Source organism: Eleutherodactylus coqui, chromosome 6, assembly GCF_035609145.1.
Source record: "Eleutherodactylus coqui strain aEleCoq1 chromosome 6, aEleCoq1.hap1, whole genome shotgun sequence".
Lineage (NCBI taxonomy): Eukaryota > Metazoa > Chordata > Amphibia > Anura > Eleutherodactylidae > Eleutherodactylus > Eleutherodactylus coqui.
Window position 1 is genome coordinate 209,730,107 of NC_089842.1, and position 144,179 is coordinate 209,874,285.

At 44.5% G+C, this 144,179-nt stretch overlaps 2 protein-coding genes across 3 annotated transcripts; both read left to right on the forward strand.

Annotated features, from left to right (window-relative positions):
- Positions 1-51,502: 51,502 nt before the first annotated feature.
- On the forward strand, positions 51,503-81,953 carry LOC136633161 (zinc finger protein 300-like). 2 transcript variants are annotated; one of them, XM_066608679.1, is made up of 5 exons: positions 51,533-51,554; positions 58,302-58,402; positions 65,121-65,741; positions 71,285-71,362; positions 71,460-72,120. In XM_066608679.1, exons 3-5 carry the CDS (start codon positions 65,270-65,272, stop codon positions 71,987-71,989), a joined length of 1,080 nt encoding a protein of 359 aa, XP_066464776.1. In that variant the 5' UTR covers positions 51,533-51,554; positions 58,302-58,402; positions 65,121-65,269; the 3' UTR covers positions 71,990-72,120. The 2 variants fall into 2 exon arrangements, with proteins under 2 accessions (XP_066464775.1, XP_066464776.1); XM_066608678.1 differs by lacking the exons at positions 65,121-65,741; positions 71,285-71,362; positions 71,460-72,120 and adding an exon at positions 80,569-81,953 and having other exon boundaries at positions 51,503-51,554.
- Positions 81,954-94,254: 12,301 nt separating this feature from the next.
- LOC136571823 (mucin-4-like) lies at positions 94,255-114,559 on the forward strand. The gene is made up of 4 exons (XM_066572449.1): positions 94,255-103,510; positions 108,060-108,215; positions 111,854-111,932; positions 114,499-114,559. Exons 1-4 carry the CDS (start codon positions 94,255-94,257, stop codon positions 114,557-114,559), a joined length of 9,552 nt encoding a protein of 3,183 aa, XP_066428546.1.
- Positions 114,560-144,179: the final 29,620 nt, after the last annotated feature.

A 144,179-nucleotide genomic window follows, 5' to 3' on the forward strand; every position in this document is an offset into this window, starting at 1 on the left:
CTTTTAAAAAATTCTTAGCGGAGAGAAATGGGAAAAAAACGACATTCCACCATCTTTCGGTGCGTCCTGTTTCTACGACGCACAAACTGCAACAAAAACGACCTGACATTTTTATTCTATGGGTCAGTATGATTACTACGATACCAAAATTATATAGTATTGTTTTTGCTGTAGTACTTGTATTTTTTTTTTAAGATATTAAATTTTTTTCAATTATTTTCTGCGGTCATTTTGTGCGCGCGATAACTTTTTTATTTTTTCGTGGACGTAGTTGAGCAAGGGCTCATTTTTTGCGGGATGTCCTGTAGTTTCCGATAGTATCAATTTGGAATACATACAACTTTTTGATCGCTTTTTATTGCGTTTTTTTGGGAGACAGGGTAATTTAAAAAATGCATTTCTGGCGTTCTTTATTTTTTTTTTCGGACGACGTTCACCGTGCAGAAAAAATAATGCACTACTTTGATAGATCGGACTTTTCCGGACGCGGCGATATCAAATACATATTTTTATGTTATGATTTAGATTTTTTAATAATAGATATGGCAAAAGGGGGGTGATTTAAACTTTTATAACTTTTTTTTTTTTGCAATTTAAAAAACTTTATTGATCTTTTTTTTTACTTTACTTTGAAGTCCCCCTGGGGGACTTTAACATGCGATGCTTTGATCGCTCCTGCAGTATGACGTAATGCTATAGCATTACGTCATACTGCTTTTTTACAGACAGTCTTTCAAGCCACCCTGTGTGGATGGCTTGATAGGCAGTCTGCTAAGGCAGCCCTGGGGCCATTCATTAGGCCCCCGGCTGCCATGACACCTGCACGGATCCCCCGATCTCACCGCGGGGTGGGGGGCGTGCGGGACCCCCGAACAGCGTTCGGGGGATTTAAATGCCACTGTCAGAATTGACAGCGGCATTTAAAGGGTTAATAGCCGCGAACGGCCGAGCGCGGCTATTGCCCGCGGGTGTCAGCTGTAATAAACAGCTGACGCCCGCGCTGTATGGAGGGAGATAGCGGCGCTACCTCCCTCCATACACGTCTTGCAGCTGCAGGACGTAAAAACACTATGGCCCGGTCGTTAAGGGGTTAATGTATTTAATAGCAACTGTCAACTTTCATTTTCCAAGGCTGTGATTTGAAACAAAAGATTTCCATCTGTTTCTTACAACATCTTTAATGCCGGCGACTCAGTTTTTTTATGTATGTGGTTAAAATGTAATGTTGATTTCAGATATACCTACATGCATTTTGGCAAACTCTACCCAAGATGCCATATAAGTGTTAGAAGTGACTTTTCTGTTTCTGCTTTTCCATAAAGCTGCTTTAAGTTAATCAATATTTCACAACTATTATGCTCACTCACTTCCGTACAATTTTAGCAATTTTGTAGAACGTGCCAATTATTTTAAATCAGTAAGGCCAGGTTCTCATCTGTGCTGGAAGTTCAGTCACTGATCTGACACGAAATACTATAACAAATAGTGCTGCATGCACCATGTTTTCCGGTAGAATGCAAGGCAGCTGAGCGGTAAGCGGATGGATCCCATTACAGTCAATGGTCTGTTCGGCGCTGTTCGGTTCCATCATAAGACCGGTCTGTCCAGACATGGGATTCCACGTTCCTGCTCCCCGAATGTAGTAGGAAAACAGAAACCCTGCCGCAGATGTGAAAGCAGTCTAACCTCTATGCTTTATTTTGAAAATTTTTGCTTGACCCACAACTCCTTTTGCTTGTATAAAAAAAAAAAAGACAGCAATGCTTGAAGGTCTTTTGTGTTTACTCTTTTCTAACAAATTTATTCCCGCAATGTCCTTGCAGACAAAACAGGTTCTGGTGATCTCAGCCACTGAACAATAAATGCAATATACAATGTGTACTGAAAATTTGTTTTTCAGATTTCACATATTGGTGACTGTATACTGAAAGGGAGGAGACACAGTTTAGATATTAGAAAAAAACTTTCTGACAGTAAGGGTGATCAATGAGTGGAACAGGTTACCATGGGAGGTGGTGAGTTCTCCTTCAATGGAAGTCTTCAAACAGAGGCTGGACATCTGTCAGCTATGATTTGATGATCCTGCATTGGGCAAGGTCTTGGACCCGATGACCCTGGAGGTCCGTTCCAACTCAACGATTCTATGGTTTTTTAGTGGATCTTATTAGGTAATTAACATGAATAGAAGATAGCCTACGTTATACACTGAAAGGCCATTTTAGTGAACATCTTTTGGCCTTCAGAATCACTGCATTTCATTTCATCATGGTGTAGATTCTACTAGGTGTTGAAATAGTTCTGTAAAAATATTGTCCCATGTGGGCAGGAAGCTTTTTGTACTTATACGGAGGTACTGACATTGTCTGAACAGCTGATGGGAAGGGTTCGTTGATTTTTGCTGCTTGCACTAAATTCTGACCCTCCCTTTAATATGGTGCAACAGATATCTGGATTCATCTGAGAGGCCAATGTTTTTCCACTGCTCAGTGATCCAATTTTTTAGCTCTTTTGCCCACTGGAGTCTCCCCTTTCTGTTTTTCTTAGGCAGCAAAGTCACTGGAACAAGGAACTAAGGAACAATGAGTTCTGTGTTTGGGTGGGTTAGTTGGAGCAGCAGTGTTGTATTTAGCTGCAATTTACTTGACTGTGCAGTGCCTGTTCATCATAACAATTCTTGACATCACCCTCTGACCTCTTCTATCAAGGAATTGTTTATGTCCACAGGATCCCCTTTCACTGCATGTTATTTCTCAATCACGCCATTCTCCATACACTCTAGATGCTGTTGAATGTGAAAAACCCCACAAGGCCGACAGTGTATGAAATCCATGACTAGGTCTCATTTGAAGTCACTTAGATCTTTGGATTTTCCAATTCTTATGTGGTTTCAGATTGAAGCTGATCCACAGAAAACTCGCTCACTTGGCTTTATGATGCTCTCCGGGGTCTTGGGTCTACTTTCCATACATAGAAGATCTAATTGTGAAAAGGCAGGTTTCTCAAACATAGTGGCCATTCAGTGTAAAGTCCAATTTGAACCTCCAAAACACTTCTTTTCTGATCTTTTATCACCTTGAAATGCAATAAACTTTGCAAAAATCAGCTTGAAATTTATCGTGCCCAGGTCTACTTCCTATCAATGCGTTAATGTTAACAATACACTTCAGGTCAAGGCCAACTAAAATCTAGAGGTTTTAAACTTCATCTTGACCAAGATGTACGGTAAATTTTTTTCTCATTCCTAAACATTTTTTGTTCCTAAAAAGATCTTTCATTCAATGAAAGATCATTATTCCTTCACTCAGAGCCATTGAACTTCTATGGCCAATTTTAAGGTCTGTCATTGCCAACATATAGTGTGTAGGGCTACGACGGCGGAGTGATTGTTCACCACATGAACATTTGTTGAATGGTTACTCAACCACCAACTAGTTTTTATCTAATGTGTATGGCGACCTTTACTTCAAACAATCCTTTTCCTCATTTAGTTAAAGGGGTTGTCCCAAGTGAACAACGCCTTCTGAAAAGGAAGGCACCTCAGCCATCAGCTGTTCACCATGGATTCGGTGTCTAAAACCTCTTGTCATTAGCTGATATTAATGGGGATAGCCGTGGACAGACACTTATTTTCCCTGTAGTGGTTGGTCATTAAGGAGTTAAGGAAGACCAGAACATAAAATCAGTGAGTTGGGATTATTGCTGTCTTATTGTTTTTTTACTTTAATAGTTATAAAGAGGCAAAAAGGAAGACTCAATTGTGCACTTGTGAAGACATTTACATAGTCCTAAATGCATAGGTTGTTCAATTGGGTATGCTGGGCACAGAATTTCAGTCAGTGCTACAGAAAAAAGGATACATATATGATCTAGCGGTATAACAATGGTATGTTGACCACAAACAGGCTCTAGCTGAAACTATCGACCCACTACAGAATCTAATCAAAATCAAACTCTGGTCTAAACTGCCCCTCTCCGTGGCCAGGAGAATAAATCTTATGAAAATGGTGATTCTGCCCAAGTGCTTGTATATTATGCAACAAGATCCCACTGAGTCTTTGAATTCCATACTTACTACCTTCATATGGCCCTCGTCCTGTGCAAAGGTAAAATTAACATATATGCTCTAGCTTCCTACTTTGCTTTTTAAAGGGGTTGTCCAAGTTAAAATGTTTTATGAAATTTCTCTTTCCCATGTGTAAACATAATACACCATTGTATACTCATGTCTTCCCATAAGCTCCCCTCCGGCGGCTCCCGGTCTCCGCTCTGATGTATTGTTTACAGGCTGCTGTAGCCATTGACAGAGCTCAGCTGAAAATGGAGAAATCAGCAGATTCTGTTCTCTGTAACACACATGCAAAAATAACTGCATCATGTAGGACATTATATAGAAGTACTGAGCAGTGTAGATGTGATTCCAGTAACTGTGGGACTGTTAATAGCTCACCATTAGCTCCAGAAGCACATCTATGTGATTCTTTGCTTTTGTCTCCCTTGTCTTCCCCTCACTTCTCTCCATAGACTTTAATAGGCAACTTGTTTCATCACCCTTCTTTATTTCCTGTCCCTGTTATCTATTACTAGAAATGGACTTCACTTGGCAAGAAGCAGTGAGCGGCAAATTAAAAGGAAGAGAGACCCCAAGTGGCCAGAATTTTAGAGGGATTTTTTCAGCACAAAAACACGATTTTCAGGGAATAAAAAGATTTGCACCTTTGCTAATTATCACATTCGCTATCGGATAAGCATAAGAACGTTGAGCATTTAAGGTATATCTTAGCTTGCATTCTTTACAATTCCATATTCATTTCTGTAGATTTGTTTGGTAGTTGAATATAACAGTCTACTTTGATGCTTTGGTACTAGATGCCAAAAATATCTTATTGTTCAGTCTAGATATGGTTGATACAGCCAGTTTTGAAATGGTGATCATGAGGTTCAAAATGTCTTCCATGTTTATGTTTACCCATAGAATTATTTTGAACCTCCCTTTATGACATCATTTGTAATTAGCAAATAATACTTAGGTCCCCTGTCCACGGACGTGTATTCGCCAGCCGACGCTTTCCATAGCATTGCTATGAAAATCGCTGGCCCCTGTCCACGAGCGGAGAATCACTGCGATTCTCCGCTCGCGGTGGGCAATTCGCAGAATGCTGCGAATTGGCCCCATTCTCCGTGGCCAGCCTATCTATCAGATAGGGCTGACCGGCGGAGAATCAGCGGCGTCTTCTGCTCCCAGGCGGGACTTCGCAACGCTTGTGGACAGGGGGTCTTAATGTACTCATTTCAGAGGTGGCTACTTTAATCCTTTATATAATATTACAGATTCTCTCTGATCATGTGCGGTGAAAATGAAACCGTGGTTTCTGACTTCTTACTTCTTGGATTGAAGACTCCTCACAACCTTAAGCTTTTACTCTTTTCTGTGTTCCTTGTCATATACATTGTTATATTAGCTGGAAATGCCATGCTCATCATTTCTGTTTCCTTTGTTCAGTATCTAAATATTCCTATGTTCATTTTCTTGAAGCATCTGGCCTTGGCGGACATATTGTTTACTACAAATATTATACCGAATATGCTGTTTGTCATCATGATGGAAGGTGCTATGATATCTACCAAGGGTTGCTTCACCCAGTACTACTTCCACTGTATATCAGTGTTTGCTCAGTCTTTAGTGCTTACTGCTATGTCTTTTGACCGTTATGTAGCCATCTGCCACCCCTTACGTTATTCTTCTGTTATGAACCATAAACTTTGTTTTCATCTTGTTTTTTCGTCTTGGGCCACAGGAATCCTTCTAATGCCTGTTGAGATGGTTTCCTTGTGCCAGCTGAGGTTCTGCAGTTCTAACATCATTGACCATTTCTTCTGCGATTTTGCACCCGTCTTAAAAATAGCTTCTTCGGATACTTGGGTAGTCACATGGGAAGACTTTATCTTCACTATACTTTTCATTGTTCTTCCATTTTTATTTGTCATTGCATCATACACTTGTATTTTTATAGCCATTCTTATGTTTTCTACAGGGACTGGCAGAAAGAAAGCTTTCTCCACCTGTAGTTCTCACCTGGTCACACTGAGCACCTATTATGGTACCATTATTACCATTTACGTATTTCCAGTGGAAAATAGCACACTTAATGAAAATAAATTGAAATCTCTTTTATACATTGTCCTCACGCCATTTATTAACCCCATTATATACAGTATGAGAAATCGAGAAATAAGGAAAGCATTCAAGCAATTACTATGTAAGAGAAAATAGTTCAAATACCATTATCATAGTATAATACGTTTATACGTCTAATGCGAAAATGTTCTAAACAGTGTAGTGTGATGCTTCACCCTGCCCATAACCCCAACCACAGCTTCCTCCAGTCTGTCCCTCCTAGGATAAGTTTCCAAAGGCTACACAGGCTGCAGTCATTTTATGGCATTCCTGTATAACCCCTTTAAGCCCCTAAATGCTACATGATGTAAGTTTACGTCCTGGCTGGGGCACTTAACGCAACAGGACATAAATTTGCGTCCTGTATATGGCGGGAACACAGAAATGACTCAATGCCATCCCACTTCTGGAGCCAATTGTGACTGATAGACTGCATCCCGTTGCAACAGAGGGATCAATGAGAAAAGTGATCCCTACTGTTAACCCCTATATGCTGCGATCAACGTACAGAGTTCACAAAGGGAGCGCAATTTGATTGCAGGTGGCTGATGGGTTGCCATGGCAACTGGACACCAGACACTGGTGTTCCGGCCTACTATGCTCTATGATTGCCATTGTAAGTGACAAAGCATTGCATTACAGAAGTACTGCAATGCATTATTATAGCAATCATAGCTTTTATGGTTTAAGTCCCCTACAGGGATGTGAAAACAGAGGTAAAAATAGTATAAAAAGACACATTAAAAAAATCACATGAAATCGCTCGGCCACACGTCTAGACGGGTCCGCTCCATACCAGGGGAGGAGAGCAGTTATCTTTCTCCTCTCACCTCCTGCCAGCGCTCACCACCACTGCTGATTGCTGGTCAGCACTGGCAGGAACTGCTCACCCATCAACTTCCTCCCGCCATACACAAGCACGGCTGTCTGGGAGCTCTGATGCTCCTTATGTGGAAGAGAAAGAAAAGGCACAAGTGTGGCCCTGGTTGCCCTGCATTATCTCCTGCATTGTCATCTAAAGTCCTTAGGTTCAAAATATTTTTTTCCTATTTTCCTCCTCTAAAACCTAGGTGCGTCTTAACATTTGGTGCATCTTATGAAGCGAAAAATACAGTATTTTGTTAATTTTGCCTCCAAAAAACACAATAAAATTGATCAAAAAAGCCCTATGTATCCTAAAATGGTACCAATAAAGCTTATAGTTTGTTATGCAAAAGACAAGCCCTCACAGAGCTTTTAAGGGCCAGAAACTTTTTTAGGAATTTTACCAATGTGATGATTTTACTGTCCTTCTCTTTTTTTTCTTCAGCTACCAAAATAATTTTTGCTGCGGTTTTTTTTCCGTAACATATAGGGCTATTTTTTTATATCTTTTTTCACCGACTTTTTATTATTTTTTGGGGAGATTCAGTAAGTAAAAAGCTAAATTACAGGGTGCGTATGGTGATGTTTTTGGCTGGCGTCTGAGGTGGGCCTTGGCTGAACAATGGAGCTAATTACAGAGGTCAGACCTCTTGCTGCGTTCTGCAACAGTTCCTGGAGGCTCATTTGCATGGAAATTAGGATGATCAAGTACTAATGGGCATAAGTGCCCATTAGTACTTTACAAAAAATGATTGCTCAGAACTGTCATTCTCCTTATCTTTTAAATGAATTTTGAGCGATCATCTTGCATGTAAATGTAGCTTAATAAAGGCCTCTCGACTTTTTTTACACTATTTTTTTACACTTTTCCACTTCCGCTTTCTCTCTTCACTACACAGCAATGATTGATCGCTATGTATTCTATAAAGAAGAAGGCAGAAGCTGTTAAAAGGGGCTCTAATCCTGTGCCACATTTTTACCGTCGGCTGGGATTAAATTTCCTGGTCCTTAAAGGGTTAATATCTGTGTGGTTTTGGAGGTAAAAAGCAATCTATATATATAAAATTGAATGTATGTCTGCGTGTGTGTCTGTCTGTCTGTTTGTCCTTTATGCGCTACTACACCATTTATCCGATCGCCATGAAACTTTGGGAAGTTGTTGAGTACACTCCTGGGAAGATTATAGGCATAGTACAATTATGCTATGATAAATGGCGCGCGTGCGAGCGTCGTCGACAGTTACGCCCCCCCCCCCCACGTAGATCGTTTGATTTCCATCACTGCCACTAATTCTCTCACTTCGCGATGTCGTAGAAACATCAAATTTGGCATGAGCACTGATTATGTCATAAATAGGAAAAGTTAATGGGTCCCAACTCAATTATTCAATTCTAAGCGTAAAAGAATTAGCGTCCAAATTTTACGTACGGAATCTAATTTTCTCACTTCCCAATGTCATAGAAACTTGAAATTTGGCACAAGCATTGATTATGTCATAAATAGGAAAAGGTAATAGGTCCCAACTCGATTATTCAATTCTAAGCGCAAAAAAATTAGCGTCCAAATTTTACGTACGGAATCTAATTTTCTCGCTTCCCAATGTCATAGAAACTTGAAATTTGGCACGAGCATTGATTATGTCATAAATAGGAAAAGGTAATAGGTCCCAACTCGATTATTCAATTCTAAGCGCAAAATAATTAGCGTCCAAATTTTACATACGGAATCGAATTCTCTCACTTCCTGATGTCATCTATTTATATAAAAATGAATGTCTGTCTGTCTGTCTGTCCTTTTTGCGCTACTACACCATTCATCTAATCGCCATGAAACTTTGGGAAGTTGTTGAGTACACTCCTGGGAAGATTACTGGCATAGTACAACTATCCTGCGAGCATCGTCGACAGTTATGCCCCCCAGACAAAGATCGTTTGATTTCCATCTCAAGCACAAAAGCAAAAGGCATTACGAGAAATGGGATGAGTGTACAACTACAAAATGATGCATCCGCCGAACGTTTCGCAAGACAATTGCTGGATATTGAGAATGCTGATGTAAAATGAAAGCTTTGCTGTGATTGGTTGCAATTTCTTATACTGCTGAGGTAAAAGGAAAGCTGTGCTGTGATTGGTTGCTATTTCTTATACTGCTGAGGTAACATGAAAGCTGTGCTGTGATTGGTTGCTATATATTATCCCGCTGAGGTAACATGAAAGCTGTGCTGTGGTTGGTTGCTATATATTATACTGCTGAGGTAACATGAAAGCTGCTGTGCTGTGATTGGTTAGTATATATTCTACCGCTGAGGTAACTTGAAAGCTGCGCTGTGATTGGTTGTTATCTAGATATATAAAAACGAATGTATGTATGTATGTCCGTACGGAATCTAATTTTCTCACTTCCTGATGTCATAGAAACATGAAATTTGGCACGAGCATTCATTATGCCTAAATAGGAAAAGCTAATGGGTCCCAACTCGATTATTCATTTCTAAGCGCCAAACAATTAGCGTCCAAATTTTACGTACGGAATCTAATTTTCTCACTTCCCGATGTCATAGAAACATGAAATTTGGCATGAGCATTGATTATGTCATAAATAGGAAAAGTTAGTGGGTCCCAACTCAATTATTCAATTCTAAGCGCTAAACAATTAGCGTCCAAATTTTACGTACGGAATCTAATTCTCTCACTTCCCGATGTAATTTGGCACGAGCATTGATTATGTCATAAATAGGAAAAGCTAATGGGTCCCAACTCGATTATTCAATTCTAAAGGCAAAAGAATTAGCATCCAAATTTTACGTATGGAATCTAATTCTCTCACTTCCCAATGTCATCTATATATATATATATATATATATATATATATATATATATATATATATGAATGACTATCTGTCTGTTCTTTATGCATTACTACACCATTCATCCAATCACCATGAAACTTTGTGAAGTTGTTGAGTACACTCCTGGGAAGATTATTGGCATAGTACGTCTATCCTACGATAGGTGGCGCGCGCGCGAGCATCGTCGACAGTTATGCCCCCCAGACAAAGATCGTTTGATTTCCATCTCAAGCACGAAAGCAAAAGGCATTATGAGCAACGGGATGCGTGTTCAACTACAAAATGATGCATCCGCCGAACGTTTCACAAGACAATTGCTGGATATTGAGAATCCTGAGGTAAAATGAAAGCTGTGCTGTGATTGGTTGCTATTTCTTATACTGCTGAGGTAACATGAAAGCTGTGCTGTGATTTGTTGCTATATATTATACTGCTGAGGTAACATGAAAGCTGCGCTGTGATTGGTTGTTATATATTATACCGCTGAGGTAACTTGAAAGCTGCGCTGTGATTGGTTGTTATCTAGATAAAAACTAATGTATGTATGTATGTCTGTCTTCGCAGCAACGCGCGACGGGTAAGCTAGAGCCCCAACGGTCCTTCTTATGGCTACTCCTAACCATGTGAATTATAGTTGTGGCTGGCTGGGAGCTGTAGTGCACGCTTCTTTTTTTTAATGCATCTAGTCCTGTGCAGAGCCTTTCAGTTATACCGTTCTCAGTCTGCAGTGCATTAGACAGAGGTCTCACCGCTAAAAAGTAAAAAAAAACCTTTTTTATGCTTTTTCTTACATTAGCATAACATTTTTTTTTTTTTAAATCCCACATCTTTGGTATTGACGCGTCCGTATTGACAATACATTGAACATGCTTTTTATCCTGCACTGCAAAAAGCGTTAAATAAAAGGCTAAAAAACTGAGGCAAAATGCTAATTTTTAGTATTTTGTATCCCAAAAAACGCAATAAAAGTGATAAAAAAACGTAGGTACCTCAAAATGGTACCAATAAAAACTACAGCTCGTCTCACAAAGAATAAGACCTCACAGAGCGCCGTCCATGGAAAAATAAAAAAGTTACAGGGCTTTGAATGCAGTGAGTTTAGAAAAAATAATTTTTTTAAAAAAGGGCTTTTATTGTGGAAAATTGGAAAAACCTAAAAAAATATAACAATTTTGGTATCGTTGTAACCGTACCGACCCGCAGAAAAAAATGTAGTGTGTTATTTATACTGCATAATTAGCGCTCTAAACCCCCCCAAAAAATCTATGGCAGCATTGATGTGTTTTCTCTCCCTACGATCATAAAAAAAATAATAAAAGTTTTACAATATAGCCTATGTACCCAAAAATGGTACCAATAAAAACTACAGTTCGCCACGCAAAAAACAAGCCCTTATACGGCCGCGTCGATGAAAAAATAAAAAAGTTATGGCTGTTGAAAAATGTAGATGAAAAAATACCAAAAATCATTTGGTCCTCAACGCCAAAATAGGCCGAGTCATTAAAGCACTCATTTACCTCAAAGTACCTAAGGGTGATGGCCACCATTTCTAAGTGTCAGACGTAAGAGTGTCCTTCAACTGGTCCCGCCATCCATGTAGAATAGCTGGGGTTAGTGATAGATGAAAGGAATGTTGCATAGATCCCTCCCCAGGCTCTGGGCCTATATTATCCCCATCCTCTTTCTCCCCTTCTTCCTCCTGTATACTTCTTCCATGGATGTAGAAAAGTGTTGGAGAAGACACCCCCCTTTTTTGCCCAAAGCCACCTTTCCTGCAGTGTTGAGTAATGGAAAACTGGGCATAGAGTCAGGAGATTGATATCCCTTCCTCCTGTGACAACAACACTTCATTGTCTGCGAGGCCATATAGCGTCTGTTCCAGCAGGCAGACAACAGGGATGGTGATACTGATCAGTGCATTATCATAACCGACAATTTTGGTTGCTTCCACAAAGCAGGGTAAAATGGTACACACATCTTTGAGCTACACCTACTCCACAACTGTCTAGTGACCGACCCCCATACAGTATCTGCTAGCAGCGTACACCATCTGGTACTCCGTGTTCACTGTCTGCTGCTGGCTTAGCCTCTGCAACATATGTAACATGGAATTCCACCGTGTAGACACATCACAGATGATTTGGTTGGGTGGAAGCCCAAGTACAGTTTCCTGACCTTTTTCAGCACTGGATGTGAACCTGGGTGATTGTTTAGGAAGCGCTGCATCACATGGGTTCATCACATGGGCAAAGCGCAAGGTACATGTGTGAGATTGCCGAGGTGAAATGGTTGCCAGCAGGTTAGCTCCATTTTCACCCATAAACTTGCCTGGCTTCAGATTGTTCAATGTCAGCCATGTGACAGCCTAGGCCTGCAGAGCTGTCAACAGCAATTTGGTTATGTTGCTGCGCTCCTCTAGACATATGGGTTTTAGGACAGCATTTAGCCATTTGTCACATGTGTTTCCCAATGTGGAGGGTGTTGAAAGATGGTATGAAGAGGTAGAGGAAAAGAAAGGTGAGGACAAAGGGGTGAGGAGGGGACAGACAAGGATGAATGTCCCACAACGCTTTGGGTATCATGTAACGTGGGCCAACACTTTTGGCTTCATGCCCCACCAACAGGATATTGCCCCAGTGTGCTGTTAGGCATATGTATTGCCCCTGGCCATGCTTGCTGGACCACGTGTCTATGGTTAGGTGCACCCTGCCATTGACAGCGTTCTTCAATTCCTGAAGCGCGCTAGCCCCTCATTATGTTTGTCCATTGGCATCCGGTCATGGAGCAGCAGTGCCACACCAACTGGTTTTTCCACTGAGTCTGAGACTAAAGAGCCCACTGGGCCACCACTTGTTAAATGAGTGACTTGGTGCTAAGTGAACTCTGTGAGTTATATTGTTTTGGACTCTTATTTAGAGACTTTGTTTGCCCCATCAAGTCTCAAAAAGGGCTTCAAAGTTATTTATTTTCCTTATGCATGATTCAAGTACAAATATTTTCCTATTACTATAGTTAAAAAATGCATAATCATGAGTGCAAAAAAGTTACGTTAAAATGTTCAAGACTATGTACAGGATTGTGACAAGAGTTAAAATAAAAGTTTTGCCTTCCACTGACTGTGTGCAAGCTTCAACATAGAATGTTGAATGTATATGTCGGAAGCTTAAAAAAATACACCCTGCTAATCCTCTTAAGTGTGCCAGTGTTTGCCTGTTATCCTTACTGTTCCAGAAGATACAGCTTGATTACCATTTTTATCTAGTCAGCTCCACTGGGGGTATTTGTTTTTGGCTCCACCACTGCATGAGACTCCAGAGAAGTGATTCCACTTATTCCTCGTTTTTTCTAGTTTCACTGCTGGGGGGGGGGCCGCTATCACTGCAGGGGGGACCACTGTCACTGCTGGGGGGGTCGCTATCACTGCTGGAGGACCGCTGTGGGGAGCACTGTCACTGCTGGGAGGCCACTGTCATTGCTGGGGGGCCGCTGTGGGGGGCACTGTCGCTGCTGTGGGGGGGGGGGCACTGTCGCTGCTGGGGGGCTGCTGTGGGGGGCACTATCGCTGCTGGTCGTCCGCTGTGGCGGGTGCTGTCGCTGCTGTGGGGCCGCTGTGGGGGGCAACGTCACCGCTGGGGGGCCACTGTCATTGCTGGGGGGCTGCTGTGGGGGGCAATGTCACTGCTGGGGGTCCGCTGTGGGAGGTGCTGTCGCTGCTGGGGGTCCGCTGTGGGGGGTGCTGTCGCTGCTGGGGGTCCGCTGTGGGGGGGTGGTGCGGCCCAGCAGTGAAAGTGGATTTTTTTCTCGAAGTGACACACCACTCGAGTTATGCTTGATTTTTTTTGGCGAATTTTGGCACACCGAGCTCAAAAGGTTGCCCATCACTGTTCTAAGTCATCAATATTCAGCAGTAAGTAACACTTTCATTATTACTTTGCACATTACTATATTCTGAGAGGAAATATATAAGATATGCTAAAAAAATATTCTCAACATTACATGCAACCAAACTTGCTGTCCTATAAACAGGATGCTGCTACTATGGGGTACGATTTTTATTTTGATAGCAAAAATCAAATAGTGATTCTAAAGTGGAAAGACAACAAATGGATTTCAGTGGCTTCTAGCGTTGATCGTATTGAACCATTAGCATCAGTGTCAAGGCATGTCAGGGGACAAAAAGACAAAGTAAACGTGCAACAACCGGCTATGATTATGCATTTCAACCAGTTTATCAGTTGATAGGCATGACTGGTTATTAGAAAAGCATTCTATAGCTATATGGGAAAAGAAAGGGTATTGGCCTATCTTTACTAGACTTATTGATATGGCTGTGATCAATGCCTTTATCATCTACAATAAGGTGTCAACTGATAAGAAAAGTGTCAAAGATTTCAGACAATCTATCTCCATCACCCGTCTCAGACTTAGAGTCAATGCGTGATGCAGTATTGGTCGGCCAATGACCACACATTCTTCTAGGATAGAGATGAGCGAGCATACTCGCTAAGGACAAATACTCGAGTGAGTATTGTCCTTAGCGAGTACCTGCCCGCTTGTGAGAAAAGATTCCAGTGCTGGCGGGAGCGGGAAGCGGTGGGGAAGATATCTCTCTCTTTCCTGCCCGCTCCCTCCTGCTCACTCCCGCAACACACCGCTCACCCCCGAATTAGGTACTCGCTAAGGACAATACTCGCTCAAGTATTTGTCCTTGGCGAGTATGCTTGCTCATCTTTATTCTAGGGCTAAAACACTAAGGCCCTTTTAGACACAATGATTATCGCTCAAAAGATGGCTTTTGAGCAACAATCGTGTCTAAATGTGTCCATCTTTCAGTTTGCTGTCGAAAGACTGATTTCAGTTCTGCTTGAAAACCATCATTCAGCAGAAAAGCCAATAAGCTGGACTGCACGCTTTGTTCTGCTGAGGGAGATCTGATTATAGCTGATAAGCAGAACCTCAAGCTGTGTCTGCTATCCATGGTGTTGAATTCTCCATGGCAAGCTAGACATTACATTGTTTTCTCTTAGCAGCCCATAGCTGAACAATTGAGCTAATTACAGAGCTCAGACCTTTTGCTGAGTATCGTAAAAGCTCCCAGAAGCTCATTTGCACGCAAATGAAGCTGATAAAATACTATTAGCAATTAGTACATATTAGTACTTTATGCAAAACTATCACTGATCTTTCAATCTTTTGAAAGATTATCTGTGTGTCTAAATGGGCCTTTAGATAGCGTGAGGTTAGATGGAAAAGGACACTTGATTGGAAAAAGAGAAAAGCAAAGAAGGTGTCAGTTGGCTAACTGCAAAGGAGAACCATAGACTTTCTGTACAAAATGTGATGTTACCTTTTGTACACTGTTTCCCGAAATGTCATAAATAATTTGTCTGATATATATTGTATATTAGTAAGTATCTATTTTTGAATACAGTTTTGAATATATGTAACTATTGTAATACAAATATTTTCTTAAACGAAAGAGCTGTGATTCATACAATTCTTGCACATTAGGTGGCAGCGTCCTATTTCTCTAGGGGTAAAAAGTAATACAAAAATTATAGGTAGTAACAATAAGGGAAATAATCAGAGACCCCAATAGCCCCGATGTAGGGAGATACTGCTGAAGAGCCTCAGCTTTATTTGCATGCTATTAAAATAAATGTCATATCCTGCAAAAGGCTCTATTTAGTAACGCGGTAGCCATCCTCGGCCATGCTGAAGAACACTGCTGATAAGCATTTTTATAGCTTTTCCTTAACCCTGTAACGGCCACCCATACGTCTTTTGATGGCGGCCGTTGAAAGGCTTTATTCTGCAGTACCGTCAAAAGACAGCACTGTATCAGTGGTCTGAAATGGGTCTACTATGACGGGGGAATGAGAGGGTGCTCAGCTGTCGGATGACACAATAAGGCACTTGCTCTACTAGCAGGGATTGAAGAGACCTCTAATTCCTGCAATTTAACTCTTTACACGCTGTGGTCATAGCAAAATTAGCTATTTTTGTCTATCTCGCCTTACAAAAAACAAAATAGAAAGGGATCAAAATGTTGCATAGATCAATAAATGGTACCATTAAAAAGCAAAACTCATCCAGCAAAAAAAAAAAACACACCATACAACACCATTTACAAGAAAAGAAAAATGTTACGGGGTCTTTAAATACAGCGATAAACAAAAAATACATTTTTTCAAAATCTTATATGTTCCCAAAAATTGGATAAAAGGAAGACTAGAGTTCATCTCACAAAACACAAACCTTTATAGAGCTGCGCCTAAACTTTGTGTCTCCGGATCGTGCCGACCCCGAGAATAATCTTAGCATGGGATTTATTATGTGAAATATTATAAAAATGAAATCCAAAAAACTAAATGACAGAATTCCTTTTTTTCCCCCAATCCCCTAAAAAATCAATAAAGCTTCTACAGTGCATTATACATATGTAAAAATGATGTCATTAAAAATGAAACTTGTCCCGGAAAACACAAGTCCTCATACTGCAACGTCGACTGAAAGATTAAAAAGTTATGGCTCTTGGAATGCAATGATGAAAAAACTAAAAAACTAGTTGGCCATTAAGGCGCAAACAGTCTGGGTCACTAAGGGTTAATATTTCAAACTTTATACACACAACAACAGCAGCGACATGACAAGCAGATGACATCATAGACATCACGTGATGTCACAATTGGTGTAGATGGTTAAAGTTCTAATGCTGAACCACCTTGTGTCATTTCAGCCTGACATCCTGAAGAGGACGAATCCAAGTATGTGACTCCTCGCTTAGTGCTGAGGCCTCGTCACACATCGTATAGCTGAGAACGTGTGTACATCTGGGGGTTGGGCCCTTAGATTGTAAACTCTTAGGAGCAGAGTTTCTACTGTATAGTATTAGTCTGTAAGCTCTTAGGAGCAGAGTTTCTATTGTACACTAGATTGTAAGCTCTTAGGAGCAGGTTGTATAACATGTCGCTTTCTTTACAGGATCCTGAGCTTATAATAATATACAGATACAGCAATATGCAGCAGGACAGATTAGATCCGGGGTGATATCCGATCGCCACATCTGGGGTCAGGAAGGAATTTTTTTTCCCCTGATGACTTTCCAGGGGTTTTCTTCGCCTTCCTCTGGATCTCGGGGGCCAGGGATTCTCATCTCAGAACAATGGTGTGAACGGGCGCAGCAAGTTCTGTGGTCTCCACCGGGCTGACATTAGAGTCTCTGAGAGCCTTCTGTTATTTATTAAAGGGCCAGTAATGTTTTATTACAATGTTGCTTATTGCTATTTCAATAAAGACATTAAAAATATACATATTGTGATGTTTGTTTTTTATCCGCTCGTCTTACATGCCATAATGAGAGCGATTGTTGCTGATCAGGGTTCCAGAAGTACAAATAGACTTATCCTGCATACATAAAGACATGTATCATCTCCTAAAGACATGGCGGCAGCTGCTGAGGGACACAAACTCTGGTGTACTCCATATACAGAGCAGAGAACATATCACTCCACCCATAATGCCAAATCCTGTCTCACGTTACATAACAAGTGTTATGGGGTTCAGCTTCTATTCTAGGGGGCACTAACATTGTGTGTCCTCAAGTCTACACAACATACTACCTTGAAAGCTGAAGGTTGGGACAGGAAGAGTAACTGAGTACAGAAGACGAAGAGGTCTTGTATGAAAACAGGAAACAGACTGACCAGGTATCATTCAAATGTGCTTTCTGTGTTTCTGCCATGAGCCGCAGAGCTGCGATCCATTGGGGATGCATCCTGCGGCTATGAGGAAATGTTGTGTGGGGCACAGTGTTAAAGGGGTTGTCTCGCGGCAGCAAGTGGGGTTATACACTTCTGTATGGCTATATTAATGCACTTTGTAATATACATCGTGCATTAAATATGAGCCATACAGAAGTTATTCACTTACCTGCTCCGTTGCTAGCGTCCTCGTCTCCATGGTTCCGTCTAAATTCGCTGGCAGCTTGCTTTTTTAGACGCGCTTGCGCAGTCCGTTCTTCTCCTTTCAGCACGAGCCGCTTCAGTGTGCTCCCCGCTACAGCTCTTCTGCGCATGTGCAAACGAGCTGTCACTGCTCGGGAAGCCGAGAAGCCGCCCAGCTGTCCCGCCGTCCTGGTAAGTGATGGGCCGGGGGGGCTGCCGCTGCGCCGGGGGGGCTGTTGCTGCGCCGGGGGGGCTGTCGCTGCGATGGGGGGCTGTCGCTGCGATGGGGGGGGGCTGCCTCTGAAATGGGGGGGCTGTCGCTGCGATGGGGGGGCTGTCGCTGTGCCGGGGGGGCTGCCGCTGCGATGGGGGGGCTGTCGCTGTGATGGGGGGGGCTGTCGCTGCGATGGGGGGGCTGTCGCTGCGATGGGGGGGCTGCCGCTGCGATGGGGGGGCTGCCGCTGTGATGGGGGGGGCTGCCGCTGTGATGGGGGGGCTGTCGCTGTGCCGGGGGGGGGGGGGCTGCCGCTGTGATGGGGGGGCTGTCGCTGCGATGGGGGGGGCTGTCGCTGCGATGGGGGGGCTGTCGCTGCGATGGGGGGGCTGCCGCTGTGATGGGGGGGCTGTCGCTGTGCCGGGGGGGGGGGGGCTGCGCCGGTTACCTGCTGCCTGGCGGTGGGTGACTGGTCGGCCGTGTTCACTCCAGGGGTCCGGTCGGCGGCTGTGGGGCGTCTGGTTGTCAGGGAGACACAGCTGGTAGTGTCTCGGGAGCGCGCACGTCGGGCTACAGCAAGCGACGGGAAAAGAGCCGGCGGCCATCTTGGGAAAATTTTTATAAGTTGCTGAAACGCTGGAACGGTAAGTACAAACCAGCTAGAAAAGTCATTTACAGGGGGGCTTAGTAATGTATGCTTAATTAGGGGACTGGGCAATAAAAAAAATCCACTCCTGCCTCGAGACATCTCCTTTAAAGCAGAAGAATGCAGTCTTAAAGGGGTTGTCCCGCGCCGAAACGGTTTTTTTTTTTTTTCAACCCCCCCCCCCGTTCGGCGCGAGACAACCCCGATGCAGGGACGTACAGAAAGCTTACCGGAGCGCTTACCTTAATCCCCGCGCTCCGGTGACTTCTATACTTACCTGTGAAGATGGCCGCCGGAATCCTCTTCTTCCGTGGACCGCAGCTCTTCTGTGCGGTCCATTGCCGATTCCAGCCTCCTGATTGGCTGGAATCGGCACGTGACGGGGCGGAGCTACACGGAGCCGGCATCCTGCACGAAAGGCTCCATAGAAGAAAGCAGAAGACCCGGACTGCGCAAGCGCGGCTAATTTGGCCATCGGAGGGCGAAAATTAGTCGGCACCATGGAGACGAGGACGCTAGCAACGGAGCAGGTAAGTAAAAAACTTTTTATAACTTCTGTATGGCTCATAATTAATGCACAATGTATATTACAAAGTGCATTAATATGGCCATACAGAAGTGTATAGACCCACTTGCTGCCGCGGGACAACCCCTTTAAGCTCTCGCTCACAATCTGAACGTTGCGGGTTCGATCCCCACATGCTTCTGTTACGTCCAATGGGTGCACTCAAGCGCTGCTCCACAGGTAGGATGCAAACGTGTCCATTTGAAACCGCAACCACACAGATATAGTAATTGCATGGACCAATTGCATCTCTCCAGGAGGAAAAATGAACAAATTTCTCTAACTGATCAGGGAAAGAGGGGCGCCTCTGCGTAAAAGCGAAGTCATAAAGGCGGCCCCACTGTCTTCTTCTATTGACCTGGCTATCCCTGATGAGGGAGCTGGAGAGATGCACTAAGCACTCAGGACACGACACTGTTCACGCACTGTATACAGAACAGGACTGCACGGTATTAGTGTATCTTGACGCCACCAGAAGCTAGCGGTTTGACATGGGGAACGCCCCTCTTCCACCCCCAGCTCCCTATAGGGTGAAGACACGAAGGTCCTAGCAGTACAGTGTGCATTGATGACTGGCTGCCCTGCTGCCTCACCTAAGGCATCAGGGCAGCCAGTCAACAATGCAGACGCTGCCGCGTTCATTGTGAGTGGAACGGCCATACCCGGTTCCCTGGAGGCCGCCGCCTCAGTGCTGAGTTGCGCCAGCCAGCACAGCCCCTCTGCTCCCTGATGGGCACTCCCCCGCTCACTGCCATGTTGCTGCTGGCCGTGCGTCTGCTCTGCCAGTGGGCTGGCCGGCGGCTAACTGCTGTGTCCCAGGAAACCGCCGCAGGCTCTCTGTTTCCTGACGGCCGATCCACCCCCTCACTGCTACTAAAGTTGCCGCTGGGTACGCATCTGCTGCTCTGCCGCCGGGATAGCCGGCATTCCGCCCCCTCTGTACTGCATCCTGCCAGCCGCCACAGCCTCTATGTTCCCTGCCCTGCTCACTGGTGCCAAACTTGCCGCTGCCCACGCATGTGCTGCTACACCGCCGGGACAACCAGCCGGCAAGCGTCAGACTCATGCTGGCAGAGTTTAGGGAAGGTGCTGCTGCTGATATAGGGAATGTGTTAGAGTAGGATCCGGTCTTCAAGAACCCCAATGGTCCTTCTTAGGGCTACTCCTCATCGTGTGCATTACAGTTGTGGCTGGCTGAGAGCAGTAGTGCACCATTTTTTTTAAGCATCTATCCCTCTGCAGAGCATTACAGCTATAGCATTCTCAGTCTGCAGTGCACTAGGCAGAGTTTAGAGACAGAGCTGCTGAGATAGGGAAAGTTTTACAGTAGTGATCCAACCCTCGGGCTGAGGCTGCAGCCCAGGCACTAATCAATACACACACAGAAGCCGCAGGGATTACGGCTGTCAGGTCCGTGCCGTGCTTGCCACTTCTGTGCTCCCTGACGCCCGTGGCACCCCAGCTCACCACTCCCTATTCTTTTTTCGCAGCAGCAGTCCGCGCATGTGCTACACCGCCGGGACAGCCGCCTGCCGTCTGTCCGCTGTGTCCCAGCATCCGCCTGTCACCTCCGTGTGGCCCCACGCCTCAGGGCTCCATAATGTCAGCTTCCCCGCTCTCCGGTCTGAATTTCTGCAGCCGCAGGATGTGCTTCGCCGCCGATCCAGGCAGGTGGCCGGCCGGTCTGTGCTGCGTCCCGCTAGGCATCCTAACACCTTTGTGCTGTCTGCCGCCGGCTTGAGGCTCCATTATGTCGGCTCCCCCCGCTCTGCGCTCTGCTGCCAATCCTTTAGTGTCCTTCCAGGACCTACAGGGCAAGCAGCCGTGCAGCCAATCACGATCAGGGAGTGTCATCCCGTGTCAATCTTGACGCCACCAGCAGTGCCTGGTGGCGTCAAGATACACTAATACCCTAACTGACCTCTGTGTATATATAAAATATAACTAACCTCTGTGTGTATATACTGAAGAGAATCTAACTGACCTCTGCGTACATATACTGCGGAGGATATAACTAACCTCTGTGTGTATATACTGAGGAGAATGTAATTGACCTCTGTGTATATATATTCCATAGCAAATAGGACAGAAGTGTGTTTGCCCTAATGTTGTTTTTATAGTTAACTAATAGAGATGAGCGAACGTACTCGTCCGAGCTTGATGCTCGTTCGAGTATTAGCGTGTTCGAGATGCTCGTTACTAGAGGCGAGCACCACGCGATGTTCGAGTTACTTTCACTTTCATCTCTGAGACGTTAGCGCGCTTTTCTGGCCAATAGAAAGACAGGGAAGGCATTACAACTTCCCCCTGCGACGTTCAAGCCCTATACCACCCCCCTGCAGTGAGTGGCTGGCGAGATCAGGTGTCACCCGAGTATATAAATCAGCCCCTCCCGCGGCTCGCCACAGATGCATTCTGACATAGCTCAGGGAAAGTGCTGCTGATGCTGGAGCTGCTATAGGGAGAGTGTTAGGAGTGATTTTAGGCTTCAAGAACCCCAACGGTCCTTCTTAGGGCCACATCTGACCGTGTGCAGTATTGTTGAGGCTGCTTTTTGCAGTGTTGCACCTTTTTTTTTTTTTTGTATATCGGCCGTGCAGAGCATTGCGTCCTCAGTCTGCAGTAATTTTACATAGTATAGGGCCAGTAGTGCTGAGGCAGGGACAGTGAAAAACGTGAAAGACATATACTGTCTATATAGGCAGTGGGCTTTTCCAAAAAAATTTGGGCTAAAAAAATCTATTTGGGCTGCCTGTGACCGTCCTGACTGTACTGCGTCTCTGCTGGGGGTAGTAGTCCTAATTAATACGCAGCCAGCTAAGTGTTACAGCAGGCTTGCGCAAAATTCTTTCCTGGCTCTGCGTTGCCCGTTACATCATTGCTGTCATCCTGTCCAGAGGGAAACAGTCTGCACTGCAGTAATTTTACATAGTACAGGGCCAGTAGTGCTGAGGCAGGGACAGTGAAAAACGTGAAAGACATATACTGTCTATATAGGCAGTGGGCTTTTCCCAAAAAATTTGGGACAAAAAATCTATTTGGGCTGCCTGTGACCGTCCTGAGTGTACTGCGTCTCTGCTGGGGGTTAGTAGTCCTAATTAATACGCAGCCAGCTAAGTGTTTGAGCGGGCTTGCGCAAAATTCTTTCCTGGCTCTGCTGTGCTTTCCGTAAGCGAAGTCAGCCTCTAACCATAGGCCAATAAGCGGCACATTTAATTACAGCGTTCTGTTTCTGCACTACTGGTAATACACCATGCTGAGGGGTAGGGGTAGGCCTAGAGGACGTGGACGTGGGCGAGGACGCGGAGGCCCAAGTCAGGGTGTGGGCACAGGCCGAGCTCCTGATCCAGGTGTATCGCAGCTGACTGCTGCGGGATTAGGAAAAAGGCACGTTTCTGGCGTCCCCACATTCATCTCACAATTAATGGGTCCACGCGGTAGACCTTTATTAGAAAATGAGCAGCGTGAGCAGGTCCTGTCATGGATGGCAGAAAGTGCATCCAGCAATCTATCGACCACCCAGAGTTCTGCGCCGTCCACTGCTGCAACTCTGAATCCTCTGGCTGCTGCTCCTCCTTCCTCCCAGCCTCCTCACTCCATGAAAATGACACATTCTGAGGAGCAGGCAGACTTCCAGGAACTGTTCTCGGGCCCCTGCCCAGATTGGGCAGCAATGGTTCCTCTCCCACCGGAGGAGTTTGTCGTAACCGATGCCCAACCTTTGGAAAGTTCCCGGGGTCCGGAGGATGAGATTGGGGACTTCCGGCAACTGTCTCAAGAGCTTTCAGTGGGTGAGGAGGACGATGACGATGAGACACAGTTGTCTATCAGTGAGGTAGTAGTAAGGGCAGTAAGTCCCAGGGAGGAGCGCACAGAGGATTCGGAGGAAGAGCAGCATGACGATGAGGTGACTGACCCCACCTGGTTTGCTAAGCCTGCTGAGGACAGGTCTTCAGAGGGGGAGGCAAGTGCAGCAGCAGGGCAGGTTGGAAGAGGCAGTGCGGTGGCCAGGGGTAGAGGCAGGGCCAGACCGAATAATCCACCAACTGTTTCCCAAAGCGACCCCTCGCGCCATGCCACCCTGCAGAGGCCGAGGTGCTCAAAGGTCTGGCAGTTTTTCACTGAGAGTGCAGACGACCGACGAACAGTGGTGTGCAACCTTTGTCGCGCCAAGATCAGCCGGGGAGCCACCACCACCAGCCTCACCACCACCAGCATGCGCAGACATATGATGGCCAAGCACCCCACAAGGTGGGACGAAGGCCGTTCACCGCCTCCGGTTTGCACCACTGCCTCTCCCCCTGTGCCCCAACCTGCCACTGAGATCCAACCCCCCTCTCAGGACACAGGAACTACCGTCACCTGGCCTGCACCCACACCCTCACCTCCGCTGTCCTCGGCCACATCCACCAATGTCTCTCAGCGCACAGTCAAGCCGTCGCTAGCGCAAGTGTTTGAGCGCAAGCGCAAGTACGCCGCCACGCACCCGCACGCTCAAGCGTTAAACGTGCACATAGTCAAATTCATCAGCCTGGAGATGCTGCCGTATAGGCTTGTGGAAACGGAGGCTTTCAAAAGCATGATGGCAGCGGCGGCCCCGCGCTACTCGGTTCCCAGTCGCCACTACTTTTCCCGATGTGCCGTCCCAGCCCTGCACGACCACGTCTCCCGCAACATTGTACGCGCCCTCACCAACGCGGTTACTGCCAAGGTCTACTTAACAACGGACACATGGACAAGCACAGGCGGGCAGGGCCACTATATCTCCCTGACGGAACATTGGGTGAATTTAGTGGAGGCTGGGACTGAGTCAGAGCCTGGGACCGCTCACGTCCTACCCACCCCCAGAATTGCGGGCCCCAGCTCGGTGCTGGTATCTGCGGCAGTGTATGCTTCCTCCACTAAACCACCCTCCTCCTCCTACGCAACCTCTGTCTCGCAATCAAGATGTGTCAGCAGCACGTTGCCAGCAGTCGGTATCGCGCAGCGTGGCAGCACAGCGGTGGGCAAGCATCAGCAGGCCGTGCTGAAACTATTCAGCTTAGGAGAGAAGAGGCACGCGGCCCACGAACTGCTGCAGGGTCTGACAGAGCAGACCGACCGCTGGCTTGCGCGGCTGAGCCTCCAACCGGGAATGGTCGTGTGTGACAACGGCCGTAACCTGGTGGCGGCTCTGCAGCTCGGCAGCCTCACGCACGTGCCATGCCTGGCCCACGTCTTTAATTTGGTGGTTCAGCGCTTTCTGAAAAGCTACCCACGCTTGTCAGACCTGCTCAGAAAGGTGCGCCGGCTCTGCGCACATTTCCGCAAGTCCCACACGGACGCTGCCACCCTGCGCACCCTGCAACATCGGTTTAATCTGCCAGTGCACCGACTGCTGTGCGACGTGCCCACACGGTGGAACTCTACGCTCCACATGTTGGGCAGGCTCTATGAGCAGCGTAGAGCTATAGTGGAATACCAACTCCAACATGGGCGGAGCAGTGGGAGTTAGCCTCCTCAATTCTTTACAGAAGAGTGGGCCTGGTTGGCAGACATCTGCCAGGTCCTTGGAAACTTTGAGGAGTCTACCCAGATGGTGAGCGGCGATGCTGCAATCATTAGCGTCACCATTCCTCTGCTATGCCTATTGAGAAGTTCCCTGCAAAGCATAAAGGCAGACGCTTTGCGCTCGGAAATGGAGGCGGGGGAAGACAGTATGTCGCTGGATAGTCAGAGCACCCTCATGTCTATATCTCAGCGCGTTGAGGAGGAGGAGGTGGAGGAGCATGAGGAGGAGGGGGAAGAGACAGCTTGGCCCACTGCTGAGGGTACCCATGCTGCTTGCCTGTCATCCTTTCAGCGTGTATGGCCTGAGGAGGAGGAGGAGGATCCTGAAAGTAAACTTCCTATTGAGGACAGCCATGTGTTGCATACAGGTACCTTGGCACACATGGCTGACTTCATGTTAGGATGCCTTTCTCGTGACCCTCGCGTTACACGCATTCTGGCCACTACGGATTACTGGGTGTACACACTGCTCGACCCACGGTATAAGGAGAACCTTTCCACTCTCATACCCGAAGAGGAAAGGGGTTCGAGAGTGATGCTATACCACAGGACCCTGGCGGACAAGCTGATGGTAAAATTCCCATCCGACAGCGCTAGTGGCAGAAGGCGCAGTTCCGAGGGCCAGGTAGCAGGGGAGGCGCGGAGATCAGGCAGCATGTACAGCACAGGCAGGGGAACACTCCCTAAGGCCTTTGCCAGCTTTCTGGCTCCCCAGCAAGACTGTGTCATCTCTCCCCAGTCAAGGCTGAGTCGGCGGGAGCTCTGTAAAAGGATGGTGAGGGAGTACGTAGCCGATCGCACGACCGTCCTCCGTGACGCCTCTGCCCCCTACAACTACTGGGTGTCGAAGCTGGACACGTGGCCTGAACTCGCGCTCTATGCCCTGGAGGTGCTTGCTTGTCCTGCGGCTAGCGTCTTGTCAGAGAGGGTGTTTAGTGCGGCTGGGGGAATCATCACGGATAAGTGTACCTGCCTGTCAACCGACAGTGCCAACAGGCTTACACTCATAAAGATGAACAAAGCCTGGATTTCCCCAGACTTCTCTTCTCCACCAGCGGACAGCAGCGATACCTAAACAATACGTAGGCTGCACCCGCGGATGGAAGCATCGTTCTCTATCACCATCAAAAATGGGGACCTTTTAGCTTCATCAATCTGTGTATTATATTCATCCTCCTCCTCCTGCTCCTCCTCCTGAAACCTCACGTAATCACGCCGAATGGGCAATTTTTCTTAGGCCAACAAGGCTCAGTCATATAACTTTTGTAAACAATGTTTATACGTTTCAATTCTCAACTGAATAAAGCATTGAAACTTGCACCTGAACCAATTTTTATTTTAACTGGGCTGCCTACAGGCCTAGTTACAAATTAAGCCACATTAACCAAAGCGATTAATGGGTTTCACCTGCCCTCTTGGTTGGGCATGGGCAATTTTTCTGAAGTACATTTGTACTGTTGGTACACCAATTTTTTGGGGCCCTCGCCTACATTGTAATCCTAGTTATTTTTAGCCCACCTGCATTAAAGCTGACGTTACCTCAGCTGTGCTGGGCACTGCAATGGATTATATTTATGTACCGCCGGTGGGTTCCAGGGAGCCACCCATGCTGTGTGTCCACAGGGACTTCACATTAGGGATTTGTACCTGCCAGTGTCTATGTATTAAAAACCCCGGTCAGACTGGGTATGCAGTGTGGGCCGAAGACCACCTGCATTTAATCGGACGTTACCTCAGCTGTGATGGGCAATGCAATGGGATATATTTATGTACCGCCGGTGGCTTCCTGGGATCCACCCATGCTGTCGGTCCACACGGAGTTGTAACTGCATGTGTCCACTTCTAAAGAACCCCAGTCTAACTGGGGCATGCAGTGTGGGCCGAAGCCCACCTGCATTTAACATGACATTACCTCAGCTGTGATGGGCAATGCAATGGGATATATTTATGTACCGCCGGTGGGTTCCAGGGAGCCACCCATGCTGTGGGTCCACAGGGAGTTGTAACTGCATGTGTCTACTTCTAAAGAACCCCAGTCTGACTGGGGCATGCAGTGTGGGCCGAAGCCCACCTGCATTTAACATGACATTACCTCAGCTGTGATGGGCAATGCAATGAGATATATTTATGTACCGCCGGTGGCTTCCTGGCACCCACAATGCTGTCGGTCCACACGGAGTTGTAACTGCATGTGTCCACTTCTAAAGAACCCCAGTCTGACTGGGGCATGCAGTGTGGGCCAAAGCCCACCTGCATTTAACATGACATTACCTCAGCTGTGATGGGCAATGCAATGGGATATATTTATGTACCGCTGGTGGGTTCCAGGGAGCCACCCATGCCGTGGGTGCACACGGAATTCCCATTGCGGAGTTTTACCTGCCTGTGACTATTTATAAAAAACCGCGGTCTGACTGGGGCATGTAGACACCTTGACAGAATGAATATTGTGTGGCACATAGGTTCCCCATTGTTATGCCCATGTGTGCAGCTCCAGATAGAGGTGGCACTGGATTGGATTTCTCATTGCTTCTCTACAGCATTGTGGGCTATCGCCCCGCCCCTTTTAAAAAGGGTCGCTGCCTAGCCGTGCTAACCCTCTGCAGTGTGTGCCTGCGGTTCCTCCTCATGGCAGACGCACTTATAAATAGACATGAGGGTGGTGTGGCATGAGGGCAGCTGAAGGCTGCGCAGGGACACTTTGGTGTGTGCTGTGGACACTGGGTCGTGCAGGGGGGGGGGGGGTTGGGCAGCATGTAACCCAGGAGAAGTGGCAGCAGAGTGTCATGCAGGCAGTGATTGTGCTTTGTTGGAGGTAGTGTGGTGCTTAACTAAGGTATCCATTGCTAATGAGGGCTTTTCAGAAGTAAAAATTGTTGGGAGGGGGGGCACTCTTGCCGCTATTGTGGCTTACTAGTGGGACCTGGGAACTTGAGATGCAGCCCAACATGTAGCCCCTCGCCTGCCCTATCCGTTTCTGTGTCGTTTCCATCACTTTCTTGAATTGCCCAGATTTTCACAAATGGAAACTTTAGCGAGCATCGGCGATGTACAAAAATGCTCGGGTCGCCCATTGACTTCAATGGGGTTCGTTACTCGAAACGAACCCTCGAGCATCGCGAAAATATCGTCCCGAGTAACGAGCACCCGAGCATTTTGGTGCTCGCTCATCTCTATTAACTACCATTTTTTGTTTCTTCATTTTTGTCTCTTCTTACCCCTTTCAAAAAAGCATATTTTTCTGTTTGTCTAACTGTCTGAGGGTTTATTTTTTAGGCACAAGCTGTACTTTTCAATGGTACTATTTAATGTACCACATAATGTATAGAAAAACATTTAAGAATTTCTAAGTTGATTGAAATTAAAAGAAAATACAACTGCACCATGTTTTAGGAGGTTCTTGTTTTTATGGCATGACAAAAATCCTAACTTTTTTCTGTGGGTCGGTACAGTTACGGTGATAACAAATGTCTATAGCTTTTTTGTTATACTACTTGAAAAAAAAAGTATATGTCAAAAGAATACTTTCTGTTGCCATTTTCTGACTGCCATAACCTTTATGTTTTTCATTCTATATGGGATGTTTCGTTTTTTGCGAAAGCCCTGTGGTTTTTACTGGTACCCTTTTGGGGTACATGCAACTTTTTGATCACTTTTTATTTTATGTTGGAAAGTAGGTGAACAAAAAAAGCGCAATTCTAGCATTGTGTATTTTTTTCTGACGGTTTTACCTTGGGGATAACTTTTTTTTGCTACTGTACATGGGACTTTTGTGGAAGCAGTGATACCAAATGTGTTTAAGGGTGGAGTTTAAACTTTTACTATATTTTTAATAAACTTTATTTCAGTTGTTTTTACCACTTTTTTTTTAGTCCCTATAGGGGACTTGATGTAGCAATCGTTTGCTTGCTTATACAGTATACTGCAATACTTCAGTATTGTAGTATTTGGGCAAGCAATCTATGAGCTGCTTTTAGCTGGCTGATTAAAAACATTAAAGGCAGGGCGTGTTTTGGGCTTGGAACGCAAGAGCCTCAAGCTAAGAGCTTATTCAGACGACCATATATCGGCCGGGTATTCATGCCCGGCCGATATACGGTGTCCCTCGCTGCAGGAGGAGGAGGCTGGAAGAGCCGGGAGCAGTGCACTGAGCTCCCGTCCTCTCTCCACCAACTCTCCACCCCCTCACCGCCCCTCTGCACTATTTGCAATGGGAGGGATGGGGCGGAGCTAATTCTTCCCATTTATCTCAGCCCCCATCCTGCCTCCTCTCATTGCAAATAGTGAAAATTCCCACTCTCGGTGTGAGCTGTGAGCTCTGGGGAAGTCCCTCTACCCACTTGCCGACTTCAGCTAAAGCCTAGAAATTTGAAAATAAAGATCAAACTTCTGTCTTGAAATTGAATATTTAAATTTGGTAATTAAAGGGCATAGGAAACAAAAATGTGCTATATAATTGACTCTTAGGCTGCATTCCCACGAACGTATATCGGCTCGGTTTTCACGCCGAGCCGATATACGTCCTCCTCATCTGCAGGGGGGAGGATGGAAGAGCCAGGAGCAGGAACTGAGCTCCTGCCCCCTCTCTGCCTCCACCCCCCCCCCCCTCTGCACTATTTGCAATGGGGAAAGGCGGGACGGGGCGGGGCTAATTAGTGTAACTTAGCCCTGCCCATATCCCGCCTCCTTTCATTGCAAATAGTGCAGAGGGGCGGAGAGGAGGTGGAGAGGAGGCAGAGAGGGGGCGGGAGCTCAGTTCCTGCTCCTGGCTCTTCCATCCTCCCCCCTGCAGATGAGGAGGACGTATATCGGCTCGGCGTGAAAACCGAGCCGATATACGTTCGTGGGAATGCAGCCTTATGGTCAGCCTGCAATCTGATGGAACATGCAATTTTTGTTTCCTATGTCCCTAATTACTAAATTTAAATATTCAATTTCAAGAGAGAAGTTTGACTTTTACTTTCTAATTTCTAGGTTTCAGCTGAAGGCGTTATCATTCTGAACTTATATATTCGGAATATTGATTGGATTTGGTATACATATGGGAACATTCACATTTCTGTGCAGGCAATTGTAGCACATTTTCAGTGGGTTTCTTTAGTCTCTGCGGTCTATTCGGGCTCTTTTTCATTACTGCACATTCCAAACTTCCTAAAATGCTAAGTGCATTTGGTGTGCATATGGGAGCATACGAGAACATACCTACACAAGGATGTCAGTGTTATTGGCAGCACATTTCCAGGGAAGGTTTTTAGTAGCCCCTGTAGTCCATCAGTTACTTTTCTGCTACTGCACATGTGTGACTTCTTTGCAGCCTTTGTGGTCGCTTTTCTGCTACGGCACGTGTGACTGTTGTGATGGCGTTTCTTAGATGTTGCCTGATTGGCCGTCGCAAACGTTTGTTGTGATTGTCTGTAATAGGATTCTTCCTCTGACATACTGCTAAGTCTTATTGGCTCAGTCATTATGACATTGTGTCATCTCATTGGCCGCATGGATGGCCGCCCTCCACCTTTATTATTTCCTGTCAGAAGCTGGGGTTCAACTATAGCTCCTCTACCCCTGTTGACGCCAGAGTTCTGTTGAAACATGTTGGGGGAAGCTGGTCTTTCATTACAGAGCCTCATGTAGTGTTTCCTACTAAGCTTATTTCAGACTTAGTTTATTTAGCAACATCTGATCATACATGCTGGCAGTTCATGCAGGGATCGGTCTTTAGTATATAGCAGTGTATTGTTGTATGGTAGCGTGCACTAATTGCAGCAAGTGTCACAGTCTTTACCTTAATGTGTGTATATAATTAGCAAGGCAGGATAGTGTCTCACTTATGCTGCATTCCCACGACCGTATATCGGCTCGGTCTTCACGCCAAGCCGGTATACGTCGTCCTCATCTGCGGGGGGGGGGGAGGATGTAAAAGCCAGGAGCAGGAACTGAGCTCCCGCCCCCTCCCTGCCTCCTCTCCGCCCCTCTGCACTATTTGCAATGGGGAGAGGCGGAGCGGGGCTAATTCTTGGAACTTAGCCCTGCCCCCGTCCCACTTCCTTTCATTACAAATAGTGCAGAGGGGCGGAGAGGAGGCAGAGAGGGGGCGGGAGCTCAGTTCCTGCTCCTGGCTTTTCCATCCTCCCCCCCCCCCCTGCAGATGAGGGCGACGTATATCGGCTCGGCGTGAAAACCGAGCCGATATACGTTCGTGTGAATCCAGCCCACGACTGGTCTAGTCTAATGTATTACACACAATGATACTATATTGAGACTCTGATTTTTTTAAATTCATTGTTCATGTAATATATTTTACTACGTATCAATAAAGATTATTTTTTTAAGGGGACCCAACTGTGGCTTTCAACTTATGACAAAGGGTGTGGTGGAATTGGTTACAATTTAACCCTAGTGGGCCCTTGAGCCCCCACGTCCCTACCAAAAACAAATTTGTGTTCACTATAGTATATCTTGACTTTAGTAAAGCATCTGACAAAGTATCTCATACCATACGTATTGTAAAAAAATGTGAAAATATGGGATCGACAAGGCAACTGTTAGGTGGATTCAGAACTGGCTGAGTGATCGTACTTAAGGAGTGGTAATGAATGACTACATATTCAATTGGAATAATGTATCAAGTGGGGTACACAAGGCTCTGTCCTAGGCCCAGTGTTGTTCAACATTTTTATAAATAATCTAGAAGAGGGAACTGATCAAGTTTGCCAACGACATGAAACTAGGAGGGATGGCTAACACTAGAGAAGAGAGAGAGAATGAGGCTTCAAAAAAATCTGAACAAGCTTGAACAGTGGGCGGCGCCTAACAGAATAGTATTTAACACGTAGAAATGCAAAATACTACATCTGGGGGAAAAAAAATGAAAAAAGCACATAATGGGAGGAATTCAGCTAAGCAACACCACATGTAAAACAGACTTGGGTGTACTATTAGATCACACTGAACATGAGTCAACAGTTTGATGCAGTAGCAAAAGAAGCAAACACAATTTTGGGCTATATTTAGAGAAGCATACAGTCTAGATCACGTAAAGTAATAACCCCCCTCTACTCGTCCTTGGTCCGACCTCATCTGGAATAGGGTGTCCAGTTCTGGGCATCCCAATTTAAAAAAAGACATAGACAAACTGGAGCAAGTTCAGAAAAGAGTTACTGAGATAGTAAGCAGTATGCAAACCATGTCCTAGGAGAAACAGTTAAAGGATCTGGGAGTGTTTAGCTTGCAAAAAAGAAGACTAAAGCCTTGTGCACACGGGCATGCATGGATTCCACTGCTGAATCCTACAGCGGAATCCATGCGTGCCCACAGACATGGGCATTGAAAGAAAGGTTCTTACCTCTCTGGATCCAGCGCAGGTCTCAATCGTGGCCGGATCTTCTTTCTTCAGCACGGCGGATGCGTCCGGGAACGCCGGCTGACTTGCCCGCCGCATGAGCAATGCCTTTTTTTTTTTTTTTAACTCACCTGCTTTCCCACATCTGCAGCGGGTATGCCGCGGATCAGACAACTTCCTTTGACTTCAAGGGAAGTTGTCCCTGCAGGATCCGCAGGAAAATAGAGCATGCTGCAATTTCTTCCTGAGCATGCAATCTGCACGCCAGGAAAAAAATCAGATCCGCATGCATGAAGCCTAAGAGAAGACTTAAAAGCTGTTTACAAATATCTGAAGGGCTGTCACACTGCAGAGGGATCAGCCCTATTCTCCTCTGTACAAGAAAAGACTAGAAGCAATGGGATGAAACTAAAGGGGAGGAGACACAAAGTAGATATTAGAAAAAACTTTCTGACAGTGAGGGTGAGCAATGAGTGGAACAGGTTACCACGGGGGGTGGTGAGTTCTCCTTCAATGGAAGTGTTCTAACAAAGGCTGGACAAATATCTGTCTGGAATGATTTAGTAAATTGAGCAGGAGGTTGGACCAGATGACTCTGGAGATCCCTTCCAACTCTACCATTCTATGGGAGGCAGAGCATGTTGGAGATCTCTTCCACCCGCCTTTATTCAGAGAAAACAGACAGTTGTTCGTAGATGAATGACTACCTGTTTAAACAGGCTGACGGTTGCCGTTTAGGTGAGTTAAAAACAAACTTACTCTGACAAGTGAATGATTCTCACTCACACGCTCTGTTGTGTTCTGTGTTTAGATGGGGCGACAGTTACCCATAATCACCATTTCAGTCTGTATAAGAGTACTCTTATGCCACTGCCAGTTCCAGAATCTCTCTGGCTGCATATAGCCATGGATTTCACTATGAATCTGCCTCTCTCTTCTGGCTCTTCAGTGATCTCGTTTATAGACGGATTCTCTAAGATGGCTCACTTTGTACCTTTCTCAGGTTTACCTTCTGCTACTCTCCTGGCCCAGCTGTTCATTGACCATCTTTTCAAATAATATGGCTTACTTCTGCTTAATGTGTTTTATCATGCACAGACAAATAGTCAAGTGAAGCATTTCAAACAGACTCTGAAGGCTTTCCATTAGACATTTTGTTTCCCCACAACAGGACAACCGGACGACGTTCCTACCCTGGGATGAGTTTTGTCTTAATATCTATATTAATTAATTCATCAGACTTTCTCCATTGTTCACGGTCAGCCTCCTCTGATCCCACTTCTACTTTGGAATCCCCAGTGCCGAATGCAAGTGCCACTCACTGTGAGTTCCTTCGCATCTGGTAAGAAAACTGAAGATTCTTAAACCAAGGTGCTTCCTGCTAACAAGAAATGTAGACCTCCATCTGTCTTCCCTTCAGAAGAGAGCCTGGCTATCATCAAAATATTTGTCTATGGTCACCGTTGTTCCCATTTGTACCACCATTCACGTGCCTGTTGCAGGTAAATGGGTAAATCTGGTGACGTATAAGCTCCAGTTGCCAGCATCCTTGTGGATACCTTATTCCTTCCATGTATCTCTTCTCAAGCCTCTCATCCTGTATCGCTTTGCAAAGCAGCCATCATCGCCGGCTGTACCAGCTCAAACTAAAGTAGAAGATGAGGTAAAACTTATCCTGGATGTAGTGAAGGTGTGAGGGAAGCTATTCTATTTGGTGGAATTCAAAGGCTTTGGGCCAGAATTCCTGGGAACCTCTTGAAAAATATCAATGCTCCCATACTTGTGAAGATGTTTTACTGCAGCTTTGCATAAAAGAAGATGGGTTGTAAAGGGGTTACTTTTACAATGTGTGGCCACAGACACTGACTTACCACCTCTGATGGCTGCAGGCCCTCTTCCTTTGGCATGTGCTGCAGCTTTGAGTGTGACCCATTGGGTGTGCGTGCTCAGCTGCTCTCTTAAAGAGCCAGCAAAGCACCAGGCTGTGCATGTATCAGGCACCCTCCCCCTGTGGAGGGTGTCTAAGTATTGAGGTCCTCCTGATCTTCTCCTAGTGCTTTTTAAAGTTCTTCTGGCTCCCTGGTTTCCATACATTTGGCTATTCCTGACTTCACTCCTGTCTCTACTCCTGACCCAGACTCTGGATTTATTTCTCTTGCTGAAGTGTGTTGCCTGTCCAAGCCTGGATTGTCTGATTACATTCACACTGTTCACACTATCAGGTACCTCACCTAGTAGTGGCAACCACTACAGTACTGGGACCACTTCTTGAGTAATGGCCTGGTGACCCTGCAGGGAAGCTTACATTTCGACTGGTGGAGTTAAAAGGTAAAAATTAAGGTACCTCAGATGTCGCCTCAGGATTAGGCCCAAAGCCAAAGCAGTCAGTTGATCCATGTCTGCTGATCCTGACACAGTTATCTATAATACGTTATTCTTCACTATATGAAACTGCTGCTGTATTCAACCACATGAGGTTGTTATGTAATAATCCGTGTACAGATCTCCTCCCAAAGGAGCTGTCTGTTAATGGGTTATATCTAACTGGTAGGGGAAGGAACCGATATAGACACTTAGATACAGACTACAGGACGAGCGGCTTCCATCTGGTACGTCAGGCTGCTTATACAACATACACTGAGCTGCTGCCCTGTATACACTGGTGTACATACTGTATATATATGTACTCTGTGCTTCTTATACAGGGATCTCCAGTGACCCATTAATGTGAGATCTAGAAAATTGATGGAAGATCCTTCATTACTGCAAACAAATTTTAGATTAAGAATATTCAAAAACCTTTTGCGGAGATGTTTTGGAAGATGGACAGATAATGAGGACATTGTCGATGTACCTATCATACCAGGCAATGCATGAAATGAAAGGGTTGAGAGGAGTATATATGTATGTGTGTTCTTACCAAACCATATACAATCCGGCCAAAGATGGAGAAAATGACGAGCCCATAGGGCATCCACACAATTGTAAATAGTATTTTCCATCAAACATGAAAAAAACATTCGTAAGAAGAAAGAAAGTTACTGACAACATAAACAGTTTTAGATCAGAAGAGTAATTGCTAAATTCATCTAAATGAGAAGCTAAAGCTTGCAAAGCCAGATGATGCGGTATGCAGGAATATAAAGATCGGACGTCACATGATACCCAACTATAGGATGGCAGCCATTATAAATCTTGGAAAGTAGTCAATAGGGACTTAGAGTCCTTCAAATAGCCCAATACTCTAGTCACCAGCGGTTGTAATAAAGCATCCAGCCATTGACTCAAGTTCTCCAATAAAGCACCATCGCAGGATATGATGGGATGAAATTGAGGAGGAAATGTATTTTTATGAATTTTAGGAAGACCTTTGAACGAGGGGCAAATTGGGAATTCAACCATAAGCCGTTTTATCTGTTTTTCATTCATGAGATATAAGGAGTGGCCTTCAAAGAGCAATTTCTGTAAGGCAGATTTAATTTCTTCCATGGCATTGTGTGATAAGTGCTTGTAGGCAGTTTGATCACTCAGCATATGTTTGATTTCTCGCATGCACAAGTCCTTGCCCGGAATGACAGTGGCACCTCCTTTGTCCGCTCTGCATATCATGACATAAGGATTGTGGGTAAATCAGTGAGGGCCCGGTTTTCTGCTCTGGACACATTAGATTTATATCTGCAGACATAGAACGGTATAACTGAAATAGTTTGCAGTGGCCCAGGAAATATTACAGTACTGTTTAGCGGTGAGAACTCGGTCTAATGCTCTGCAGACTGAGAACGGTATATCTGAAAGGCTCTGCACAGGACTAGATGCATTAAAAAAAAGAAGCGTGCACTACTGCTCCCAGCCAGCCACAACTATAATTCACATGGTTAGGAGTAGCCATAAGAAGGACCGTTGGGGCTCTTGTAGAGAGGATCACGACTGTAAAACTTTCCCTATCTCAGCAGCTCTGCCTAGTGCACTGCAGACTAAGAATGCTATAGCTGTAATGCTCTGCAGAGGGATAGATGCTTTAAAAAAAAATGGTGCACTACTGCTCCCAGCCAGCCACAACTGTAATGCACACGATGAGGAGTAGCCCTAAGAAGGACCATTGGGGTTCCTAAAGACAGGATCCTACTCTAACACATTGCCTATATCAGCAGCAGCACTTTCCCTAACCTCTGCCAGCATGAGTCTGAGGCTTGCCGGCTGGTTGTCCCGGCGGTGTAGCAGCACATGCGTGGGCAGCGGCAAGTTTGGCACCAGTGAGTGGGGTAGGGAACACAGAGGCTGTGGTGGCTGGCAGGATGCAGTACTGAGGGGACGGCGGCAGAGCAGCAGATGCGTATCCAGCGGCAACTTTAGTAGCAGTGAGGGGGTGGATCGGCCGTCAGGAAACAGAGAGCCTGCGGCGGTTTCCTGGGACACAGCAGTTAGCCGCTGGCCAGCCCACTGGCAGAGCAGACGCACGGCCAGCAGCAACATGGCAGTGAGCAGGGGAGCGCCCATCAGGGAGCAGAGGGGCTGTGCTGGCTGGCGCAACTCAGCACTGAGGCGGCGGCCACCAGGGAGTCGGGGACGGCCGTTCTGCTCACAATGAACGCGGCAGCGTCTGCATTGATGACTGGCTGCCCTGCTGCCTTAGGCGAGGCAGCAGGGCAGCCAGTCATCAATGCACACTGTGCTGCTAGGACCTTCGTGTCTTCACCCTATCGGGAGCTGGGGGTGGGAGAGGGGCGTTCACCATGTAAAAACCCCTAGCTTCTGGTGGCGTCAAGATACACTAATACCGTACAGTGTGTGAACAGTGTCGTGTCCTGAGTGTTTAGTGCATCTCTCCAGCTCCCTGATCAGGGATAGCCAGTTCAGTAGAAGAAGACAGTGGGGCCGCCTTTATGACTTCGCTTTTAGGCAGAGGTGCCCCTCTTTCCCTTATCAGTTAAGGAAATTTGTTCATTCTTCCTCCTGGAGAGATGCAATTGGTCCATGCAATTACTAGATCTGTGTGGTTGCGGTTTCAAATGGACACATTTGCATCCTACCTGTGGAGCAGCGCTTGAGTGCACCCAGCGGACGTAACAGAAGCATGTGGGGATCGAACCCGCAACGTTCAGATTGTGAGCGAGAGCTTAAAGGGGTTGTCCCGCGCCGAAACGGGTTTTTTTTTTTTTCAACCCCCCCCCCGTTCGGCGCGAGACAACCCCGATGCAGGGACGTACAGACAGCTTACCGGAGCGCTTACCTTGATCCCCGCGCTCCGGTGACTTCTATACTTACCTGTGAAGATGGCCGCCGGGAACCTCTTGCTTCGTGGACCGCAGCTCTTCTGTGCGGTCCACTGCCGATTCCAGCCTCCTGATTGGCTGGAATCGGCACGTGACGGGGCGGAGCTACACGGAGCCGCTCTCTGTCACGAGCGGCTCCATAGAAGAACACAGAAGACCCGGACTGCGCAAGCGCGGCTAATTTGGCCATCGGAGGCCAAAAATTAGTCGGCTCCATGGAGACGAGGACGCTAACAACGGAGCAGGTAAGTAAAAAACTTTTTATAACTTCTGTATGGCTCATAATTAATGCACAATGTATATTACAAAGTGCATTATTATGGCCATACAGAAGTGTATAGACCCACTTGCTGCCTCGGGACAACCCCTTTAAGACTGCATTCTTGTGCCTTAACACTCTGCCCCACACAACATTTCCTCATAGCCGCAGGATGCATCCCCAATGGATCGCAGCTCTGCGGCTCATGGCAGAAACACAGAAAGCACATTTGAATGATACCTGGTCAGTCTGTTTCCTGTTTTCATACAAGACCTCTTCGTCTTCTGTACTCAGTTACTCTTCCTGTCCCAACCTTCAGCTTTCAAGGTAGTATGTTGTGTAGACTTGAGGACACACAATGTTAGTGCCCCCTAGAATAGAGGCTGAACCCCATAACACTTGTTATGTAACGTGAGACAGGATTTGGCATTATGGGTGGAGTGATATGTTCTCTGCTCTCTGTATATGGAGTCCACCAGAGTTTGTGTCCCTCAGTAGCGGCTGCCATGTCTTTAGGAGATGATACACGTCTTTATGTATGCAGAATAAGTCTATTTGTACTTCTGGAACCCTGATCAGCAACAATCGCTCTCATTATGGCATGTAAGACGAGCGGATAAAAAACAAACATCACAATATGTATATTTTTAATGTCTTTATTGAAATAGCAATAAGCAACATTGTAATAAAACATTACCGGCCCTTTAATAAATAACAGAAGGCTCTCAGAGACTCTAATGTCAGCCCGGTGGAGACCACAGAACTTGCTGCGCCCGTTCACACCATTGTTCTGAGATGAGAATCCCTGGCCCCCGAGATCCAGAGGAAGGCGAAGAAAACCCCCGGAAAGTCATCAGGGGAAAAAAAATTCCTTCCTGACCCCAGATGTGGCGATCGGATATCACCCCGGATCTAATCTGTCCTGCTGCATATTGCTGTATCTGTATATTATTATAAGCTCAGGATCCTGTAAAGAAAGCGACATATTATACAACCTGCTCCTAAGAGCTTACAATCTAGTGTACAATAGAAACTCTGCTCCTAAGAGCTTACAGACTAATACTATACAGTAGAAACTCTGCTCCTAAGAGCTTACTATCTAAGGGCCCAACCCCCAGATGTACACACGTTCTCAGCTATACGATGTGTGACGAGGCCTCAGCACTAAGCGAGGAGTCACATACTGGGATTCGTCCTCTTCAGGATGTCAGGCTGAAATGACACAAGGTGGTTCAGCATTAGAACTTTAACCATCTGCACCAATTGTGACATCACGTGATGTCTATGATGTCATCTGCTTGTCATGTCGCTGCTGCTGTTGTGTGTATAAAGTTTGAAATATTAACCCTTAGTGACCCAGACTGTTTGTGCCTTAATGGCCAACTAGTTTTTCAGTTTTTTTCATCGTTGCATTCCAAGAGCCATAACTTTTTAATTTCTCAGTCGCCGTTGCAGTATGAGGACTTGTTTTTTTTGCGACAAGTTTCATTTTTAATGACATCATTTTTACATATGTATAATGCACTGTAGAAACTTTATTAATTTTTAAGGGGATTGGGGGGAAAAAAAGAGAATTCTGTCATTTAGTTTTTTGGATTTCATTTTCATACTATTTTACAAAATAAATCCTATGCTAACATTATTCTCGGGGTCGGCACAATCCGCAGACACAAAGTTTAGACGCAGCTTTATAAAGGCTTGTTTTTTGTGAGATGAACTCTAGTCTTCATTTATCCAATTTTTGGGAACATATAAGATTTTGATTGCTTTTTATTTCCGACTAACAAAATCTGCAATTTTTATATGTTTTTTATTTTATTCTTAACAGTGTTCACAATGCAGTATACATACCATGGTAAATTAATTGTGCAGGCCAGTACAATTACACCAATACCAAATTTATATAGTTTTGTGGGGTTTTTGGCAACTGTTTTTTACTAGAGATGAGCGAACGTACTCGTCCGAGCTTGATGCTCGTTCGAGTATTAGCGTGTTCGAGATGCTTGTTACTAGAGGCGAGCACCACGCGATGTTCGAGTTACTTTCACTTTAATCTCTGAGACGTTAGCGCGCTTTTCTGGCCAATAGAAAAACAGGGAAGGCATTACAACTTCCCCCTGCGACCTTCAAGCCCTATACCACCCCCCTGCAGTGAGTGGCTGGCGAGATCAGGTGTCACCTGAGTAAATAAATTGGCCCCTCCCGCGGCTCGCCACAGATGCATTCTGACATAGCTCAGGGAAAGTGCTGCTGATGCTGGAGCTGCTATAGGGAGAGTGTTAGGAGTGATTTTAGGCTTCAAGAACCCCAACGGTCCTTCTTAGGGCCACATCTGACCGTGTGCAGTACTGTTGAGGCTGCTTTTTGCAGAGTTGCACCTTTTTTTTTTTTTTGTATATCGGCCGTGCAGAGCATTGCGTCCTCAGTCTGCAGTAATTTTACATAGTATAGGGCCAGTAGTGCTGAGGCATGGACAGTGAAAAAGGTGAAAGACATATGCTGTCTATATAGGCAGTGGGCTTTTCCAAAAAAATTTGGGACAAAAAAATATATTTGGGCTGCCTGTGACTGTCCTGACTGTACTGCGTCTCTGCTGGGGGTAGTAGTCCTAATTAATACGCAGCCAGCTAAGTGTTACAGCGGGCTTGCGCAAAATTCTTTCCTGGCTCTGCTGTGCGTTCCGTAAGCGAAGTCAGCCTCCAACCACAGGCCAATAAGCGGCACATTTAATTACAGCGTTCTGTTTCTGCACTACTGGTAATACACCATGCTGAGGGGTAGGGGTAGGCCTAGAGGACGTGGACGCGGCCGAGGACGCGGAGGCCCAAGTCAGGGTGTGGGCACAGGCCGAGCTCCTGATCCAGGTGTATCGCAGCCGACTGCTCCGGGATTAGGAGAAAGGAAAGTTTCTGGCGTCTCCACATTCATCTCACAATTAATGGGTCCACGCGGTAGACCTTTATTAGAAAATGGGCAGCATGAGCAGGTCCTGTCGTGGATGGCAGAAAGTGCATCCAGCAATCTATCGACCACCCAGAGTTCTGCGCCGTCCACTGCTGCAACTCTGAATCCTCTGGCTGCTGCTCCTCCTTCCTCCCAGCCTCCTCACTCCATTACAATGACACATTCTGAGGAACAGGCAGACTCCCAGGAACTGTTCCCGGGCCCCTGCCCAGAATGGGCAGCAATGGTTCCTCTCCCACCGGAGGAGTTTGTCGTGACCGATGCCCAACCTTTGGAAAGTTCCGGGGGATGAGGCTGGGGACTTCCAGAAACTGTCTCAAGAGCTTTCAGTGGGTGAGGAGGACGATGACGATGAGACACAGTTGTCTATCACTCAGGTAGTAGTAATTGGAGTAAGTCCGAGGGAGGAGCGCACAGAGGATTCGGAGGAAGAGCAGCAGGACGATGAGGTGACTGACCCCACCTGGTTTGCTACGCCTACTGAGGACAGGTCTTCAGAGGGGGAGGCAAGTGCAGCAGCAGGGCAGGTTGGAAGAGCCAGTGCGGTGGCCAGAGGTAGAGGCAGGGCCAGACCGAATAATCCACCAACTGTTTCCCAAAGCGCCCCCTCGCGCCATGCCACCCTGCAGAGGCCGAGGTGCTCAAAGGTCTGGCAGTTTTTCACTGATAGTGCAGACGACCGACGAACAGTGGTGTGCAACCTTTGTCGCGCCAAGATCAGCCGGGGAGCTACCACCACCAGCCTCACCACCACCAGCATGCGCAGACATATGATGGCCAAGCACCCCACAAGGTGGGACGGAGGCCGTTCACCGCCTCCGGTTTGCACCACTGCCTCTCCCCCTGTGCCCCAACCTGCCACTGAGATCCAACCCCCCTCTGAGGACACAGGCACTACCGTCTCCTGGCCTGCACCCACACCCTCACCTCCACTGTCCTCGGCCCCATCCACCAATGTCTCAGCGCACCGTCCAGCCGTCGCTAGTGCAAGTGTTTGAGCGCAAGCGCAAGTACGCCGCCACGCACCCGCACGCTCAAGCGTTAAACGTGCACATAGCCAAATTTATCAGCCTGGAGATGCTGCCATATAGGCTTGTGGAAACGGAGGCTTTCAAAAGCATGATGGCGGCGGCGGCGGCCCCGCGCTACTCGGTTCCCAGTCGCCACTACTTTTCCCGATGTGCCGTCCCAGCCCTGCACGACCACGTCTCCCGCAACATTGTACGCGCCCTCACCAACGCGGTTACTGCCAAGGTCCACTTAACAATGGACACGTGGACAAACACAGGCGGGCAGGGCCACTATATCTCCCTGACGGCACATTGGGCGAATTTAGTGGAGGCTGGGACAGAGTCAGAGCCTGGGACCGCTCACGTCCTACCCACCCCCAGAATTGCGGGCCCCAGCTCGGTGGTGGTATCTGCGGCAGTGTATGCTTCCTGCACTAAACCACCCTACTCCTCCTCCTCCAACGCAACCTCTGTTTCGCAATCAAGATGTGTCAGCAGCAGCACGTCGCCAGCAGTCGGTGTCGCGCGGCATGGCAGCACAGCGGTGGGCAAGCGTCGGCAGGCCGTGCTGAAACTACTCAGCTTAGGAGAGAAGAGGCACACGGCCCACGAACTGCTGCAGGGTCTGACAGAGCAGACCGACCGCTGGCTTGCGCCGCTGAGCCTTCAACCGGGCATGGTCGTGTGTGACAACGGCCGTAACCTGGTGGCGGCTCTGCAGCTCGGCAGCCTCACGCACGTGCCATGCCTGGCCCACGTCTTTAATTTGGTGGTTCAGCGCTTTCTGAAAAGCTACCCACGCTTGTCAGACCTGCTCAGAAAGGTGCGCCGGCTCTGCGCACATTTCCGCAAGTCCCACACGGACGCTGCCACCCTGCAACATCGGTTTAATCTGCCAGTGCACCGACTGCTGTGCGACGTGCCCACACGGTGGAATTCTACGCTCCACATGTTGGCCAGGCTCTATGAGCAGCGTAGAGCTATAGTGGAATACCAACTCCAACATGGGCGGCGCAGTGGGAGTCAGCCTCCTCAATTCTTTACAGAAGAGTGGGCCTGGTTGGCAGACATCTGCCAGGTCCTTGGAAACTTTGAGGAGTCTACCCAGATGGTGAGCGGCGATGCTGCAATCATTAGCGTCACCATTCCTCTGCTATGCCTCTTCAGAAGTTCCCTGCAAAGCATAAAGGCAGATGCTTTGCACTTGGAAACGGAGTCGGGGGAAGACAGTATGTCGCTGGATAGTCAGAGCACCCTCCTGTCTATATCTCAGCGCGTTGAGGAGGAGGAGGTGGAGGAGCATGAGGAAGAGGGGGAAGAGACAGCTTGGCCCACTGCTGAGGGTACCCATGCTGCTTGCCTGTCATCCTTTCAGCGTGTATGGCCTGAGGAGGAGGAGGAGGAGGATCCTGAAAGTGATCTTCCTAGTGAGGACAGCCATGTGTTGCATACACATGGCTGACTTCATGTTAGGATGCCTTTCTCGTGACCCTCGCGTTACACGCATTCTGGCCACTACGGATTACTGGGTGTACACACTGCTCAACCCACGGTATAAGGAGAAATTTTCCACTCTCATACCCGAAGAGGAAAGGGGTTCGAGAGTGATGCTATGCCACAGGACCCTGGCGGACAAGCTGATGGTAAAATTCCCATCCGACAGCGTTAGTGGCCGAAGGCGCAGTTCCGAGGGCCAGGTAGCAGGGGAGGCGCGGAGATCAGGCAGCATGTACAGCACAGGCAGGGGAACACTCCCTAAGGCCTTTGACAGCTTTCTGGCTCCCCAGCAAGACTGTGTCACCGCTCCCCAGTCAAGGCTGAGTCGGCGGGAGCACTGTAAAAGGATGGTGAGGGAGTACGTAGCCGATCGCACGACCGTCCTCCGTGACGCCTCTGTCCCCTACAACTACTGGGTGTCGAAGCTGGACACGTGGCCTGAACTCGCGCTGTATGCCCTGGAGGTGCTTGCTTGTCCTGCGGCTAGCGTCTTGTCAGAGAGGATGTTTAGTGCGGCTGGGGGAAATCATCACGGATAAGCGTACCTGCCTGTCAACCGACAGTGCCGACAGGCTTACAATCATAAAGATGAACAAAGCCTGGATTTCCCCAGACTTTTCTTCTCCACCAGCGGACAGCAGCGATACCTAAGCAATACGTAGGCTGCACCCGCGGATGGAAGCATCGTTCTCTATCACCATCAAAAACGGGGACCTTTTAGCTTCATCAATCTGTGTATTATATTCATCCTCCTCCTCCTGCTCCTCCTCCTGAAACCTCACGTAATCACGCCGAATGGGCAATTTTTCTTAGGCCCACAAGGCTCAGTCATATAACTTTTGTAAACAATGTTTATACATTTCAATTCTCAATTGAATAAAGCATTGAAACTTGCACCTGAACCAATTTTTATTTTAACTGGGCTGCCTATGGGCCTAGTTACAAATTAAGCCACATTAACCAAAGCGCCCTCTTGAGGACAAAAAAAAAAAACGCTATAAAAGGCAATCCGAAAGTCAAATGTACTTCAAACTGGTAGTAATAAAACTATAGCTCTTCCTGCAAAAGATAAGATCTCACGTAGCTCCGTTGCCGTAAAAATAATGAGGTTATCAATCTTAGAATACGGCGATGCAGATCTGTTTCTTTTAAAATGTGTTTTTATTGTGCAAAAAAAGTTAAAAATAAAAAATCTATATAAACTTGGTGTCAAAGTAATCATGCTGATCCAGATAAGAAAGTTATTGTGTTATTTTACCGTGAGTGAGTGCTGCCTCTGATTGACAGCTAAGAGCTGCCCCTGATTGGTCTCTGCGCTGAGCCAATCAGAGGCAGCACTCACCCATTCATGAATTCATGAATGGGTGTGAGTGAGAGCTGCCTCTGATTGGTGAGGCTGTGACCAGAGGCAGCTCATTCAGCAGGCAGGGATTTTAAATCCCCGGCTGCTGAATACTACTCAGAGCAGTTCAGGAGAACTGCCGGCCAGACGCGGCTGAACTCCGGCTTCAGCAGAAAGGTGAGTATACATTTTTTTTTTTTTTTTTCTACACATTTTAGGATGATTTTCAGGTAAGGGCTTATATTTTTAAGCCCTACCCGAAAATTCATCCTGAGATCGCCGGCAGCCCATTGCTTTCAATGGAGGCGGCTGTATTGCCGGCTCCATTGAATTCAATGGTCAGTGCTCGTTTAATCGAGACGAGTACCGGGTGGTGCTCGTCTTGAGTAACGAGCATCTGGAACACCCTAATACTCGAACGAGCATCAAGCTCGGACGAGTATGCTCGCTCATCTCTATTCAAGATGCTTGATGACGAGGCCAACATCAAGAAGGCAGGAAGGGAGAATATTGGCTGGTCTGTCAGTGCGCCTAGATGTCATCTCAACTAATACATCTATAGAAATAACTACCCAGTTTCATATAAAAGTATATTTAACCCTATAATGCTAAAGAATGTTAAAGGTTTGTATGGAACCAGATAGGGAACTGATCCCACTCCATGCAAAGCGGGTGCTGTCTGTCTTTGACAGCTGATATCCCCCTGCAAAGCCACAATCAGTGTGAATGCTGATCGTGGCTGTTAAGCCCTTAACCACTGCTATCCGCTCTGACAGCAGTATTTAGCTGCTCTCATCAGTATTCTTGGGTCCAGAATGGCCCCTATTCGATGAGATTGCAAGGAGCCATTGGGTTGCCATGGCAGCATGGGACTTCTGAAGACCAGCAAAGCTGCCATAGCTGATTGCTTATCAAGCCTTGCCAAATGCGGACTAAAAAAATGTAAAAATTAGTTTAAGAAAGTTTCATTAATTAGTAGAAAAAATAAAAGATAAGTAAAAAAAAAACTTTTCCCATATTCCTAATAAATTAAAAAGAAATAAGCCCCCAAAGGATATTTAGTTTCGCTGCATTCATAAAAGTCCAATTTACCCCACAGGATGAACACTGTAAGAAAAAAACTACACAACGCTAAAATTGCACTTTTTCAGTCACCCCATCCCCAAGAAAAAATTTAATTTAAAAAAAAAAAAAACATCGATCAAAAATTCACATTAACTCCAAAATGGTAACAATAGCAAATACAGGAGGTCCTGCAAAAAATAAGCCCTCGCACAACTACGGCGTCAAAAGACTAAAAAAACTATGGCTGTCAGAAGATGGGATCAAAAACTTAAAGTAGTACAGCAAAAAATAAAACTATGTAAATTTGGCATCATCGTAATTGTGCTGACCTGTAGAATAAGCTTATGTGTCATTTTTGCTGTAGTGTTTACACCTTAGAAAAAAGACGTAATTAGTGCTTCTTTTTCCTCCATTTCACTCAACTTAGAATTTTGTAAAAGTTTTTCAGAACATGATATGGTACATTAACCCCTTCCCGCTCCAGGGCGTACCGATACGTCCTGGCAGCCTGGTACTTCCCGCAACAGGGCGTACCGGTACGTCCTGGAGATAGCGCGGGATCACATAAGATCCAGCGCTATCCCGCAGCGGGAGCCGGCTGTCAGTCACAGCCAGCGTCCCGCTGCAACAGCGGGGGGGCATCGGAGATGCGCCGCCCGCTGTTAACCCCTTCCCTGCCGCGATCTAAGTAGATCGCGGCAGGGAAAGAGTTCACAGAGGGATCGCGCTCCCTCTGTGTCTCCGGCCGGAACTCGCGATGTCATCGCGAGAGCCCGGCCTGTCGCCATGGCAACAGGACGCCAGACACTGGCGTCCTGTATTGCCTGTGCCTATAATCGCTGTATAAGCGATAAGGCATGGCAGAGCAGTAGCTCTGCCATGCCTTATAACAGCGTTCATAGGCACAGTGTTGTAAGTCCCTCAGAGGGACTCAAATAGTATTAAAAAAAAGAAAAGAAAAGTGTAAAAAAAAAGAAAAATGTTAAAAAAAATGTAAAAAAAAACCTTTTTTTATGCTTTTTCTAATATTAGCATAAAAAAAGGGAAAAAAATTAAAACCCCACATATTTGGTATTGACGCGTCCGTAACGAAGTGTACAAAAAGTTGAACACACTTTTTATTTTGTACGATAAAAAGCGTAAAAAACAACGCTAAAAAACAGAGGCAAAATGCTAATTTTTAGCATTTTGCCTCCCAAAAAATGATCAAAAAAGCCGTACATTCCCCAAAATGGTACCAATAAAAACTACAGCTCGTCTCGTAAAAAATAAGCCCCCGTACATAAAAAAATAAAAAAGTTACAGGACTTTGAATGCAGCTATAGAGGAAAAAAAAGATTTCCAAAAAAAGGGGGTTTTATTTCAAAAAAGTGTAAAAACCTAAAAAAAAAATATAACAATTTTGGTATCGTTGTTACAGTACCGACCCGCAGAAAACATTTAGTGTGTCATTTATGCTGCATGATTAACGCTGTAAAAAAAAGAAAAAGAAATCTATGGCAGAATTGATGCGTTTTCTCTCCCTGTTATCATAAAAAAAAAATTAAAAAATTTTACGATATTGTCTATGTACCCAAAAGTGGCACCGATAAAAACTACAGCTCGCCACGCAAAAAACAAGCCCTTATACGGCCGCGTCCACGGAAAAATAAAAAAGTTATGGCTTTTGAAAAATGGAGATGGAAAAATACCAAAAAAAAAAAATCGCTTGGTCCTCAACGCAAAAATAGGCCGTGTCATTAAGGGGTTAAAGGGAGTCCATCCGCTCCAACACACTGTCCAAACTGCAGGCAGGAGGAGGAGCTGAGCAGACTGATATATAGTTTTATGGGGAAAGATTTAGCATAACTTGTATTTCATTCATTTATATCTCTGCTCATTCTAAGCTGAACAGTCCAATAGGCGGAGCTATCAGTGATCACAGCTCATCCTCCTCACTGTATATGTATGGACTGTAGCTTATATAGGTAATTATAGAGGTTAAAGTGGTATTCCGGGAAATACTATTGATGACCTATCATCATGATGGGTCATCAATAGTTGATCGGCTAAGGACTGTCACTTAGAACCCTGCCTGATCAGCTGTGCCGGGCTCATGCTGTCAGCACCACAATAACAGAGAGGTCGGAGTGGAAGCCTCTGCACCGAGCTCTGTGTAGACACAGCTTTTATTGAAATCAATGGGAGACGTGCCTGCAGTTACAAGCACCGGCCACTATAAGGAGCTCGATGCGGCGGTGTCAGGCAGGGTCCGGGATAATGGAAGTCCCTGAGTAAACCCGCAACCCCTGTCCCTGCCTACTTGCCCCCTTGGGCTAACCCCCAGGGCGACAACTGGGCGGCGGTCCCTACACTCACTAGGGAAGCGGGACACGCGAAAGACAAACAGACACTGGAGACAAACAAACAGTAGAATGGTCAGACTATCCGGGTCGGCAATAGGAGGGTATGCGGTACAAAGGGGTTAGGCAAAAACAAAGTCAAGTCCAAAAGCAGAAGTCAGAAAGCCGGGGTCACAACAGGAGTCAAAAACAATACGCGGGTGCAGCTGGAAAAGCAAACTAACACTGGCAAAGCTGGAAGGAAAACACACACATTTAAATGCTGTCAGAACTCCCGCCCCAGCAGCTGATTGGGGCGGGGAGCCTGACAGCAGCAGGGCACAATCAAGGAGACGCTGGGAACACCGCCCCCAGGCTTGCTGAACAGACAGATACCAAGGAAGCACGACTGGTAGTCGTGGAAATGGGGACGCGGCGCGAGGCAGCACCAGCTGCCTCCCTAGTAACCCGGCGGCGACCAGATTTACAGCAGCCAGGGGAGATCACTAAAACCGGGGCTCCCCTGCGCCGCACTCCTGCAACCCGGGTGGTAGGACCAGTAGTGCGGGCACAGAGGCCCCGAGAGTCGCCAGTTCTGACAGGAGGCTTCCGCTCCAAACTCTGTGTATTTAGAGCGGAAGTCTCCACGCTGACCTCCCATCTAGTGGCCGGCGCTTGTAACTGCAGGCTCGACTTCCCGTGCCTGTAGTTACAAGCGCCAGCCACGGCATGGAGGTCGGCGCAGAGGCTTCCACTCTGACCTCTGTGTATTTGCAGCGGTGATGGCTTGCACCTGCAAAGCTGATCAGTCGGGGTCCTGAGCGACAGACCCCAGCTGATCAACTATTGATAACCTCTCCTGATGATAGGTCATCAATAGTACTTATGCATGGAAAACCCCTTAATAGTATTTACACTGCCCAGCCAGCAGGCAGAAATAGGGTCCTTTTAGGCGAGCCGATTCTTGTTTGAACGAGCGAACAGTGCATCATTGGCTTGTTCAAGCGAGAAATTGTTTAGAAATCATTCAGTCTTTCCCATTCGAACGATAATAAACTATATTTGTATAGCGCCAACATATTCCGCAGCGCTTACAAAGGGGAATACAGAAAGACAAAAGTACAAAAATTACAGAACCACAGTTACATATAGTAATCAGTTGATGAAAACAATAGGGGTGAGGGGCTCCAACGAGCTTACGTACTACAAATAATGGGGTGATACAGAAGGTGAAGGGGCTGGAGATGTGCGCGGTATGGCGAGGTGGAGAGTGAGGGGTGATATACACATAGACAATGGTCAGACATTTAGCCGTGTGACGGCAGAAACAGTATGACTGCAGGAGCGGGTTAGGATGGCTAGCAGGGATTGCAGTCAGTAGGTCAGGGAGCATATTATCAGGCAGAGTGTAGAGGGGTTTGGTTTAGGGGATGTGGTATACCTCCCTGAAGAGGTACGTTTTTAGAGCACGCCTGAAGTTCTGTGAGTCCTGGATTGCCCAGGTATCCTTTGGTGGTGCGTTCCAGAGGACTGGTGCTGCTCTGGAGAAGTCTTGGAGGCGGGACTGAGAAGTTCGAATTAGAGAGGTGCGCAGTTTAGTTTTGTTAGCAGAGCGGAGAGCCCGGGCTGGTTGATGGATTGAGATGAGGGAGGTGATATAGGGGGGCGCTGCACTGTGGAGGGCTTTATGGATGAAGGTAGTGAGTTTAAATTGAATTCTGTATTTGACGGGCAGCCAGTGCAATGACCGGCACAGGGCAGAGGCATCCGAGTAGCGGCTGGACAGGAAGATGAGCCTGGCTGCCGCATTCAGGATGGATTGGAGAGGATAGAGTCTGGGGTTGGGGGGGGGGCAGGGAGATCAGCAACGAGCTTCAATAATCGAGGAGGGAGTGGATGAGGGCAACAGTGAGCGTTTTTAGTGTGTTCACGGTGAGAAAAGAGCAGATTCTTGCGATGTTCTTGAGGTGCAGCTGACATGTGTGGGCCAGAGATTGAATGTAGGGGGTAAAGGAGAGATCGGAGTCGAATATAACCCCAAGACAATGGGCTGTCTGGGAGTTATGGTGGCGCCACACACTGAGATGGAGATGTCAGGATGAGGCCGGTTAGTAGGTCAGTTTTTGAGAAGTTCAGTTTTAGTTAGAGAGAGGACATAGTGTTGCAGACAGCGGACAGACAGGTGGTGATGTTTTGGAGGAAAGGTGCAGAGATGTCACAGGAAGAGGTGCATAGCTGGGTGTCGTCAGCATACAGGTAGTATTGGATGCCAAATCTCCTGATGGCTTGTCCAATAAGGGCTGTGTAAATGGAGAAAGGGAGGGGGCCGAGCCCTGGGGGACCCTAACGGCAAGGGCTAAGAGGAGGGGAGGTAGAGCCAGCAAAGGAGACGCTGAAGCAGCGGTCACATAGGTAGGAGGAGAACCAGTAGAGGGCAATGTCCTTTAGGCCGATAAGTGAACGAGCCAACGATGGTGTTTATGCCTGCATAGAATAAAAGATGAATGAAAAGGAAACAATTTATCGTTCGTCGTCCGGTCTTTGGCTGCGTATACATGGAACGATTATTATGGACTTTCGCTTCTTCAATCAATTTTTTGAACGATAGTATAACCACTAACTGATGCATCATGGGATTGATGGAAAGTAAAACTAATGTGAAGATGGCGCCTGATAAGCATCAGGCAGGGGGCTGCACTGCATGGAAGATAGTACAATACAGAGTGTGACAGGCAATCAGGTGAGAGGGGCAGGGATGGAAAAACGTATTTTCGCTGCAGTGCTGCTTCAATGTGCGTATACTACCGTAACACGGATCTGTAATTGCATCCGTATTTTATCAGTATTCGCTTTCAATTGTTTGATTTTATATGTGGCAAAAAAAAAGATTTTTTTTGCCTAATAGAAAATAATAGAAGCTGCGTATTTTAAACACTGCGGTTAAAAATATGCGCATCGTTAGCCTACAGATTCTCATTAGCTCCATACTGTAGGTTCCAAAATACCTATTAAATACAAAATTGTCATGCGCGTATCTGAGAGGAGAAAAAAACTGTATCCACCTTTCAAATTTCTCGTGGCCCCAGTTTTTCAGTTCCAGTATTACCCACATGACCGTGGAGGCCAGTGATTGGCTGCAGAGTTCATGAACCAACAGCATGTGACAGCTGCAGAAGCTTCTGCAGCCAGATCACATTTAAAAGGGGAGCACTGGTTTTGTTCTTACACATTTTTCTGTAAAATTAAGAAAAATATCTCAGACAGCCCCTTTAAGAAATGGTTGACAAAGACAGCCACTGCTAACTACTTCACTATTGGGTTATCTCACATGTATATGACTAAATGTCATCCATGCTAGGACACTGCAATACGGTACTACCACTCGCCAATTCCCTAAAACACACCTAAAAGTGCTCACAATAAAGTTTTGCTTGGGTCAAAAAAAAGAGGAAAAAAACAGGTTCTGAGATCACGAGAATACAGAGGCTGCCAAATGTTCTGGGAATTGTAGTTTTATGTCTCGTACTGTACTTGGAAACGTCCACACAGAAGAACTGCAAGTCCCATAATGCCGTTCGCTGTAGCGTATCAGCCAATCAGGAAAGAGCACTGGAAAAGAGCCTTTGTCCGGCGAAATATAGCCCCCCGCGCATGCGCAGACAGGGCCGGTAAGCAGGTAAGCTCTGGAGCCGGGAGATGACAGGGTGCAGGATGGGGTGTTGTCAAGGGGAGGTCTGCTGAGAGGTCAATCGAGATAAGTGGTCCCGTGTAAAGGATCAGGAATCGGGCCATGGAGTGGGGTGATGATGTAGTACTACAAGTCCCAAGCTGCTGCATATGTGTAACTGCAGTTGTCTGGTTTGTGCATACGTCATCAACTCTTCTTCATCACGTGGTATTGTTATTGTCACATGGCATGTCATTCACAGGTGTTCCCATAACACTGTGTGTCCGCTACGCCTCCATAACCTTATCAGTCCCAGGTTACGACATAACACTGTGTGTCTGCCACAAGTGCCCCCAAAACTATGTGCTACCTCCAGGTTACCCCATTACTGTGTGTGCCAGCCATAAGTGCCCCTATAACTCTGCCAGCCCCAGGTTACCTCATAACTGTGTGCTAGCTCCAGGTTACCCCATTACTGTGTGTGCCAGCCATAAGTGCCCCTATAACTCTGCCAGCCCCAGGTTACCTCATAACTGTGTGCTAGCTCCAGGTTACCCCATAAGTGTGTGTGCCAGCCATAAGTGCCCCCATAACTGTGCCAGCCCTAAGTTATCTGATAACAGTGTGCTAGCTCCAGGTTACCCCATAACTGTGTGTGCCAGCCATAAGTGCCCCTATAACTCTGCCAGCCCCAGGTTACCTCATAACTGTGTGCTAGCTCCAGGTTACCCCATAACTGTGTGTGCCAGCCATAAGTGCCCCCATAACTGTGCCAGCCCTAAGTTATCTGATAACAGTGTGCTAGCTCCAGGTTACCCCATAACTGTGTGTGCCAGCCATAAGTGCCCCTATAAATCTGCCAGCCCCAGGTTACCTCATAACTGTGTGCCAGCCATAAGTGCCCCCATAACTGTGCCAGCCCCAGGTTACCCGATAACTGTGTGCTAGCTCCAGGTTACCTCATAACTGTGTGCTAGCTCCAGGTTACGCTATGCTAGCTATAAGTGCCCCTATAACTATATCAGTCCCAGGTTACCCCATAACTGTGTGCGTGCCATAAGTGCCCCCATAACTCTGCCAACCCCAGGTTACTGCACAACAGGGTGTGCTAGCCCTGCTTACCCCATAACTGTGTGCCATAAGTGCCCCTATAATTAAATCAGTACCAGGTTACCCCATAACTGTGTGCGTGTCATAAGTGCCCCGATAACTGTGCCAGCCCCAGGTTACTGCACAACAGGGTGTGCTAGCCCTGCTTACCCCATAACTGTGCCAGCCCCAATAAATAATAGAGTGCTGCAGAGAACACATTAAATAATACGGAAGGAATTTGTATATAAAGTTTATCACAAATGGAAGTTGATTAACCCCTTAGTGCCCAATATGCCTTTTTACGGCAGGCTAGTCTAAGGTGTCCCATGCCTAGGGGGTCAGGTACTCAGTGGTCTGCTAACAGCCGGGCTCCTTGCTGTAACTTCAGGGATCAGAGAAACGGCTATTTAACCCCTCCCCCCCATACTGCGGGCTATAGCGACCACTGCATCTAAGTGGTTTTGGACAAAAGGGGCTCCCTCTGCTACCCAGTGGCTGCCGTCGATGCTCTCACTGGGTTGCCATGGCAGTTTGAAACATAACAATAGCCTTCAGGCCTGCTATGAACTAAAGCCCAGTGGCAGGGTGTAATAGGCATTGTATCACAGTACATTGCAGTACACAAGTAGTGAAGTGTATTATGCAGACCATGGCACAGGTCTCCTTGTGGGACAAAAAATGGTGAAAAAAAACGATCAGTAAAGTTTCATTACGCCAAACAACCCCTACAAGAGCCTTTTTTATGGGAATAATAAAAAACTCCACATAATAGATATCGCCACGTTGTACAAGAAAAGGGGTCAATGAAAAATGCTTCCCCTCAAAAAATAAAAAGCAAATCAAAAAGTCACATGTCCCCCAAAATAGTTCCAATGAAAACGTCTCTCTGGACAGAACCGAACAGCACCAGTCAGACTCCACCTTATGTGTAAAACGCGAAATCTGTCTGTTTGTGTCAGATACAAATCCACAGCTCTGGTCCGATTTGAGTGAAATTTTGCATGAGTGTTCTTCAGCACCGGACGACGAATACTGGTGGAATTAAAAATTCAAAAACTCACCAACTTCCCTTGTAATTTTTGATGCCAATGGCAACCAATCACAGCTCAGTTTTCATTTTACCTCAGCAGCATAAGAAATGGCAACCAATCACAGCTCAGCTTTCATTTCGTATACTGCTGAGATAAAATGGAATCTGCACTGTGATTGGTTGCTAGTTCTTATACTGCTGAAGTAGCATGAAAGCTGCTTGGTGATTGGTTGCTAAGGGCAAAAGATTTTCTTTTGGACAGCTTTCATAGGAGTGTAGTGTGGGGCTCATTTTTGTGGCCAGTTTGTAAATTCCAAGACTGATATTTATAAAATCGCTGTGCAACGCATCGGTGTGTGTGTATATATATATACACACATATATCACCTAGTTAACTATAATGAGGTCTGTCCACTTTTTCACCCAGCTGCCCGCTTTTCTTTTTAGCATTTTGAGCCGGATCTGCGATGGAGCCTCAGTCCGGAGGTTCCGATGCAGGTGTGAAACCGGCCTGAGAACTCACACTGACCCGGCCACCCCGAATGTTGTGGTCGGAATGATAGTGTAGCTGAGTGCCCTGTGTCACCTGTGGCTGTAATTCCCACTGACCGTTATTGGATTCCGGCTTAGTGTATCACAGATCTCCATGCGTATTTAGTCCACATGCAGATTTCCTAACACGGGTTTGGCGTGGAATACACTTTTTTTCTGTAGACTCCAGTGTGGATTCCCAATAAAAGCAATTCCACAAGGGTTCTGCATTAAATCAGCAAAAACACAGTGTGACCATATCCTAACGTTTCACTCGGGCCGCACGGTGGAAATAAAAAAGTAAAATAAAAAAATTGACAGAATTGTGTTTTCTTATCCTGACTCCGAAAAAATGAAATAAAAAGTGGTCAAAAAGCCCTATGTACCCAATATGGTACCAATGCAAGTTATAACCCGGCCTGCAAAAAAAAAAACGAGCCCTAATATATTTCTGCGAGTGTACTACGCAGTTAATTGAATCCACTGATTTCAGTGGGTTTGTTCACATGAACGTATTTTTTCACGCGATGTGCAAACGTATGAAAAAAACGTGTATTATGTACTGCAATAGGCCATTGAAGTGACCTGCATATTTGCGCACCATCTCAATGAGCCTGTCTGCATATTTTTTTTGCGTGCGCAAATACACAATGTATTTGCACACGTAAAACATGCCGGACCGGCCGAGCAGCGTATTTTCACGATTGAACTGAGCTTATGCCTACATGAACGAGACACAATAGTGACCCCCATAGTGGCCACAGTAGTAATAGTGTCCCCCACAGGAGCCCCAGTAGTGTTTGTGACCCCCATAGTAGTTCTAAGAATGCAGCCCATTCTGAGGCCAGTGGTAACCCCCTGCTGGCCTCTGGCCAGGCAGCGTTCCTACAGACTGTACACTAACCCTGCCTGTTGCTCCAGTCCGGCGACATGAACCGCCGCTGAGTCTGACCGCTGACCTCTTACTTCGGCAGAGAGGTCAGCGGTCACAGACTCAGCAGCAGCTTCCACTACCGCCAGCCTGGGGATACAGGCAGGGTGAGTATAATTCCTGTTATTTTGATGCACGGCTGGTGGGCTAAATATAATAAGGCGGGGGGCTTGATCCGGCCCGCAGGCCTTCTGTTTGACATGAGTGATCTAAATAATAAATTTCTGTTATTTATACCACATGGTCAGTGCCTAACAAAGAATGGAAAGTTAGTGGGGCTGGTCTCATGGCTCTATAATCACAGTCCTGATGGCTCTGTTCCCACTTTTTTTCATTCTCACTTCCCTTCACCCAGTTGTCTCTATTTGGGTGTGGTTCCTAGTGCTGTCAATGTGTCAGGTGGGTGGTCCTCACCTCTCAGTCTCAATGGGGGACGTTGGACTGTCAATCAAGTCCAACATTACCCATTGACAGTAGGCTGTAGGGACCTTCCACCTGACACATTGACAGCACTAGGAGTTGGAGGTCCCATCCGGTTGAAGGGAAATGAGTATTAAAAAAAGGTGGGGGAATAGAGCCAGCGGGGCCGCGGCTGCACAGCAATGTAACCAGCCCTGCTGATTGTTCCTCTTTAGAAACAAACCCCCCAAAACAATGGGGGAGTTTCTGGGGGTTTCCATCGCCCAAAGCGATTAATAAAAATTATCTAGTGCACTATAGGTACTCAAAAGTGGTGTAGTTAAAAAAATACAACCTGTCCTGATCTAGAAAGGAGAATGGAAAAATAAAAAAGTTATGGCTTTTGGAATATGACGATGGTAATTAAGGCACAGGGCGGTCACTAAGGGGTTAATCGTTGTCATATAGTTGCTGTCAGTGAACTGACACATTCTTATTTGACAACATCTGTGTGGATCATATGCTGATGAGAGAGACCCTCTGGGATCGGTTCCTCGCTTTCACACTTCCTAGATGGCCACTGCAATCTTCTGACTACGTACATGTACGTGATGTATATTGTGCATTAGTAGAACAAGGTATGATTGCTCCTTAAGGAGAGCGACTAGAAGGTGAGTGAGGAGACTTATAAGGCCATTCAAGCTCCTCTTGGAAATATGCAAATGGTAGATGGAACAATACCTTCCCAGAGAAACATGCATGGCCTTATAAGTCTCCTCACACACCTTCTAATTGCTCCTCCTAAGGAGAAACTATATCCCTCCCGACCCACGTTACAGGCTTCTCACTAGCCAAGCAAGAATCCTGCTGCACACTGATGAGGGGGCAAAAACCCCGAAACAGCTGTCTGTGTATGGGTATGCTGGCTTTGGCCTACAATTCCCAGCCATTGTTACAAGGCTTGTATAAAAAGTCTAACATTGACTTGCAGGAATACTGCCTTCCAATATTTGGCGCTGCAGAGGTATTGTCCTATCTCCCCATCAGTAAACCAATGCACACTGTTCTCTGAGAGAGCAGATGTAGTAAGGCCTCATGCACACGTGTGGATTTTTGCTGTGGAACCCGGAGCTGGCATCCGCCTCTGGATTCCGCAGCAATAACTCTCCATAGCATGCTATGGAAAAGTGATTCTTAATGAATACGAGCGAAAACCACTTGTGATTTCTGCTCGCGGATGAAAAATCGCAGCTCGGACGGCTTCCATTAAAAAGCAGGAGTTTAAAAAAAATCTGTACTGTGCATGTCCGACGGCGGGCTGTGCGGATTATCCGCAGTGCAGAAAAAGAAGAAAAGCAGGTACACGCGGATGCTGGCCGGGCACAGATTCGGATTCCACTGCAGGCTCCCGTATGCGGAATACGACCCACCCGTGTGCATGCAGCCGACTTCACATGAGCATGTCTGATTTTAGGGCATGAAAAATTGAATGATTTTTAACCCCTTAAGGACTTTTTTTTTCATTCTCATTTTTTCTTTCCCACTTTGAAAAAAATCATAACTATTTTATTTATAAACCAACGTAATTATCTGAGCTCTTGTTTTTTGCGGGATGAGTTGTATTTTTTAATGCTACCATTTAATGTACCACATAATATACTAAAACCTTTAAAATATTCTACGTGGAGTGAAATGCCCAGGAAATAAAAATCCTTCATCTTTTACACACTGCAGCAAAAATGACAAGATAACTTTATTCTATAAGGGCTCCTGCCCACGGATGGATATTTGCTGTGGACTCTGCACCCTGGACCTGCAGAATCCATGTAAAATACCACCCATAGCATGCTATGGGAAATAGATTCTTCTTGCACACTTGCAGAAACCAATTGCGGTTTTCGCAAGTTGAGGAAAAATCTCAGCATGCTCCATTTTTGTGGGGATTCCGCACTGACTGCTTTCAATGAAGTCAATGGAAGCCATCCGATCCGTGGCCCTTCCAAAATCACATTGTGGAAAGGTCGCGGATTCCGCATCATGGCTAGGTGATAACACGGGAAAAACAGGACTTTCAAAACGGAAAATCTGTACTGAGCATGTCCGATGGACAGATTAAAATGAAAGTGATCAGGTAGGCGCTGACGTCGCTGCTGGCAGAGCCGGATTCCACATGCGCAGGGAATGTGCAGGGGGCCCAAGTCAGTAACGAGTACAATGGTACAAAATGTATGCACAACATAGTTGTGCGAGGGCTCGTTTTTTGTGGGATGTCCTGTAGTTTCTATTAGTACCATTTTGGAGTACATACGGCTTTTTGATTGCTTTTTAAAAAAAAAAAAATTTCTGCAGAGACAGTGTGACCAAAAAAGCGCAATTCTGATGTTGTGTACTTTTTTTCTACCAAAGTTCACCCTGTGCGATTCATAATGTGTTATTTTGATAGGTCAGACTTTTATGGATGCAGCGATACCAAATATTTTTTTATTATAGATATGGGAAAAGATTTTCTTTTACTCTTCATTTATTACTTTTAGTTTTTTGATAATTAATAATCTTTTTTTTTAACTTATTTTTACATTTTTTAGTTCAGTTATCAAACTTTTCTCCCAGTTAGAAGGGTGTCTATTGACTTATACATGTTGGGAGCAGCAGCTCATCTCTAGGCACATCGGTCCCCTGGTGCCTAGGATGGCTCCAGCTCTGCATCTCATTGGTTTTTGCACATTTTGAAGAGCATTTGAAAGACTTGTAGATTTCTCTTGCTGTGTTGCAGAGATCTAATCATGGACCAGGAGGTGACGCCTAAAGGCGACACAGAAGGCAAACCAAGCAGGATTGTACCAGAGGACGGACCGGAGTCTGATCCCATCATAAGTGAGTAGCTTCCTGATATTATTGCACAAACAGCTATTAGATTGCGCCAATGTATAGGAATACAACATTGTCATGTATGCAGATGACACATTTGGCCATTTGCTCGTTAACATGTTTTCCGGGCTTGCTGCCAAATGGGCATAAAGCATACCCATTAGTTTCCAGCTTGACTAAGCCACACATGGCAGCAAGAAAATCCAGTTAAGTTATTGACTGAAAGAGCCTTACAGGGGCCCTTCCCATATATTGGGGACTGTGGGTTAAACACATAAAAATAGCAACTGATTCTATAAACTTACTACTACCATTGCATCACTGACACTCTGCTGTTTACAGTGATGCTTCTTGATGTCTGACCATATGGCATATTGGCGCACATTTACTAAGGCCTCATGTCCACTTGCACGCATGGATTTCACTGCAGAGAAACAGCTGCGGCTGATATGGACGGCTTCCATTGGCTTCAATGGAAGCCACGGGAGCTGTCTGTACGGGAGACCCGCAGCAAAATGGAGCATGCTGCGATTTCTTCATGTGCGTGCAAACCGCACGCCAGGAAGAAATCCCATCCACATGCTTTTAGCTGCCCTACGGATGCTAAGGCATTCCAAGGGGCAGCAAGATGCACGGATCTCCCATGCGGGGGCCATGTGCGGATTTTATAAATAAAATCCGCATGTGGACATTGGGCCTAAGACTTACACATCTAATGCCATTCTAAGTAAAAGAGGGGAGTTAGAGTGGGTTGCACAAAATGCATTAAAGGGGTTGTCTCGCGAAAGCAAGTGGGGTTATGTACTTCTGTATGGCCATATTAATGCACTTTGTAATATACATCGTGCATTAAATATGAGCCATACAGAAGTTATTCACTTACCTTCCCTGCGCTGGCGTCCCCGTCTCCATGGCTTCGTCTAATTTCAGCGTCTAATCTCCCGATTAGATGCGCTTGCGCAGAAGGGTCTTCTCCCATCTGTTCGGTCCGGCACGAGCGGCATTCTGGCTCCGCCCCCTTCTACGCGTCATCGCGTAGCTCCGCCCCATCACATGTGCCGATTCCAGCCAATCAGGAGGCTGGAATCGGCACACATGACGGGGCGGAGCTACGCGATGACACGTAGAAGGGGGCAGAGCCAAAACGCCGCTGCTGCCGGACAGACCCGAAGGCAGAAGACCCTTCTGCGCAAGCGCGTCTAATCGGGCGATTAGACGCTGAAGTTAGACGGAGCCATGGTGACGGGGACGCCAGCGCAGGGAAGGTAAGTGAATAACTTCTGTATGGCTCATATTTAATGCACGATGTATATTACAAAGTGCATTAATATGGCCATACAGAAGTACTTAACCCCACTTGCTTTCGCGAGACAACCCCTTTAAAATGTGCATGCCTCTTAATACATGTGGCACGTTTTGAACTCTGCAAGCTAGAAAATCAAATTTGCACCCAAATTTTCTGTTTTTTCCACTGTGCTTAAAGGGGTTGTCTAACTTAAACTTTTTATATAGTATGATGGTTTCCCTGTGCCTAAACCTATATAAAAATCAATATACTGACCATGAGGCCATGGTATCTGCCAGGTAAACAAGTAAACAAAGCACCAGAGGATGGGAGCAGCAGATGGGGAGCAGTGTGGTAGTGGGAAATGAACATTGGTGTTTTTTTATTTGGTTTGGGGTCCAACCAAAGCTGAGACCCCTACTAATCCTGAGAATGGATGAATCACCTCCCCATTTCTTGTTCACTGCATCGCAAAGAGTAACTTGAATAGTGCGGCAGCCAAGCGTGCCGCTCCATTCATTCAATGTAGAAGCTTTTGGCTATTATTGGCAATGCCATGGAGAAACACATGCTCACCTGCCACTCAATTAAAGCTCCTCCTCACTGCAGGGTGGTGCAGTGAAGAGAGGAGGACATGGGACCCCTGTTCTAGAGGTCAGTATGGGTCTGAGCGGTGAGACCTCCTGGAGTAGAGCTTTGTGATATACCCCTTTAAGCAAGGTTCAGGGTATATGTGACAATCATTTTCCCATACTGCAGGCTGGCATCCCCATCAACATGGCAAGTGTGGGCATAAAACAATGGTCAGACTTAGCATTGTTTTCTACCTTTCTTCTAATTGTACTGTATAGCACTGCTGAATATGTTGGTGCCATATCAGCAACATGGAGTAGATTAGAGTGGTCATATACATCTGCGATGAGTCAACCAAACCAGAACCCGGTCCCACCGTGTACTGTAGGCAGATTGTACTGCCAGATAAGCTACACATTTCGCTGTCTTCAGTAGTTGCTGGAGACCATTTATGAGGGTTGGTAATTCTGGTAGCTTGGCATTCAATGCTGGTTCCATTTAATTTAGCTGGCTTTGCTGCAGAAAAGCATTGGTACTGTTGGTCATGTGTGGCGAAGCATTCAATTGGTTAGGCACATACAGGAGCTTTCATCTTACATTGCGTGGAGCCTCTGCAGTGACCGCACATCACTTTATTGGCTATCTATCTATGGTTTCTTAGGTGTGATCTATGCCATGTGTCTAGCTAATGGCTACAGTGCACCTTGGATCTAAAAGACATGATCTTGATTTTTTCTGTGTTAGTGGATGGTTTTCTTCTTGATTTGTATACAAATACAACGCTTAAGTGATAAATCTGATGGTTTCCCGAAAGTAGTGCATTGTGGAAGTTTAGATGACTATTACACTAAGCTGTTAGAAAGGTTATCCAGGACTTATATATTGATGAGGCTATCCTGTGTCTGACTGTAAGACAAATATCTACAGCAGGAACCTCCCCCCTCTGCTCTGTCTGACTGTAAGACAACCGGCTGCAGCAGGAGCCTCCCTCCTCTGCTCTGTCAGACTGTAAGACAACTGGCTGCAGAAGGAGCCTCCCTCCTCTGCTCTGTCTGACTGTAAGACAACTGGCTGCAGCAGGAGCCTCCCCCCTCTGCTCTGTCTGACTGTAAGACAAGCGGCTGCAGTAGGAGCCTCCCTCCTCTGCTCTGTCTGACTGTAAGACAACTGGCTGCAGCAGGAGCCTCCCTCCTCTGCTCTGTCTGACTGTAAGACAACTGGCTGCAGCAGGAGCCTCCCCCCTCTGCTCTGTCTGACTGTAAGACAACCGGCTGCAGCAGGAGCCTCTCCCTTCTGCTCTGTCTGACTGTAAGACAACTAGCTGCAGCAGGAGCCTCCCCCCTCTGCTCTGTCTGACTGTAAGACAACTGGCTACAATAGGAGTGTCATGTTCATCCTGGACTGCCAACCCGAACAGGATATGGGGGGCAGGCAAGACAGATGCTGGTAAGCGCAGGTACAGGTGGCTAGTCGCAGCACGGGCAGGGGGACCCTCTGCAGGAAGGTGAAGATGCCTTTATCTAGATCGTGCAACAAGAATGCAGAATAAACTAAGGGAAAACCTTTCCCTGCAAACCCCTACCCAGGAGGGAGCCCTGCCTACTCTGTGGTCTGATCGCTTCCGACAGATGCGGACCCACACTCGTGCCTAGGACACTACCTATCCCTGTCAGGGGGCCCTGAACTCGCGAGGTACAGTGCATGGAAATAAACAGAACAAAAACAGACAAACAATAGACATAAACAGGGACCAAACCAAAGTACCGGAGCCAGAACACACAGAAGGTCTAAGCAGGAGGACTACTCAGGGAGCACTGGAAAATAATCGGCAACTCCAAGGCAGCAAGAGCTGGATCTTATAGGGAGGAGGGAGAAGTTGATTGGCTTACAGACATGTCCATCACCAGTCACACCTCTCAGACACTAGCAGGATAATTAACTTAAACTAGAAAGCACAGGAGTAGAGATGAGCCTGCTCGGATGAGAATGCAGTTACTCTAGAAGAGCGATGCTCGCTCGAGTAACTGCCTTATCCGAGCGTGCTCGCTCATCTCTACACAGGAGCTGTTAACCCTGGCAAGTCTGCATAGAACCTACAGAAACTAGGTGTGCTGGCAAATAATTAACCATGTGCTGACAGAGATGTGACAAGGAGCTTCCCCCCTCTGCTCTGTCTAACCGTAAGACAACTGGCTACAGCAGGAGCCTCCCTCCTGTGCTCTATCTGACTGTAAGACAACTGGCTGCAGCAGGAGCTTCCCCTATCTGCTCTGTCTGACTGTAAGACAACTGGCTACAGCAGGAACTTCCCTCCTCTGCTCTGTATGTCTGTAAGACATTTGGCTGCAGCAGGAGCCTGCCCTCTCTGCTCTCTCTGAGCAGTAGCTGATCAGTAGGGATCCCTCACGGAGTAGCCATTTGCCGGGCCGCTGTGTCAGTATACAAAGCTGTAACCACACTGCAGTGGCCCTATATGGTATTGCAGGCATAGGTCATTTCATGTCAATTCAAACATCGACAATCAGCTATTTAGAGCTGGGCAACCCTTTTAAGCTTTAAAGGGAATGCGTCTGCTCGAACCTGCAGTCCAAACTCTAGGAATCATATTATAGAGCAGGAGGAGCTGAGCAGATTGCTGTATAGTTTATGGGGAAACATTTAGTATAACTTGTATTTCATTCATTTATATCTCTGCTCATTTTGAGCTGAAGTCCAATGGGCAAAGCTATCAGTGATTGGCAGCTATTTGTGTATGACTGTGCATACAAAGAAGGTTGTCAATCACTGATAGCTCTGCCCATTTGACTGTTAAGCTCAGAATGTGCAGAGATATAAATGAATGAAATACAGGTTATACTGAATCCTTCCTCATAAAACTATACATTAATCAGTTCAATTCCTCCCGTTCTATAACATGATGCCTGCTGTTTGGCCAGTATTTTTGAACTGACAGATTTCCTTTAACTGATTGATACTTGGCCTCCTATATTACAACCATTTACTGGCCCATGTAACTGTAGAAGAGGTATTGCAATGACTGACAGGGGAGTTAATTGCAGCCTTATTTCAATATTTTAGTTAGGCTTTAAATTTGATCTTGTTGAATGGTATTTTATAGGGTTTGGCCATTTTTGTTAAAACGGTTCCCTGATGATATGTTGACCAGAGGATATCCCACTTTTGGGAAGTGAGAACTCAGAAGTGTTCAATTGCCCTGCAGTGCCACCACAGGAGAATAGAGGTATTGCACAGTTCTAATTGAAATAAAAGACTGCCAATTGTGTAGTTACGTAGACGTGATGATTCCTCGAGAGAGAGAGATACACATTCTGTATCCTCTCTCAGATATTCTTAATAGATTAGGGTCCTAAACATGGGACACCACTCAGAATGATCTAATTAGATATATGAAATGGGTTTTCTAAACTAGGCAACCCCTGTAAAAATTGTTTACCTCAGAAAAGTTATATTTGAGTTTGCTTCATAATGTAGTTAAAGGTTGCCTGTCGTCAACTAAAAGCACCCCAAACTAAGTTATGGTGCTCATAGTTTAGGTGATGTGGAGTCCGGAAAGCTATGTCTTATGCTCACCCGATCCCCCCCATTCCTGTGGTATCCCCCCAACAAAGTCAGCGCAAGCACACCAGCTTGACTCTTCTCCGAAGCGTGTGCATACACTCCCATAGAGATGAATGAGCGTGCGCACACAACCTTCTGAAAAAAGTCAAGCCACTGGTGGGCGCTAACTTCGCTGGGGGACTGGGTGAGCATGAAACACAGCTCTCCAGACTCCACGTCACCTAAAGTATGAGCACCATAACATAGTATATGATGCTTATGGTCAATGACAGATTCCCTTCAAAGAAATTAAACACAAATGTACGTAGATGATGAAGCCTTAAAAAAGACATTGCCACCTGGTGGTCACTATTTTGAGAAACACTGCAATACATGATTCAACTCCTCTTCTGAATGAATGTACTATATGAATGTACAAGTGGAGTGTCATCTCCATTTACCATACCAAACTAATCCTAACAAACGATGTGGGATAAATGGACAAATCTCACTACTACCTTTCTATCTCCCACAGTTTGTCTTGTGCCAAAAATTTTTTTTGCTTTTTGCACACAGCATATTAAATAGTTTTAAACCATTTAAATGCCAATCCAACCGCAGAACTCATCAGTGTTCTTTCGTTCTCCATCTGTACAACAAATCTCATTGGTGTGTGAGCGCCATCTCTAGCTCCCCTAAGCTGGAGACGCTGTATGTACCAGAGATTGCCCTTGCGCCATACTTCTGAATTCAGCACATGACATCATAGAGGTCGATAAAGAGATGAACGAATATCACTGTGCATGCGCTGAATCCGGAAGTGCAGTGCAGGCACAGTCTCTGGAAGGCACAGCATCTCCAGCTCACGGGAGCTGGAGACATCAGCCAACGGGTTTGGTTGCTCGGAAGGACAAGGAGAGAGCCTGGACGAGTTTTGCAGTTGAAATGCCAAGCGGAAAGTTTATAACTAAGTAGTGTATGTATGAGAACATGGTTTTCTAGACATGGGTATAGTGAGATTTGTCTGTTAAGCCCACATCATATGTTAGGGTTAGTTTGGTATGGTAAATAGAGGTGATAGACTTCCTTTGAGGTGTGATTGTCTTACGGTGTTCACATCTATCGCGGCTCTTTCTGTTGTTGTTTTTATGCTCATTTTTTTGTTGGAAAATTATATTGCAAAGAAAGTCTTCTCTGCTCGTATAATGGGATCTACTGCCTTCTAGTCCAAGGTAAAATAATCTACTGTAACCCACAAATCATCCAAAAACGCAGGAGCCCATGATATCTTTTTTGTTCTTTTTCCAGCTCTGGGTTTTCAAGCACTGCTTTAAGAACACTTATCATGCATCGCACCCATTACAAATTCATATGTTTGAAGATTTATAGTCAGTTTTTCGTTTGCTTTCATATACACATCTAAATATATATATATATATATATATATAAACCTGAGAATGCAGAACATTGGAGAGGAGGTTATTCCTGGCCATTCTGATGAGGGTACTCATAAAGGACAGGGAGAAAACTGTTCTGGTCAGTCAGGAAGAGCCACGAGATTCTCCTATCAAGAAAACAGTGTTCTCATCTCAAAGGTGGTGGAGTATTACGACCAGATCATTGGCCAGAAGGCTATAAAAGTCCCAAAATCCAGGAAGAAGGCTCTGTGGATTTGTATTACGGATGCAGTGAACGCCGTGGGCCCACATGTGCGCAGTGTAGATGTCTGTAAGAAGAGATATCACGATATCAAGAGACATGTGAAAAAAAAATTGTCTGAGGCAGAAAAACATAAGAAGCTGAATGGGAGAGAACCGCCAGGAGATGTGGAACTTACCGACTATGAAGAGGAACTCAGGAAGATTCTGAGCACAGAAATGACAGATGGTGTCAAGATCAAGGGATACATAGACACTGGCCTTTCCTCAGGTAATGCAACAATTAGTCTTATTTTTTTAAAGCCCTTTAATCTCGCTTTCTGACAAGAATGAAAGCCTTCACTGCAGTACGGTGTTTAACCGCTCGGTGCGCACTTACAGGGAAATTATCTATGAGCTACACCGAGGATCTGGGATACTGTAATGAGCCACCTAGTGGTAAAAGCATTTGGTTTAGTAACTAAAAGGGTTGTCTCTTCAGGGACAACCACTTCCAGAATGTGGTTTACCCAATGAGCTGATAGCCCAGGGATAGTCCCTCCCCTAGCAAAGAGGGTAAATGTAGTATTACACGGGAGCTGTTCAGTTTAATGGCCCAGCCCAAATCCACTCTCTAAATTACGACACCTAAGGCCACTTTACTTGCACAGGGACAAATTTAAAGTTGCTCTCGATATTCTTGGGCGCCACTCAGATCGGACAGTGCACAGACATCCCCTCAGTGTGCTGTCCGACATATGGGACATTGCACATTGACATGTATTATTTTTTTTCCAAGAATCGGCCAAAAATAGGACATGCTGCTTTCTTTTTTTTATTAGTTGGACTTTTTGTCCGAGATAGAAAAGGCAAAAATGAATGGGTGCTATTGACGTCCAATTTTCAGACCGATATTTCAGTCCAAAAATCAGATGGAAAAGAAGTCCGTGTGCATGCACCCTAATGATGTTTTATCATGGTTTCAAAGCACAAAGTAGAGTATGTTGCATCTGAACGTAGAGGGTTGAGGATAAAGTTGTGATGGAGATGGTCAGTCCTCCATAAATTTCCCTTTTGCTAGTCCAGTTGAAGCGCTCTCCATTAAGCCTAAGTCAAATATGAATTAACTTTTCTACAGGTCTTGATTATAAATATCCTACCTGCTTTGTTTCTATAGCTCCTATACGTCTGCATAGCAACAGACTACAAACACACCCTGGCTGACAAGGCAGCAGTGCTCAGGGTGGCCACTATAAAAAGTGCGGCACTATGAGTACGAACAGGATGGTAATCAGATATAAATATTAAAGAGGTTGTAGTGCTCAAATGAGTGCCGCGGTTCCTTCAAACAGCTGATCTCCCTCCTCCGATTAGCACAGACTACAACCCAACATATTTTCAACTTGATCAAGAGACCTTACTTTGTCAGCTCCTTAACACTGCATGTCATACATGTACCAGTACATCATGTATTCTCTTGTCTAAAGGCCCCATGTTGTACATGTATGTAATCATATAGGTACTCTTACTGCCAGGATCAAGGCTTTGATCCTGGCCATTTAAGCTCTTACATGTCATAATCAATAGCGACCACGGCATCTAAGGAGCTCCCTCTGTGAGCCCATTAGCATCCAGATCTAACATATTGCTGATACACTGAAAGTTCACAATACATTGGAATACTAAGTATTTACAACTTTGTACTAATGGCCCATTCAGATGACCGTATATTTGAGGTTATTCACACAAACTTTCTTTCACGCAGACCGATAGAATTGCTGATTGTCATATTCTTAGCTTTTTCACAGGCGAGGATAACACATGCAATGTGAAGTTTAATAAAAAAAAAAAAAGTCTCCACCTCCAAAGAATCCAAATTTCTTTTAAAAAATATTTAATTAAAAAAAAACCTGTTAAATAAATCACATATTTGGTACTGACGTAATCGTAGCACGTCATGAGAGTTCATTATTATTAATACCGTATGGTGAAATAAAACTAGCAAATGGTAGATTTTCTTTTTAGTTATCTAAACCTTCAAACACCCCCAAAAAATAAATGAATTGTTAAAAATTAATCAATAAATCCTATGTATCCCAAAGTGGTACCAATAAAAACAACAATTTATTGCAAAAAAAAAAATAGTCATCCATAAAACATTATATTATTGTGCAAATGTTCAAAAATTTAAGAATACCCAATATGTACTGGGTGATTCTAAAGTCAGGGCCACCGGAATACCTTCTGCACGAAAAGAGATGCAAGTAGGAAATTTGTAGAACACTTAGATGAGTAGGGTAAAACTTTTTGGCACTATGGTGATGCTTGGAAGTCATCTTGGTGGCATCCATATTGAATTCAACTAGAGATGAGCGAGCATACTCGCTAAGGGCAATTACTCGATCGAGCATTGCCCTTAGTGATTACCTGCCCGCTCGGAAGAAAAGGTTCGGCGGGCGGGGAGCGGCGGGGGAGAGCAGGGAGGAACAGAGGGGAGATCTCTCTCTCCCCCCTGCTCACTGCCGCAACTCACCTCTCACCCACGCCGGTAGCTGAACCTTTTCTTCCGAGCGGGCAGGTACTTGCTAAGGACAATGCTCGATCGAGTAATTGTCCATAGCGAGTATGCTTGCTTATCTCTCAATTCAACCCAAAAAACTTAAATGGAATGGGGACTGGTCCTCGGATGAATGATTTAAGGGTAGAATCTCATCAGAAATTGGCACAATATCTGCAACGCACATCAGGTGTCTATAGCTGTTCTACCTATTTTCATGAAGAGTGCACAGAAAAGCACCAGGAGACTGGCATTAGAGCATGATGTAAGTCAAGTTCTCCAGTTCTCGGTTTGTCCTGGATCACTACGAGTTTCCCTGAACTTTTGATTCAGTTTCCTGACAGTTTGTGTACTCACTAGCTATTTCCTGGGTGTTCTTGATTGAAAGCCTCAGCCATCTCACATGAACGTCGGTTACCGACCTTCGGGATGATCTCAGTTCTGTCCTGGATTGTTAACGGCATCTTCTGGTACCTGAAAAGTCATGCGATTAGTGTCTTCCACATCACCTTATTCTACACTTAAATCATGTACTCCTTGACCCCCTTTCCATTGTGGCAAAAAGTCCCCCCTCCAAATTTAAGTTTTGTATTTTCTACTCTTATCTCTTTCTGTTCGGAAGATATTCCGGGAGGCCCTGTCTTTTGAATCTCCCTGTGCATATTTGATATTGAACCATATTTGTACCATTCTGTAGAATAAAGTTAAAATATTATTTATACCATATGGTAAGCAGTGGGAATAAATGCAAAAAATAATATATTTTTTTGAATCCCTAATGCTAATTAAGAAATTATACGGAATTGAAAGAAACAACTTGTCCCTCAAAAAACAGGAAACTAAAAAAAGTTATTGCTTTTGATATGTGATGATGACAAAATAGCTTGATCGCTTTACGCTCTATGATGTATATATCTGTCATGAGTGAGGGTTACTTTCTGCTCCATTGTAGATGTACAGTGAATGGCCATTTTAACAGACACCCCCATCTAGTAGTGTGTTGGACCTCCTTTCGATTTCAAAATTGCAGCAGTTCATTGTTGATTAGATTCTACTAGGTCTTGAAATCGTTCTTCAGGAATATTGTCGCATGAAGATTCTGAATGCTCTGAACAGCTAACAGGAAGGGCTCATCGATTCATGCTGCTTGTATCATATTCTGAAACTCCCATTGCAATGGTACAACAGAAATCTAGATTCATCTGACCAGGTGATATTTTTCCACTGTCCAGTGATCTAATTTTTGCTCTCTTTTTCCCTCTGGAGTCTTGTCTTGCTATTTCCATGTAATAGCCTATTGTCCTAAGAAACGACAAATTGTGCTTAGTTGGAGCTCCAGCGTTGTATTCAGAGGCAATTTTCTTGATTGTGCAGCGCCTGTGCATCAAAATGATTCTTGACATTCACCACTTAACCCCTTTCATTGATGAGTTGGTTATGTCTAGAGGATCCTCTTTTGCTGGATGTTTTTCCTCAAGCACACCATTTTCAGTATGTTCTCCACACCACTTTATGAGAAAACCCCACAATGTTGACAGTTTATGAAATCCTGGCCCCAACTGGTCTAGTACCAATAACTAGGCTTTATCTTAAGTCAACCAGATCACTGGATTTTTCCATTCTAATGTGGATTCAAACTAAAACTGATCCTCTAAAAATTTGTCACTCTCATTTTTTGCTGCACTCTGGGGTCCCAGGTCTAATATCAATACAGGGAAGATTCAATCATGAAAGGACAGATGTCTGATAAAATGCCTAATCAGTGTATACATCATGGTGATCTCATGAGTACTGCCACTGTACCCAGGAGATCAGAAGCAGGATTTCTGCTGACATACATTGGTGGGCTCCTATGGCAACTGCTGGGATCAGAACTAGCTCTGATCACGGCAGCCTAACTCCTTACATGCCACGGTCAGTTGTGACCATGGCATCTAAGTGGCTGACAGCTTATTAACCCCCTTTTCTGCAGAGTGATCATGGGATGCCAGTGGGTCGCTATGACAACCAGATGCCTAAAATGGGGCTGCGATTCTGTCATCCACAGAAGCCTATTACACTTTACCAGAGGCAGGGTCTAATAAGCTACCTCTCAGTGTATTGTATAATACACTCAGTCAATTATAGAAGCAATTGCATTGTCAAGTCCCCTAGTGGGACTAAAAAAAGAAGTGAATTAAAGTACAATAAAACATAAAAAAATAAGATAACACATCGCTTTATTGTGTAAAAAAAAAATAAAACAATTAAAAAGACATATACTTAGTATTATCATGCTCAATGCAAACCATGCTATAAAACGAAAGCATTATTTTTACTTCATGGTGATGAAATTGAAAAATAATGGCAGAATACTACCAAAGTGATGTGAAAAAAACAATTACAGTTCGCCCACTAAAAACGAGCTGTCACACTGCTCACTTTAAAACTTTATTGCTCTCTGAATATAGCAGTGCAAAAATGTATATATTTTTGAATGAAGAATGCTGTTATTGTGCAAAAGTAGAAAAAACATAATAAAACGATATTGTTGTATTCGAACTGGCCCTTAAAATAAGGATAAGGTTATTTGTGCCGCACTGTGAATGCCGTAAACAGAAAACAAAAAGCAATGGCAGAATAGATTTTTTGGCCACCCCACCTCTAAAAACATAGAATAAAAAGAGATCAAAAGTCATGTTTACTGACAAATGGTACCGATGAACCTACAGCTCATCTCATAAAAAATACACCTTCTCACAGCTCTGCCAACAGAAAAACAAAAGCATTATGGCTACCTGAACAATGTACAACAATTTTGGGAAAAATACTTTTGTTTTGCAAAAGTTGAAAAACATTTAAAAAACAATGTGAATTTAGTATTGCAGTAACCTTCCTGACCTGTAGAATATGGATAACATTTTATGTCACTTAATTGAATGACAAAAAAGGTGCAATTGCTGTTTTTTCCTTAGTATCCAATCAAAAGCGTGTAAGCAATCATGTCGCATTGTTGCTCTTCAACTCCCACTGAGGGTTACTTAGGAGCCCTAGAACATGTCATAAGATCCGCTCATTAGCATACATGACAGTTTTTTTCTGTTCTATTAGAGTTGTGGGAGTGAAGGGGAGACATAGTGTTAGGAGAATATCTAAAGGATGGTTGGATTTAAAGGCATCTATCCCTTTAATAAATTCCTATTATATAATAGTCTATTCTAGGGCATATAGTGCTAGGCTTTAAGCGATCATCGGCACAAAATTCTTGGAACTAAGTTGATTCCTTTTGTTTATTTCAGAAATGTTTCAGGACCTGATGGGCTTTGGGGCGTCTCCCGAGCACACAGCCGACAGTGATTTTGGCTCTACATCTTCTGGTAATTATATGGCAGTAACTACATACAGTACTTGTATACTTCTTAAGAGTTTCTTGCGCAGACATCACTACTAGGTTCCTTTTTTTCCACTTCCTAGATGAGAATCAAGAAATCATTGTGACTAAAGTAGATGCTCAAGATATCGAAGCAGAATCAACCATCGAGAACCTTCACCAGCTGGGAACGTTACGGGATAAATCTGACATGGACAATGTAGACTGTGAACCTTTGCTTGACAAAATGATGAAACATGACGAGTGTGAGCATTGTCAGGGAAAAGGATTGCAAGAGTTGGGCAGTAGCCTACAACGCTTACATGCTGAGGTGGTGGCCATGAATCACATGCTGGACCTTCTAGCTACCAACCAAGAGAAAGCACGAGAAGAAACTGCACGCTATCGGGAAGATACAGCCCGTTATCGAGCAAATAAACTCAAACTTCTCATGGAAGCCAATGAAATTGCATCCAAAAGGCTTTCAATGGAATCTCCCTTGGAGACAACTGCTCACCGTCGACACCTGACTCTTCAGACAGGAAAAGGAGAGCCAAGTAACGTGCGAAGGAGTACTTTACGTACAAAGGGAGGAGCTTCTGGTTCACATCCTCGAAAAGGGGGGAAATTATAAGGACTCTTGACTAGAATGGGGACATAAAGTTTTGTATTATATATCGGCTAAATTTTAGTATTACTTTTTTCTAAAACTAAATGGCATGTCAGTATTTTACCTTTAATCTGTTGTTATAAATATATATGGTATGTTTATTGCAATTTCCTTGTGTTGTGATAGTTTATTTACACATAGATACATAATCTAATAGGGAACATGGATATGCTGGAAAGGTACAGGCGGAGACCCGAGCTCACTCACATTCTTCATCACATGTCTGGAAGGTGAACATGCAGGTTCTCACACATTGTTTGTGACTATGTAATATATAGGTCGGGAGCGCCAAGTAGGCTTAGAAAGACTTATAGGCCATGAAATGCTCTTCTCGGAAGTTTAGTATGCAAACAGGAGAATGTATAATGCCTCTGCAACACCACCTACTGGAAGTCAATGTCCAACTTTCTAATAGGCCTTGTAACATAACTAAGGATACAAGCCAAAGCAGAGTCTTCTACATATGGAAAAGATGCCCATGTATAGACGGCTGTTTTGGAGTTCTTGCCCCTCATACAGTAAGTTTCTGGTTGGCTAGGTTAGACACCTGTGAAGTAGGGTGAGAGGCTTTTATCCTATATATTCTATAGTAAGGTTTATATAATATCTTAAAGGGGTTCTCTGAGTAATTTTTTTTAAAATTTGCGCTCCCCATTTATAAAAAATTGTATACTCGCCTCTCCTGGCTCCCCATAGCTCCAGTGCTGCAGCTACAATCTACCCTCTAACACGTGTGTTAGTATGGTGTAGTCAGTCTGTGTATGGTATGCCACAAGCTGCTATAGCCAATCACAGACAACACGACTGAAACACTGAGATCCATGAGTGACTGCAGCAGTTTGTGATGTCCCGTAGACAGGCAGACTGTAGCCTGTCAACACAGACCTAGGGGTCATGACTAAAAAAAACCCCTTTTAATATATATATTATTCTACTATCTTATACATTACTTATTTTGCAAGCCTGTTATAAGGTCAAACATTGACGTACAGTGAAGCTGCTTTCCATTAGGTGGCGCTGCAGAGACTTTGTACCACCTCCTATCTGCATACCCATTACACCTTCCTAATGCTCTTCACAAACAGAAAAAGTACCCCTACTAACTCATATCACAGGCCTTTCGCCAACCCAACCACAAACCTACTGTACACTGATGAAGGGCAAGAACTTCAAAACAGTTAACTGCACATGGTTATCTTTTCCTTATGGAGAAAACTCTGGTTTGGCTTATATCTTTAGTCATGTATTAAGGCCTGTTAGAAGTTCGGACATTGACTTGTAGGGAAACTACCTCCTAAAGTAGCTCTGCAGAGGTATTGTATTATATTCCATTTGCTTATGTAATCCATAGTCATGCTAAGTCCTTCAGAGCTGAAGCAGTCCTTTGTAGAGCCTTTTAGTTATGGCTGTAATAAGGCTTCACTCTATGATGTGTATATATTCTAAAAGGATTTATAGAGAGTGGTAGTCCAGATAGAAGATGTTTATATGTTGAGTATAAAGGTTATCCTTCTTCTCCAGTCATTGAGTTTTGACTAGAACGTCTACAATGGCACATCTACTGGAACATGCGTTTTGCATAGCTTTAGCAAAATATTATACTGATTCAAAAAGCATTAAAATAGAAAAAAATGGTACATGCTTAATTTAGTGTGACCTGTATTTCCCTTTACATGATATATAGACTTTTTGAAGCTGGTATATTTTGTCAGTATATCCTATTTGCTTAAATATTGATCAGCATATACTAACACCTAAAAGAGCTTAAAGTGTACCTAACTTTTCTGATGAATTTTCAGAATAAGCTGCAATTTATGAGGAATAACACTATTTCTGGCCATTACAATACTGAGGAGCTTGGCTGCAGTGCTATGTTGTGTAGTGTTTTTTTGACTAGACATAGAGAATTGCAGAGATTCTGGTTTCTAACTGTGTGCTACACACACAGACATAACCTCATCATGTAGGAATGTGTAGAAAGATTTAGCAGTGTGCTAACAGCAGCATATATCTCAACATTAGCTCTGACATTCATGTCTGTGTGTGTCTCTTCCTCCCCCTCCTTTCTGCATGCAGCTCAATAAGTATGATGACTTAACTTCTGTTCTGCTGTCAATCCTGTGAGAGCAGACAGTGAAAAACCAACTAGTGGGATAGGAGATGGAACTCTAGAGAGATTTTTTAGCATAAAAGCATCATTATCACACTGGCTATGCGTGGCTGCTGATAAGTCTTTGGCTTTACCCAGAAAGAAACGAGATAGGAAGATGAAACTTTACATTTACTCCACATACTCTCCACTGATGCCAACACACTTCTTACATCGGTATTCCAACTTCTGTAAGGCTTGCAAAAAGAAGGATTTTGGTTGTGCCTTAAACCAGTCATCCATTGCAGCCATGGCATCAGAAATGGTGTGAAATTTGGTACCCTTGAGGTGTTTCTTCAGGTTTGGAAACAGATGATAGTTGGAGGGAGCTAGATCTGGTGAATAAGGTGGGTAGTTAACCAGCTACAAGGCTAGCTCCACCAGTTTTGCCGTGGTCGCTTGTGCAGCGTGAGCGGAGACATTTTCTTGCAGGAACAAGATTCCTTTGGACAGCTTGCCGCACCTTTTGGCCTTCAAAGTTGCCTTCAAGTGGTCCAAAAGTTCAATGTAATACCTTGCATTGATGGTGGAACCATTTTGAAGGTAGTCGACTAGCAGCACGGCCTCCTTATCCCAGAACACAGACGCCATCACCTTAGTGGCTGAACTTCTTTAGGCGAGGAGAACCACTGTGCCTCCACTCTTTTGACTGCTCCTTGGTTTCAGGGTCATACAAATAAATAGAGGTATCATCCATAGTGACCAGTTCATCCAGGAAGTTCTTATCAGTCCGAAAACGCTGACAAATGGACCGGGAAGTTCTCACTCGCATGCTTTTCTGATCTGTTGTCAAACATTTGGGGACCCACTTTGCACATCGCTTCTTCATGTTCAAATGTTCATGGATAATGACACAAACACGTTCACGAGAAATCCCCATGATGTCTGCTATTCCTTTAGCTGAAATTCGTCGATTCTCCAGTATGAGGTTGTGCACAGCATTGACGATCTTCGGAACAACAACCTCTCTCAGTCGTCCAGGACGTCCCTCATCATTGGTTCTGAAGTGGCCCGTTTTAAATTTGACAATCCAGTTCTTAACTGTAGAATATGAAGGGCATTGATCCCCCAATGTCTGCGACATATCACCATGAATATCCTTCGTTGCCTTTCCTTGCAGAAACAAGAATTTTATCACTCCTCTGCTCTCATTTGCTGTGAATATCGCCCTAGACTCCATCATTTTGTTGTCCCGCGTGCCTAGATCACTGTTGCCATAAGCTACAAACACAAAATTTTGAAAACCTATATTAGGCACATAAGGCTTTCATGTGATGTAACATTCGTTACCATAGAAACAAAAAAAGAACACAAATTAAAGACTTATCAGCAGCCCCTCGTATCATATAACCACAGCTTGTTTAAAACGTTGGTGACAATTTAAATGTGTTTTTCCACAGTAAGTTCTTTAGAAGTTCTTTAGAGGTTAAGTGGTGACTGTATGATGGGTCGGGTCTGATCGCTGGTACCCCCAGCAATCACAAGAACAGAGGCCCTTAGTCCCCTTTGTGAATGGAGCAGTAGTGCTAATTTATATGGAGATAGCCGAGCACAGCACTTGACTATCTCTATTAGTCCTATAGAAATAAATGGAGTAGTAGTCACACTTGCCCACTTTCCATTCACAAAGGGGATGCAGGGACCATTGTGCTCATAATCACTGGTGATCAGTGTGATCTCAGTAGTCAGACCCGCAGCAGTCATGCATTTATTACTTATTCTGTGCCTAGCTCTAGCCACCATGGCACATACTGGACTGTGCTTGTGTGAAGAATAAAGGGGACACAGTGCTTGATGAATAACCTTGAAACTTGGAGCTAGTAGTTTCTGCTTTCATTGTAATCTGGTTAATTTGCAATCACTATACATGGACTGGGACAAGTATCCAATGAGCAGGGAACCTGTAGAGCAGTCATCATTGATGCCACCCAAGAACAATGGAGCATTGAGAGGAAGAAGGTTAGCTGTCATGGTGAACCCCTGGTAGCACAAATAAACAGGATCTAGTAAATGGCAGCACAAGATAAGGGAGGGCGTGCAGCAAAGAGTACAGAAAACAATAATGTTTAATCAGCTTGACTTTATAGTGTGTCTAGACGCTGTATGGTCTACAAGCTCACAGCTCCTACTGGCAAAATGAGAATATGTAGGAAGCAAAGGATGGTTATTAAAAAAATCCCAAAACTATTGAGCTGGAAGGTTAGAAAGGGTAATGGCCGAAATGCATGTATAGAAATGGTTCTTAACCCCTTAGCGACGGCCCCATAGTGTTTTTACGTCCTGCCGTTGCAGGTCGTGTATGGAGGGAGATAGCGCTGCTATCTCCCTCCATACAGCCCGGGTGTCAGCTGTTTATTACAGCTGACACCCGTGGGCAATAGCCGCAATCGGCCATGCGGCCGATCGTGGCTATTAACCCTTTAAATGCGGCTGTCAATTCTGATGCGTGCAGGTGTCATGGCAGCCGGGGGCCTTCTAAAAGGCCCCAGGGCTGCCTTGGAAGACTGCCTATCAAGCCCTCATCGTGGAGTGGCTTGGTAGGCTGCCTGTCAAAATGCAGTATGACGTAATGCTATAGCATTACGTCATACTGCAGGAGCGATCAAAGCATCGCTGGTTGGGGTCCTCTAGGAGGACTAAAAGAAAGTGTAAAAATAAGAACAAAAAAGTTTTACTAATTATTAAAAAAAAGAAATAATAGTTCAAAAACAACCCCTTTTGTCGTATTTGCAATAAAAAAATCTAAATAATAAACCAAATACGTGTTTGGTATCGCTGCGTCCGTAAAAGTCTGATCGATCAAAGTAACACATTATTTACCCCCAATGTGGTCCAAAAAAAAAAGAAAGAACGCCAGAAATGCGTTTTTGGTCACTCTATCTCTGAGAAAAAATGTAATAAAAAGCGATCAAAAAGTCAATTGCATGCAAAAATGGTACCACCGGAAACGACAAGACGTACCGCACAAAATGAGCTCTCACACAACTATGTCAACAGAAAAATTAAAAAAAATTATTATGCACAGAAAATGGACACAGAAAATAATTTTAAAAATTAAATATCTTAAAAAAAATACAAGTAGCAAAAAAAAAAACTATATAAGTTTGGTATCATAGTAATCGTACTGACACATAGAAAAAAGTTAGCGGGTCATTTTTGTTGCAGTTTGTGCACCGTAGAAACAGGACGCACTGAAAGATGGTCGAATGTCGTTTTTTCCATTTCTCTCCACTTAGAATTTTTTTAAAAATTTTCAGTACATTATATGGTACAATATATAGCACCATTGAAAAATACAACTCGTTCCGCAAAAAACAAGCCCTCATACAGCGACGTCGATGGATAAATAAAGGAGCTACAATTTTTTAAAAGGCTCCGTCACTAAGGGGTTAATGCAGCACTACCCTAAGTATGCGAGGGCTAAAACTACTTCCCTAGAAACTAATCCTTAAATGTAGACGATGCAAGAAACTGATCGTTAAAGGAACCCTGTCACAAGCTTCATGCTGCCTGAACCATGAGCAGCCTATTGCCCCCATGTGTTATTCCAAAATACTGCTGCGTTTCAGGAAAAAGCATACTTAAAAGTTTGACTCTGAGCGAAAGGAGCTCCAGGTCAAAGAGGCAGGTCGTGCCAGGCTGTCCCTGCCACGGCATCAAGACTGACAGCCCTCTCCCTATACACATGGCGAGAAGAGCACAGCGTAGCCCACTCTGTGACTCGGAGCTCCTTTCCAGCTGAGCTCCAATTCAAAGTAAGTTTTTTTCTGAAATACAGCAGGGTTTTAGAATAAAACATACATGGACTGAATTCAAATCTGTCCTGGATTCATGCTGCCAATGGTTCAAGCAGCGTGAACCTGGTGACAGGTTTACTTTAAAAAATAGACAACGCAGTATCGGAGTGGCTGTGTAGGTTTAAGGAAATATGGCTGTTCTCTTCCATAAACAGCGCCACCCTTGTGCACATGTTTATTCTGATTTTGCTGCTCAGCTCCATTGAAGTGAATTAGGCTCAGCTGCATTACCATACACAGCCTGTGGACAGTTGTGGCACTGTTTCAGGAAGAAAGCAGCCATGCTACTCTGGTCCATACTTAAAATGGGTTTCCAGATTAAGCCTATTAATGACCTATCCTCATAACAAGGACTCATTCAGAAAGGTATATATTTGGGCCATGTGTTCCACGGAACATCTCACGGTGCCATAATAGCCTATGAGGCTATTTGCACAAATGTTCTTTCATACAGACCATCAGAAATCTCTGCATGGCCTATTTTTGTCTATTTTCATGGACAAGAGTAGAAAATGCAATGTGCAGAATCTACGAATATTGAACGACACACAGACGGGTGTCCATGTGCCATCTGATATAAGTTATGCCAATGCTTCTCATTCACAACTTCCATACGGCTGTCTGAATCTGGCCTCAGCAAGCAATAGTATTCACTTCAATGAGAGAGAAAGCTGCAATACCAAACTTGGCCACAGCTGAACGGATAGCATTCTGATCATTATAGACATCTGATGCATGTTCTCATCAGCTGTTCAGTGGGGGATCCCGATTCTGCTAGTGATGACCCATCCTGAAGTTAGGTGTTCAATAGTTTTTGCCCAGAAAACTCAATTAACAGCTCTATTAAAGGGGTTGTCCTGATTAGAAAGATATGACTATTATTTTTCCAAATATAGCACCATGTCTATGTACAGGTTGTGTATGGTATTGCATTCAAGCCCTATTTGCAGTATTTCAATGAAACTGAGCTTCTGTGCCAGAAACAACCCATAGATCAGTCAACATTTTTGCAAATCCTGTACAACGATCTCTAATATGTGTATTGCGTTCTAAAATCATGCCATAGAGAGAAAAATAAACCGACAAGGATGCTAACTAGAGATGAGCGAGCATACTCGCTAAGGGCAATTGCTCGAGCGAGCATTGCCCATAGCGAATACCTGCCCGCTCGAGAGAAAAGGTTCGGGTGCCGGCGTGGGGAAGCGGTGAGTGCGGGCAGTGAGCGGGGGGAAGGAGGGAGAGAGAGATCTCCCCTCTGTTCCTCCCTGCTCTCCCCCGCAGCTCCCTGCCCGCCGCCGTCACCTGAACCTTTTCTCTCGAGCGGGCAGGTACTCGCTAAAGGCAATGCCTTAGCGAGTATGCTCGCTCATCACTAATGCTAACACATTTTCCCCACAGTGGTTCAGGATTCTATATAAATGGTTTTCTATCAGTTTTTTTCATAGCTTTATACTTAGGATAAACCATTAATGTGTGGCCTGTAGGGGAGTAACCACAATGCTCCCCTTTGTGATCAGGCGACTATGTCTGGTACGGCAGTTCAAACCCAAGTGAGGAGAACTAAGCTTTATTACCAGACTCGATGCTGGTTCCGCTTTCTGCTAGGGGTCAGATCTTCACCAATTGCACATTGATAGCTAGTCATTAGGATTACTTGGTTGTACTGTAAGTTTTACCTGCACAGTAAAACTCCCAACTGTGTGGAGAACTGCTGTCAGTCCCACACACTGGAATGGAGCACTGCTGCAATTCCTTGCATAGTGGATGGGTGGGGCACTTCTGTTCTTGGAAAACAGCAAAGAGGATGCAGGGAATAACTCTTTAATTAAAAGGATTTGCAAATTTCCACATACTTATGACCCATTCTCAGGACAGGTCAGCAATTGCAGATTGGTGGGGGTCTCAGACCTTGGACACCCCTTTGCCAATCAGCTATTTGCCGGAAATACACAGTTCTATACATTGTGCCACGGCCGGAGTGGTAATACAGATTCAGTCCCATTAAAATGACAAGGCCATGGCATAATGGATGGAATCAGCGGCTGCGTACACTAGAACTGCTGATTGGTCAGGATGTCCAGTGTTGTTAGAAGCCGGAAAACTCCTTTAATTTTATGGGGAATTGTATTTTCGGTTACAGTGCAGGCAGTTCTACATGCAAAAAATACAAAAAAAATGATACTTATCTGATCAAGGATGCCCATTTTTGCAGTGGTTAGTGGGCAGGTAAGAAATAGCACCTCCAGCTTCTGCCCACATGCTCCATAGAGGAGACTCTGCTAACATCTAATATTAGACATTAGCTCATTCTCTAGATGCCACTTAAAACGGATTAGGTAAATCTTATGTGTTTTGGACTACTACCACCCCCTAGGTTCCATCAGGGGAATCAGTAGTCTCTGAACTTTTGTTGACGTCAAATAAATTGTAGCAGTTGAATATAGCTACTCACCGCTTTATATTTTAAGGAAAGCAAGACTCTGACTGTAACAAAGTCTTTCTGAAATGTTTATAACCAATACACTTTATGCATTTATTGGCCTGAAATTGTATATAGCGACTGTTTTAACTTCTCTTATGTACTTTCATCTTGGCAGGACCCATCTCACCAAGTGGGCGTAAGTCACCGTCTCTAAATGATGAAGAAGGTGAAAAGGATAAACCTAACCATACTCAGCAGAAATTAAGATGCCGGAAGTCCAGCAAACAAAAAACCACTGAGATAAATTCAAACAAGGAATCTGCCAGCTGTAAAGAACTAGATAATGTCTCAGAGAATGTGAGTTTGCCAGAAAGTCATAATGAAGACGATGGAGAAAAGAAGAGCAGCAAAGCACGGCTATGTAAATCGACTGTGGAATCTAAATATAAGAGTAAGAAACGTAGCAAAGATTCCTTAGAGGTCTCAAAATTCACTATCCCTTACACCCCCTATAAGGCGCAGAAAACCTACGTATGCACCGAATGTGGGCGAAGCTGCATCTCAAGTTCTCACCTCATCATACATCAAAGGTCTCACACTGGAGAACGGCCTTTCTCTTGTAACAACTGTGGAAAAAGTTTTGCCCGAAAGTCTTCTTTGATCATACATGAGAGGATCCACACAGGAGAACGTCCATACACCTGCACACATTGTGGGAAGAGTTTTACCAGCAGTGCCACGCTTTCCACTCACATAAGAATCCACACCGGAGAGAGACCTTATGTCTGTTGGGAGTGCGGTAAAAGTTTTACCAGTAACTCTTCTCTGTTTATCCATAACAGGACACACACAGGAGAAAAGCCATACATTTGTGTAGAATGCGGGAAAACGTTTTCATGCACATCCGCTCTTGTCATACACAAGAGGTCTCATACCGGAGAGAAGCCATTTACCTGCGAAGAGTGTGGAAAAAGTTTTGCTGATAACTCTCGACTGGTAAAACATAAGGCTGCTCATACTGGAGATTGGGCATTTGTCTGTACTGTGTGCGGTAAAGGATTCACGTGTTACTCCAACCTCAATGTCCACCAGAGGTCACACACGGGGGAGAGGCCATATGCATGTAACAAGTGTGATAAGAGGTTTGCTCTCAATAGGGATCTCGTCCGCCATCAGACAACACACACTGGTGAAAGGCCCTACGCTTGCTCTGAGTGTGGCAAGTGTTTCACTCGTAAGGCTCACCTAACCACCCACGTCAAAATCCACTCACGTGTAAAAACAGTCAAGGTGGCTGAATGATCTTAATTGCAAAATAATTTTTCAACATGGGCAGCTGTTTTGCCAAATGACTTTCTGAGAAGTATTACAAGATAGATCATAAGTAAATTGGTTGTTCCTTAGTGATGGGAGGTTGACAGTGCATCTTGCATGGCCTTCACAAAGTATGACCTAACATGCGGTATCACAGTACATAAGACATAAAGACTACATGTTTCATGAACTTTTCAGCTATTTCACGTCACTTTGCTGTTGTCTTTTACTTGTTTGCCTCCATGACACAATATATTATGTTTATGAGATATACAGATGTATTCAGCACCAAAAATTCAGAGCGCCGCAGCTGTTTGCTTAACGCTACACTATTTGCATAGCCCATTTTAGTCTGTTGACTGCCAGGCTATGCAAAAGGTGTAGTTGCGCCAGTTCAGATGAAGAAGGAGTAACTATTGCCATAGCAGCTGCAATGGCACCCAGAGCCTGAGGGGTCCAGTCAGATGTACAGTTTTGCTCCTTTAATGGTGGCTTTATGCTATTTAGTGCTGTTGTGCGAATTCTCCTATGTGCAGGAGATCAGTAAATGACATTACTGTCCATCCCTTAAAGATGACCTGATACGTCCTCTGAAACACTGTACACATTTACATCTTTATCCCCGCAGATTATTACAGTGTTTTTATTTTTGTTATAGCTTCCCCCCATGCTTACAATGGCTCCTATTACTTATAGAGCCTGATACCAGTCCAGTGTGAAGTGGGCACTCTCAAGCGTTCAGTGTCAATCAAACATCATGTCACCCTTTGACATGGGGCATTGGAGACCGCCATTTGGCATTGGAGTAGTAGTGGACTCCAAAGGTAATGGGAGCCACTACAGGAGAAACTAGGGGCTAAAACCAAAATAAAAACACTGGAGGAATCAGCCCATCCTACTTGTCAGTGGACGTGATAGGTCCTTTTTAATAGCTACTCAAGTGGGAGCTCATTCTTGACTACACTATGGACCTTATAAATTGTAGTTCTGCCCCTAGTTCCAGTTAACCTATTTGGATGACCTGCGGTGAATGCATTGGGTCAATGTACTATTCCTGCATGTTCAATATTTTGACGCCATCTAGAAGCATCTCAAGTAAAAACATTTTACGCTATTAAATCAAACTGTCCACAGGCAAAACAGTGAGACTATTTATATTTTATAACGTATTTCAATGAAAACTACACACAAACCCAAAAAGTCTGCTACGTTGGGAATTTTTAATACTACCCCTAGCTATGCCTAATTTTTATATACTAGAGGTCTACTGCTACGTCAATAAGCAAGATTTCTCTATGTTCCCACTGGCTACCACAAGTTGCCTTTAGCGTTTATGGGAGAATTTTCAAGAGCTTCTCTGCTTTGGACAGTTCCTACGGTCAAAATAAGCTGGTCACAAAGTGTTTTCCTGCTGGGAGCCTTAGCAATCAGTTCTAATCTGTGGAGAGTAAGTACTCAGTTTCCCTACAGTGCCTCCACAGGAGAAATTAGGAATGGACACAGTGCAATACTTATTACAGGTTGTCCGTGTAATGCAGGATGGGACAGGTCCACCAGAGCGATGGGACAATGTAATGCAGGATGGGACAGGCCCACCTCCTCTCTAGGGATTATCATCTTAAATAGAGGTCCACATACATATTTATTGACTCTGAATTCTCCAATGGGGTAAATGAAAATGGGCTTTCCAAACAACCCCTGTAAGAGTCATAATTTTGTAACACAGGAAACAAAGCTGTGATATGTTACCTTCCTTTTTATAGTCGTGATACAGATGCCAAGAGCAGCTTTAGGGAGTTAATGGGGACGACAATAAGGACAGTACCAATCTACAAAGTAGGGATCTCAGGGACTGAAGAGTTGAGGACTGATGTAGCAGTAAATTCTGTAATTCAAGAAAATTATTTCTAATTATTCTTAATGCTGCTTCTGAGTTCATATGTTACTATTTAATAAAATGTAATATAAAGTTTATAATATGAATTGGTCAAAGAATTAATAAGGTTATAGTGGTCTTCTTATTTAGATGCAGTCAGCTAAGAGAGGCAGCCATTTTCCTTGCAAATAAAGCGTTACTTTTAAAGATTACCAATCATGAAAAAAATGTCCATTTATGAACACCCACCATTTTAGCTTTTTTTAAAAAACAGACTTGCAGTTCGTTGTATGGAGTGGAATCCTTCAGCATGTTCGTGCACCACCCTCTCATTAAATAACCGCGTGTGCTGAAGGAGTCTTTTCTGTACAACGAGCGCTGGAACGGGGAGACAAGTGAGTATGATAATACCACCCCTGGACTCAGCGGCCTTGGTCCTGTGAGCCCTCTAAGTTCCCTTCAAATCCTAAATGCCTGGATATCTGCAGCCGCCACTAAAACATGTTGGAGCTTGTCTAAGATACAGCTTCCTTATAAAAACAGGTAAGGTACCCCATGTGCAAAACATAATAGAGAGCTCATACTGCTCCCCGCTCGTCCCCACTGGTGGCTTTGAGTCTCCCTGGTGATTGTTTGCAGCCTACAGTCAAGCTGGGATGTCCTGTAAACCTGCTGCTGCAGCCAATGACAGGGGTCAGTGATCCGATCATTGTTGAGCTCTGTCATTGGCTGCAGTAGCAGGGTTATGTGTTGTTACAGGCTGACTGCAGCAGGTAAACAGTACATCAACAGGAAGACTTGAAGCCGCCGGATGGGAAGGTGCGGGTGCGGTAAGTATGAACTCTTTATCATGTTTTGCACATGAGGGACTCATTTTTATGAAGAAATTGTATTTCGGACAAGCCCTTTAATGAGAACCTGTCATGTCCTCTGAACAGCAGGGTCGGCTGCATAGCTTTGCAGCCACAGTGCTACTGATCTCTTCTTTCCTTTGTCCAGTCTTCTTTCCTCTGCAATGAAGTTCATCAACCTTGGCTCCAAAGCCTTTAAATCTGTCCAGTGGGCTTACTGTCAATGTGTGACATTAGGTTTCCTTTGCCCACTCATGTCACCCATTGACAATGAATGGAGGCGACGACCTACATGACAGATTCAAAGCATCGGGAGCCAAATCTAATGCAGGAGACCAGGGTCATCCAAAAAAAGAAGAGGTGCAATAGAGTCAGCGGAGCTGCAAAGCCATCTTGCCAGCCCTACTGGTCAGAGGACCTAACAGGTCCTAAACACTGCATTCAGCTGCAAGTAACCAGTCATTTATCTCTATATCTATGCAGGAGACTTGGCGCAATGCATCAGAAAAACAAATCAAGGAATAATGACTTAGGCTAAAAAATTACAGGCTGTATATCAATGTATGATTGCTATTACATGGCATGTTCAACACTTGCATTATGGATATCAGTTTGGACTTAAAGGGCCACTGCAGCTAAAACACATTTTTCTATCCCTGCCCCATCACCTGATTGCCCATCACACTCTGGAAGTCTCATCTGTGTATTGCAGCCACTTCCATGCACTACAGGTCTCCTGTCTGATGCTTATCAGGGACCATATTGATGGTGAGATTTTAGCTTTCACTTTCACATCAATCTCATGATGTATCAGCAGAACATTAGCTAGAGGCTGTACCATTTCTGCCTGCTCAGTGGACATTTAAATTATTATTACCTTTTATATTCAGCTAAGTAAGCTACTCACCATAATTATATGGTGAGGAGGATGAGCTGTGATCTCCTTTATTAATACTGTGTGATAGGAGTTGTCTGATAATTATCAGTAACTGTGATAAGGGTGTCTGTGTCCCCGTCTAAGCAGTTTTATTAGTATCACACAGACTGAGAAATTGACTAGAAACTGAACCCATAAACCTACATAAATCTGAACAGATCAGAATTGAGATCATCTGAGAAGAAGGACTGTAGGAAGTATCAGATAGAAAGGAATAAATTACCAAGATAATGCTAGATGACATATATACTGTGGGGGTAGTTACATAATGAATGGAAAAAAAATCACTGGAGTGGCCCTTTAAAGCATAAATCCACCCAAAAATGACACTTTCACTATGGGCGATTACCCTATAGCAGGCGAAATTACAGAGCATTTTCATCAGTTTAGCAAGTTTTTTGTATGACTTTCCATGTGTTTCTATAGATATTCACTATATGCTGTGCATACTTTCTGACACCTGGAATTAAACAGACTAAGGCTGGATTCACCCGAACGTATATCGGCTCGGTTTTCACGCCGAGCTGATATACGTCGTCCTCATCTGCAGGGGGGGGGGAGAGCAAGGAGCAGGAACTGAGCTCCCGCCCCCTCTCTGCCTCCTCTCCGCCCCTCTACACTATTTGCAATGAAAGGGGGCGGGGCTAAGTGCCGCGAATTAGTCCCACCCCCGTCCCGCCTCTCTTCATTGCAAATAGTGCAGAGGGGCGGAGAGGGGGCAGGAGCTCAGAGCACTGCTCCTGGCTCTTCCAGCCTCCCCCCTGCAGAGAGAGACGACGTATATCGGCTCGGCGTGAAAACTGAGCCGATATACGTTCGTGTGAATCCAGCCTAAAGTAGATCGCAACGTGGATGATATTTATGGCCCAGTATAATGCATATTTATATTTTCTTAAATATTGCATACGTTCTATTAGTTACTTTGCGTTGACACATTATTGCACTGTATTGCTCTGTTTTTGCTATGTTTTAAACTTAATAAATGCTAAACTATACAAAATATGGCTCAGGCATGTGGGTAACATCAAAATCTGTGCCAGATCTACAAACATATTCCATTATTTTCCCCTCTGCATAAAATAGTGCATATACCACTGGTTACTGTTGACACGCGAAAATTCAAAGGGGGGTATTAACCCCTTTAGGATGGGACCCAGTATACTACATAAGGACACAATGGCTTTTGAGATTTTCATCTCCACTTTTCAAAAGCCACTTTTTAATATTTCCATGAACACAACCATATCAGGGCGTGTTTGTTGCATGGTGAGCTGTAGTTTTTATTGGTACCATTTGGGGGCACATTCATTTTTTGTGGGGCAGGTTTATAAAAACACGTCAATTCTGCCTTTTTTTTACAGCGTTACCTAAGTGATATAAATGATATAACTTTTTTTTCTGTAGGTTGCTATGATTACAACAATACCAGAATTATCATTTTTTTAAGCGTTTGAGCAGTGTGGCTCAGTTAGAAATAGGTTGATGTAGGTGTAGGTAAGTTAGAAGTAGGTGGATGGTCCTTAAAAACGATTTCAAGCACCTAGGATGTAACATTAAGGTGAATGCCTCCAAAGTGGTATTTTTTAAAATACTACCTGTACCATGTATCATACCAGAAAGGCAGCAGGAGATTAGGGATGTAAATAAGTGGCTCAAGTCCGACTTTATGACTAAAGGCCCATTTACACAGGATCATTTGCCCGACACTCGTCCCCGTGTCTCCTCTCAGTCCCCCGGCCCCCCTCCATTCACATAACACAGCCGTCGTTCACTATTGAACAGCCGCTGTTTAAACTGTGCGATCAGCGATGAGCTGATCGTGCATCCTTTATGCAGCATGAGAGATCAGCGATGAAGCTCATCACTGATCGTGCAGTTTAAGCAGCCACCATTCACTACTGATAATGTCACAGCTTGGTATTGCAGGCAAAGTTCCCTTTGAAGTAAATGGAAACTATGTCTGCAATACCAAGTCTGACCACTACAGTGGGAACAGAATTACCCGCTTTCTGCATAAATCAGCTTACTGCATGAGTGCTCTAGTCTGGAAAACAACTGATCAGTAAGGGTCGTGGACGGTGGCTCCCTGCAGATCTACTATTGATGGCCTATTCTGAGGATAGGCTATCCATAGTTTATAGCTGGACAACCCCTTTAAATAAACGCAGACCTTCACAAACGAGACCAACAGTCACACACGGAGGTGGTAGTAAAATGGTATGGAGATGCTTCCTGTCTCAGGATAATTTATGATTGTTGAGGTAACCGTGAATTTGGTACTGTACCAGAAGCTTGTTAAGGAGAATGTCCAGATGTCTGTAAGGTAAAGCATACATTGGCTTATGCAGTAAGACAGTGATCAAAAACACTGCAACAGTTCTACCAGTATGTAGAAGGAATCTCCATCTTGCCTTATTTTACATAAAAAATTAAGTAGTTGAATAGTTGTAAAAAGTTTATGAACTTTTGTGGCTTGAAGAAGAGAAGTAATGGAAGGAAACAAGGATAATGGGTTAGTCTGTCCCCTCTTGTGGCATTGCTCCAGTTGCATTTGGCGTAGGACATGCTGTATAAAGCATCAACAACTTTGTTCCTGATATTTTCTTTGGATCTTACTCTGGTGTCTTATCTCCAGCTTGTCTGTTTTTGTTGCTCTTTATGGGCCACTGCTAATTTAGATGTTTTTTATGCCACATGGCAGCAAGAAGTCTAAGGTAAACATATGCTGTAAGACATAGGACATGGACGATTCCACCTGCAGAAATACAGGGAAGGTAACTTTTTACATTTTTATTTTTCTATGTATGGATTTTTTTACTTCTATATCATTTGCCATAATATAATTATACCTCTTTAAGAGTAGTACTGTAGATGGTACGTTGGGCTATGCCGTATATAATTCTTGCATTTATTACACACAAGTGTCTTTTTTTCCCCTTTTTGAAGTATCAGGTCATCAGATAAAACTGAGTGATTCCGTGGGAATTCCCTTATTGATTCCATTCATATATTGGGAAAGGTAAGTATGACTTTTTACCTTCTGATCTAGTGGGGTGGTGGTATACCTGTAAAGTTGTTTTTCTGATATGTGTATTGAACACTTTGATTTTTCTATGTATTACTGTATATGATGGCTGTTGCATATGCTGTATGATCTATGAAGTTTCCGTCACATGATTAACTCTTTATTAACCCTTGTTTTGGTCCTTAAAAGGGTTAGTCGAGTCAATAGCATTGATGACTATGCTTGGGTCATGTTTTCTCAACCGGGGTCCAACCTATGGGACTCCCATCAATCAAGATAATGATAAAGTATCTTGCTGAGCTCCCTTTTAAAGACCAGACACATTTTAGTGATTTGTGCATATTTTTTTACTTTTTTTGGTTACCCACATAATTTTAGCATAATTTTTGGTGATATATCAAGCTGGTTTTAATACCATTTTCAATGAAATTTCCTTTTTTTAAAAAGCAAATTTATATTTTTCCCATATTTAAGTTAGCAAATTCCAGGTGATCGAGGCAGGCATTGGATACATTTTAGGTGTTTTTTTTATTTATTAGTACTATTTTGTATCTTGTTTCTTCATATAAAATGCCTTTCAAGTGGTATTAAAAGTCTTCTTTGAATATATAAACTTTATTTTTTTAATTGCGTTTCTATGTGAGCCCCAATTAACCCCTTCCCATCATGTAACATACATACATGGAGAAGAGGTAGTATGTACCACGTTAATATGGTTTATTGCCATTTTACCAGTGCTAATTGTAGTTAATAATAAAGTAAAGCACTAAAACAACTTTTAATAATTCATAAACTAAAATTTATAGGCTAGTACAGAGACGGAGAGGGGAGTTCAGCACACATGCAGACCATTATATGGGATAAAAAAACCACCCCCAAAAATATAAAGTACATCCACCTTTTTGGGGGGTTCTTTTTAATTATTCATTGTGTTATATTTCATTTACTATATTATATTTAGTGTATTCAGTTAAGACATTATTTTATCAATTTTATTTTATTATATATTTTACTCTGTATCCCTATACAATACCTGTCATGCTCGGAAGATTACATTTTATTTATTTTTTTGTCTATATTATTATAATATTTTATTAGTTGAAATTATTTTAATTTCCTGCCCTTTTATTTTTTCTGTATCCATTTGTTTTCCCTGCAATCCTTATCATCTTTCAACCATATTTAGTTTATGATTATTCTGACTACTAGTGTGCCCCCCAGCGAAGTTGAGGAAGAGGCTTTGCCCAGAAACATGTCTTATTCTTGGGTATTAATTGATAAAAGAAAAGTCATAGTAACATAACATAGTAACGTAGTGTATAAGACTGAAAAAAAGACTTATGTCCATCTAATTCTGCCTATTACCCCATCCCCCCCCCCCCCCCAAGTTGATCCAAAGTAGGATAAAAAAACATTAGGTGGAAGACAACTTTTCCTATTTTTAGGTGAAATAAATTCCTTCCTGACTCCAATCAGAATAATCTCTGGATCGCAGACCCTTCTGAAGTAATCAGTGACTATAACATATAGTCAGGCAGAGAGTTCCATAGTCTCACTGCTATTACAGTAAAGAACTGCCTTTTATGTTGGTGTGTTGGTGGTGAAGTCAGACTTCTCCTTCTGGTTTTTGGAGTTGTATTAATTGGAAGTTGAGCCTTTATCTTTCACTACTTCATCCTGGAGTTTACAGCTCCTCTTATAACTACCTTCCAAGTTCCTTTATGAAGTAACCTTGATAGTACTGGGCATGTGGCCAGTCTTGTGAAAAGTCTTTTTCCTTTTGCTCTGGCTCTCCCTACGTACAGGGTTTGTTATAAGAATTAAAAGGGTTGTACCAGGATATCAAGTTATCCCCTATCCACAGAATGGGGGATAACTTGCTGATCATTGAGACCCCCACTGATATCAAAAACGTCCTCCTCACTGCAGGGTTACTTCACCACCTACAATGAGAAGGAGACTGAATGAAATGCTGGTCGTACAAGAACACCAGCGCTCTATTCATTTTCAATGTGACTGCCCAAGTACCCGAGTGGTGCACCTGTTCGGATATTTCAATTAATCCCATTGTAATTAATGGAGCGCTGACCGTGCATGTTCAGCCAGTGCTCCATTCAGAGTGATGTCACTGCAGAGGGAGAAGTAAACCCTGCAGTGACAAGAGAACAGGACACGGGAGACCTGTTCTCCAATTCAAGAGGGGTCTCAGTGGTGAAACTCCCACTGATCAGCAAGTTATCCCCTATCCTGTGGATATCTATGGATAGGAGATAACTTGATATTCTGGTACAACCCATTTAAGTACATACAATAGAGTGAGTAGAAGCCAGTTAAACCATCAATTAAAGTAAGGGTGCTTTTACAAGTAGTGATAATCATTCACCTGAGCGAATGAATAAACAACAGTGTGAGCACAAATTCCTGGCCTATTCCAACACTGGATGTAAGAGCTTATTAACACGGGCGTATATCGGCCGTGTTTTCTCGCACCGCCCGATATACGCTGCCCCTCTGATGCATTGGTTTGCAATGCTTCAGTGTACAGGGGCGTATCCCCGCAGCATAAAGGGCCTGGTCGGGTGCTTTTACGTTGTTTGCGGCAGCTGCATTGACTCCTATGGGAGCCAATGACAACTGCAGGAGAAGGGAGGTGGCAGGGAATTTCTTGCCGCTGTTTGCAATGGGAGTGGCGGGACGGGGGCAGGGCTTAGCGTCTCCCCTGTCCCGCCCCTCTCATTGCAAACAGCAACAAGGAGTGGAGACGGGCGGGAGCTCAGCACACTAGCTCCCACCCTGTTCCGCCTCCTCCCCTTGCATAGAGCCAGCAAGGGGAGGGAAGGGCTGTCTCCCCCCGCTCGACAGCGTATACGCCGCCCCGTGCATCAGAAAGTAGTGTATATCGTCTGGCCATCTGCAGTGTTCATGTACCCTATATTTTACTGATCCTACCATTTAATCAATCAGTGAAACAGGTTGTCACAGGAAGTGATGAGTTCTCCAAACAGAGGTTGGACAGACATCTGTCTGGGATGATTTTGTGACTCCTGTATTGAGCAGGGGGTTGGACCCAATGATCGTGGAAGTCCTTTCCAACTCAACGAATCTATGATTTCATCTGGTTGTTTGAAAATATGATTCCCTCCGGTTGACATCCATGACATATTCATGACACTGGATGATGAAACAGCTCCTCAGACTGATCCATGTGGACTGCTCGGAGTGTGCCAGGGATTTGTCATGGGCTGAAGTAGAGGGGGGATGCTCATGGCCGACTAGTGCAGACTGAGTGCTGAGTGCCTGTGACTTGTAGAAAGAGGAGGTGGTTTAATTGAGGCATGCTGTGTCATCCGCTCTTTAATTTATTCTGTGTGCTGCTGATGTAACACACGGGCAGAACCACTTCTAAGGAATGGCAGCGGGCTTGCCTCACCTCCTGCACAACATGGAGCTGTTGCTTCTGTGGGAACCGCTTGAAGTACAAATTTGGCCCGTCCTCTACTATCATCACAACTACCACCAATATTTCCTCTACTTACTTCATCCATGTTTCCTTTGTATTTATTTATTATTTCGTTTTTTGTGGGGGTTCACTTTTATATGTCGTTTTATGTAACTTATCAGCTAGCTTTGTAGTTTGCAGAAAACCCCTGCCGAGGCCTGAAAATTATTTTCAGTGGTCGGACTGGTGACTTTGAATGAAGTCTGAGGCCACAAACTGCAATATTCCTCATGCTAAGGCCTCCTTCGCATGGGCAACACGGCATTGCCGCGAGAAAATCGCAACGATATCGCATCACTGGTCCGTGCGATATTGCTGCGTCTTCTTGCGCCAATACTGTGATTTTGTAGCACTACAAAGTCGCATGTAATGCTACAAAGTCACGCGACTTTGTACTATCACATGCAAGGATTTTCAGGGGGGGGGGTGTCGTGAAATATATGCCCTAACCCAAAAATAAGCTGTAGCTGAGGAAAAAAATGTTAAAAAACTTATACATCACCTCTCCCGCGCTGTCCGGTGTGCTGCCGCAGCTTCTCCCTAGGTCCCAGCACTGTTTCTCTTTTTCATCTTCTGGCCGGGGATTGAAAAATCCCCGCCTCCTGGAAGCACTGGCTGTGATTGGCTGAAGCTTAGCCAATCACAGCCAGTACTCAATCAATGGCTGTGATTGGACCCGAAGGAAAGCTGCTGTGGCGTCGGAGAGCGCTTCTAAGGTGATGTATGTGTTTTGGGGTTTTTTTCTGCAGCTGGGGCTTAGATTTGGCTTTGACATTAGGATTTCCTACTATAAAAGTTGCATCACACTGCATGAAAATCACGTTTTTGTGCGATATGATGCAACAGAGAGGAAGGCGCCATAGAGAAACATGGGCTACAAAACCTCACGAGTCACGGGCATATCTCCGGACCTGCAAGGTTTTTGTGTCTGGTTGCTGCATGCTACAAAACATCGCATGTGTGAAGTAACCCATAGGAAAGCATGAGCTTCACATACATGTGATTTGTAGCATTGAAGCAATGCAACAAAATGACGCGACTTTGTCGCCCATGTGAAGGAGGCCTAGAGTGTATTTTCTTTACTTTGCTGCTGTATACGTTGACAGCAGCAGAAATATACCCTCTCCCAATGTACAGACCACGTTTCATATAGGCATATAAACGTGATGCAGCTTCTTTCTCTGCTCTCTCGAATAGGACTCTGTTTAAGTTCTCTGCTGGTATACAAACTTTTACGCTTAACAGCAATATATCCTCCATAAAATATCTGTCCCTACCAACAGATCACGTGTTGTATAGGCATATAAAAATGATATTGTTATCTCAACTGAAAGATAACCACTGGTTACACTGTGCCTATTAATATAGGGCTAGGTCATGTGATGTAGGTATCCAATGAAACTGCTATCTATGTGCAAGATGTAGGACACATTTGATGACATGAGCAAGGCACTCTGGCTGCTGATTGCCTGCATGCTTACCTCTGCAGCAGGCATTATGGGATATTCCATTTTCCATCGATTTTTTTCCAGAATTTGGTTCGGACTAGCTCAATTCGATTTTGCGAAAATCAGACCAATTTTATCACCTGGCTGATCCAGGTTGACCAACACTATCAATAATGACGTCACTTATTTCTTTCAGTTACATAGATTTCAAATCCATGCTGTATGAACTATGGTGCAAATTACCATTGTCAACAATGGAACATGGATTTCAGCAAGCAGAGTTCCTTCAGCGGGCAGGGTCAGACTACGGGAACACTCAGTGCATGGTTCTTGATAGTTAGAGTTTAAATCCGAAACCAATAAGTGGAGGTATAGATGGTCTGCAGGTTATATGTAAACTTTGCTTCAGTCAGAAAAATATTTGGCAATTTTGGTAGTTCCCTGTGGTCTAGTGTTCTTTGAATGTCTGATTCACAATTTAATGCGCTGTTTAGATGAGGAGAAGAAATAATCTCTCAGATGAAGGACTAAATGTGGTCTCTCAACCACTAGTGTGATGGTGCATCTTTGCAGATTTGCTTTGCATGCCACAATAATTGGTCTTGCTGTTGCCAAGATTGCCATAAAATGTACCAGACTTGGTTAGCAAATCAACCGGATCTTTATACATATAGAGGTTATCACAAATGACAATATGTTACTTTTATTAGTTGAGGGAGTGTCATCACATTAAACTATTTCCAACAAGCAGCAAATAATGCGATGTTTTGAAACTACTGCTCATATACTTATGTATGCAAGCAACATTTGTAGTTTTGAATGTCTTCATTTTTTATTACTTCATGACTTTTTCTCACTCTTACCCGCCTCTTCTACTTTACATAGGAGTCTGTCTGGATCAAAGAACCATAATGGGTTCATGGTTGGTGCTCCTTGCCTGTATGGTGTTTATGGCACAAAGTGATGAGCCTCCAGACACAGTAGTAGAGAGCAGTGCCCAAAACACAACAGACCTGCAACATAGTAATACATTACAGATCACCAATACCACAACATCTGCAAACGAGTCTAAAAATGATACCAATGTACAAACAGTTACTGAAATGTATGATGAGGCTGAAAAAACGCCAGTGAGTGTTAGTGAGCCTCCACAAGGTCCTGCCAGTAATAAACTAGCAGAAGACGTCACAAAGAAGTCCACTGATATTCCAGTGACTGCAGATAATAGCAAACCAGTAGAATCCACCACATGGTCTATGAAAGCTGATTCGAGTGAGGTTCCACTAAACTCTTTCAGTAATAAACCTGTAGATGGTGTCACAGAGCATTATACTGCGGTCCCAGTGACTACAGACAATAATGAACCAGTAAAATCCCCCACAGAGTCTATGAATATTGATCAACCTGAGACTCCAATAGGTCCTGCTAGTAATAAACCAGAAGAAGGTGCCACAGAGGATGCCAATGTGGTCGCAGTGACTACAGATAATAGTTCACCAGTAGAATCCAACACAAGGTCTATGAAGGTTAATTCAAGTGAGTCTCCACTAGGTCCTGTAAGTAATAAGCCAGGACATGTCACAGAGCATTATAGTGAGGTCCCAGTGACTACAGATAAAACTGAAATACTAGAATTCACCACAGGATATATGAAAGTTGATCAAACTGAGGCTCCAATAGGTCCTATGAGTAATAAACCAGAAGAAGGTATCACAGACTATGCTAATGTGGTCCCAGTGACTACAGATAATAGTGAACTAGTAGAATCCACCACATGGTTTATGAAAGTTAATCACAGTGAGGCTCCCATAGGTCCTGTCAGTTATAAACCAATAGAAGGTGTCACAGTGGATCACACTGTGGCTCTGGTGACTACTAGTAAAGCATTAGAATCCACCGCAGTGTCTATGAAAGTTGATCCAAGTGAGGCACCAATAGGTTCCTTAAGTGACAAACCAGTAGATGTCACAGAACATTATAGTGAGATCCCAATGACTACAGATAATCGTGAATCAGTAGAATCTATTACAAGGTCTATGCAAGTTGATCAAACTAAGGCTCCACTAGGTACTATCAGTAATAAACCAGAAGAAGATCTCACAGAGGATACTAATGTGATCTTAATGACTACAGATAATAGTGAACCAGTGGAATCCACCACAAGGTCTATGAAAGTTGATCCAAGTGAGGCTCCACTAGGTCCTGTAAGTAATAAGCCAGGACATGTCACACAGCATTATAGTGAGGTCCCAGTGACTACAGATAAAACTGAAATACTAGAATTCACCACAGGATATATGAAAGTTGATCAAACTGAGGCTCCAATAGGTCCTATGAGTAATAAACCAGAAGAAGGTATCACAGACTATGCTAATGTGGTCCCAGTGACTACAGATAATAGTGAACCAGTAGAATCCACTACAAGGTCTATGCAAGTTGATCCCAGTAAGGCTCCACTAGATCCTATCAGTAATAAACCAGTTACAGAGCATTACAGTGAGGTCCCAGTGACAACAGATAATAGTGAACTAGTAGAATCCACCACATGGTTTATGAAAGTTATTCACAGTGAGGCCCCCATAGGTCCTGTCAGTTATAAACCAATAGAAGGTGTCACAGTGGATCACACTGTGGCTCTGGTGACTACTAGTGAAGCATTAGAATCCAACGCAGTGTCTATGAAAGTTGATCCAAGTGAGGCACCAATAGGTTCTTTAAGTGACAAACCAGTAGATGTCACAGAACATTATAGTGAGATCCCAATGACTACAGATAATCGTGAATCAGTAGAATCTATTACAAGGTCTATGCAAGTTGATCAAACTAAGGCTCCACTAGGTACTATCAGTAATAAACCAGAAGAAGATCTCACAGAGGATACTAATGTGATCTCAATGACTACAGATAATAGTGAACCAGTGGAATCCACCACAAGGTCTATGAAAGTTGATCCAAGTGAGGCTCCACTAGGTCCTGTAAGTAATAAGCCAGGACATGTCACAGGGCATTATAGTGAGGTCCCAGTGACTAAAGATAAAACTGAAATACTAGAATTCACCACGGGATATATGAAAGTTGATCAAACTGAGGCTCCAATAGGTCCTATGAGTAATAAACCAGAAGAAGGTATCACAGACTATGCTAATGTGGTCCCAGTGACTACAGATAATAGTGAACCAGTAGAATCCACTACAAGGTCTATGCAAGTTGATCCCAGTAAGGCTCCACTAGATCCTATCAGTAATAAACCAGTAACAGAGAATTACAGTGAGGTCCCAGTGACTACAGATAATAGTGAACTAGTAGAATCCACCACATGGTTTATGAAAGTTAATCACAGTGAGGCTCCCATAGGTCCTGTCAGTTATAAACCCATAGAAGGTGTCACAGTGGATCACACTGTGGCTCCGGTGACTACCAGTGAAGCATTAGAATCCACTGCAGTGTCTATGAAAGTTGATCCAAGTGAGGCACCAATAGGTTCCTTAAGTGACAAACCAGTAGATGTCACAGAACATTATAGTGAGATCCCAATGACTACAGATAATCGTGAATCAGTAGAATCTATTACAAGGTCTATGCAAGTTGATCAAACTAAGGCTCCACTAGGTACTATCAGTAATAAACCAGAAGAAGATCTCACAGAGGATACTAATGTGATCTCAATGACTACAGATAATAGTGAACCAGTGGAATCCACCACAAGGTCTATGAAAGTTGATCCAAGTGAGGCTCCACTAGGTCCTGTAAGTAATAAGCCAGGACATGTCACAGAGCATTATAGTGAGGTCCCAGTGACTACAGATAAAACTGAAATACTAGAATTCACCACAGGATATATGAAAGTTGATCAAACTGAGGCTCCAATAGGTCCTATGAGTAATAAACCAGAAGAAGGTATCACAGACTATGCTAATGTGGTCCCAGTGACTACAGATAATAGTGAACCAGTAGAATCCACTACAAGGTCTATGCAAGTTGATCCCAGTAAGGCTCCACTAGATCCTATCAGTAATAAACCAGTTACAGAGCATTACAGTGAGGTCCCAGTGACAACAGATAATAGTGAACTAGTAGAATCCACCACATGGTTTATGAAAGTTAATCACAGTGAGGCCCCCATAGGTCATGTCAGTTATAAACCCATAGAAGGTGTCACAGTGGATCACACTGTGGCTGCAGTGACTACCAGTGAAGCATTAGAATACACTGCAGTGTCTATGAAAGTTGATCCAAGTGAGGCACCAATAGGTTCTTTAATTAACAAACCAGTAGATGTCACAGAACATTATAGTGAGATCCCAATGACTACAGATAATCGTGAACCAGTAGAATCTATTACAAGGTCTATGCAAGTTGATCAAACTGAGGCTCCACTAGGTACTATCAGTAATAAACCAGAAGAAGATCTCACAGAGGATACTAATGTGATTTCAATGACTACAGATAATAGTAAACCAGTGGAATCCACCACAAGGTCTATGAAAGTTGATGCAAGTGAGGCTCCACTAGGTCCTGTAAGTAATAAGCCAGGACATGTCACAGAGCATTATAGTGAGGTCCCAGTGACTACAGATAATACTGAAATACTAGAATTCACCACAGGATATGTGAAAGTTGATCAAACTGAGGCTCCAATAGGTCCTATGAGTAATAAACCAGAAGAAGGTATCACAGACGATGCTAATGTGGTCCCAGTGACTACAGATAATAGTGAACCAGTAGAATCCACTACAAGGTCTATGCAAGTTGATCCCAGTAAGGCTCCACTAGATCCTATTAGTAATAAACCAGTAACAGAGCATTACAGTGAGGTCCCAGTGACTACAGATAATAATGAATTTGTAGAATCCTCTACATGGTTTATGAAAGTTAATCGCAATGAAGCTCCCATAGATTCTGTCACTAATAAACCCATAGAAGGTGTCACAGTGGATCACACTGTGGCTCCAATGACTACTAGTGAAGCATTAGAATCCACTGCAGTGTCTATGAAAGTTGATCCAAGTGAGGCACCAATAGGTTCTTTAATTAACAAACCAATAGATGTCACAGAACATTATAGTGAGATCCCAATGACTACAGATAATCGTGAACCAGTAGAATCTATTACAAGGTCTATGCAAGTTGATCAAACTGAGGCTCCACTAGGTACTATCAGTAATAAACTAGAAGAAGATCTCACAGAGGATACTAATGTGATTTCAATGACTACAGATAATAGTGAACCAGTGGAATCCACCACAAGGTCTATGAAAGTTGATGCAAGTGAGGCTCCACTAGGTCCTGTAAGTAATAAGCCAGGACATGTCACAGAGCATTATAGTGAGGTCCCAGTGACTACAGATAATACTGAAATACTAGAATTCACCACAGGATATATGAAAGTTGATCAAACTGAGGCTCCAATAGGTCCTATGAGTAATAAACCAGAAGAAGGAATCACAGACTATGCTAATGTGGTCCCAGTGACTACAGATAATAGTGAACCAGTAGAATCCACTACAAGGTCTATGCAAGTTGATCCCAGTAGGGCTCCACTAGATCCTATCAGTAATAAACCAGTAACAGAGAATTACAGTGAGGTCCCAGTGACTACAGATAATAGTGAACTAGTAGAATCCACCACATGGTTTATGAAAGTTAATCACAGTGAGGCTCCCATAGGTCCTGTCAGTTATAAACCCATAGAAGGTGTCACAGTGGTTCACACTGTGGCTCCGGTGACTACTAGTGAAGCATTAGAATCCACTGCAGTGTCTATGAAAGTTGATCCAAGTGAGGCACCAATAGGTTCTTTAATTAACAAATCAGTAGATGTCACAGAACATTATAGTGAGATCCCAATGACTACAGATAATCGTGAACCAGTAGAATCTATTACAAGGTCTATGCAAGTTGATCAAACTGAGGCTCCACTAGGTACTATCAGTAATAAACCAGAAGAAGATCTCACAGAGGATACTAATGTGATTTCAATGACTACAGATAATAATGAACCAGTGGAATCCACCACAAGGTCTATGAAACTTGATGCAAGTGAGGCTCCACTAGGAACTGTAAGTAATAACCCAGGACATGTCACAGAGCATTATAGTGAGGTCCCAGTGACTACAGATAATACTGAAATACTAGAATTCACCACAGGATATGTGAAAGTTGATCAAACTGAGGCTCCAATAGGTCCTATGAGTAATAAACCAGAAGAAGGTATCACAGACGATGCTAATGTGGTCCCAGTGACTACAGATAATAGTGAACCAGTAGAATCCACTACAAGGTCTATGCAAGTTGATCCCAGTAAGGCTCCACTAGATCCTATCAGTAATAAACCAGTAACAGAGAATTACAGTGAGGTCCCAGTGACTACAGATAATAGTGAACTAGTAGAATCCACCACATGGTTTATGAAAGTTAATCACAGTGAGGCTCCCATAGGTCCTGTCAGTTATAAACCCATAGAAGGTGTCACAGTGGATCACACTGTGGCTCCAGTGACTACTAGTGAAGCATTAGAATCCACTGCAGTGTCTATGAAAGTTGATCCAAGTGAGGCACCAATAGGTTCTTTAATTAACAAATCAGTAGATGTCACAGAACATTATAGTGAGATCCCAATGACTACAGATAATCGTGAATCAGTAGAATCTATTACAAGGTCTATGCAAGTTGATCAAACTGAGGCTCCACTAGGTACTATCAGTAATAAACCAGAAGAAGATCTCACAGAGGATACTAATGTGATTTCAATGACTACAGATAATAGTGAACCAGTGGAATCCACCACAAGGTCTATGAAAGTTGATGCAAGTGAGGCTCCACTAGGTCCTGTAAGTAATAAGCCAGGACATGTCACAGAGCATTATAGTGAGGTCCCAGTGACTACAGATAATACTGAAATACTAGAATTCACCACAGGATATGTGAAAGTTGATCAAACTGAGGCTCCAATAGGTCCTATGAGTAATAAACCAGAAGAAGGTATCACAGACGATGCTAATGTGGTCCTAGTGACTACAGATAATAGTGAACCAGTAGAATCCACTACAAGGTCTATGCAAGTTGATCCCAGTAAGGCTCCAGTAGATCCTATTAGTATTAAACCAGTAACAGAGCATTACAGTGAGGTCCCAGTGACTACAGATAATAATGAATTTGTAGAATCCTCTACATGGTTTATGAAAGTTAATCGCAATGAAGCTCCCATAGATTCTGTCACTAATAAACCCATAGAAGGTGTCACAGTGGATCACACTGTGGCTCCAATGACTACTAGTGAAGCATTAGAATACACTGCAGGGTTTATGAAAGTTGATCCAAGTGAGGCTCCACTAGGTTCTGTAAGTAATAAACCAGTAGATGCCACAGAGCATTACAGTGAGATCCCAATGACTACAGGTAATAGTGGACCAGTAGAATCTACTACAAGGTCAATGAAAGTTGATCAAACTGAGGCTCCACTAGGTACTAACAGTGATAAACCAGAAGAAAATGTCACAAAGGATACCAATGGGATCTCAATGACTACAGATAATAGTGAACCAATGGAATCTACCACAAGGTCTATGAAAGTTGATGCAAGTGAGGCTCCACTAGGTTCTGTAAGTAATAAACCAGTAGATGCTACAGAACATTACAGTGACATCCCACTGACTACAGATTATAGTAAACTAGTAGAATCCACCACATGGTTTATGAAAGTTGATCACAGCGAGGCTCCCGTAGGCCCTTTCAGTTATAAACCCATAGAAGGCGTTACAATGGATCACACTGTGGCCCTAGTGACTACTAGTGAAGCTTTAGAATCCACCACAGTGTCTATGAAAGTTGAGGCAAGTGAGGCTGCACTAGGTTCTGTAAGTAATAAACCAGTAGATGCCACAGAGCATTACCGTGACATCCCAATGACTACAAGTAATAGATCTAGTGATCTAGTAGATTCCAACACAAGGTCTATGAAAGTTGATCCAAGTGATGCTCCACTAGGTCCTGAAAGTGATAAACCACTAGATGTCACAAACCATTACAATGAGGTCCCAGTGAATCTAGATAATCGTGAGCCAGTAGAATCTACCACAAGGTCTATGCAAGTTGATCAAACTGAAGCTCCACTAGGTCCTATCAGTAATAAACCAGAAGAAGGTGTCACAGAGAATGCCAATGTGGTCCCAGTTACTACAGATAACAGTAAACCAGAAGAATCCAACACAAGGTCTATGCAACTTCATCCAAGTGAGGCTCCACTAGGTTCTACAAGTAATAAACCAGTTGATGCCACAGAGCATTACAGTGAGGTCCCAATGACTACAGATAATAGTAAAATAGTAGAATACACCACATGGTCCATGATAGTTGATCCAAGTGAGACTCCAGTAAGTCCTGTCAGCAATAAACCAGTAGATGGTGCCATAGAAGATCACACTGAAGTCCTAGTGACTACAGATAATAGTGAAACAGATGAATCTACCTTATGGTCTATGAAGGTGAATCCAAGTAAAGCTCCCATAGGACCCGTCAGAAATAAGCCTGTAGATGGTGTCACAGAGGAGTCAATTGAGGTTGCAGTGACTACAGATACTAGTGAACCAGTAGAATTAACCACATGGTCCATGAAAGTTGATCTTAGTGAGGCTCCAGTAGGTCCTGTAAGTAATAAACCTGTAGAAGGTTTCACAGGAGATCATTCTGTGGTCCTAGTGACTACAGATAATAGTACACCAGGTGAATCCACCACATGGTCAATGAAAATGGATCAAAGTGAGGCACCACTAGTTCCTATAAGTAATAAACCAGTGGCTGTCACAGAGCATTACAATAAGGTCCCAGTGACTACAGATAATAGTGAACTAGTAGAATCCACCACAAGGTCTATGAAAATGGATCAAAGAGAGTCTTCACTAGGTCCTGTCAGTAATAGACCTGTAGATGGTGTCGCAAAAGAGTCCACTAAGGCTCCAGTGACTACAGATCGTAATGAACCAGTGGAATCCACCACATGGTCAATAAAAGTTGATCAAAGTGAGACTCCTTTAGGTCCTGTAAGTAATAAAGCAGTAGATGTTATGGAAAATTATAGTGAGGTCCCATGGGCTACAGATAATAGTGAACTAGTAGAATCTACCACAGGGTCTATGAAAGTGGATCCAAGTGAGTCTTCAGTAGGACCTATCAGTAATAAACCTGTAGATGGTGTCACAAACGAGTCCACTAAGGCTCCAGTGACTACAGAACGTAATGAACCAGTGGAATCCACCACATGGTCAATGAAAGTTGATCAAAGTGAGACACCACTAGGTCCTGTAAGGAATAAACCAGAAATTACCACAGAGCATTTCACTGATGTCCCAGTGACTACAGAAAATGGAAAACCAGAAGAATACACAACATGGTCTATGAAAATTGATCCCAGTGAGGCTGCAGTAGGTTTTGTCAGTTATACGCCAGCAAATGGTATCACAGAAGATCATACTGTGGTCCCAGTGACTACAGATAACAGTGTACCACGTGAATCCACCGAAAGCTACAAGAAAGTTGATCCAACTAAATCTCCTGTAGGTCCCAGTAATAAACCTGTAGAAGGTATCAGAGAAGATTATACTGCGGTTCCAGTGGCTACAGGTAATAACAATAAGTTTGCTGTTGGGTCCATGGAATCAGTTACAGAGACTTCAAATCAGTTTTCACAGACAACTAGTTATCCACCAATTCAAACTGTCACAAATGGTTACAAACAAGGCCCAGAAGATAAAACTGTTACAAGTAAAATCCACATTTTGAAAGGTACAGAAAAGTATGTATCTGTGGAAACAATGACAGCAAAGTATAGTGAGACACCATATAGTAATGGAGCTGTAGAGATGGAAACACACAAAAATAACCTCACTCCAACAGTTCAAAATAGGGATGTAGTAAGAGACTCGATAACCAATGATCAGAAGACAGATAGTACTAAAATGTCCGTCACAGAGACATATAATCAGTTCTCAACATCCAGTAATCATGAACATCTTCAAAGCGGAAGTGATACTCATGAAGCAGATACAGGCAATGTCTCTGACATGGTCACACACAGCCAAACACCAAAACCGGAAGAGAAACGCTGTAAAATTCTCAAATTAATTAAAGATGCAGGACTGGATAAAAACAAGAAAATCAGCGTTTCTGCATGTAAGTACATTAGTTGTATTTATACACTGCATAGTATATATATATATATATATATATATATATATATATATATTACTGATATGTATTTGAAGGGCTTGTCCAAGAACTAAACATTAACTTCCACTTCTAGTCTAGTTCTGACACTGGGTCACATGATATGGCCCTTCTCTCTGTGCATATCATGTCATCAAGGGACCTGACTTTTTAGCTAATTTTAATAACTAAAGTCCCATTTACGATCATCGCTCAAAATTGTTTAATCACACGCTGGGCTCTGTAAACAGCTCCTGGAATCTCTCTACATGCAGATAAAGATGATAAAGTGTTAATGGACATTACTGTCTATTAACACTTTATGCAAAATGATTACTAAAACTTTCAATATTTCAAAAGACTATCTCTGCGTGCATATGGCCCTTAAAGGGGTTGTCTCGCGAAAGCAAGTGGAGTTAAGCACTTCTGTATGGCCATATTAATGCACTTTGTAATATACATCGTGCATTAAATATGAGCCATACAAAAGTTATTCACTTACCTTCCCTGCGCTGGCGTCCCCGTCTCCATGGCTCCGGGCGATTAGACGCTGAAGTTAGACGGAGCCATGGAGACGGGGACGCCAGCGCAGGGAAGGTAAGTGAATAACTTCTGTATGGCTCATATTTAATGCACGATGTATATTACAAAGTGCATTAATATGGCCATACAGAAGTGCTTAACCCTACTTGCTTTCGCGAGACAACCCCTTTAAGCCAGCAACCTTTCTTGTCTCTGCATGAGCCATAAGAAAAGATGTAGATGAGGCGCTCACAGGTGCGTCTCATGTACTCCAGAGATCTAGCGCCACCTCTGAGCAATTGTTTATCTTTGATCATTGCATTTAAACTACATCAAATTCTGCATAGCATGTTCTACTTGTTTATTTCACCTCCACTTGCATATTATTTGCCTTTGCTAGAGTTGTGTCTTCCTAAGCACAACTAAATCAGAGGAGAAAGATCTAGTCTTCTTTTCCTTAGAGTAGCTTTACGCAGGATGACTGTTGGATGGCTAAGCCGTCCCATGGTCTACCGCTCAACTATCACCCTTTTACTACACACAGGAGTGATAGTTGTTCTGTGAATGGAGATAGAGTCAGCCCACCTACCTCCATTCACAGTAAGCAGGTAGTCGTTCATGGATGAATCATTACCAATTTGGGGTACATACAGTACATAGTGTTCACCATGCCAGAAAAGTGTGTGGTATTTTAAGGCCTCATGTCCACGGGCAAAAGAAGAATTAAAATCCGCAGCGGATTTTAACTCTTCTCCCGCCCGCGGATCCGCTTCCCATAGGGATGCATTGACCACCCGCGGGTAGATAAATACCCACAGATGGTCAATAAAAGTGATTTTTTTAAAAATGGAGCATGGAAAAATCTGGACCATGCTCCATTTTCGTGCGGGTCTCCCACGGGGATGGCTCCCGCGGGCTTCTATTGAAGCCTATGGAAGCCGTCCGGATCCAAAATCGGAATTTACTCACCTGCTCCGGATCTTCCCTTCGCCGCGGCTTCATCTTCTCTCCGTCGCGGCTGGATCTTTTTTCTTCGGGCCGGCGCATGCGTGGGGCACACAACCGACGTGCCCTGCGCATCCGCCAAGCCGAAGAAAGAAGATCCGGTTGCGACGGAGAGAAGATGAAGCCGCAGCGAAGGGAAGATCCGGAGCGGGCAAGAGGTGAGTTAATTCTTATTTCTATGCCTCATGTCCGCGGGGCAGGAGGGACCCGCTACGGATTCTTCATGGAGAATCCGTAGCGGGCCTGATTTTCCCCGTGGACATGAGGCCTAATAGTTCTGGCCTTGGTCCCTTTTACACTGAGAGATAATTGTACAACTGCTGGATTGCAGGAATCTTAATCCTAAACATTTAGTGTAAATGCAGGCAGCGACTGAACAACAAACAATAATTTGTTTGTTATTCAGTTTCTGCAGGCCTAAAAATCAAATGACAACCCATGTAAACAGGTGGTTATTCTTCTACAAACAATTGCCTGTTTACTATGAATGGAGGCGACCGACCACAGAGATCTCTGTCCCCCTCCACTTCCATTAGTGAGCGATCCTCGCTCCTGTGTGAAAACGCAGAAGCGATTATTGGTGGGATGACTGTTGGGTGTCATGTCATGTAAAAAGACCCTTTTTGTGTGCCCAAGTGCATTTAGTGTGACAGAACATTCCCCAGACAATCATTAATAACCTCATTAATAGCATGCCAAGGCACTGAAAAATCACTCACCTCCTAGGTGACTTCACACACCTTCTGGGTGCTCTCCTTAAAGGGGTTGTCCCGTGGAAGCAAGTGGGGTTATACACTTCTGTATGGCCATATTAATGCACTTTGTAATATACATCGTGCATTAAATATGAGCCATATTTAATGCACAATGCGCAGACCAGCTGGTCTGCACCATGCGCAGACCAGCTCTCCGGCGCGAGCACGCCGGAGCGGCTCCATTGAACAAAGCAGAAGACCGCACAGCGCAAGCGCGTCTAAAGGAAGGAGAAGACCGCGTTCGTCGGCGCCATGGCGATGAGGACGCCAGCACCGGAGCAGGTAAGTGTATAACTTCTGTATGGCTCATATTTAATGCACGATGTATATTACAAAGTGCATTAATATGGCTATACAGAAGTGTATAACCCCACTTGCTTCCGCGGGACAACCCCTTTAAGGAGAGACGACACCCCTCCTGATCAACATTCAATGTTTCAATGCATTCATGCATGACAGACCTGGGAGCCTTCACTAGATCCTGGGCTGCCATGTTAACCCATCAACACCTTGTGATTACTTCTAAATAATTAACAGCCGTGATTGGAGCTAACTCCAATCATGGCTATTGCTGGCGACTGTCAGCTGGCAGAAGCAGCTGCTGGTTATGAAGCAGACTGGGTCCCACTCCATACATCCTATGTGACTCCAGACTCTTTGACCCCCACTGACCAGAAAGGAGTATTTTCTTTTTTTCTAGTTCTTTAAAAACAGTATGCTGGATTATATCTCACAGTACTGTACTTAACCCCTTAAGGACCAGGTTGTTTTGTACCTTAAGGACCAGACACCTTTTAGGGATTTTACTCACGTGGCGGTTCTACTGCTTTTTTTTTTTTCCTTTAGCTATCAAAATTATTTTTGCTGCGTTTTTTTTCCGTGACATATAGGGCTATTTTTTTATATCTTTTTCACAGTTTTTTTTCCCTTTTTTAGTTTTATTCGGGGTAAAAAGCTAAAAAAAATGATTTTTTTTTAACATTTATAATTTTTTTTAAATTTATTTTTATATTTACACTAAAATAAAGTATGGGGATGGGTTCCTCTATTTTTTTGGACGTTTTGATATACAATATGTATGGTTTTGGTACATATATATATTATGTATATATCTTATGTATATATTATTATTTTATTCTGGAATTTTATTTTACTTATTTATGTAATTGTGTTTTTTACTATCTATGTCCCCCGTGATGTCATGTAAGACCTCTGGGGGACATTCACATCTTTTTTTTTTCTTTATTTGACACTTTCCCACTATAACAGGGGCATCCATAGGAGCTCCAGTTACAGGGGAAAGCAACCCCTGTAGTGACATTAGTCACTTGCAGAGCTGCCAGGGTCTAGTTTGACCCTCCAGCTCTGCAGTAGCAGCGAATCCCGGGAGGTCACATGACCTCCCTGGGCTCCCGTAGTGAAAGTGCATGTTACTTTCACTTTCCCGACACAGCGCTCATTGAGCACTGTGTATCGGGGAAGCAAAAGGCAGAAAGGGTTAAATACCCCTCCTACCTTCTGCTCCAGTTTATCAGCTGTCACTAACAGCTAATAACCCGTTCCTGCCTCTGATTGATAGCAGAGCAGGGAACTTAAAGCGCTGCCATAATTTTACTATTGGCGGTGCCCAGGACCAGCCGCCGTAAATTTACTGTGGTTGGTCCTAAACGGGCTAATGTGAGTAAAAGAAATGAAAAAGGAGGGTGGAGCAAGACCCAGGTTAAAGCATTTTTTTTCTCCCCTGTCCTCCTGCACACAGGACCTCCGACACATTCTATACATCTTTGGAATCGTGTCACCCCTAGGCATCCTGTTGTCCTATCCAGCCGAACTGACGAAGGGGTTCTTCCCCGAAACGCGTATTCCATTGCTGGTTTTTAATTTCTGAAAAATAATAAAAAAGAAGTGCTTTCACCATCACACATTGGACTTTGATCTACATCTTCTAGTAGCTTAGAGTGTTGCGCCTCCATACCAGTTCTTTTCACATCCTTTTCGCTAAACGGGCTAATGAGAATGTTCATTGAAATGGATTTCAAAGGGGCTGGGCATATGCAAATGTATTTTTAGAATTTTTGGGGGGGCTATGGGCAGCTGGATTGAGGGTGCAGTTCAAAATGCCCTAAAATGTTAATATTTAGAAGTACGCATCAACATTTCAATCCATTTCAAATCGGCTTGTGTATTGCTGAAGACTAAGTTATAATATGATAAACTGTTTACTTTGCTTACAGTGATGTGCGTCATACAACATGTGAGCAACTTTACCACCACTCTTGTAAAGAAGAGTAAGCAACATAAAAATTATGGCATCTTTCAGTTCAGTGACAAAGAAGTGTGCAAAGACAAGCATGTCAGTTCTAAAAACCTTTGTAAGAAAGCCTGTTCCCGTAAGTACATTATAGTGCAGTCCTATTTGCTGTAATGAGAACCATGTTCAAGTTAGTTGCCTGCATTAAAAAAGACAAAAAGTGGATATGGTGCCCAGAATGATACAATCAGATCACTGCTTTTTATTCTTTAATGCTCTCTACAAAATGTAAGCCATGATCTCACCGGTTATGATCTGCACCGCTTCTGTGTTACAATTTCCATATGAGAAATTTTTGCAAAATAGGAAAGATAAATCAACAGTACATCATTTTGATTTTGAAACCCTTGCTTTGACTTTTCATAGTCATAAGGATGTGCTGTTCAGCGCTGTGGGGGCTTTATGGTAACAGACTACGAAAAACTCATCTGTCGGGTGGATGGCTGCAGGCCACTATCAGAAAAAACGGAGCTCTACTAACTATAGCTGTTTTATCAAATTACTGTATTTTTCAGACTATAAGATGCACATTTTGCAAAATAAAATATTGCTAAAAATTATTTTAGCTGTTGGTGTCTCTCACCCCTCCTTGATGAGCGAAGCTGAATTGTAACTTTAGAGCCTTTTTAGAACTGGCTTCCTCCCTGGTGCCACCTGTATGGGTCTGCAGCCTGATGATCTGCTCATTGCCATTCGGCTATTGCTCCACTCAGCTGTACATGCTCCCTGCACATTGACACATGCCACTCCCCATTACAATGTCGGGCTCTGCTCTGGTCCACCCTAATGTCGGGTCCTTCCTTCTTGCTGGCCACTAGTGAGGAGCATTCAGAGGACACAGATGACACATTGAGGGAAGCAACAGAGGAGCAAAAAAGGGAACATAGTACAAAGAACAACAGTACCAAGAGTACTATGGGGGTGAGTGACATAGGGATACTAAGGGGCTGTTCACATTAGCATTCTCATTAGAGTTGAGCGAACATACCCTGCCGATCTTGATGTTCATTCGAGTATTAGCGTACTCGATGGTGCTCGTTACTTGAACGACCATCAAGCTGTGTTCGACCCCGCCCCAGTTTTTGTCCCCTCCCCACCGCAGCGCGCGTCATTGGCAATTTTTTTTTCAGGGGAGAGAGATAGAGAGAGAAAGAGAGAGAGAGAGAGAGAGAGATGGACGAACCTAGAAAAAAAAAAAGCTCGGCAGCCGGCGTCCCACATACAAAAATGCTCGAGTCTCCCATTGTAGTCAATGGCGTTCGTTACTCGAGTAGAGCTCTTGAATTTTACGAAAAGCTAGGCTCGAATAACGCGGACTCGAGCATTTGGGTGCACGCTCATCTCTAATTCTCATGTATGTTCATGTACATGCAAAAAATATACAAAAATGCATGCTATTTTATGCATACCTGTATATTTTTATAATGTATGCATTAAATGGACAGCCATCCGTTTCTATACATTTGTGCCTGTTTTTACATTAAAATCATATATGTTTTTCATTGTGAACACTTTTTTTCCTTTAAGGCATTTAATAACAAAAAAACCTATATGATAAACATGAAGAAACATACAGCCAAACTTTGATGTACATTTTCCATTAACTGCAATATTAAAAAAATGTATATGTTTCCATACGGTTTTTGTGATACAGAAAAGCATAGTAGATTACGCTTTTCCATCCCACAAAAAAAAAAATTCACAAATGTATGAGAGTTCAAATGCAGTCAGAAGTATGCATTTTTGAACTACGTTTCACCTATTCTAGTCTATAGTGATGTGAAGCTATACGTTTTTATACTTTTTTGTATTTTGCTTAAATCCTAGTGTGAAAAGCCCCTAATACATGTACGCAGCCACAGTATATATTATTTGATAGATAGATAGATAGTATATAGATAGAATATAGATAGATAGATTAGATTAAAAAAATAGATTAGTCTGAAAGTTTTTCATTTGTTACCATAAACCCCAACTAAATCTCCAATTCTATGTGATAACAGCATATTAGTTTAAAGTGATAAAATATTGACTCCTCTTTCACCCTACAACTACAAGAAGGGAGGCTTTACATAGGCCAGTTACTGACATCGACTCTTCCACTTCCTTTGACCACCAGGGAAGTTTTAACCCCTTCATGACCCGCCCCCTTTTTTTTTTCATTTTCGTTTTTTCCTTTCCCCCCTTAAAAAAATCATAACTCTTTTATTTTTTTCATCGACGTCGCTGTATGAGGGCTTGTTTTTTGCGGGACGAGTTGTATTTTTTAATGGTGCTATTATAATATAATGTACTGAAAAACTTAAAAAAAATTCTAAGTGGAGTAAAATGAAAAAAAAACGACATTCCGCCATCTTTCAGTGCGTCTTGTTTCTACGGCGCACAAACTGCAACAAAAACGACATGATAACTTTATTCTATGGGTCAGTACGATTGCTATGATACTAAACTTGTATAGTTTTTTTTTTTACTATACTACTCAACTTAATTTTTTTCAATTTTTTTCTGTGGTCATCTTGTGCGCGCAATAACTTTTTAATTTTTTGGTCGACATAGTTCAGCGATGGCTCATTTTTTGCAGGATGTCCTGTAGTTTCAGTTAGTACTTATTCAGAATACATATGACTTTTTGATCGCTTTTTATTGCGTTTTTTCTGGCAGACAGGGTGACTGAAAAAGTGCATTTCTGGCGTTCTTTATTTTTTTTTTGGACGACCTTCACCATGTGGGGTAAATAAGGTGCTGCTTTGATAGATCGGACTTTTATGGACGCGGTGATACCAAATATGTATTTTTATTTTATTATTTAGACTTTTTAATTTTAGATATGGCAAAGAGGGGGTAATTTAAACTTATATAACTTTTTTTTTATAATTAAGAAACTTTATTGCTCTTTTTTTACTTTACTTACTACAATATGCGATACTTTGATCGCTCCTGCAGTATGACGTAATGCTATAGCATAACGTCATACTGCATTCTTACAGGCAGCCTATCAAGCCACTCCACGGGGCTGGCTTGATAGGCAGTCTCTCAAGGCAGCCCTGGGGCCTTTGAGAAGGCCCCCGGCAGCCATGACACCTGCACGGCTCCCCCGATCTCACTGTGGGAGGGCCGTACGGGACCCCCGAACAGCGTTCGGGGGCTTTAAATGCTGGCTTTAGAATTGAAAGCGGCATTTAAAGGGTTAATAGCCGCGATCGGCCAAACGAACGATCGCGGTTGTTGCCCCGCGGGTGTCAGCTGTAATAAACAGCTGACGCCCGCGCTGTATGCAGAGAGGTCGCCCCGTGTATACCCAGACGGGAAGGGTTTAATTAGTGTGATTTTTTCCTATTAAGGGCTCCCACACACTTGCGTTTGCGTTTTTTGTTAACGCGATTGTCAATGGGACTTTCTAATGTTAAAAACGCAACTCAACGCGATGCACCAAAAACGCAAGTTGCACTGCGTTGCGTTTTAATATTAGAAAGTCCAATTGACAATCGCGTTAACAAAAAACGCAAACGCAAGTGTGTGGGAGTCCCTACTGTTGCCTAAAACTCAGGTATGTTTCATAGTCCGAAAAATATTCAACATTTTAGTCCTGTATTGATTTAAAAATGGTGTTGCTGTATACTTTGCTGCCACATAGACTGTTGCAGAGAAGGTAATGCATCCAGCTACATTCAGAAGTAGATTTCTGTAATAACTGAATTATTTCTTGTATTTCTACAGATTTTATAGATAGCAACCTCAAAGATGATATTGCATGTGCTACGCTACTGATCAACAAAAATAAAAGTTTAACCACATGGTAAGGAAAACTTACTTTCATTAAAGGACAACCGTAATGGACAACTACTGTCCTTATGTCATAACAGAGGATTTGGTCATCAAAGAGGGGGTCGACACCACTCGGGACCCCTTCATTGTGAGCCACAACATGGAAAGATACTAGCAGGCAGTAGCCTTTTTCTGGCAGACATGGGCCATTCATGTATTATATGTAGAGATGAGCGAGCATACTCGTCCGAGCTTGATGCTCGTTCGAGTATTAGGGTGCTCGAGATGCTCGTTACTCAAGACGAGCACCACGCGGTACTCGTCTCAATTAAACGAGCACTGACCATTGAATTCAATGGAGCCGGCAATACAGCTGGCTCCATTGAAAGCAATGGGCTGCCGGCGATCTCAGGATGAATTTTCGGGAAGGGCTTAAAAATATAAGCCCTTACCTGAAAATCATCCTAAAATGTGTAAAAAAAAAAATAGAAATGGGCCAGAGCTGTCCAGCGCATTGAATTCAATGGAGCCGGCAATACAGCCGGCTCCATTGAAAGCAATGTGCTGCGGGCGATCTCACGATGAATTTTCGGGAAGGGCTTAAATATATAAGCCCTTCCCTGCAATTCATCCAGAATTGTGTAAAAAAAAATATATATAGACTCACCTGGTCCCGGCAGACGGAGTTCAGCTGCGGCCGGCTTCAGTTCTCCTGAACTGCTCTCTGTAGTATTCAGCAGCCGGGGATTTAAAATCCCCGCCTGCTGAATGAGCTGCCTCTGATTGGTCACAGCCTGACCAATCAGAGGCAGCTCTCACTCACACCCATTCATGAATTCATGAATGACAGCTGAGAGCTGCCCCTGATTGGCTCAGCGCTGAGCCAATCAGAGGCAGCACTCACTCACCCATTCATGAATGGGTGTGAGTGAGAGCTGCCTCTGATTGGTCAGGCTGTTCAGGAGAACTGAGGCCGGCCGCAACTGAATTCCGTCTGCCGGGACCAGGTGAGTATATATATATATTTTTTTTTACACAGTTCTGGATGAATTGCAGGGAAGGGCTTATATATTTAAGCCCTTCCCGAAAATTCATCATGAGATCGCCCGCAGCGCATTGCTTTCAATGGAGCCGGCTGTATTGCCGGCTCCATTGAATTCAATGCGCTGGACAGCTCCGGCTCGTTTCTATTTTTTTTTTTACACATTTTAGGATGATTTTCAGGTAAGGGCTTATATTTTTAAGCCCTTCCCGACAATTCATCCCGCGCTCGCCGGCAGCCCATTGCTTTCAATGGAGCCGGCTGTATTGCCGGCTCCATTGAATTCAATGGGCTAACATCGTTCTTCTCTGCCACAGCTGTTACAGCTGAGGCAGAGGAGAACGATCTTTATGCTGACAGTGCAGGGGGGGGGGGTCTCACTCTTGCCACTATTGTGGCTTAATAGTGAGACCTCGGAGCCCGAAATGCAGCCCTGCATGTGCTCCTCGCCTGCCCTACCCATTTCTGTGTTTTTTACATGACTTTGGTGATTTGCTAAGATTTTCACAAATGAAAACCTTAGCGGAGCACCAGTCATATACAAAAATGCTCGAGTCGCCCATTGACTTCAATGGGGTTCGTTACTCGAAACGAACTCTCGAGCATCACTGAAAGTTCGACTCGAGTAACGAGCACTCGAGCATTTTGGTGCTCGCTCATCTCTAATTATATGAATAACTATTCATTTGTATGGCTGTAATGTAATGATAATTTACTTGAATTGCCAGACTCAGTCCAAGAACAAGATAGTCTCATAGAATGTAAGGCTGAAAAAAGACATGTCCATCCAGTTCAGCCCATTTTCCTGCAATGTTGATCCAGATTAAGGCAAAAACCCCAATTGTCCTCATTTAAGGGAAAAGATTCCTTCCCAACTCCCATCTGGCAATCAGAATAAGACCCTTCTGAAGTAATCAGTGATATAGCATGTTATATTGTTACACTCAAGAAAGGTGTCCAGGCCCCTCTTGTACTCCATTAGTGAGTTCGCCATCACCACATCCTCAGGCAGAGAGCTCTAAAGTCTCACTGCTCTTACAGTAAAGAACCCCCTTCTATGTTGGTACAGAAACCTACTTTCCTCTAGATGTAGAGGGCGCCCCCTTGTTACAGTCACAGTCCTAGGTATAAATAAATGATGAGAGAGATCTTTGTGTGGTCCCCTGATAACCTTTCTGGGGATTTATTACTTTAGTTACGCTTCTTAACACCCACTCGAGCTCTGATATGTTCTTCTTGAATACCAGTGCCCAGAACTGTCCACAATATTCCATGTGTGGTCTGACCAGTGACTTGTAAAGAGGAAAAACAATGTTTTCATCATGTGCTCCTAAAACCTCTTTAGATGCGCCCCATGATTCTATTTGCCTTGGCAGCAGCTGTCTGACACTGGTTGCTCCAGTTAAATGACATCCCCAAGTCCCCAAGCATGTAGCTGTTTCTTGGAAAAAATCTGATTTCTTTTTCTAATCCTGGTTAACCCCTTTAATTTACTATTCTGGTAAATAAAAGTCACTATTCTTGTAAATTGTTGTTGGGATGCTTTAATTTGTAGGCCGGTCTTGAAGAAGCAGTGCAAAGGGAAGAAACTGGACAAATACATAAAAGGATGCTGAAGCTATTATGAAGACGCCACAAATAAATGTATACGGCTGCTGATTGGAGTTTGCTTATAAATATCTGGAGGATATACACTGAGACTGCAATACAATTCTGCAATTGTTCAATAAAACTGTAGCAACCAGATACATATTTATTCTCAATATCCACGGAACACAAAAATGGTGAAAGATAATAGCTGATTAATCACTATTGCTTCTCTGCAACATTGCATATTGTTGGGTCTGACATGTGTCAAGTACAAAAAAGCCTAAATAAATCTATAAAACCTGCATTATAACGGAGTTATGAGTTGTTATACTATCACTGGATGTTTTTTCTTGCCAATAATTTTGACGTGATAGCCTTGAAGTGAAAACATAAAAATGAGACTCCACCGATGAGTCTACTTTAAATAGACATTGCATAAATAATAGAGATGAGCGAACGTACTCGTCCGAGCTTGATATTCGTGCGAATATTAGGGTGTTCGGGATGCTCGTTACTCATAACGAGTACCACGCGGTGTTCCGGTTACTTTCAGTTTCCTCTCTGAGACGTTAGCGCGCTTTTCTGGCCAATTGAAAGACATGGAAGGCATTACAACTTCCCCCTGTGACGTTCAAGACCTATACCACCCCCCTGCTGTGAGTGGCTGGGGAGATCTGATGTCACCCGAGTATAAAAGTCGGCCCCTCCCGCGGCTCGCCACACATGCCTTGTGAGTTAGCTGAGGGAAAGTACTATCGTGCTGGTGCTGCTGTAGGGAGAGCGTTAGGAGTTAGTGTAGGCTTCAAGAACCCCAACGGTCCTTGTCAGGGCCACATCTACCTGTGTGCAGGCTGCTGCTAGCAGTGTTTTTTTTTTTTTTTCAAAATCGGCAGTGCAGAGCATTGCACCCGGCATTAGGGACAGAAGTGGTGTATAGGCAGGGAGAGTGTTAGGAGTGAGTGCAGCCTTCAAGAACCTCAACGGTCCTTTCTAGGGCCAAATTTAAGCGTGTGCAGTACTGTGCTGGCTGCTGTTAGCAGTGTTGCATTTTTTTTTTTTTCTAAAAATCGTCTGTGCAGAGCATTGCACCCTCCATTGATACTACAGGGACAGAATTGTGTAGGCAGGGCCACAACACAGTTATTGTTCATTGAATATACGCAGTGGGTCCTTCCCTTTGCTAAAAAGGACAAAAAATTATATTTGGCCAGCCTGTGTCAGTCCTAAGGTCTCCATGTACGTGTGTACTGCGTGGAGAACGTACAAAAATCAGACGCAACCAGCTACGGTTTACTGCAGGCTTGCGCCATTGTCTTTCCTGACTGGCAAATACCTGCTCTGCTAGAGTTAATAACTCTGCTACACTATAGTTGTGTGACACTTTTTGAGGGCCACACCACAGATATTAAACTTCTTGTTCATTGAATATACGCAGTGGGTGCTTCCCTTTGCAAAAAAGGAAAAGAAATTATATTTGGCCTGCAGGCTTGCGCCAATTTATTTCCTGCCTGGGAAATCAAATCACTGGTAATACAGCATGCTGAGGGGTAGGGGTAAGCCTAGAGGACGTGGACGTGGACGTGGCCGAGGACGCGTAGGCCCAAGTGAGGGTGTGGGCACAGGCCGAGCTCCTGATCCAGGTGTGTCGCAGCCGACTGCTGCGCGATTAGGAGAGAGGCACGTTTCTGGCGTCCCCACATTCATCGCCCAATTAATGGGTCCACGCGGGAGACCTTTATTAGAAAATGAGCAGTGTGAGCAGGTCCTGTCCTGGATGGCAGAAAGTGCTTCGAGCAACCTATCGTCCAGCCACAGTTCTGCGCCGTCCACTGCTGCAAATCCGAATCCTCTGTCTGCTGCTCCTCCTTCCTCCCAGCCTCCTCACTCCACTACAATGACACCTGCTCAGGAGCGGGAACACTCCCAGGAACTGTTCTCGGGCCCCTGCTTAGATTGGGCAGGAGTGGTTCCTCTCCCACCAGAGGAGTTTATCGTCACTGATGCCCAACCATTCGAAAGTTCCCGGGGTCCGGGGGAAGAGGCTGGGGACTTCCGCCAACTGTCTCAAGAACTTTCTGTGGGTGAGGAGGACGATGACGATGAGACACAGTTGTATTGCAGTGAGGTAGTAGTAAGGGCAGTAAGTCCAAGGGAGCAGCGCACAGAGGATTCGGAGGAAGAGCAGCAGGACGATGAGGTGACTGACCCCACCTGGTGTGCAACGCCTACTCAGGACAGGTCTTCAGAGGGGGAGGCAAGGGCATCAGCAGGGCAGGTTGCAAGAGGCAGTGCGGTGGCCAGGGGTAGAGGCAGGGCAAGACAGAATAATCCACCAAGTGTTTCCCAAAGCACACCCTCGCGCCATGCCACCCTGCAGAGGCCGAGGTGCTCTAAGGTCTGGCAGTTTTTCACAGAGACGCCTGACGACCGACGAACAGTGGTGTGCAACCTTTGTCGCACCAAGATCAGCCGGGGAGCCACCACCAACAGCCTCACCACCACCAGCATGCGCAGACATATGATGGCCAAGCACCCCACAAGGTGGGACGAAGGCCGTTCACCGCCTCCGGTTTGCACCGCTGCATCTCCCCCTGTGCCCCAACCTGCCACTGAGATCCAACCTCCCTCTCAGGACACAGGCACAACCGTCTCATGGCCTGCACCCACACCCTCACCTCCGCTGTCCTCGGCCCCATCCAGCAATGTCTCGCACCGCACAGTCCAGCCGTCGCTAGCGCAAGTGTTGGAGCGCAAGCGCAAGTACGCGACCACGCACCCGCACGCTCAATCGCTAACCGTCCACATAGCCAAATTTATCAGCCTTGAGATGCTGCCGTATAGGGTTGTGGAAACGGAGTCCTTCAAAGCTATGATGGCGGCGGCGGCCCCGCGCTACTCAGTTCCCAGTCGCCACTACTTTTCCCGATGTGCCGTCCCAGCCCTGCACGACCACGTCTCCCGCAACATTGTACGCGCCCTCACCAATGTGGTTAGTGCCAAGGTCCACTTAACTACGGACACGTGGACAAGCACAGGCGGGCAGGGCCACTACATCTCCCTGACGGCACATTGGGTGAATTTAGTGGAGGCTGGGACAGAGTCAGAGCCTGGGACCGCTCACGTCCTACCCACCCCCAGAATTGCGGGCCACAGCTCGGTGGTGGTATCTGCGGCGGTGTATGCTTCTTCCACTAAAGCACCCTCCTCCTCCTCCTCCTCCTCAACCTCTGTCTCGCAATCTAGATGTGTCAGCAGCAGCAGGACGTCGCCAGCAGTCAGTGTCGCGCGGCGTGGCAGCACAGTGGTGGGCAAGCGTCAGCAGGCCGTGCTGAAACTACTCAGCTTAGGAGATAGGAGGCACACGGCCCACGAATTGCTGCAGGGTCTGACAGAGCAGACGGACCGTTGGCTTGCGCCGCTGAGCCTCCAACCGGGCATGGTCGTGTGTGACAACGGCCGTAACCTGGTGGCGGCTCTGCAGCTCGGCAGCCTCACGCACGTGCCATGCCTGGCCCACGTCTTTAATTTGGTGGTTCAGCGCTTTCTGAAAAGCTACCCACGCTTGTCAGACCTGCTCGTAAAGGTGCGCCGGCTCTGCGCACATTTCCGCAAGTCCCACACGGACGCTGCCACCCTGCGCACCCTGCAACATCGCTTTAATCTGCCAGTGCACCGACTGCTGTGCGACGTGCCCACACGGTGGAACTCTACGCTCCACATGTTGGCTAGGCTCTATGAGCAGCGTAGAGCTATAGTGGAATACCAACTCCAACATGGGCGGCGCAGTGGGAGTCAGCCTCCTCAATTCTTTTCAGAAGAGTGGCCCTGGTTGGCAGACATCTGCCAGGTCCTTCGAAACGTTGATCAGTCTACCCAGGTGGTGAGCGGCGATCCTGCAATCATTAGCGTCACCATTCCTCTGCTATGCATCTTGAGAACTTCCCTGCAAACCATAAAGGCAGCCGCTTTGCGCTCGGAAACAGAGCCGGGGGAAGACAGTATGTCGCTGGATAGTCAGAGCACCCTCCTGTCTATATCTCAGCGCGTTCAGGAGGAGGAGGAGGAGGAGGAGGAGGATGAGGAGGAGGGGGAAGAGACAGCTTGGCCCACTGCTGACGGTACCCATGCTGCTTGCCTGTCATCATTTCAGCGTGTATGGCCTGAGGAGGAGGAGGAGGAGGAGGATCCTGAAAGTGATCTTCCTAGTGCGGACAGCCATGTGTTGCGTACAGGTACCCTGGCACACATGGCTGACTTCATGTTAGGATGCCTTTCTCGTGACCCTCGCATTCAACGCATTCTGGCCACTACGGATTACTGGGTGTACACGCTATAAGGAGAACCTTCCCAGTCTCATTCCCGAAGAGGAAAGGGGTTCGAGAGTGTTGCTATACCACAGGACCCTGGCGGACAAGCTGATGGTAAAATTCCCATCCGACAGCGCTAGTGGCAGAAGGCGCAGTTCCGAGGGCCAGCTAGCAGGGGAGGTGCGTAGATCGAGCAGCATGTACAGCCCAGACAGTGCAACAGTCTTTAAGGGCCTGGCCAGCTTTATGGCTCCCCAGCAAGACTGTGTCACCGCTCCCCAGTCAAGGCTGAGTCGGCGGGAGCCCTGTAAAAGGATGGTGAGGGAGTACGTAGCCGATCGCACGACCATCCTCGGTGACGCCTCTGCCCCCTACAACTACTGGGTGTCGAAGCTGGACATGTGGCCTGAACTCGCGCTGTATGCCCTGGAGGTGCTTGCTTGTCCTGCGGCTAGCGTCTTGTCGGAGAGGGTGTTTAGTGCGGCTGGGGGAATCATCACAGATAAGCGTACCCGCCTGTCAACCGACAGTGCCGACAGGCTAACACTCATCAAGATGAACAAAGCCTGGATTTCCCCAGACTTCTCTTCTCCACCAGCGGACAGCAGCGATACGTAAGCAATACGTATTATGCACCCGCGGATGGAAGCTACGTTCTCTCTCACCATCCAAAACGGGGACATTTCTGCTTCATCAATCTGTGTCTAATATTCCTCCTCCTCCTCCTGCTCCTCCTCCCTGAAGTGTACCGGGATATACTTTCAGCCCAGATTCAGCCAAATGCTACAAAGTTGATCGGACGGCGCTTCACAGTACAGATGGACAATGACCCCAAGCATACAGCCAAAGCTACCCAGGAGTTCATGAGTGCAAAAAAGTGGAACATTCTGCAATGGCCAAGTCAATCACCAGATCTTAACCCAATTGAGGATGCATTTCACTTGCTCAAATCCAGACTTCAGACGGAAAGACCCACAAACAAGCAAGACCTGAAGGCTGCGGCTGTAAAGGCCTGGCAAAGCATTAAGAAGGAGGAAACCCAGCGTTTGGTGATGTCCATGGGTTCCAGACTTAAGGCAGTGATTGCCTCCAAAGGATTCGCAACAAAATATAGAAAAAAAATATTTTGTTTGGTTATGTTTATTTGTCCAATTACTTTTGAGCTCCTAAAATGTGGAGTGTTTGTAAAGAAATGTGTACAATTCCTACATTTTCTATCAGATATTTTTGTTCAACCCTTTAAATTAAACGTTACAATCTGCACTTGAATTCTGTTGTAGAGGCTTCATTTCAAATCCAATGCGGTGGCATGCAGAGCCCAACTCGTGAAAATTGTGTTACTGTCCAAATATTTCTGGCCCTAACTGTATAACACTGCCCTTCGGAGTACAACAGAGGGAGCAAGGAGGAACCTGCAATAAGCTCCCAGTACCCTCACATATAAGCACAGGAGGGGGAAATTTATGTGAAACCCTCACCTTTGCTTTACTGCAGCATTAATCTTAACTGAAGCCCACTAGAAAGATTGGGATAATCTTTTCAGGCCATTTATACTACAACCAATTTCACTGGAGTATGCCTTTGCTCTCAGCTTAGTGAATAACAGCACCATCTAGTGACCAAAAACGATATAGGTGGCACCTGAATTTGTATTCACTCCTCCTTCAGAGCGTATTAAATTTGGAAATCCAATCTTTCCCCACCAGACAGGAAATGTTCTGGACTTATAAATCTACCTCTCAAATAGAGGAATACAGTCGCCCTGCCTCCCTCTACAATAAGGACTGTTCAGCTGCTATAGTGGCTCTCTCCACAAAGCAATTGCTAGATAACATTCTACCAATGTGAACAAAGATTTCCCTCCTCCCAACGTAGTGACATTAGAAAGCAGATACAATGAGAAAAAATATCAAAAGTGCCAATCCGGAGGCAAGCAAAAACTCTAAAACTCCTAACAGATCAACAGAAATAGAAACAATAACCAAAAGATTCACACCTGACTGCTCAAAACCTACAAAAATCACCACAGAAGAAGATAAATTATACCCATGTCAGTCCTGTCCTCAGACCTGGACAGTGGTTCGGAGGAGGAGGCGCATGCACGAGATAATTCAGATCTGCAAAACTATATTAAAGTGCTACCCACCAAAGAGTGCATAAGTGATCTTTTCAAGGAATTTACTCAATCAAAGAGGAAATCTCAGAATTGAGAAAGGATGTCAAACAAATCTACTCAAGAGTGCAAACTCTAGAGGACACTTACACTCAAGTGGTGCACCACTCCGAGAGGGGGACGGAGATTCCTGTTGACAATCAAAAGGAATCCTACTTTTAGAAATTACAAATCGATGATCTCGAAAATCGCTTAAAGGGGTTGTCCCGCGAAAGCAAGTGGGGTTATACACTTCTGTATGGCCATATTAATGCACTTTGTAATATACATCGTGCATTAAATATGAGCCATACAGAAGTTATTCACTTACCTGCTCCGTTGCTAGCGTCCTCGTCTCCATGGTGCCGTCTAATTTCAGCGTCTAATCTCCCGATTAGACGCGCTTGCGCAGTCCGGTCTTCTCCCTTCTGAATGGGGCCGCTCGTGCTGGAGAGCTGCTCTTCGTAGCTCCGCCCCGTCACGTGTGCCGATTCCAGCCAATCAGGAGGCTGGAATCGGCAATGGAACGCACAGAGCCCACGGTGCACCATGGGAGAAGACCTGCGGTCCACCGTGGGTGAAGATCCCGGCGGCCATCTTCGCAAGGTAAGTAAGAAGTCACAGGAGCGCGGGCATTCGGGTAAGTACTATCCGTTTTGTTTTTTTTTAACCCCTGCATCGGGTTTGTCTCGCGCCGAATGGGGGGGCTATTGAAAAGGAAAAAAAAGCCGTTTCGGCGCGGGACAACCCCTTTAAGGAGAAACAACATATGGGTTAGGGGAATCCCTGAATCTGTTTCAGATAACACAGAGTTCCTGAATAAAACCGAGGATTTTGACCTGGGCATGGAGAGGGCACATCGTGTCTTTAGACCAAGATCAATCAATGCAGATAAGCCAAGGGACATACTCTGTTGTCTGCAAAGTTTCAAAATTAAGGAAGAGATCTTATACAAAGCCAGACTAGCTAATAAGATCTCCCCCATGTTTTATCCAAATTGGACCTGAGCCACATACAGATACCGGACTGGACTACTGCTGAAGTTTCCCTGAGCCTGCCTGCTCTCGCAGCCTAAGAGAACTGGTCATCATTAACACTGTGCAAAGCCAAGAAATCGTGCACCCAAGAACCGAGCATAGCCAACCCCCCGGAAGAGGACTACCTAATGATAATACTTGAATGGCATATCATATGCCCAATTAGGTGGCGCTCTGTGATGCTTCCTCTTCCTTTTGATCTCACTGTTTGCCCCCTTTTTGGCATGTGTTTATTTGCTTTTGCTTTCCTTTAACTTTTTTATTTACAGAATTTACAGACTATGTTGGGAGTTGTGGATTCGCCGTGCCTCTCCATGTTCCCGCAAATCCTGTAATCTCTGCTTGATAATCTGGCTCTGGATAGGACTTTGTTCCCCACTCTGGTCCAGCAGCAAAAGGTTGTAATTAGAGATGAGCGAACGTACTCGTCCGAGCTTGATATTCGTGCGAATATTAGGGTGTTCGGGATGCTCGTTACTCGTAACGAGCACCACGCGGTGTTCTGGTTACTTTCAGTTTCCTCTCTGAGACGTTAGCGCTCTTTTCTGGCCAATTGAAAGACAGGGAAGGCATTACAACTTCCCCCTGTGACGTTCAAGCCCTATACCCCCCCCCCTGCTGTGAGTGGCTGGGGCGATCAGATGTCACCCGAGTATAAAAGTCGGCCCCTCCCGCGGCTCGCCACACATGCCTTGTGACTTAGCTGAGGGAAAGTACTATCGTGCTGGTGCTGCTGTAGGGAGAGCGTTAGGAGTCAGTGTAGGCTTCAAGAACCCCAACGGTCCTTCTCAGGGCCACATCTACCTGTGTGCAGGCTGCTGCTAGCAGTGTTTTTTTGTTTTTTTTTCTCAAAATCGGCAGTGCAGAGCATTGCACCCGGCATTAGGGACAGAAGTGGTGTATAGGCAGGGAGAGTGTTAGGAGTGAGTGTAGCCTTCAAGAACCTCAACGGTCCTTTCTAGGGCCAAATTGAAGCGTGTGCAGTACTGTGCTGGCTGCTGTTAGCAGCGTTGCATATTTTTTTTTTTCTAAAAATCGTCTGTGCAGAGCATTGCACCCTCCATTGATACTACAGGGACAGAATTGTGTAGGCAGGGCCACAACACAGTTATTGTTCATTGAATATACACAGTGGGTGCTTCCCTTTGCAAAAAAGGAAAATAAATAATATTTGGCCAGCCTGTGTCAGTCCTAAGGTCTCCGTGTACGTGTGTGCTGCGTGGACAACGTACAAAAATCAGACGCAACCAGCTACGGTTTACTGCAGGCTTGCGCCATTGTCTTTCCTGACTGGCAAATACCTGCTCTGCTAGAGTTAATAACTCTGCTACACTATAGTTGTGTGACACTTTTTGAGGGCCACACCACAGATATTAAACTTCTTGTTCATTGAATATACGCAGTGGGTGCTTCCCTTTGCAAAAAAGGAAAAGAAATTATATTTGGCCTGCCTGTGTCAGTCCTAAGGTCTCCGTGTACGTGTGTGCTGCGTGGACAACGTACAAAAATCAGACGCAACCAGCTACGGTTTACTGCAGGCTTGCGCCATTGTCTTTCCTGACTGGCAAATACCTGCTCTGCTAGCGTTAATAACTCTGCTACACTATAGTTGTGTGACACTTTTTGAGGGCCACAGCACAGATATTAAACTTCTTGTTCATTGAATATACGCAGTGGGTGCTTCCCTTTGCAAAAAAGGAAAAGAAATTATATTTGGCCTGCCTGTGTCAGTCCTAAGGTCTCCGTGTACGTGTGTGCTGCGTAGACAACGTACAAAAATCAGACGCAACCAGCTACGGTTGAGTGCAGCCTTGCGCCAATTTCTTTCCTGCCTGGGAAATCAAATCACTGGTAATACAGCATGCTGAGTGGTAGGGGTAGGCCTAGAGGTTGTGGACGCGGCCGAGGACGCGGAGGGCCAAGTGAGGGTGTGGGCACAGGCCGAGCCAGTGCGGTGGCCAGGGGTAGAGGCAGGGCCAGACCGAATAATCCACCAACTGTTTCCCAAAGCGCCCCCTCGCGCCATGCCACCCTGCAGAGGTCAAGGTGCTCTACGGTGTGGCAGTTTTTCACAGAGACGCCTGACGACCGACGAACAGTGGTGTGCAACCTTTGTCGCGCCAAGATCAGCTGGGGAGGCACCACCAACAGCATGTGCAGGCATATGATGGCCAAGCACCCCACAAGGTGGGACGATGCCCGTTCACCGCCTCCGGTTTGCACCACTGCCTCTCCCCCTGTGCCCCAACCTGCCACTGAGATCCAACCCCCCTCTGAGGACACAGGCACTACCGTCTCCTGGCCTGCACCCACACCCTCACCTCCGCTGTCCTCGGCCCCATCCAGCAATGTCTCTCCGCGCAGCGTCCAGACGTCGCTAGTGCCACAGTTTGAGCGCAAGCGCAACTACGACGCCACGCACCCGCACGCTCAAGCGTTAAACGTGCACATTGCAAAATTGATCAGCCTAGAGATGCTGCCGTATAGGCTTGTGGAAACGGAGGCTTTCAAAAGCATGATGGCGGCGGCGGCCCCGCGCTACTCGGTTCCCAGTCGCCACTACTTTTCCCGATGTGCCGTCCCAGCCCTGCACGACCACGTCTCCCGCAACATTGTACGCGCCCTCACCAACGCGGTTACTGCCAAGGTCCACTTAACAACGGACACGTGGACAAGCACAGGCGGGCAGGGCCACTATATCTCCCTGACGGCACATTGGGTGAATTTAGTGGAGGCTGGGACAGAGTCAGAGCCTGGGACCGCTCACGTCCTACCCACCCCCAGAATTGCGGGCCACAGCTCGGTGGTGGTATCTGCGGCGGTGTATGCTTCCTCCACTAAAGCACCTTCCTCCTCCTCCTCCTCCAACGCAACCTCTGTCTCGCAATCAAGATGTGTCAGCAGCACGTCGCCAGCAGTCGGTGTCACGCGGCGTGGCAGCACAGCGGTGGGCAAGCGTCAGCAGGCCGTGCTGAAACTACTCAGCTTAGGAGAGAAGAGGCACACGGCCCACGAACTGCTGCAGGGTCTGACAGAGCAGACCGACCACTGGCTTGCGCCGCTGAGCCTCCAACCGGGCATGGTCGTGTGTGACAACGGCCGTAAGCTGGTGGCGACTCTGCAGCTCGGCAGCCTCACGCACGTGCCATGCCTGGCCCATGTCTTTAATTTGGTGGTTCAGCGCTTTCTGAAAAGCTACCCCCACTTGTCATACCTGCTCGGAAAGGTGCGCCAGCTCTGCGCACATTTCCGCAAATCCCACACGCACGCTGCCACCCTGCGGACACTGCAACATAGGTTTAATCTGCCAGTGATATACACCTAGCCTTGTTTATGTAAAAAGTATTAATATTCCACAAAAAAGATCTCAAATACTACACTACTAGAGATAAGCGAGCACGCTCGGATAAGTCAGTTACTCAAGTGAGCCTTGCTCTTTTCGAGTAACTGCATTCTTGTCCGAGGGCGTCGGTGGATAGCGGGGAAGAAAGTGAGAGAGATCTCCCCCCCCCCCCCGATACCACCCGCCGCCCACCTGAACATGCTCAGACAAGAATGCAGTTACTCTATAAGAGCGAGGCTCGCTCGAGTAACTGACTTATCCGAGCGTGCTCGCTCATCCCTATACACTACCTAAAGAAAAAGAGTGTGGATATAATTTTCCTTCAAGAAACCCATTTCAAGAAAAACTATACACCTCTCACTAAAAACAAAACCTTCACTAAATGGTTCAATGCCACCACTCCATTGAAAAGTCATAGAGGTGTAGCTATTGTCCTACATAAAAGAGTTCCTTTCCAAACATTAAATGTTTTAGCTGACCCAGAGGGCAGATTTATCTTTGTCAAGGGCTCAATTGGTGACAGAGGATTTACCCTAGCTAATATGTATGCTGCCAATTCCTGCCAAGACACCTTTTTCACTCTAATCACCAAACACCTGCAAGAATTTTCTGAGGGGGATCTTATTATGGGCGGGGACTTCAATGTGCCGCTCAGCCCCACCCTGGATACATGTAATGGCTCCTCAGCGGTCCCTTTCTCTAAAATGAAAAAAATCAAAAAACTGTTCGCTAATCTTCATGTGGTAGACCCTTGGGGAGTTCTCAATCCAGATTTAAAGGACTTCTTCTTCTACTCTCCAGTTTATAAAAAAAATACTCAAGAATAGATTATTTTTATGTTAAGCCCTCCCTTCTAGACTTGATCGTCAAAATTTTCTATGACCCTATTCTTTACTCTGACCATGCCCCGATTTTCATAAAAATGACCATCTCCCCCAAAAGGAGATCTGGGTCCAATTAGCTATTAAATGATAACCTGCTAAAGAGCAAAGAGGACATTGAATATATACAAAGAGGCTTACAGCACTATTTTGAGGAGAACGTGCTGGAGCCATTCAATCCCATGACCCTTTGGGAGGCCCATAAGGCTGCAATAAGAGGCCTGTTTATTGAACTGGGCGCAAGAAAAAGAAGGAAAAAGCAGATCAAACATATAGAAACTTGTGGCAAGAAAAATATCTCATTCCAATATGAAAAACAACTATTTAACCTGCGCACCAAGTTAAAGAGCTTTTAAATCAAAAATCCCAAAAATATATTTTTTTCGCAAGATACAAGCATTATGCTTTCTTGGATAAGTGTGGGAAAAAGCTTGCAGCCCTAATTAAAACACAGAACACAAAAACTTTCATTCCTAAAATAAAAGACAAAAATGATGTGATACACCACAAAACATCAGAGATCTCAAATATTTTTCATGTGTTCTACTCTGATTTATATAACATTCAAAACCCCATAGAGTCTCTAACAGCAAAAAATACGAGACTTTCTACACTCAGTCAAACTTCCTAGTGTATCTATAAACCAATTACAACCCCTCCTCGAACCAATCTCCTTCGGGAGGTGAAAGAATGTATCCATTCAGCCCCGAACAGAAAAAAGTCCTAGTCCAGATGGTTTTGGATCGCTATACTTTAAAACTTTCAAAGAGCCCCTTACTCCACATCTAGTTAATTATTTTAACTCTATCACTGCTGGAAACCCTTTCCAAAAGGAGGCATTGACGGCACATATTACATTAGTCCCCAAGGAAGGAAAAGACTCTTCTCTATGCAGTAGTTATAGACCCATATCAGTAATCAATACTGATATCAAAATATACCGTATTTTCCGGACTATAAGGCGCACATAAAATGCTGAGAATTTCTCAGAAATAGAAAGTGCGCCTTATAATCCGGTGCGCCTTATATATGAACCCGACAGTAAAGAAAGGGGTTCATACAGGATCCTTTACCTCTATCGTGGGCGGCATACCACAGCACACACCATGCTCCTCCCCCCCCCCCCCCCCCCCCGTGCGCCTATGAATTTATTCTTCACTTGGGTTTTTACAGTATCCATAAATGGATTGAGCATTACGGCCACCGTAGTCAGGAGCCACACTGAGTGATACTTACAGCTCTGTGCGCAGGATCCTTGCAATATATCTGTGCTTTAGCGTTAACTATACCCACTACCCCAAAAAATGGCTCCTGTTAAGAGACATGCTTATGATGCAGGTTTCAAGCTTAAAGCTATAAGTTATGCAGTAGAGCATGGAAATAGGGCAGCTGCAAGAGAATTCAACATTAATGAATCCATGGTGCGTAAGTGGAGAAAACAAGAAGATGCCCTCCGCCAAGTAAAGAAGACCAAAATGAGTTTCCGAGGAAACAAAGCAAGGTGGCCACAGTTGGAGGACAAAATAGAACAGTGGGTTATGGAACAGAGAAACGCAGGTAGAAGCGTCTCCACTGTCTCTATTCGACTCAAAGCCACTGCTTTAGTACGTGACATGGAGATCAAGGACTTTCGAGGAGGTCCTTCATGGTGCTTTCGTTTCATGAAAAGGCGTCATCTCTCCATTCGCACCAGAACTACTGTGTGCCAGCAATTACCAAAGGATTATGAAGAGAAGCTGGCCATTTTTCGCACCTACTGCATAACCAAGATAAATGAAAAAAATATCCAGCCAGAACACATTATTAACATGGATGAGGTTCCCCTCACTTTCGATATCCCCGTAAACCGTACTGTTGAGAAAACAGGGACCAGTACGATATCTATACGTACCACAGGAAATGAGAAGTCATCTTTCACTGTAGTTCTCGCTTGTCAGGCTAATGGCCAGAAACTACCACCCATGGTAATTTTCAAGAGGAAGACTTTGCCTAAAGAAAATTTTCCTGCTGGTGTCATCATTAAGGCTAACCCAAAGGGCTGGATGGATGAGGAGAAGATGAGTGAGTGGCTGAGGGAGGTCTACGTCAAGAGACCGGGTGGCTTTTTTCACAAATTCCCATCCCTATTGGTCTGTGACTCGATGCGCGCCCACGTGACCGATACTGTCAAAGCCCAAGTGAAGAAAACTAATTCGGAGCTTGCTGTCATCCCTGGTGGATTAACCAAAGAGCTCCAGCCGCTAGATATCAGCATCAACAGGTCATTTAAAGTTAAATTGCGAGCTGCATGGGAGCATTGGATGACAGAAGGTGACCACACATTCACCAACACAGGGAGGCAACGCCGTGCGAGTTATGCCACTATGTGCCAGTGGATCGTGGATGCCTGGAAGAATGTATCAGTCTCCAGTGTCATCCGAGCTTTCAGGAAGGCTGGAATCACCACTGAAGAGCCTAGCAGCAGCAACGAGACCGACTCGGATAATGAAGAGGAGGACCCCATGCTTGATGCCGAAATCGCCCAACTGTTCAACTCCGACACTGAAGATGACGGATTTGATGGATTTCTGGTGGAGGAATGAACTGAAAAAGTACGGTAAACGTTTTGATTTGCAATTACAGCTGAACCAGTTGCAAGTTATTGTTAAAAAGTGTAATAAATTTTGACTTGCAGTCTGAGCAATGGTTTATTTAACGGTAATGTGCTGCGCCTTATAATCCAGTGCGCCTTATATATGAAACAAGATTGCTTATAAGGCGCTCATAGAAAGTGCGCCTTATAATCCGGTGCGCCTTATAATCCGGAAAATACGGTATGCCGAAATCCTGGCCAACAGAATAAAGGTAATGCTGCTCGAATTGATCAACTCTGAGCAAGCGAGCTTTGTACAGAATAGAGAAGCGAAAGATAACACTTTAAATTTACTTACCCTGATACATTTAGCTAATCATAACATGTCTCCTCTAGCCCTTCTTGCTACGGATGCCGAAAAGGCGTTTGATAGAGTTGATTAGTTATTTTTGCGAATGTCCTCTCAAAATTTTACTTCCCAGAAATATTTATTGATAGGATCATGGCCTTGTATTCCTTCCCTTTGGCTAGAATCAAAATTAATTTTGATCTTTCCCCCACAGCCCGAATTAGTAATGGAACCAGACAGGGCTGCCCTCTATCCCCTCTATTATTTATTTTAACTATGGAAACCTTTCTGGAAAAAAATCTGACAAAATAACAAAATTGCAGGTATAAAATGCGGCTCCAGGGAACACAAATCGGCTTCATATGCAGACGACATTTTGTTCTTCCTCACAGATCCCAAAACCGCAATCCCTCATATCCTGCAAGAGTTCAAGAACTTTGGTCAGATTTGCAACTTTAAATTAAACATTAATTAATTAACATTAAACATGACTCCGGTCAGAAATCTTAAAAATCTCGCCATTAAAAAACTCGAGCAAACAAATTACATATCTAGGGGCAAGAATATCTAGGGAAAGATGTGGATCTGTACAATTTAAATTTTGTGCTTCTACTTGAGAGAATGGAGAAAGATCTCATTGCCTGGAGCTCTCTTTTCCGATTTCCTGTTTGGCACAAAGAACCTAATTAAAATGATCTACCTGCCAAAAATACTATATTTGCTCCAAACGCTTCCAATAGAAATCCTGCAGATTTTCTTTGCCAAACTTAAAAGCCTTGTAGCAAAGTTTATATGGTAGGGAAAGGGACATAGAGTTAATCATGCAACCCTTGTCAAAACAAGATGTGGCGGAATAGGGCTCCTGAATTTTGAACTGTATTGGATTGCATCACACCAGAACCGCAAGGTGGACTTGACCTGCCAAACAAGTCCTAAACTCTGGGTGGAACTAGAACTTCTCTCACTAAACAATGATCAGAAATTATCGCTCTGGTCAGCCCCATATAACTAACCCTAAGTTTATGGCATAAAGCAAACAAGAAGCATAAGCATCAACAAAATAGACCCAGACTATTCCCCTCTATGTTGGAGATGCTCAGATCGTATCAGATTGTACTCTCATATCTGGTTCTCATGCCCGCTTCTACAACCTTTTTGGCAAGAGATCCAGAAGTTACTAGGCCTTATTCTCAAGTCTAACATCACCCTCACACCTGAGATCGTTCATTTAAACTTGGATGGTCTGGGACTTGTAACTGAATATAAGTCCACTCTCCCAATTCTCGTAGATCTTAATTCCCAGATACTGGAGAGACAGCACAGTCCACTCCATTTTGGAATGGTATAAAGAGGCAAACACTATCTGCTCCTTTTAAAGAGTCAGAGCTAGGCGAGTAGGAGACTCAGAGAAGTTCACAAATCTCTGGAACCCCTGGCTCTCCTTCACACGTGGAGACCATGGCCCACCCACACAACTTGTCCTTGCCTCCTAATCGCTGAGTTTTTTCCTTCACCTCCTCATCTGGTCGCTCTACACTAGTGACTACCCTTTACACATTTCATTTCTTTTATCTTCTATTTTCTCACCGAATTCTCAACAGAGCTGTCATTGTTTTTTGTTATTTACAAGATTGATTGTTTTATTTTCTGATTACCCCGTTTTTTTTTACCTTTATTGTAACCCCTCCCGCCTTTTTTAGTAATTGAAAAATAAAGAATATACACACAAATATTTATTTTATTTATTTATTTTTTTTTTTATTCTTTATTTTCTCGTTTTCAATTTTCATTTTCAATTACAGTGACATAGTAACGGAAAAGTATGGCATTTTCATTAAACATCTTCAAACTTTTGTCTGAACATAACTTGGACATCCTATACATTGTCTTGTCTCAGCTGCTTTGTGTAGTGTGGTGTTTTAGAGTGCTTCTGCGTTCGTCTCTCCTCAGACGGAGTACCGCCCCGAGAACAGCGAGAGCAGTCATTCTCTTGCTATTAAAACCGTTTTCTCTAGTGTTCTTTGCCCGGCTGTTAACACACAAATATTTATACCAAACTGTGAGCGCCATAAAAATAAATCTCAAAATACAATGGTGAAATAGCTTTTTTCATTTCCCTGCAGCAAAAAGTTAATAAAGGTTATTCAGTACATTATATGTACTTGAAATTCGTAAAAAAAAACTAGAACTTGTACCTCAAAATACAAGGTGTCATATAGCTATACTAACGTTATGTCTGCTGGTACACAAATGGGGAAATGACTTACTGGTTCTTAGGGTTAAAATCAGCTATGCAATTAAGGGGTTAAAAATGCACTTAAAGGGGTTGTCCCGCGAAACAAAGTGGGGGTATACACTTCTGTATGGCCATATTAATGCACTTTGTAATGTACATTGTGGATTAATTATGAGCCATACAGAAGTTATTCACTTACCTGTTCCGTTGCTAGCGTCCCCGTCTCCATGGAGCCGTCTAATTTTCAGCGTCTAATCACCCGATTAGACGCGCTTGCGCAGTCCGGTCTTCTCCGTGTTGAATGGGGCTGCTCGTGCTGGAGAGCTGCTTCTCGTAGCTCCGCCCCGTCACGTGTGCCGATTCCAGCCAATCAGGAGGCTGCAATCGGCAATGGACCGCACAGAAGACCTGCGGTCCACCGAGGGTGAAGATCCCGGCGGCCATTTTCGCAAGGTAAGTAAGAAGTCACCGGAGCGCGGGGATTCGGGTAAGTACTATCCAGTTTTTTTTTTCAACACATGCATCGGGTTTGTCTTGCGCCGAACGGGGGGGTTATTGAAAAAAAAAAAACCCGTTTCGGGGCGGGACAACCCCTTTAAGGCAACTAAGTTCTGTGCCAAATATATTTACATGGGATATAAATTCAAAAACTACTGTTAAAAAGTTGACATTTTCAAGAGGATTTTTTAAAATTTAATGTGATTGTTAGAGGGTTATTGAGCATAGGGCACCCATGTCCTTGGCATTGGTTTACCGATTGTCCTTCTTTGGCTCACTATTGGTGGTGTAGGAGTGGAGTACACAGAATGGCATGCAGGGGGCTATAGACAGGCATTCTGGTATCAGTGGTAAGATAAAACACCTGTGGCTGAAGCAGGAAGTAACATAAAGGGCTCAGTCAGACGGGCATTTTTCGCTGTGCATGTTACTTGCGTTTGCGATCCGCATCTATTAGAACCAATGCTTTTCAATGGCAGCGGTCACATTCTCGATATTCACCTGTGCACAAAAATTCACAGCAGTAAATATAGGGCAGCGGATTTAAAAACGCAAGTAACTGCAGTATTCCAGCTTTTTTGGATGTGAAACCCCTGGATGCTGTCACATCCAGGGGTTTTACTGTTTGCTCCATGGGGCCAGCAGCAGCAGCGCCAACCCCATTGAGAACATACAGTGAGGATCCAGATCCTCTGGCACAGCTGTCACAGCTGTGGCACAGGAGCGCAATGTACTCCCATTGCTGCAATGGGCTGCCAGCAAGTCCTCCAATGATTTTTGCGGAAGGGCTCTGACTATAAGCCCTTCCCTGAAAATCATCCCTAGAATGTGTAAAAAAATAAAAAATCTATGTATTCACCTCTCTGCAGGTGCAGGAACTCAGGCGCGTCCAGCCGCTTCTTTTCCTGAACTGCTGTGAAGTGCTTTCAGCAGGCGGGGATTTATAATTCCCGCCTGCTGAAAGGGCTGCCTCTGATTGGCTGAGCACTGTGACCAATCAGAGACAGCACTCAGCTATTCAATGACAGCTGAGCACTGCCTGTGTTTGGTCCCTGTGCTCAGCCAATCAGAGGCAGCACTCAGCCATTCATTGAATTCAATGGACATGCCTGAGCCCCGGCAATGGCGGAGAGGTGAGTATATATTTTTTTCATTTATTACACATTCTAGGGATGATTTTCAGGAAAGGACTTATATTTAAAGCCCTTCTCCAAAAATCACTGCAGGGGCTGCCAGCAACTCACTGCTTTCAATGGAGCCGGTTGTAGCACTGGCTCCATTGAATGCAATGGGATAGCAGTGCGGTCCTCTGCCACAGATGTAACAGCTGTGGCAGAGGATTTCTTCATCTCCATGGGGAGTCCCCTTGTCACTGGACACTGTGACAATTCTGTCACAGTCTTTAGTGACAAGTGTACTCTCCATGGAGATGAAGAAATCCTCTGCCACAGCTGTCACAGCTGTGAGAGAGGATCGTGATCCATTCTTTATGTCAATGGGGCCGCCGCTGCTGCTGCCGGCCCCATTGACCAAAGATGAAACCCCTGGATGTGACAGCATCCAGGGATTTCACATCCAAGGAATCCCCTGCTGCAGTTGTCACAAAACTGCAGCAAAAAAACAAACGCCTGTCTGACTGAGCCCTAAAAAGAACAGTTCCTGCCACACTCAGGGGGAAGTTGACAGCTCAGCAGAGCTGAAAGGGCTGCAAGCCCGAGGTCCAGTGTCGACCAGTGGAGGCCTTGAGTCTGACAGGGAGGATGACCCTAGATTCTCGCCCTGGTGGGGTACGAGCAAATGGACTTTGTTGATGTAATGAACTTTGCTGTACATGAAATAAATGCTGGCAGGCGCCAGAGTGTTTTAAGACAATCCAAGTCTCCTGAGCCATATCTATAAAGGTGGTGCCCATTCTGGATGTAAAGGACAGTGATCCTGTAGCAAGTGACCCCAACTTGCCACAGTAGGTACTAAGCACTACATATGTAGAAAACACCTGTTTTTTGGAGACGCGCTGACCCAGTTATTTAGCCATCATAACTTGGCCCACTCACAGTTGCTCTGATTCTTACACTTGTCTGTTTCTCCTGCTTTAGCTTCAAGAACTGACTAGTAATTTTCTTCCCCTTATCCGAGCCCTTGAAAGGTGCCACTGGAACAAGAATCAGTGCTATTCATCTCAAATTAAAACAAAAGGTCATCAGGAGTAGCATTTCAATAACATTACTGGAGTGTAATGATGTGCTTTGTGCATTATAATTCCCAATGTTTAACCCCTTGAGTGGCAGGTTTCCTACCACCCTGTCGTGCCCACCAGGGCAGGTTTTTTAAAATGGTCTAATCATTGAATTTCAACTAGTTTTGCAGTTGCGTCTCAAGAGCCATAACTTTTTCATTTTTCCATTGACATGGCCATATGAGGGCTTGTTTTTTGCGGGACAAGTTGTGATTTTTTAAACAGGGGGGAGGAAAAAAAGAAATGGGGAAAAAAGAAAAAAAGGGGCCATGTCATTAAGGGGTTAAATAATGTATTAACTTCCTTCTCTGGGTCATTACGACGCACATGGATACCACATGTATGCTTGTATTTTTGACAAAGTAAAGGGAGACAAGTGTTTTTTTTAATTTTTTAAATAATTTTTTTACTTTTTTTTAATTTTTTTTTTTTTTTTGTCCCTTTAGGGGACTTCTACAGGGACCCATCAGGACCCCTGATCACATTCCAGGGGTCCGATGGTGACAGCCCTTTACATGCTGCAGTGACAACCCTTTACATGCTGCAGTCACATAGACTGCAGCATGTAAAGGGTTAACACAGCAGAGATCAGAGTTTTTCTCTGATCTCTGCTGTAAGAGCTAGTACCTAGCTGTCCTCTGACAGCTAACAACCAGCTCTCCCTGCCACAGAGACCATCGGCTTGCTTCTGACAAGCCGATGGTCTCTATGGCAACTTGTAAACAAAGCAGAACATTGCCGACATGTCGGCAATATCTTCTGCTGGTTTTTCAAAGCCCTTGCACTGCTCTGTGTGGGTCTGTGCAGGCAGAGCACACTGTCACAGCTTGTGGCATTGTGCTCTGCAGCTCCCATAGTGATACATAGCCCGGAAATCTTCCGGGCTATGTCACTATGAGCAGTGGAGCTCGTCCCCGGAAAAAGGGGTTAAATACTGAATTGACTGATAATTATTAGTACACCAAAATCAACATGCTGCATATATGAAAAAAGGAGACAACACAAGCCAGTGACATGGCCCTCCAAGCTCCTACAGAATTTGGCAGCATCACCCACAGGAGGCACTGTTTAGTGTCAGTAATTCTTCGATATATTATCAACATCACTGGTGGTCACTGTCCTTTGTGAAGAAGGTCTTGATCAGTGTTAATCTACAAATAATTTAAAGTTCATTTTATGGCTATGGTTATTTTCTTACAACGTATGCATACTACTTTCAGAGCTTTCTTCTATACATATTATTATATATCTGATTCTGTGATAGCAGGGTAACAATATGTCTTACATGCTAGGCAAAAGCCTTGGATGACAACTACCATCACAGTTATGACGGTAGCCATATTAGTTGTTGTCTTGCTTTTGCAGAAACCTGCCATAGGTGAACTGTAAACAGTATGAAATAAAGAATAGCTTTTCATCATATACAGTGTTATTGATATCTTTTGTATCCTTTGTATAAGGCAATGATCTCTACTTTTGACTTCCTGGAACACTCTCTTGATTTAGCCATATTTCTAATGTAATCCAATGTCATAGTCAATAAACCCCTAGCCGGTCCAGTTATTTGATGTGTTTTATGTCTAACACACCTGATGCAACTAATGAAACTCTTTATTAGTTGCCTCATGTGTGTTTCAGATAACACCTGATTTGCAAATGTGTGCTCTTATGAGGGATTATATTGAGGGAATTGAATAATTCTGAGACATCAGTAGTTATTAAATGTGGCATTTTGTGTTTAATTTGGAGAAATGCCTTGTTATTTTAGTTATGTTGAGCTATTTAGATTGCTTTTGATTGTGTTTTTGTGAACAGCTGAAAGTTTGTAAATTTGGTATATAAACCCAGCTTGCAATGGGGTTTGTGTAGTGACCTGGACTGGTACTGCAGGATAAAAGTACTTTACCTGCGAGTTAACAGCAACTGTTCTAACTACCAGTTAATTTAACAAAGTGTAGTTAGGCTGGACTTCATTTAATAAGAGGAGGGAGTCAGGAAACTAAAGATTTAAGGTTTAAGGCACCATCGTAAATCAGTTAGTGACAGGCCCCCTGAGTGAGCGAGTGAGGGGAAAAAAGAGGGTGCTTCTTCTATTGCACAGTTTTCTATTGCACAGTTTATATGATAAAACAGTGTTAGAAGATGGAAGTGAAGGGCAGTATGGAGGGAGTATGAAGTAAGGCAGTGAGCCATTCAGTCGGAGGGGCGAGAGAAGATAGAACCAGAGAAAACTAACAGCCATGTAAAGACTCAGTTTCTTCTCTTCCTTTGTTCTGCTGTAATTAGAGACTCGTTATGTAAACTTTAAAGCAATCCTGTGTGCCGCAGCCCATAAATCACCCAGAGAGACGCAGAAAAACTAGTTGTTTGCCCAAACCTGATGTCCATTGAAGCCAGCCCTGCTTTCTACCGGACAGCAATGCAGCCGCAAATCTTCAGATAAATAGAGAATCTTCACAGAAGTTTGTGGGTACTAAAGAACACTTGAGCACAGTGTTTCAGGAATGGCAAAACTGTTAGTGGGGCTTATAAAGGGTATTTTCTTGTCAGTTCTTTCCATATAGTTCTTTCTTAGTGCAGATGCTGCCCCCTCAAAGTTTCCGTGTATAAAGTATTAAACAGTGTATATGCAAGTTGCATGTGCGATTTCGGAAGCGTAAAAATAATGCAGACAGCCACAAGCCTGAAAGTAAATGGTATGCCTACATCATTTACCTACATATGTGTGTTAGTCTTATTTCGCTACCAAGCGCTCTTAATCCAGGCACTGGCATCACGATCACCTACTTCCATTAGTCATCCAGATCCTGTTGTATACCTTCAACGGTGCACAAGATTACAAAGAGAAGTGCTGCACTCATTGCCACCATGACACAGCTCCTCAGCCACATTTTAGAAACCGCTCAGAGAGTGCAGGCCTCTTCCTGCTTGTCGCCTGTTGCATTTGAACAATTTTAATTGTAACTGTATTCCGCCATTATAAACAATTCATAGATACTCAAAGGTTTCTTATAAAAACATTGAAAGTTTTGAAAAGATGAAGTAAGTAAGTATGCACAAACAGAGAAAAAGCTAGCACCTTAGGTAATTTGGGTGGGGAAAAGCTGACACATCCCCATGACTCTATGGCCGCCTGCCAGACGGCCGGTCGGATCCCTCTGCGAGAATTCTCGACCGAGCCCCTGCAGGGACCAGTGCCGACCTAAGCTCCTGCAGGGACCAGTGTGGCACTTACCTCTCCCACGGCTCCGGCTCCTTGATGTGCCGGCCAGCTGGCGCGTGTGAAGAGTGGAGCCGGCGTCCGGAGAGTGACATTTCTGTGTGGGACTCTGTGAGCCCCGCACAGAAATAGAGCATGCCGCAATTTGTTTTCGCGTGTGATTTCATGTAGACAAATCACGGCCGTCTGCCTAGGAATGTGTTTTCTAACGCAATCCTATGGCAGCTTCCACGGGCGGAAATTCTGCAAAAAAATCCTGCCGCGGAATTTCCGCCTGTGTGGAGGGGGCCTAAGCCCCTTTTGTTAGTGGATCTTCAAATTGTGTGTATTCTGAAATGCCACAGAGTTTTAGAATAAGACATACACAAGCGCAATGTACATAACAGTCCTTGGTTCATGCTGCCTGTGGCTCAGACAGCATGATCCTGCTGACAAATTCCCTTAACCCCTTAGTAACCAAGCCTGTTTGCGCCTTAATGACCAGGCCAAATCTTGGAAATCTGACATGTGTACTTTAACATAGAATGGCTCCGTAAGGGTTTTGCATATCCAAGTGATTCTGACATTGTTTTTTGGTCACATGTTGTACTTCATTTAGGTGGTGAAAATAGTCAAATATAATTTATGTATATTTATTAAAAGTGCCAATATTGGAAATATTTTGAAAAAAATATCGTTTTTTCACATTTTCAATTGTAATATATCAAATATGTGCAAACATACTGTACAAACTTTTGCTGAGATATATATTTCCATCTATTTACTTTATTCTGAATGCACGTTTGAAAAACTTTTATGTTTTTTTAACCATTTAGGAGACGTACAAATTTAACATTACTTTTCAGCATTTTGAGGAACACTTTTTTTTCCTGCACCAAACCAAGTTTGCAAAGGCTCATGAGTGTCAGAATAATAGATACCCCCACAAATGACCCTATTTTAAAAACTACACCCCTTAATGTATCCACTGAGGGGTGTCATAAGTATTTTGACCCCACAGTTTTTTTTCAGGAATATATTCAATTTAGAGGAGAAAAATTAAAATTTCATATTTTTGCAAATATGTCATTTTAAAGACATATTTTTTTTCTATAGTTTACATGAAAATGAGGATTTACACCCAAAATGGATACCCCTGTTTGCCCTGTGTTCAAAAATATACCCAATGTGGCCCTAATCATATATCTGAGTGCACAACGGGGCCCAAAATGAAAGGAGTAGTCAGTGTCTTTCAGAATAGAAATTTTGCTTGAAGGCGTTTTAGGCCCCATAGCACACATGTAGAGTTTTTGAGCGCCCAAAACCATAGAAAACTACCACAAATGACCCCATTTTGAAAACTAGACCCCTTAACAAATTTATCTAGGGGTGTACTGCCCATTTTGACCGCACGGTTTTTGAATGAATTCAAGCAAAGCAAAAGGAAAAAATTGTGATTTTCATTTTTGGGCAATTCTGTCATTTTAAAAACAGCTTTTTTTGTACAGCACACATATAAATGAAGACTTGCAACTCAAAATGGATACCCCTGTTTGTGCTGTTTTCAGAAATATACCCATTGTGGCCCTACTCTTACGTCCGCATGCACAACGGGTCCCAAAATGAAAGGAGTAATGGGTGGTTTTCAGAACATAGATTTTGCTTGAAGACTTTTTATGCCCCATAGCACACTTGTAGAGTTCTTGAGTGCCCAAAACAATAGAGAACCCCCACAAATGACCTCATTTTGAAAACTACACCCCTTAACGAATTTATCTAGGGGTGTACTGTGTATTTTAACCCTACAATTTTTGAATAGGTCTAAGCAAAGCAGTAGGAAAAAATTTCGATTTTCATTTTTTGGGCAATTGCGTCAATTTAAAAACAGGTTTTTTTGGTACAGCACACATATAAATGAAGACTTTCACCCCAAAATGGATACCCCTGTTTGTCCCGTGTTCAGAAACATACCCATTGTGGCCCTAATCTACTTACAGGACACATGGCTAGGCCTATAATGAAAGGAATACCCGTTGGATTTCAGGGTACAACTAAATAAATTCCAGGTCCCATCGCCCACTTATAGAGCCATTGAGCGGCTAAAATGATAAGGAACCCCCTCAAATGACCCCATTTTGAAAACTAGACCCCTTAACAAATTCATTTAGGGTTATACTGCGTATTTTGATCCCACAGTATTTGACTGAATCTTATCAAAGCAGAAGGAAAAAATTACGATTTTCAATTTTTTTGAGATTTTTTTTCAATTTAAAAACAGTTTTTTTTGTACAGTGCACATAGGAATAAAGACCTTTACCCCAAAATGGATACCCCCGTTTGTCCCGAGTTCAGAAACATACCCATTGTGGCCCTAATCTACTTACAGGACCCATGGCAAGGCCTATAATGGAAGGAGCACCCGTTGGATTGCAGGGCACAACTGAATAAATTCAAGGCCCCATTGCTTATTTGTACGGAATAAAAATTCACTCCCTAAAAATCCCCCCCCCCCCCCCTTCACGCCCTTTTCGGCTTTCCCCAAATCTTAGATAAAAATAATAATGTGAACTGTGTGGTATTTCCGAAGACAGGGGTTATTACGAAGGCAGGTTGGAATGGGCACATGAGACAATAAAACCGGTATCCCCCCTCCTCTCATGCTTTTTGGGGGTCATTTCTTGACCTCAGTGGCGGGTATGGGGTGTAAAAAGTAGCGTAACCATGAGTCTTCGTAAGCTTGCAGAGGTGCGGCGGTCACAAAAGACGCTCAACAAGCTGCTCCTGGAACTGCAGGAAAGCAAGCGTTCCCGGGGCTTCTTGTAAAATACGTATTACAGGTAGCGGTCTGAATAACGCCAGGCTCACGCAGCCGTAGGTGGAATATGCTTGCGGAGGCCCGCTGCGGATCCCAGCTGTGAGCCCGGCTGTGACCCTGCATACGGCCACGTTAAGTACTGCGCATAACTGCCTACTCACACAGGCGGTCATTCGCAGTACAAATTATTATTTTTTTGTATTTCCCGCACCTTCACTTAGCAATGACCCGGGTACCTGCAGCCCGTATACAACGTAGTTTCGTATGGGCAGCGGGTATATCCACGACCATGGAGCACAATAGGCTCTATGCTGCGGATAGCCGGGTAAAATAGAAGATGCCGCGTTCTCTTTTCTGCGAGTGGATTACACAATTCCAACCCACTAATGTGAGCAGAATTGTGTAATCCAATGCGATTGATCTGCGTATTACCGCGGATCAGACGCATGCGGAATCCGTAATTCCTATCAGGTTATGTGAGACCGACCTATGTTAGATCGCTACTTTTTTATTACGTGACCGGGGACTGCTCAACGAGGCCACCCGTCACTGCTCCAGGCTCTCGGCGACCAACCGCCGAGAGCAAGGGGATTTTAAGTTTCCTGGACTCCCCGACTCCTGCGCATGTGTCCGGTATTTTGCCGGCAGTTGCATGTGCAGAATCCGGGTAAGTTCACGGATGAGGATGCGTCGGGGTGCAAATACGGAGGCCTCCGGTAAAAAGTTTCATCTTATCTCACCGATCGCATCGGTGAGGGGAGATGAAACTAACTTTTTAAAAAACTTTTACGTGATCGCCATTATCCATTGGATAATGGTGAACATGTGATCAGAAACCGCTCACCGCGGCACCCCGTGAAATTTCCAGGCTCTTGGCTAAGTTTTGTAGCCAAGAGCAGCGAGATTTTATGTTATCCTGGCAATCCACGGCTTTTGCGCATGCGTCTGCAGCTTTGGCGACGGCCGCGTACGCAGAAGCTGTGAGTAAGGTCCGCTGATAAATCTGGGGGGCCTTAGGTACGTAATTTCATCCTCCCTCATGGATATGATCCGTGAGGGGAGATGAAATGTAAGCGTTTTAAGCTTTTTTTTTTTTACTTTTTCAAACTTTTTTAAAAACTTTTTTACCCTTTTTTTTTTAATTACTTTTTTACACTTTTTTTTTACTTTAAATGATCACTGCTATCCATTGGATAACAGTGATCATCTATGCAGTGACATCCCTCTGCTCCTGGCTACACATGGCAGCCAGGAGCAGAGGGATTTAAAATTTCCCGGGTCCTGAGCCCCTCTGTGCACACGCCCGATGTCAATCATTGGGCGCGCATGCGCAGAAGGGGACTCAGGTCCCGGAAGACCGGGACGCCGCTGAGGACCGGGGGTGAGTATTTTCACCTCCCCTCATCGATCCGATCCATGAGGGGAGGTGAAATTAACTTTATTTTTACTTTTTAAAAACTTTTTCGCGATCACCGCTATCCACTGGACATCTCCTGGTTCCCGGGGACATCTCCTGGTTCCCGGCTACCTTCAGGAGCTGGAAACCAGGAGATTTTAAAGTCCCCGACGTTTCCAGTCTTCTGCGCATGCGCGTGACGTCATTCGTCTGGCGTGCATGCGCAGAAGAGTCGCGCCGGGTCCCGGAGGACCCATTCTCCGCGGCAGACATCAGGGAAGCCGGGTGAGTACTTTCAGTTGCCCTGATGGATCCGATCCATCAGGGCAGCTGAATCTTTAACTTTTTAAACTTTTTTAAAAACTTTATTGCGATCGGCGCTATTCATTGCATAGCGCCGATCTCAATGCCGGGGGGACTGCCCGCAGCCCGGGATGACAGCTCCATGCTCCATGCTACCTGCGGGCACCGACAGCATGGAGCTGTCACGTCCAGAGCCCACAGGGCTTTATTCTCTGTAGGACGCATGTTTTTACGTCCTCAGAGAATAAAGCCCACTTGGGCAGGACGTAAAAGCACTATGGGCTGGTCATTAAGGGGTTAAAAATATGCTCCTGAATCTAGAAATTTCTGCTCCATATTTGTTAGGCAGCTGTTGTTCCTTTGATTCCCTTTTAGAATGACCACCTAATGTGTTTTAACCTCCCAAAGTAAAAGAGGGACAACTTCCAACTTTTTGTGCACATTTTATGTTAAGACACATCTTTTGTGTCCTCTCAAAGTAATAATGCCATCAATGATCCCCTCAAAGTAATAGTGCTCCTCAGTGACCCCCTCACAGTAATACTGGCCCTTAGTGACTCCCTCATATTAATATTGCCCTTTAGTGACCCCCTCATAGTAATAGTGCCTCCACATTCCCCCCATTAATAATATTTACTTTGAATTGTGGGTTGGCTATTTAAATCTAGGATATAAGTTTTTTTAATCGATTTAGTGGTAGTTGATGCGCAAATTTATCTCATGATTTTAATTATACTCTTGTGTGCACTTGTTTTTATAGAGAGCGACATACTTGGATACCCTGGATTATCGGACCGGGATACTGTTGGGAGCCTAATCCAAGAAAAGTCATTATTGAATATCTAGCATCCATCCGTGTCGATACGATTGTTTTCCTTATATATTACTGGTCTACAAAATTATTGGATGGATGGTGAATTAAATAATAAAAATGTGTTTTGCAAACTACTCCACTTGGTGACAGTTTTTTCCTTGCTGGTTACACATCCTTGATATGGTGTCAACATTTTGTTTTCAGTACGTGTGACGGTGACTTTGGAGTGGTGTCAGGAGTTTAGGGTCAATGGGGGCTACAATATATTACATAGGGCTGCAAGATAGCCTTAGGTACATAAGACATACATGTTTGGATAGGTAGAACAAGGTGGGAACCATCTCATAGCCAGTTCATGATCTCTGATCACATTGGGCTTCGGAGTATGCTGCAGGTCTGCGGGGGTTTTACATGGGCATAATAAAGATTGTTCTTCACCCAATGGTGTGAGTGGAGCTTTAAGTTTTATGTAGTTTTATGTAACCTTGGATGCTGCTCTGTTACCTATGGACTGTTTGCACATTTATGGTTCAGGATCCAGAACCTGAGTTTGAGCGTGCATCGGTGATCCTACACAAAGACCTCCCTTTTGTATAAGGTACGTTTGTGTTCTGCTTCCGAACTAGTATTTGTAAACAGAAAGTTAGCACGGGAACAGAGTGGCACACACTGAGCAGCACGAAGAAGGTGTGACTATAGGCTGTTTTTATTTTACTCCATGCCTGGTCTCCCCTGTAGATCTTTTCTCCTGCCTGCCAGGGCAGTGGGATATTAATCTCAAAATCCAGAATTGTCCTGTCAAATCCAGGATGGTTGGGAGATGTGAGTTCATTAGATGGACTACAAAACCAGCTGCAGTTTTTATATGCAATAATGATTTCTAGAGTAGTCATATCTGACAATCTGGTTGCTAGGGAATGCACTGCTTAACAACTAAAGTCTTTCAATTTGGATAGGTAAAGTATGCTGAGTCTATCTCAGATTACTCAGCCTTTAGGCCTCATGCCCACGGCCATACGATAGGGGCTAACTTGCTGATCAGTGGGGATCTCGCTGCTGAGACCTTCAAATATCTCCAGAAAGGGACTCCCATGTCCTGCTCTCTTGTCACCATGGAGTCACTTCTCCTCCCACACTCGAAGGAGTGCTTCCGCACATACATGGTCAGCACTCTATTCATTTCATTGGGGTTGAGAGAAATACCCAAGTGGGTGCCATTCAAGTGTCTCCACAGCCTCATTGAAAGTGAAAGGAACACTAGTGCACTTGCACAACCAGCTCTCCATTTAGTCTCTACCTGACTGCAGGGAGTACAGTAACCCCGCCATTAGAAGGATGGGGGACATGGGACCCCTTCAATCAGCAAATTATCCCTTATCCTGTGAATAGCAGATGAATTGCAATCTTAGTACTACCCCTTTAATTATGGCCCTCTTACACGGGCCCACAGTCGTTTAAACAACTGCATGAGTGTTGACGTCACCGCTTAGGGCGTTTAGACTAAAAGA

Bases quoted from the DNA above. Each gene is read 5' to 3' on its own strand.
- LOC136633161 (XM_066608678.1), top strand. From the start codon at position 58,312: ATGGACCAGGAGGTGACGCCTAAAGGCGACACAGAAGGCAAACCAAGC. The intron at 58,403-80,568 runs GTGAGTAGCTTC...TCATCTTGGCAG, and splicing joins GGAGTCTGATCCCATCATAA to GACCCATCTCACCAAGTGGG.
- LOC136571823 (XM_066572449.1), top strand. From the start codon at position 94,255: ATGGGTTCATGGTTGGTGCTCCTTGCCTGTATGGTGTTTATGGCACAA. The intron at 108,216-111,853 runs GTAAGTACATTA...GTATTTCTACAG, and splicing joins TTGTAAGAAAGCCTGTTCCC to ATTTTATAGATAGCAACCTC. The intron at 111,933-114,498 runs GTAAGGAAAACT...TTTAATTTGTAG, and splicing joins AATAAAAGTTTAACCACATG to GCCGGTCTTGAAGAAGCAGT.